The 117,975-nt window shown below is 32.9% G+C and overlaps 4 protein-coding genes and 3 long non-coding RNA genes across 9 annotated transcripts; 4 read left to right on the top strand and 3 right to left on the bottom strand.

Annotated features, from left to right (window-relative positions):
- The first annotated feature begins 21,117 nt into the window (after positions 1–21,117).
- Positions 21,118–21,632, top strand: LOC142227537 (uncharacterized). The gene is made up of 2 exons (XR_012719889.1): positions 21,118–21,361; positions 21,419–21,632. It is a non-coding gene; the product is annotated as an uncharacterized LOC142227537 (long non-coding RNA).
- Positions 21,633–23,700: 2,068 nt separating this feature from the next.
- LOC142227536 (uncharacterized) lies at positions 23,701–24,101 on the top strand. The gene is made up of 2 exons (XR_012719888.1): positions 23,701–23,830; positions 23,888–24,101. It is a non-coding gene; the product is annotated as an uncharacterized LOC142227536 (long non-coding RNA).
- A 699-nt stretch (positions 24,102–24,800) lies between these two features.
- LOC142224355 (acyl-coenzyme A diphosphatase NUDT19-like) lies at positions 24,801–26,364 on the top strand. The gene is made up of 4 exons (XM_075294130.1): positions 24,801–25,215; positions 25,272–25,538; positions 25,600–25,681; positions 25,741–26,364. Exons 1-4 carry the CDS (start codon positions 24,905–24,907, stop codon positions 26,146–26,148), a joined length of 1,068 nt encoding a protein of 355 aa, XP_075150245.1. The 5' UTR covers positions 24,801–24,904; the 3' UTR covers positions 26,149–26,364.
- A 797-nt stretch (positions 26,365–27,161) lies between these two features.
- LOC142227535 (uncharacterized) lies at positions 27,162–28,249 on the bottom strand. Its single transcript, XR_012719887.1, has 3 exons — positions 27,936–28,249; positions 27,773–27,878; positions 27,162–27,707 (listed from the first exon to the last, which is right to left on the bottom strand). It is a non-coding gene; the product is annotated as an uncharacterized LOC142227535 (long non-coding RNA).
- A 1,388-nt stretch (positions 28,250–29,637) lies between these two features.
- Phb1 (prohibitin 1) lies at positions 29,638–32,183 on the bottom strand. Of its 2 annotated transcripts, none has more exons than XM_075294128.1 (3): positions 32,061–32,183; positions 31,376–31,818; positions 29,638–30,580 (listed from the first exon to the last, which is right to left on the bottom strand). In XM_075294128.1, exons 2-3 carry the CDS (start codon positions 31,805–31,807, stop codon positions 30,182–30,184), a joined length of 831 nt encoding a protein of 276 aa, XP_075150243.1. In that variant the 5' UTR covers positions 31,808–31,818; positions 32,061–32,183; the 3' UTR covers positions 29,638–30,181. The 2 variants fall into 2 exon arrangements, with proteins under 2 accessions (XP_075150243.1, XP_075150242.1); XM_075294127.1 differs by having other exon boundaries at positions 32,015–32,170.
- Positions 32,184–37,845: 5,662 nt separating this feature from the next.
- ATP8A (ATPase phospholipid transporting 8A1) lies at positions 37,846–107,597 on the top strand. 2 transcript variants are annotated; one of them, XM_075294126.1, is made up of 2 exons: positions 37,846–38,086; positions 99,104–107,597. In XM_075294126.1, the coding sequence occupies exon 2, from the start codon at positions 99,117–99,119 to the stop codon at positions 102,663–102,665; it is 3,549 nt and encodes a 1,182-aa protein (XP_075150241.1). In that variant the 5' UTR covers positions 37,846–38,086; positions 99,104–99,116; the 3' UTR covers positions 102,666–107,597. The 2 variants fall into 2 exon arrangements, with proteins under 2 accessions (XP_075150241.1, XP_075150240.1); XM_075294125.1 differs by lacking the exon at positions 37,846–38,086 and adding an exon at positions 80,155–80,310.
- A 4,237-nt stretch (positions 107,598–111,834) lies between these two features.
- On the bottom strand, positions 111,835–114,975 carry l(2)37Cb (DEAH-box helicase 16 lethal (2) 37Cb). Its single transcript, XM_075294124.1, has 6 exons — positions 114,575–114,975; positions 114,057–114,510; positions 113,786–114,002; positions 113,371–113,639; positions 112,545–113,308; positions 111,835–112,479 (listed from the first exon to the last, which is right to left on the bottom strand). Exons 1-6 carry the CDS (start codon positions 114,916–114,918, stop codon positions 111,852–111,854), a joined length of 2,676 nt encoding a protein of 891 aa, XP_075150239.1. The 5' UTR covers positions 114,919–114,975; the 3' UTR covers positions 111,835–111,851.
- Between the last annotated feature and the right edge of the window lie 3,000 nt (positions 114,976–117,975).

Genomic DNA, 117,975 nt, shown 5'->3' with positions numbered 1-117,975 from the left:
TATAACACTTCGAAATAGATTGATTGTGGGTGAAAGGCTCAAATTTTTGACTAAAATTACTACAATTATTAATAAAGTTATTTGATTTAAACTAATATTTTTGATTAATTGGCGGCTAAATTTGAGTCGAGATGAACCGACATATTCGGCGGCGGCGTCGACTGGCAAAAACTGGCCGGCGGCGACTGAAATCGGCGGCGCGACTCGGCGGCTTCATTCTCTGATCGTGATAGTGTGATTGCATTATATTTTGCAGGAAACCCTTTAGGAGCTATCGTTAGAACCAAAGACAATATACTTAGAAAGATGGGAAATTGGCTGCTGAGAACATCGAACCATTGACGGCGTTAGGTCACTACTTGTCGTTTACGCATTTGGTTCGACACATTAAAATGCAAATAAAAATAAATTAAGAGTTGGAAATATTTTGGAACAAACGGGAAAGTATAATTTCTTATTTATTGCTCAATATTTAACATTGTTCAATTTAAACAAGTAAGGAAAGTCTAAAGGCGGGCGGGGCCGACTATATTATACCCCGCACCACTTAGTAGATCTAAATTTTCGATACCATATCACATTCGTCAAACGTGTTGGGGGCTATATACATATAAAGGTTTGTACCAAATACATACATTTAAATACCACTCGATCTGGACAGAATTTGATAGACTTCTACAAAATCTATAGACTCAAAATTTGTGTCGGCTAATGCACTAGGGTGGAACACAATGTTAGTACAAACAATATGGGAAACATTTAAATCTGAAGCAATTTTAAGGAAACTTCGCAAAAGGTTATTTATGATTTATCGCTCGATATATATGTATTAGAAGTTGAGGAAAATTAGAGTCATTTTTACAACTTTTCGACTAAGCAGTGGCGATTTAACAAGCAAAATGTTGGTATTTTGACCATTTTTTCGAAATCAGAAAACATATATATGGGAGCTATATCTAAATCTGAACCGATGTCATCCAAATTTGGCACGCATAGCTACAATGCTAATTCTACTCCCTGTGCAAAATTTCAACTAAATCGGAGTTAAAAATTGGCCTCTGTGGTCATATGAGTGTAAATCGGGCCAAAGCTATATATGGGAGATATATCTAAATCTGAACCGATTTCAACCAAATTTGGCACGCATAGCTACAATGCTAATTCTACACCCTGTGCAAAATTTCAACTAAATCGGAGTTAAAAATTGGCCTCTGTGGTCATATGAGTGTAAATCGTGCGAAAGCTATATATGGGAGTTATATCTAAATCTGAACCGATTTCAACCAAATTTGGCACGTATAGCTACAATGCTAATTCTACTCCCTGTGCAAAATTTCAACTAAATCGGAGTTAAAAATTGGCCTCTGTGGTCATATGAGTGTAAATCGGGCGAAAGCTGTATATGGGAGCTATATCTAAATCTGAACCGATTTCAACCAAATTTGGCACGCATAGCTACAATGCTAATTATACTCCCTGTGCAAAATTTCAACTAAATCGGAGCAAAAAATTGGCCTCTGTGGTCATTTAAGTGTAAATCGTGCGAAAGCTATATATGGGAGCTATATCTAAATCTGAACCGATTTCAGCCAAATTTGACACGCATAGCTACAATGCTAATTCTACTCCCTGTGCAAAATTTAAACTAAATCGGAGCAAAAAATTGGCCTCTGTGGGCAAATGAGTGTAAATCGGGCGAAAGCTATATATGGGAGCTATATCTAAATCTGAACCGATTTGGCTGATATTTTGCAAGTTTTTCGAGACTCATAAAATATTCTGATGTACGGAATTTGAGGAAGATCGGTTGATATACACGCCAATTATGACCAGATCGGTGAAAAATATATATGGCAGCTATATCTAAATCTAAACCGATTTTTTCCAAAATCAATAGGGATCGTCTTTGAGCCGAAACAGGACCCTATACCAAATTTTAGGACAATCGGACTAAAACTGCGAGCTGTACTTTGCACACAAAAATACATCAACAGATAGACAGACAGACGGACAGACAGACAGACAGACAGACAGACGGACATCGCTAAATCGACTCAGAATTTAATTATAAGACCGGCTATACTAAACGATGGGTCTCAGACTTTTCCTTCTTGGCGTTACATACAAATGCACAAACTTATTATACCCTGTACCACAGTAGTGGTGAAGGGTATAAAAATTAAGTCTTTCATTTAAAAAAATGCAAAGAAAAGAAATTACAAACATGAATGGACCTAGCGCCGTCAATGCAACATTTGGTATGACGCAAGCCAATTTCCTATCTTCTAAAGTATATTCGTGTCTGTTCTGGTACACACATGTACAATTTTCGTGTGGTGTTACACTTAAAAGGTGTTCTGGCCAACACTATACACCGTCATAGACCTGAAAAATGTACACGAACATTTCTTTTGTGTAGGCTTAGTGTACAGCCATCGTATGCAAAGTTAGAAGTTTTTATAACAAATAAATAACAGATTCTGAAACTTTAATATGTTTTTTATGAATATTTGCAAATTTTATTGGGAAAGTCACTTATATATGGCAGAAACCACGATTTTAAATATCCATCTAAAATTTGAACCGAAATTTCCTCTGATTGGTGTATAAATTTTGGGGTTGTTTTAATCAGCTGATTTTCAGTGTGTTCGAAAGTATAATGTTGCCACAATTTTTAAAAGTTAACACAAAAAGTTTTAAGCAAAATTATCTTTGATTTTTGTGAATACTATCCACTTTCCTAAACAAATCAAAGGTCTTTTTGAAAATATAAGGTAATTAAATTATAACTTTTACAAAATCAATGGGCTAAGAAAAATGAATTTTACCAAATTTATTGCATGAAAAATATGGCATCTTCAACTCTGCAAAGTGTTCTTAAAAAAAAAGTAACGCCGCCAATATCTATCTGCACATGGAGGCCGCCACGATAGAAAATTTGTTTGCAATATTATTGTAAATATTTAAGCAATACAAATGAGAAAAACCTTAACAGAATAGTTAATTGTGCCCACTATAATTAAATTTCCTTTAATGTATGGATGTTAAAAACTGTTTGACCAAAACCAAAAAAACCCTTAACAGAATAGTTAATTGTGCCCACTATAATTAAATTTCCTTTAATGTATGGATGTTAAAAACTGTTTGTTTCCGCCGTCAAAAACAAAAACGAGAACGACACGGCGATCGTTTGTTCATGAGTAACATTGAGGAGGGATAGAAAAAAACAAATCAAAACAAAGGTAGAAATCTCCTTCTTATTTGTTCTTGATAAATTGCTCTTGTCCTTACATTATTCACTGCTAACAAAAATCCGGCAGGCATTTTATGGCTTTGAATTACGCACTTACTTTTAATTTTTTATGTTTGTACCGGCAAAATATGTTTTGTTTATAATTTCTGTCTGCAAATAATATGGCTTGCAGAAAAAATCAGCTGTCACATTTTTCGATTAAAAGTCCCAAAAAAGTGTTCACACGTGTAACTCAGAACAACTAACTTTGTGTGTGGTGTGTAGAAAGTGTATAGTGTGGTGCACAATGCGGTGTGACCCAGAACAGGCATGAATGTCTTTGGTTAGAACTCTCAAGCATTCAAATGTGTTGTATCGCTTCCCAAACGTCAACGAAAAAACGGCAACCCCACCAGAAAACGCAGTGGTATAAATTTTGTTCGTGAAATGAACATATCGCTAATAGGGATGCAACACAAATTGAGAAATGAGTTTGCACCACAACTCAAGCGAGGCCCATGGAAATGGTGCGGGCCGCCGTACGGACAATGATCGCTCCCAGCTCGTATTCATCGACTGTGGGCTTAAAATAAATTCCGAATATTATCGGAAAAATGTCCTAAAGGCTGTATTCAAGTCCTATTGAAGTCCAAAAAATCGTTAATTCAGTTTTAATAACACACTTCGAATGACTACACAAAAAAATATAATTTGTGCTCAATCACGAAATTAATTGATAAAATAATTTTGAAATGAAATTTCTTCAACCACAGAAATAATACTATCAATCATCAACGTCAATTAAATTTATAGACAACATTAATTTTTGTGGATGATTTTTAATTAAAAAATTACTAATATCACTAGTTTACACTGAAAATGTACATTTGATGAGAGGTACATTTTCTTATGTATTGTGATCTGCTGAATTCGAAAAAAATGTTAAAACGTTTTTTATGAAACAGTTTTTGAGACATTCTAACTCGAGATAACAATTATATCTCGAGTTAGAATGTCCGATTATATCGGACATGAAAGGTATCGAGATGACGAATAATAGTGTATAATTGGATCTGTGATAAGTTAAGTGGTTCAAAAAATATCGATTCAAAAAGGTAAATTTTCAAAAAAAACTTGTTTTACAGTGACCCTTTTCCGCCGGAAAAGTACAAATATAGATGATACTCTAACGTAAGTAATAAAACCAACTAGAAGAAAAACGACCGAAAATGCATTTTGGTGTGTCCGAGGGGTATTTTTGTGTGGGTGAGTTGCTCATATTTGCATGATTTGACATCGGATTTGTTCATTCAATTGCTTATAACTTTGTAATCTTTCGGTCGTTTTCTTCTAGTTGGTCTTATTACTTACGTTAGAGTACCATCTATACGACCATGAGAGTAAAAATTTTTTTCACTGGTTTGTATTTTTCCGGAGGAAAAGGACCACTGAAAAACATGTTTTTTTTTGAAAATTTTGCCTGTTTACATCGATATTTTTTGAATCACTTAACTTATCACAGATTTAATTATACACGATTATTCATCATCTAAATACGATACATTTCTAACGGACATTTCTAACTCGAGATATAATTTGTTTAGTGAAAAAGAGCGAAAAAATATGCACTTCTGACAAAATAGTTAATTATTTCTTTAAATTTGTAAATTTTACTACAAAGGCGACCGTATTGAACTTCGTATGACACTAAACACATTCTTATACATTTGAACTCGAAGTTTTTCCTTCAAACTACAAAATTTTCTTTAACAAGTGAAAAAAATTAATTATGTCTAATAAATTTCTTTGAATTAGTCGAAAAATATTTACTTATTTTTGCAATATCGGCGTGATATCAGCGTTTGGAATATTGTTTAGTTAAAATTTTCTAATAATAATCCAATCTTTAGAAAACTAAAATGTTGTTTTTGTAGAACTGACACCACCCACACTCTTAGAAAAATATGTTTTTCATATGTTCCGATATAAACAAAATGTGTTTCGGGCACAATTTTAAAACACAATATATTTAAGTGCAAACATGTAATGTTCCTAAACTAACACTAAATGTTTGGGACATCTGGGGACATGTTAATATGTTAGAATATATTATGTTTGGGGCATGAATGTTTCATAAAAATCATATGTGTAAATGCAAAAATGTATAAATTTAACCGGGAGAGTTGACAAAAGATATCAACATAACACAGCGAAAGAATCAAAAGAGAACAATTTCTGTGAAACCGCTTGTATGTTGTTTCGGAAAACTGTTTTATGATAAGGCCAAAAATTTGATATGCTTAAGTCTAAATATTATTTAATTTGAATAAAGAGAATGGACATTCGGAACCAAGAGAATAGACATTTGAAAAACAAACAGCATATGTTTTCGCTTTGAGAGCAGCATTTTATGTTATGTATGTGTGGACATGTGTTTTGTTTATCATTTTGGCATTATGGGCACAATTTTTATACCCTCCACCATAGGATGGGGGTATATTAACTTTGTCATTCCGTTTGTAACACATCGAAATATTGCTCTAAGACCCCATAAAGTATATATATTCTGAGTTGATCTGAGCATGTCCGTCCGTCCGTCCGTCCGTCTGTTGAAATCACGCTAACTTCCGAACGAAACAAGCTATCGACTTGAGACTTGGCACAAGTAGTTGTTATTGATGTAGGTCGGATGGTATTGCAAATGGGCCATATCGGTCCACTTTTACGTATAGCCCCCATATAAACGGATCCCCAAATTTTGCTTGCGATTGCTCTAAGAGAAGCAAATTTCATCCGATCCGGCTGAAATTTGGTACATGATGTTAGTATATGGTCTCTAACAACCATGCAAAAATTGGTCCATATCGGTTCACTTTTTCGTATAGCCCCCATATAAACGGACCCCCAAATTTGGCTTGCGATCGCTCTAAGGGAAGCAAATTTCATCCAATCCGGCTGAAATTTGGTACATGGTGTTAGTATATGGTCTCTAACAACCATGCAAAAATTGGTCCACATCGGTCCATAATTATATATAGCCCTCATATAAACCGATCCCCCGATTTGGGTTGTGGAGCCTCTAAGAAACGAAAATTTCATCCGATCCGACTGAAATTTGGTACATGGTGTTGGTATATGTTCTCTAATGACCATGCAAAAATTGGTCCATATCGGTCCATAATTATATATAGCCCCCATATAAACCGATCCCCCGATTTGGCTTGCGGAGCCTCTAAGAAACGAAAATTTCATCCGATCCGACTGAAATTTGGTACATGGTGTTGGTATATGTTCTCTAATGACCATGCAAAAATTGGTCCATATCGGTCCATAATTATATATAGCCTCCATATAAATCGATTCCCAGATTTGTCCTCCGGAGCCTCTTGGAGGAGCAAAATTCATCCGATACGGTTGAAATTTGGAACATGGTGTTAGAATGTGGTCTCTAACAAACACGCAAGAATTGTCCATATCGGTCCATAATTGTATATAGCCCACATATAAACCGTTCCCCAGATTTGATCTCCGGAGCCTCTTGGAGGAGCAAAATTCATCCAATCCGGTTAAAATTTGCAACGTGGTGTTAGTATAAGGCCGCTAATATCCATGCCAAAATAGGTCCATAACGGTCTATAGTTATATATAGCCGATCCCCAATCACACAAAAATTGGTCCATATCGGTTCATATTCATGGTTGCCACTCGAGCCAAAAATAATTTACCAAAATTTTAGTTTTATGGAAAACATTGTCAAAATGTTATTTCTATAGAAAATTTTGTAAAAATTTTATTTCTATAGAAAATTTTGTCAAAATTTTATTTCTTTAGAAAATTTTGTCAAAATTCTATTTCTATAGAAATTTTCTTCCAAATTTTATTTCTATAGAAATTTTTTTCTAAATTTTACTTCTATAGAAAATGTTGTCAAAATTTTATTTCTATAGAAACTTAAAACTAAATTATATACGTATTTAATCGGCCTTTTTTAGTTTAATATATACTACGTATGGACTACCTTGTAATTTAGAAGACGGTGTTAGGAAGTTTTAAGATACCTTGCCATCGGCAAGTGTTACCGCATCCCAAGTAATTCGATTGTGGATAACAGTCTTCAGTAGAAGTTTCTACGCAATCCATGGTGGAGGGTACATAAGCTTCGGCCTGGCCGAACTTACGGCCGTATATACTTGTTTTTCTTGGTTCGTTAAAAGAAATCAGGGGTCTTCATAAAAATAACGAAAGGGAACTATACTTTTTTTAGAGTTGGGACAGTAAAATGAAATAAGGAGGAAATAGTGAAAAATTACACAGTAAAATGTATAAAAACAAAGTTTAGTTCTTCTTTATTAATAAGTAGTCCACGAGGAGTTGACGGACACCTTCAAATATAAAAGCGGGCATTAAGTTCGAGTTTTGCAGCTAAAACAATTTAAAAAGTTTATTTTCTTTAAAATGAATTATTAAAGAAAAATAAAAGGCATTTTAGAGCGATGGTGTTAAATGCTATTAAAAAACTGTTCACGCTTAAATAAATTTATGTTTATATTATAAAATTATTTATGTATGTTTATACTCGACTGTAAATTAAAAAAAAGTGTTCGTTCGGAGCAGGGATTGAACCTACGACCCTTTGCATGCAAGGCAGACATGCTAACCGCTGCTCCACGTGGCAAACAAATGTATGTTTCTGTTAAATAATGTTATGTTTGCATGGGCTCGTGGGCGCTGCAAACTATGCTATATAAATATAACGTATAGCGATAATTATCTGCTGGTGACTATAACAGCTACGTAGCCCAGTGGATAGTGAGTTGGCTTACAAATTGTATGGTCCTCGGTTCGATTCTCCGTGCAGGCGAAAGGTAAAATTTAAATAACTTATAAAAGTGAATAATTTCTTCAACATTATTTGTATTACAGAAAAAGGTGCCAAGAACTAAAATATTTCGTGGAAGTGAAAATTACGAGTATGTTAGGGAATGAGCACAATCTTCTTTGGGAAAAATTCTTCCAAGCATATAATATTTTTGGGCTCAAAATGCTTCCAAACATATAATATGTTCACATAAAACAAACATATTAATGTTTCGGCAGTATCCAATAATATATGTGCTTCCTGCAAAATATGTTTTGAACATATGTTAAAGAAGCGATTTTTTTTGAGGGTGCAGCTAATGCTGCTCAGAAACATTTAGGCCAGTTAGACCAGTCTATAATAGACTGAATAGCCCGCATGATAAAGCAGGGAAGAATAAAAATGGTACAGAGGGGACTTCCAATAGTCACTTCACAGAAAAATACCACCAAATTTCGTTCATTTAAAATTTTACTTCATGTTACAAAAAAATCAATTAAAAATGTAATTGATACAATTAGATACAACAGTTTACAAAAAAAATTTCATGTACATTTAATGAGATGTGACTTTTCTTATGTGTTTTGATCTTCTGAATTCGAAAAAAAATTATGGAACAGTTTTTGAGATATCCCGTTATTTTTCGCTCTTTTTTCTTTTTATCTCTCGGGTTAGAAATGTTGCTGATACTTAAATGAAAGGTATTTAGATGAAATTTTCAAAAAAAAATCATGTTTTACAGTGGTCCTTTTCCGCCGGAAAAGTACAAGCCAGTGTTTTTTCTCTTCATGGTCGTATAGATTATACTCAAACGTAAGTAATAAGACCAACTAGAAGAAAAACGACAAAGTTATAATCAATTGAGTGAACAAATCCGATGTCAAATCATGCAAATATGAGCAACTCACCCACATTCAACTAACGTACCCAAAAAAAATTATTAAAGTCAAGTAAACTTTCTCCAAACATAATAATATCATGAACTAAAATAAAGTTAAATTGGCTTTAGTGAAATAGAGGGTCCACTTTTTTTTTAAAGTAAAGTGGAAATTTTTGTTATTAAAAACGGATAATCTAAGGGTTATTGTAAATCAATAAATTCAATATTTGAGGAAGATTTATAAAAGATTTTTAAAGTATCAATTCCGTTATATTCGATTAATATAAATTTAATCAAAATATAATTCCCTAAGAATTATATTTTGGTGCTTTCACTACTATTTGAGATGCCCTTTCCATACTATTCATCTTAATGGTTATTTTATGCAGGAAATAGATACAGAAAAGAATAAGGAAGCTACTTCTTCTCTCACTCCATACTTATGTGGATAGACCACTTGTTGAAGTTGTTAAGTACTTCTTGTGATATCAAAGAAAGCTGTCCTTGTACTCTAAAGGATGTCTATTCATGACTAAAGGCACTTCACAAGTATAATGGTTGAGAGATTTATGGAAACTGGACTATGTATATCAAATTAAACTTAAACAAACTAAACTAAATGCTTTGGGAAACACTACTACTATGTTTAATCATAGTAGACATTTTATTTTATTTTTGATATCGAGTAATTAAATTTAATTGTTTATATACATTTCTTTTAAAGCATGTCCTCTACGATCAAAAATATTTTAATTTAATTTTTTTTAAAAATAAACTAAAGAATAAAACAATAATTCAACATCCCCATAATAAATAGTCTATATTTTAAGCTTTTTATATAACCTAATACAAATATCTCTGCAAATTTAATTAAATCAAAAATTGTTTTCTGCACATTAAGAAAAGATTGCCTTACTTCAAAGTCATACGATTTTTATAGAGAGACCCAATTGAAATAAAAAAATATATTTCTTCACATTAAGAAAAACTTGCCTTACTTCAAAGTCATATACTATTTATGGAGGGATGCATATTTCAAATTACAAAGTTTCACGAACAAAATATTTAAAACAAAGATTAAAATTTATTTATTTTAAATAAATTTTGTTGAAAGAATTCTCCAATTTACGGCCATTTTCATGTAGCCCCGTTAGGCTTTAACTGTCAGTTAACAGAAAGTAAATTGCAAATATCTTTTCTCCAGTTAACTTTAACTGAAAAAATTCTAGCAGTTAAGCTCCTAACGGGCATATAGGATGTATAGACAAGATGACAGATATGTCCATAGATCGGTTTAAAAATTAATTAGCTAACGTAGCACTAACGGAGCTTCATGAAAATGGGGGTTAGACTTATACACCCTCAAAAAAAATCGCTTCTTTAACATATGTTCCAAACATATTTTGCAGGAAGCACATATATTATTGGATACTGCCGAAACATTAATATGTTTGTATTATGTGAACATATGATATGTTTGGAAGCATTTTGAGCCCAAAAATATTATATGCTTGGAAGAATTTTTCCCAAAGACGATTGTGCTCATTCCCTAACATTATCGTAATTTTCACTTCCACGAAATTTTTAATTCTTGGCACCTTTTTCTGTAATACAAATAATGTTGAAGAAATTATTCACTTTTATAATTTTTTTAAATTTTACCTTTCGCCTGCACGGAGAATCGAACCGAGGACCATACTGTTTGTAAACCAACACACTATCCACTGGGCTACGTAGCTGTTATGGTCACCAGCAGATAATTATCGTTATAAGTTACATTTATATAGCATAGTTTGCAGCGCCCACGAACCCATGCAAACATAACATTATTTAACAGAAACATACATTTGTTTGCCACGTGGAGCAGTGGTTAGCATGTCTGCCTTGCATGCAAAGGGTCGTGGGTTCAATCCCTGGTCCCACCGAACATTTTTTTTTTGTTTTTTTTTTAATTTACACATTTCTATTTATACTATATTACATTTTTATTATGAAACTTCGAAATGTGGGTTATTAAAGATTTATAGTCAGTAACAGTGCTTGATATAAACGAAATTGGCTGATTTTTGGATAAAATATTATTTTTTTATTGCAAAAATAACAATTTTGTAACAAAATATGTTTTTGGTACAAAACTTTAAAATTTGGAAGGAATTCCAAAACTCTAACAAAAGAAGAACGTGGAGTCGAGTATAAACATACATAAATAATTTTATAATATAAACATAAATTTATTTAGGCGTGAACAGTTTTTTACTAGCATTTAATACCATCGCTCTAAAATGCCTTTTATTTTTCTTTAATAATTCATTTTAAAGAAAATAAACTTTTTAAATTGTTTTAGCTGCAAAACTCGAACTTAATGCCCGCTTTTATATTTGAAGGTGTCCGTCAACTCCTCGTGGACTACTTATTAATAAAGATGAACTAAACTTTGTTTTTATACATTTTACTGCGTAATTTTTCACAATTTCCTCCTTATTTCATTTTACTGTCCCAACTCTAAAAAGAGTATAGTGCCCTTTTTGTTATTTTTATGAAGACCACTGATTTCTTTTAACGAACCAAGAAAAAAATTGTGCCCATAATGCCAAAATGATAAACAAAACACATGTCCACACATACATAAAATGCTGCTCTCAAGGCGAAAACGTATGCTGTTTGTTTTTCAAATGTCTATTCTCTTGGTTCGGAATGTCCATTCTCTTTATTCAAATTAAATAATATTTAGACTTAAGCATATCAAATTTTTGGCCTTATCATAAAACAGTTTTCCGAAACAACATGCAAGCGGTTTCACAGAAATTGTTCTCTTTTGATTCTTTCGGTGTGTTATGTTGATATCTTTCGTCAACTCTCCCGGTTTCCATCTCTATTTCTTTCTCTATACTCTCTCTCTGTCGCTTTGAATAAAATATCACAACATATGTATGTTTAGTCGAAATTTGTAAATTCATATATGTTGGCATTCACACATATGATTTTTATGAAACATTCATGCCCCAAACATAATATATTCTAACATATTAACATAGATGTCCCAAACATTTAGTGTTAGTTTAGGAACATCACATGTTTGCACTAAAATAAATTGTGTTTAAAAATTGTGCCCGAAACATATTTTGTTTATATCGGAACATATGAAAAACATATTTTTCTAAGAGTGTAGTCAAGAAACAAAAATTCAACAAATATAAAGACGATTTAATTTATTTGAGAAAAAAAAATCAGAATTATTAAATTCAAGTTGACCTTACCAAGCAAAAACTGGGTAAGCACTAATGATTCTTTCAGTAATACCGGTAATCAAAATGTTACTACTTGCAGTATTACCTGGGATTTAAAAATAATAACTTACCTGTGTAAGCAAAAAGTGATTCTTTGTATTAATACTGGTAATCAAAATCATATCTTGAGGTCCGGGTTCGGCTTTACAGTGGGCACCGTTAATAGTAGCGATAAGTAATGCCAAATTACATTTCAGAAAAAATTTGCCAATAAAATATACCATTGTTTTCTAAAGTTGTATAGTACATAATTTATATTACAAAATAACATCATTGAATAGATCCATGTCGTGGAGCGTGGTATAGTGTGTTGGATTACAAAACAACAGGGGTGAGCTCGCACTTTTTTGGGTATCTTTATGGTAAAGACATTATTTTTGGAGAGCTGGTATGCTTGCGAAGAAGTACTTATTTTTCGACTGCTGGTATGCTTGCACGGAAGTACTTTCCTCCAATGTCATGCCCGTGTAAAAATATTACTACTGATATATGTACGAGGAAGTGTTACCAATTTGGCGCAGGCATACTTGTACTCATACCTGGTAATAGGAGTTTTTGCTGAGTAGTCAAACAATATTTTCTTTCATGTGAAGACACCCAGATTTAATTCGAATCGCTTAACTATAAGGACAAAACGACTTCATTGAAAAGTCTATCGACTTTTGGACAAGGAAAAAAATCTTTATATCAGAGAAAATCGAATGCAAAATTCGCATTCGTATTTTAAGGACACGAAATCTTTGGCTTACGACAATATTTTTTTCAGTGCCGATTCCAAAGATTTTGTCTTTATACTAATGATTTTGGCATTGATGATTAAGACGCAGTTCTCTATCAAAGTTCTTTAACAACTTGTTAATGATTCGTCATTCATCCGTCAAACTGAACGGACGAGTTTTTAATAGCGGATTATCTCATCGTAATAAGTACTTATTACGAGTTTCAAGTGTGGTGGGAAATTAAGCCAGCATGCAGCGAAATTGAACGTCACCCACTGAATTGCTAACTTCACGGCCCAGTGGACGAGTATCGACTGAAGTTATACATTTGGGCAATGACAAAGAGTTAGGCCCAATTAGTCGACCTGTAGATAAGTCGACAGTTTGCGAAAATTTGACAAGTCGAAACTTTCCTTAAGATAACTACATCAAAAGAAGGTAATCCCTCCAGAAAGAGATTTAAGAAACGCAGAAATGCCTTGTTTATACTAAAGAAATTAGGATCAGTCGATAATTCCTTAACATTGGCCCAAAAAATTCTTGAAGCTGGATAGAGGGAAAGATCGCCGGATGAACTGTCATCTTCCAAAAGGGATCAAAGATCGTTTGCCTCCGTGGCAAACGACATCATCACAGCTTTATGATGGCGATTGTTAATAGTGGAGTAGTGGACGGTATTGTTCCAAAGCACAAGTGGGGGGAAATTGAGAATGCTTTGTCTGGCGTCTACTCACAGGTGCTTTTCCCGGCCCAGATCCCCGACACCAAGAGGCTGGTTGGTATCAAGGACGACTTAGGCTAGTCGCAAAACCCTGCTGACCCTGAATCTATTTTAAATAGACTGAAACAATGTAATCCAGATCTTCAAACAGCTGATTGGAAGGTTGGCCGTTTGGATGGACCAAGACGGCATGCAGTGTTTATATTGAACACTCAGTCTTTGCCACACCTAGTAAAGGCCCAGGGCCGTGTATGTTATGGCTTTCATTATATCCAAATGAAGGTATATAAAAAAGATCTGCTAAAGGATTCAGAAATGGACAAGCCTCTGTCTGAATCAGAAATAAGCCGATCTTCTTGCGAAGTCGAGGGAGATACCAAAGATGTAGACATGGATAGACACCTTATGCGAGAGGAGGTTTTTACTGCCTCAAAGCTCACCAAAAATGAACCTATGGTTATTGCGAGAGTCACCGAGATCTATGAAGAGGACATTCTTGATGACTCGATTGAAACGGCTGATGTGACGGTTGTTGAAAATCTCGATGGTCCTACAGATCCTCCAGGTAAATCTTCACCATTGTAAGGATGCTTGTGCTGCCTTAAAAGTTCTTCTAATGAAAGGGAACATAGATATAAATCGTATTCAAGAACCATATGTTTATAGAAGCAAAATATGTGAATTAAGTAATCCGGGGTTCAAACTATTGCAGTATGCTGGTAGATATGTAAATTGAACCTGTATAATTGAGCTTAACTTGTTTTTGCTTCCTTCAATGTGCAATGCAGACACTGTCGTTGCCACTTTAGAAATAGCCAAATGCAAATATTGGGTATCTTCGGTCTACATGGGTCATGATGTGCCGTTAACACCTTAGTTGAGGAGTCATTGAAAACAAAGACAAAACTCATTATAGGATGCGACGCAAAGGCACATCATACACCCAGAAAAAAGTGCCTTCGAAACTAAAGGAAAAAATTTGCATCAATATAGTTTATCCATTTTATTTCCATTAAGGTAAATTTTTGTAAAAAATAATAAAATTTACTCGTTCCAGTAAAAAAATCCTAAACTGTAAGCAGTTAGGAATAGTTCATTAACTAGAATAAGGCATGGAATTTTACTCATACTATTTTCTTCGCTGGGTATAAGAATTTACTACTGAAAAAGAAAATTTTATTCACCGATAACAAAGCATTCGTAAAAATAAACAAAAACCGAACTAAAACCAAGTTTCCTCAAAATTAGTAAAATTTCTTATAAAATGATAATTGCGACTTCCTTTATAATAGAAAGTTTTTCATACATACGAACAACACTTGGCATAGAAAAATATTTTAGTTCATACGTACTAAGAAGTATGCAATCCTTTCAAAACTTAAGGAAACACACTTGTTAGAATATAGGAAATTTTCCTAAATTTCTATTGTCTACCTGTAATCGATACCTGTCATCGTAATCGATGTGTTTGCGCGTGGGTGTAATCGATATATTTGCGCGTCGGTTGTTTTTTTTAGTTGGAATCGCGTTGTTTTGGTATACGGAGAGATTGTTAAAAAATAATATGGTAAAATAATATAATAAATAACAAATAAAATATATAAAATATTTGTTATTTTAAATTAGTGAGAAAAATTTTCGTTTTTTTAAATAAATCTATCAATGTTCGTGATAATGTATAAAGAAAGAAAACACCAGCAGAATAACAACCCTTTCATTTGTCTTCATTTTGGAATCTTCAATTATCAGGTAATATTCAGTGACGCTAACCTTTTGCAACAAAAATGTTTTATAATTTTTTATATTTGTAGGTATTGAAATTGTAAAAGGAGGATAAATCGGCAGCAACTTATTAAAAGTGAAAAGTACAAGAAGAAGAAAAAGTGCGTTTTACAGTTGATAATATCACACGGAAATTGGAAATAGTGGAATAATAAACTAATATTTCAAAGAGATTCGATGCTGTTGATTCTTAATAAATATATTCAATATATTAATAAAACATGTCTTTTATTGAAGATAAAATTGCTTATAGAAATAAATAAAATTGTATTTAAAAACGAAGGTAAGCAGTTCTAATTATGAAGTAAAAGTTTTACCACAAATGTGTAAGATTTGTCGAAATGAATGAAAAAATTTCAATAAAATCATTCCAAATATGAATTCAAATTAGTTAAATTTTTTCATTCTGTAGTATAGTGGTATATAAATATAGGAAAATGTTAACTAATATATGGAATGCATTATTCCTAATTTCTACGAAAATCACATCGTTCAAACAAATAAAAATGTCTTTGGCGCTATACGAAGTTCAACTTTCTTCACAATGAGTTCATTTTAACTTAAAGAAGGGGTCACTTTTTTCTGGGTGTAGTATATGGGGAAGTGGTGACATTAATACAAGATGAGAGTCACTCCTAGAATTTATTTTGCGTACTAATTTGGTAGTTTGCAATCAGCGTTACCGTTGTGCCACTTTAGTGGCAAATTTGCCACTTTTCTTGGACGGTGCCACTTTTGCGCCACTTTTTGTTTGTGCCACTAAATGTGATACTTTTTACGATTTTGTGCCACTTTTCCAATAATTCGTGCCACTTTTTCAAAAGTTTAAATATTATGGGTAGTTATCACCATAGATGTGTTATTAAGAAAATTTAATATTGTGCACCAACAGCCTTCGCTCATTAATTCTTATTACGTGAACAGTTACGATTCAACTTATTTGGTAAACCGTACTTTGAATATGCCAAATTTATTGTGGCATGAAATATCAGGATAAATATGAAAATGTTTAAGGTGTGTATTACGACCGCAGGAAATAATTGATGATGGATCCCATAAGGACCCAGTTAGAAAAAATTGCAATCGCCCTTTGAGACAGATTGTTCCAATTCTACTATATTCCTCAAAATGAATGCTGGAACAGTGGACAGTATTGAAGCATTACCTCATTAGAGAAAAATTGGAAGAAAAGTGTCCTAAGAAATTAGAGAAAGTATATGTTAAAGATCCAAAATGCACTTTCAAATACCAAAGATTTATCTTAAATTTTTAGTTTATATTATCAAAAGTATGAATACCGTTAACAGAACATTCCAAAGCGAATCCTCCTAAACGTGAGTACTATGTTCGGGTTTCGAGTTGAAAATCACTTTATTTTCGCGATTACTTTTCCTGAAATAATCAAAATTATAAATGATTGAGTTATTGAGTTAATTTATCTGCTTTATATTGAACTGTTTTAGTAAAGTAACCGCGAAAATTTCAACTCGAAAATCGAACATAGTGCTTACCTTAAATTGTTTATTAATTATATTTAACAAAAATATTCTATTACAAATATACATAAATTTTGTAAGAAAGTTTGTAAAAACGTGATTTAGCAGATATCGACTATAAAAATTCTTTGTATATTAAAATATTAAAACAATATAGATAGGTCACAAAACGACATCACAATCCGAAAGTTGTGGACAAATTTTACCATGAATTGACATAAATGACAAAAAACTGAAGAAAAGGGGGTTCCGCATTACTTAAAAACCAATGATGATATAAATTATTTTGATATCGTAAATAAATTTAAAGATATAATTGAAAGGCCCGATTATTTTATAGACGCTTAAAAAATAATTTTAAATAGGATTTGTTCACCAATTTGTATGAATTCGCAAAATATATTTTAACTTGACCTCATAGCAGTATTTATTTCTTAAGTTTTTTTTTTTGTATAAGTTAATAAAAAGAATGTGCCACTTTTCAAAAATAATTGTGCCCCTTTTTTCGACGTTTGCCACTTTTTGAAAATTCTCAACGGTAACGCTGTTTGCAATAAGGGAGATGCCCTAACCTTCATCACTACAAACAGGCAAGAGGTTTTGCACGTCACCTTGGCCTCTCAAGAACAGAATGAAATGATATCTCAGTGGCAGGTTTTAAGTGAACATAGCTTCTCAGACCATCGCTACATCAGTTTCAAATTTGATGTTCATACCACCAAGACAATATTTCCGCCAAATTTTAGGAAAGTTGATTGGAATAGGTATAGGAAATCTTTCAATATGATGATGCCGGAAATACAAGAGACAAATATGAGCACTGTGCAAGATATCGAACACGCAGTGGTGATAATCCATTTTAAGAAATACAAACTTTGTAAAAATTTGCTTTGGGCAAATTTAGTTATAATAAAATTTGTAACAAATATGTATAATTTTATGCCTTTTTTAATGATTTAGTTTTCACTTTAAAGGCCGGTATGCACCTCTAGCGAAAAATTTCATTCCCATAAGAAATGCATTGCTATTTATGCTAACGAAATTTTCGGTAGCGTTCAATTTCGTAAGCTGGTACGCACCTCTAATGAAAGCAACAGGGTTGTCAAAAGCATATTTTGGCAGCAAACATTTAATTTATTACAATCATTGTGTGCGTAAAAGTTTTAAAAGGTCTGTAAATAATAAACAATTTATTTGAGGAATATTTGGAACATATATTAACAATTTTTAAAAGCGATTAGCTGGTTTAAAATTTGTGTACACAGCCCTGTTTTTTTGTTGTAGACCGAAATTTCGCTAGTTTTAAAAGGTTTATAGACCTTTTAAAACTTTTACGCACACAATGATTGTAATAAATTAAATGTTTGCTGCCAAAATATGCTTTTGACTACCCTGTTATTTTCATTAGAGGTGCGTACCAGCTTACGAAATTGAACGCTACCGAAAACTTCGTTAGCATAAATAGCAATGCATTTCTTATGGGAATGAAATTTTTCGCTAGAGGTGCATACCGGCCTTTAGCGGCTAAACTTGAACTTAGTACTCACCTATAATGCCAACTTATTACTGGACTTTAAGCATAATAACAATATTTTCGGCGCGTTTTTTATTTTCTTCAAGTAGTCTATAAAAAGCAAAACTTTTTTTGGTTCTCTTGGCAATTTAAGTTTCCAGCCAATATTTCCAATCGTTCGAAAGTGTGCATATTTCAAAAGATGGCTATTTATGAATTCTTCATACCAATATTACAATGTATTGCAAAAACAATAGCTTACAGCCTATTTCTGTATATCGAACGGGCTCTATTGATCGACTGAAATGCATAGAAACAGGTGATTTTAGGTTATAAATTCATCTGTTTGTTTCCATTTCAGTCGATCGATAGAGCTCGTTCGTCATACAGAAACATTTTGTAAGTTAATATGTGATATTCCAATGGTGGAAGGAATTTGAACAGTGTACACTTATAAGATAGAAGCATAAGTCAGGTGATTTCAATTTTTTTATTGTATCAAACAGACAACACCAAACATTCAAACAAGAGCAAATTGTTTTTTGTTGTACTGATTCTACCTCATAAGTGTACCATGGACTTTGAATATCTTTATATTTTGGCAGGAAATTTCTTTGAAATAAATGTAAAAACGCGGAATTCTCATTGTGCAGAGTGCAGAGAGTTATTATCATGATACAATGATTGTAAGGTAGCCTCTGTAGAACAAAAATAACAACAAAAACATAAAAGCAGCTCATCATAACGTCAAACTAAATGTCGGTAAAAAGTAAATAAACAAATACAAAAATGTTTGTTTTGATTTTGTGTTGCTCATGAGAAATGTTTTTTTTTTTTTGGAATAGAAAAAAATTGACCATTTTCACCATTTACCCGCTTGTTACACAGACAACACTTTCGCATTTTCCGTTTCATTTCCGAATTTCAAATACAATTTAAATTTAAGACGTTAATTCCAACAACATAATTTAAAAATGTCAACAATATTTTTGACATTATGATGAGCCGTTCAAAGTCACCTGACGGAATAAGGCTACCTTATAATCATTGTATCATCACTGTCTGGTAATCTGTTGAGTCAGTGCATGATATAATTATTTACAAGGTAGCCCCTCCAGAACCAAAATAGCAACAAAAATACAAAAGCAGCTCATAACCAAAGACAATAAACTTGAGGAAGATAGGAAATTGGTTTGCGTCATACCAAATGTTGCATTTACCATGTTAGTTCAATACATGTTTGTAATTTGTAAGTTGTTTTTCGTTTTTATTTTTTAAACGAAAAATTAAATTTTCTTAATGAAACAATGTTAAATTTTAGGCAACAACAAAAAAATAAATTTTCCCCTTTATGGAAATTAATTTCGTGCACTTAATTTCTTTTTAGGCTGAGTACTATGTTCAGTTTTCAAGCTGAAACCCAGCTTGTTTTCACGGTTACTTTTTTTAATTCATTAATTTAGAAATATAAAATTATTTCCAATCAATTCCTTGGATCTTTTCCATCCATTATGGAATAGTCTAAGTGAGCCTGAATCTTACAGCCTGTTTCTGTATGTAGAATGAGCTCTGTCGATCGACTAAAATGGAAACAAACAGCTGAATTTATAACCAAAAAACAGCTGTTATGCATTTCAGTCGATCGATTGAACTCGTTCGACATACAGAAACAGGCTGTTAATCGGGCTGCCACTTTAACCTAACCTAACCATCCATTATTTTGCAAGACTTGATCAAAATATAATCGTCTTCCTAAATATAATCGTACTTTTAATTTAGTGTTTTCATGAAAACCCCGAACATAGTACTCACCTTTATTTGCATTTTAATGCTATGTCAATACTTGTCGTATAACCCGGTAAATGGTTCAATCTCCTCAAGGCCGGTATGTACCTCTAGCGAAATTTTCGGTAGCAAAAATTTATTTAAGTCTACAACAAAAAAACAGGGCTGTGTACACAAATTTTAAACCAGCTAATCGCTTTTAAAAATTGTTAATACATGTTCCAAATATTCCTCAAATAAATTGTTTATTATTTACAGGCCTTTTAAAACTTTTACGCACACAATGATTGTAATAAATTAAATGTTTGCTGCCAAAATATGCTTTTGACAACCCTGTTATTTTCATTAGAGGTGCGTACCAGCTTACGAAATTGAACGCTACCGAAAATTTCGTTAGCATAAATAGCAATGCATTTCTTATGGGAATGAAATTTTTCGCTAGAGGTGCATACCGGCCTTCAGTAGCTAATTTCCTATCTCCCTGAATCTATAATCTTTGATCATAACGTCAAACTAAATGTCAGTAAAAAGTAAATAAACAGATACAAAAATGTTTGTGCAATATTTTTTGGAATTTCTTTATCCAGTGATGCCCACTGTTTGGGGCATGTATTCCCCCAGTGACGCTTTTGTTGAACTAACTCTCTCCAATTTTGACCTGCTTGTGGTTGACCCATTTGGGTTGTTGGGTTGTTCTATGCAAACTAGTGTGGCCATTGTCAGAGTCAAAAAATTGGCTAAAGCTTTGAAGGGTCTCATCAAAGCAGGAGCTGTGGATGCTGATGAGCACAAATCTTTGGGTGGTCAATATGGTGTACGTGATTTCCCCACAATCAAGGTATTTGCCCTGCCAGCATTTCAAAGTTCCATTTCAACCTCATCGTTACCACAGACTCGTAAATGTCACTTCAACCATCATGAAAAGGTACATCAAAAAGTACATGCAAGTAATTTGCCATCTCTACTGTTAAAAAAGCCATTTTTTTTTTTTGTGAAACGCCAAGCGCAACCAGCTTGTTATATTTTAATTAAATAAAAACGAAAATAAAGTTCTGAAAACATAGATTATACGCTTAAAATTGTGAAAGGTATATTGGTGAACAATTTGGTGATTTTCCAAATGGAATAAAGTGATTGTTTTTCAGATATTTTACAGACACGCTGCCTCCATGGAATAAAAACACTGGTTGATAGACGCAGCAACATGTAACTCGCTACTTGTAACTCAACATCATCATTAATGCCAAAAATTATGTTAAATGTAATGTGATAGTGGTATAAATGTTATATTTTTAAGAATTTGTAAATGTTTAATCAAATTAATAAATATCTAAACAAACGTGTTTTACTCGACCACAATGATTCTTTTACAACTATCTTAAAATGCACTTTTTCTGATTGTTTGGAGGGTCCCTTATTGGCGTCGTTCTAAATTGATCTATAAAGGCACCTAATAATTGCACTCATGCGAAACATTTTTGTAGTAACTTGGCGTGGTACAACTTCTCAATAGTGACGGCGCTTTTCCGACGAGTTTTTGATGTCGTATATGATTGTTTTCGACGTAGTGGGGATTCTCAAAAGAGTCCCCAAATTCAAAAAATCTTGGCAGGGTGGTGCCAATGAACGCTCTCCCTTGGACTACAATGGTCAACGTGCGGCAAAAACTATTGCGGAGCACAAACATTATTATTTTTTCATCGATAGAACTCCAAATTACTTACTCTTTCGTTGAAATACTGTCCACTATGAAGGGCTCAGTCGTTGGCAGAAGCAAATAATTATTGGCGCATTTCTTTTTAATCTTTTTAACAAATTGCCATCCAATTACAATACCTTCGATCTCTTTGGGAATAGAAAAAAATGGACCTTTTCACCATTTACCCGTTTGTTACACAGACATTTTCTCATTTTTCCCGTGGTATTTATGTTTTTTTCCGAATTTCAAATACAATTTAAATTTTCGACGTTAATTACAACAACATAATTTAAAAATGTCAACAATATTTTTTTACATTTTGATGAGCCGTTCAAAGTCACCTGATGAAATAAGGCTACCTCCAAGGCAGATTTAGTAAGGTAGTTTTAGTATTACAAAAACAAAAATGTCAGTCGCCATATTGAAACTTCGATTGTCAGTCAAATTGAATTAAATTTCTCACTTGTTGAACAATATGTTCAACAAGTTGGAAATTTAAAATAGAGAAAATCTGGAAATGATCGATGTATGCTTCGAAATATGATACGGTCTACAAGAATAATTGAAGTAATTCTTACCATCAATTATGAGGATAATTTATTTCGATACTTTTCTGTCATAAATTTAAAGCAAATTGAAAATTCAAAATTTTTGGTATAAAATAATTTTATTTTGAATTTTTATTTTTATTTGTCACAATTGTCTATTAAACATTGGCGTAGCTAGCAACATTTTCGTAGGGGGTAAAAGCTACGATGTGTGCTCATTGGGAAGATACCTCAAAAAGAGAAAAAATAAATACTTATAGATGGGAAGAAATTTGGTAGGGGGAGATGAAAACCCCATAAAACCCCTTTAGCTACGCCTATGCCATTAAGCAGATACCGACAACCAAAGTTCTGCTCAAATGAAAAAATTTTAATCATCTGATAGCTTGAAACTACCTTCCTAAATATACCTTGGCTACCTCATAAATAATTGTATCGTAAGTCAGTGTACACTTAAGTGTACCCATGGCTGAATAAGGAGGTTGAATCACGATAACAAAAACAACAAATTTCAATATGTTGTTTACAATTTTAAGAAGTCAAAATCGTATGGCATTGGTAAAAGTGGCAATTATTTATTCTTTCAATTGGCCTGAAAAAATAATTCAAATCCAGAGAAAAATAAAGGTTCAAATTTAATTGCGTCACCTATGAGTGATTGTGAAGCGGATAATTCATCCGAGGAACGCCGATATGAGACAAATAAGACTATAATACCCACCAAAGTTAAGAATGAAAGTCAGTCAAATGGATCTTCGCCATCTATTAACAAAACCAGTTTATGATGCAGTTTAAAAACTGATGTGCTTGGTATTTTGGGTCTGGAATATGTTATCAAGATACTCAAGTCATCTTTGAACAATTCTCCAGCTATGAATGCGCGAGTTTGTTTGAGATGCATTTGCTATGCAGTGTCATTTGGAGAGCTGCAATCACCATAAACATATGATTTTGACATCTTAAAATTTTGTCGAAATAAAAAAATTGTAATCATATGGGCCCATGATTCAACCTTCTTGTTCAGCCATGAGTGTACCCTGCTGCATAGACCAAGAAAATATAGAGTACCTTCCCTGCCAGCATTTCAAAGTTCCATTTCAACCTCATCGTTACCACAGACTCGTAAATGTCACTTCAACCATCATTAAAAGGTACATCAAAATGTACATGCAAGTAATTTGCCATCCCTACTGTAAAAAAAGCCATTTTTTTTGTGAAACGCCAAGCGCAACCAGCTTGTTATATTTTAATTAAATAAAAACGAAAATAAAGTTCTGAAAACATAGATTATACGCTTAAAATTGTGAAAGGTATATTGGTGAACAATTTGGTGATTTTCCAAATGGAATAAAGTGATTGTTTTTCAGATATTTTACAGACACGCTGCCTCCATGGAATAAAAACACTGGTTGATAGACGCAGCAACATGTAACTCGCTACTTGTAACTCAACATCATCATTAATGCCAAAAATTATGTTAAATGTAATGTGATAGTGGTATAAATGTTATATTTTTAAGAATTTGTAAATGTTTAATCAAATTAATAAATATCTAAACAAACGTGTTTTACTCGACCACAATGATTCTTTTACAACTATCTTAAAATGCACTTTTTCTGATTGTTTGGAGGGTCCCTTATTGGCGTCGTTCTAAATTGATCTATAAAGGCACCTAATAATTGCACTCATGCGAAACATTTTTGTAGTAACTTGGCGTGGTACAACTTCTCAATAGTGACGGCGCTTTTCCGACGTGTTTTTGATGTCGTATATGATTGTTTTCGACGTAGTGGGGATTCTCAAAAGAGTCCCCAAATTCAAAAAATCTTGGCAGGGTTCCTTGGTCTATGCCTGCTGTTGAGTGGTTATCATAGACCAAGGAAGGTATAGACATCTCAAGTGAATTTACCATGGTTTTGTTTATTTGCAGAGCGCAGTCATTCCACTCAATTGCGCAGTCAAGTGACTCAATTTCTTTTTGGAAAACAAGAATTACCGTACAAAGCAGCCAATTTGCATTACAAAAAAGGTGTGAATGGATCAAATTTTATAAGCTTTTACAATATTTTGTGTTTCATCAAGAGAACAAAGGAAAGAAAACAAAAATAAAGCCAAATTAAAAAATCACTCAATTGCAGACGAAAAAGAGCCCTCTACGGTGTGCAGACAAACTACAGCTCTGTGAATTCATTTGAGATGTCTTATATTTAATTGGTCTATGAGCTCTGTGAATTCATTTGAGATGTCTTATATTTAATTGGTCTATGGTGGTTATTGAATGATCAGCTGTTTAATGTTTACCAATGTGGAGAGATAATTGGACATTGGAGTCCGGTACCAATCTTGCGCAATTATTGTTGCTTTAATCTTGGAAAAGTGTGAATATGGCGAAGCAGGTGGTAGCAAGTTTTCGAAAATCTTCCAGTTTAATTATACTGGCAAGAGATCAAATTCGGGTCAAAAAACAACCAGACTACAAGGCATTACTGTTCAAACGACCACCGCAAGCCACTTTTATGCCTAATTCCGCTGTATTTCCTGGGGGAGTATTTGAAGAGCCAGCAGATGAAACTCCATTGTGGCGTAAACATTTTGAAAACATGGGAGTGTCAAAACAACAACTAGCACTACTAACTGAAGGAACAGCGAAAAAATCCAATATTTATAAAAATGAGAACCCAGATGCTATTGAAAGGTACATCAAGATAAAAACATTTTGATAATCTGCTACCATGCTTTATACAATTTTAGAGAAATTTCCCTACGCATTGCCGCTATACGAGAAGCCTTCGAAGAACTGGGCGTAATATTTTGTCGTGACAGTAAGAGTTTAAAAGATGGGGCTGGCGAAGGCTATGGCAACTTCAAAGAGGACTTTGACCGGCATCATTGGCAGAAACTAGTACACAAAGATGCCAATCAATTTTTAAATCTTTGCCAAACATTGGAAATTGTTCCCGACTTGTGGAGCCTTTATGAATGGTCCAATTGGTTTACTCCGGCAACATTTAAAAAACGGTAATTGTGTTTTTATTTAATTAAAAGATTTTTGACCATCAGATTTGCTATGTTTCCAAAGATTCGATACGGCCTTCTTTTTAATAGCCTTAAAAACAATACCGGATTTGATAAAGGAAAAGAATGAAGTCACAGATTTTTCAGTAAGTATTTATTTCACAAAGAGCAAATTAAATTACTTATCACACCTTTGACGTTCTAGTGGAAAACACCTGCGGAATATCTACAGCTACATTTCAAGAAAGAAATTTGGTTGCCACCTCCCCAGTTTTATGAACTTTCTAGACTATTAAACTTTAACGAACTAGAGGAAGTGAAAAAATTTGCCCAGCAAAGAGCTACTGAAGGCATTGAAGTTACTCTACCTATTGAAAATAAATGTAATGATTGTCGAGTTAACTTATTGCCTGGGGATGACCTATACAATAATCCCAATGAAACGTCTAAAATGAAAGACACCCATAAAACTGCCAAAGAATTCCGTGAAGGTGTAAAAAATATCCATCGTTTAGAGTTCTACGATTCGAACGACATTGTCGTACGATTAAATTTTTCACTGCCACATGGGCATTTGAGCCCTGTGAACACAAATCCAAATAAGCATGAATAATGACTATTTTGAAAAATATTTGCAAAATGTTCTTCCTTACGTGTGCCTTTAGCAATGATTATACCCCCATATTCAAATCCATTTATCGGAGAAATTTATATGGTAAAACTATTTCTATAAACAATTGTCTTCCTTACATGTGCATTTAGCAATAATTATAATGTTTTTATGTACAAATGATGAAACAAGATAAAACCAATGATTTTTCTTTTGAAAGTTTTCAGTCTATTTCCTAATTATTCCATTTTAGTACAATCTGAGGTGTGTAAATGAAGGGATGTTTTTATTTGGTTTGGGAATTTTCTAGGAAGCTTTGCCTATAAAAAGAGGACGGATTGTCGTTGACTAAATATAAATGCGATATTACTTGTTGACGCGCCTAAATATGAATAATTTGGTATATAAAAAAAAGAATAAATGCGAAAGGCGTCATATATTAAAGGCCCGAAATTTATTATTCATCCATTTGAAATTGGGTAGGTGATGTAGGTATCCACTTTCTAGCTACCATCCAAAAATAAAATATAAAAGCCAATTTAATATGACTTCTTAAGGGTCCTGGGGGGTTACTATATAATTCGTTTCGTTAATTAATTTTATTCGAGAATTGTTTTCGATTCGAATTTTCTTTCGTACTATGTAATACTATCGAATTAACTAAAAAGTGTAGCCAGCTTTAACTTAAAATGGGACCTCCCAATAAACACAAACGTTTGCCAAATTTCAACAATTTTTCAAACATTTTTTCAAAGGATTAGGGTAATATTCAAGTTGAGAAATTGTTGAGAAAATCGTTCTCAACAAAAAACAGACATTACCCTCAACAGTGAAATTCAACACATTAGTAATAATATCTCAAATGTTATCCTCAAATTGAAATGCATCGCTACTAAATAATTTGTCAAACAATTTTCGATGCGAGTCAAATTCAAAATTAACATCGTTGCAAATACTTTTCAACCTAAATTTGTATGAATGATATTCCCACTTCAAATTGAAAGTCAAAGCCAAAATTCTATGCATTTTGTATAATTTATTCATTTTCATCAAAATAAAATATATAATAATACACTACACTACATAATACACTACAATACCAATTGATAAATAATAATCTTATTAAACATATCAACAAATTAGAACAAAAAAAAAAAAACAAACAACAAAACTTTAAATATCTTAAACATTATTAGTAAACACTTTTGCATTGATAATTCGATTTCCTTCCTTTTGGTGTCATAAAACAGCATTAAAATTTGTTAACATGCGGGCAATTTGAAATTAGGAACGTACTGGACCGCGTGTTAGAATTGATTTCCAGCAGAAGGAATTCACAAAATATCCATTTAAAACTGATAATAGCATATGAATTAAACTGACGATGTGATACACATTTTCATCCAGAAGTTGTTGATTTCAACAATTTGTTGTTTTTAACAATTTTAATTGGTTGCACTTGTAATGTTTCTGGAAACTTTTTCTTGTCGATAAGCCACTCATTTTTCATTGGTCAGCTTCTTAATGTTTGCAAGAATGTAGCATCCAAAGATTTTAGTTTTCTGCAAAGAGATTTAAATTTAGTGACTTCTCTAAAGTGTTGATTTAATTTTTCATATTGACGTACCAATTATTATAAACTATTTGAAGCAGTTCCGATTAATTGTCCACCATTTTTTCATCGGTCAGCTTCTTATTGTTTTCAAGAACGTAGAATCCATAATTTTAGTTTTCTGCAAAGAGATATACATTTAGTGACTTCCTTAAAGTTTTATTTCATTTTTTCTTACCTATTATTATAAACTATTTGGTTATTTGTCTAAAATTTTCCATTTTTTTAATTTCTTGCAGTTGACCACGAACTTCGTTGCACAAATAAGTATTGAAAACCACATGGTTTTTTCGTTGCATTTTAGGGTAGTGTTTTGTCAAAGTTTTCTCATATTATCTTCAACACCTTTTCAAAGATTTCGTCAACATTTTGGCAAATTGGAAGTAATGCGCAAACAATTTGAATATGTATTGAAGATGAGCTATTTCAAGTCAAGTTGAATTTATGTTGAAAATTATATTTACCCTCAAACTGAAAAGTTGTTGCATTTGAAAAACGCTCATCCTGTGTTTATTGGGCTCTCACTAATAATAAAAAGGTGTAATTTGGCAGCATTGCCAGTGATTGTCAAAAATTGATAAACAAAAAATAAAAAAAAAATAGTAAATACAATAAAATGGATAGTGTTGCTTTGTGGTTTGAAAGAAACGATGAACGGGCCGAAAGGAGAATGTTGAGAGATGGCATAAATATATCATCGCTTTCGCATAAAAATTAATAAATATCTTTGTTTATTTAACTGCCTGAATGAGTGTGTTAGTTTTATTAAAAATTTCAGATTGTCGAGGGAACCATTCAACTATGTAATGGACAAAATAAAGGATGTGCTTGCCTCGGCAAAGCGTTCTACAGAGGTAATGCTCGAAATAAAGTTAGCTGCCACATTAAAATTCCTTGACCAAGGAATGGATATCAACACCAAATAGGCCAAGATCGTTTTGCTGGATTAGCGCACACGACGAGTGGGTGTTGGAGAGTAAGGAGTAAACGGATGAGAAGTTTTTGAGCTATGTAGTTGTTCAGCTCCTTGTTCACACACAGGTAGCTCGTTCTCGAATTTATTGGCACTCAAGCTTTCTAAAGAATAAATTTTTTCCAACCTGACACGTACAGGTGGACCCATCATGTTAAAATCGTCTTCCAATCTTTTCCACAGATTGTGCGATTTCGTCTTTGCATCTGGTGACTTCAAAAAAACCTTTTTTCCAAACCAGGATGCTTCGACACAAAATCCACCATTACCTCAAACTGGTTTAGTGTGTGGGTTTTTCTAGTGGATGACCTTAAAAAAATACATTTTAAAGTATTTTGGATGAAAAATAACAAAAATAACTTACACTTTTCTCCTTTTCGCTAACTCAAATGGAATCGAATGGTAACGAACACTTTTGATACATAGTTGCGACATTTTCGAAAATCGAACAGTCTCCGATTGTAAAAAATTTACACATCGTATACGAAATAAATAGTGGCACCACTTCTTTTTCGATTGATGTTGTTATCGAAACGATTTATAGTTTAGTTTTAAGATGGGTATTAAGTTCGAGTTTAGCCGCTAAAAACGTCATTTTTTCACGATTACTTTTCTTTAATAATCCATTTTAAGGAATACAAACTTTGTGAAAATTTGCTTTGGGCTTTTCCCCATCAAGTTATAATAAAAATTGCAACAAATACGTATAATTTCATGCATTTTTCTTACTGATTTAGTTTTCACTTTAGCGGCTAAACTCGAACTTAATACCCACCTTTAGTCCAAAATGGTTACCCCAAATTTGATCCACAATCATCCATTTTTTATGTAATGTAAACAAATAGTTTTCTATATGATTTGCCTTAAAATTTAATCTTGGATATGTTATCTAAAAAAGCATTTGACATACTTTCTTCAAAAACTTTCGTTTTATTTTTACTTAGAAATTGTTACATATTCTTATATCAATAAGAGAAATTAACACGACTCAACTATTAAACTGACGGGCACATCCACCCAAATGAACACTTTATTATTAAACATATGTGGATTAAATCGTTTTATTTTTACAAAGATAGAGGCATCATTTAATAAAATTAGAGCTTTTCAAATTCATTTGCCTTTTTTTTTTGGTGGAATATGCCTATCTTAAGGATTTATAAAACAAAGATCTTAAATTTATAATTATTATTCACTTAAGACACCATTACTTTTTCGGTATACAATGAAGTATACTGCACTCTTTCAAAGAGCTCTAAGGGGATGAGTGGTGGTATTCTCCACATTTAACAAATAAAAAAATAATAATTTGTAAAACTTTTTCACGAAAAAAGTTCGATTAAATGGAAGTTGATTTTTAGATGGGGTATCGTAGAAAAGCATATATAACACATTTAAATGCTAAAACTTAAAGTTCAATAGGTGAATTTAAAATTTTAAATTATCGACACTTATTGTGCAATGGTGCTGGGTAAATTAAGGAGTGTGTTTTGATTGCCCGGCAAGTAAGCAACGCCACGTGATCTGGATAGTTGGTAGGCAATATCTTCGGCAGCTTCAATACGACGTAATTCTACCAAACCATCACCAGCATCAGCGAATGACTTGGCCAATAATTCAGCAGCGGCAGCATCACCCTCAGCTGAGATAATAGCGGCCAATTTCTGTTGTTCCGCCTTTTCGACAACAAAACGAGCTTTTTCGGCTTCCTGTTGAGCAACTTGTTTCATTTCAACAGCTTGAGTGAATTCACGGCCGAAAGTTAAATGTGTAATCGATATATCATCCAAAATAAAACCGAATTGTTTGGCACGTTCTGTCAAATCGTCGGAGACGCGTTGAGAAACGATCTGGAAAAGAAAAAAATCTAATTAATTTCAGCTAAGCTTGAATTAAATGTTATTGTGAAATAAGTATAAAGTATGGTAGTTAAAGCTACAAGTAGGCAGTATTTACACGCCTTCCTCCTCCCTATTAAAATCAGTATGAAAGCAGTCTGGGTGTTAATTTAGTATAAAACATTGACTCTTATTTGACAAAAACTTTGTAATCTTCGTTGTCGGGACAAGTGAATGTCTTTAGTACAATATACTCCGCTACTTCTAGAGAAGTGGTGAAATATAAGGCAAGGTGCTCGGACTCGACTATAAGGAAATACCTTGACATTGAGGTGAAAATGGATGTAAGTTCCCATTGCTTTGATTGGGGTATTCGACAGATCTACGAAAACTTAAAATTAGGATAGGACAACTTTGAAAGACATGTGGTGACAGATGGTCTGTCCAAAATTAGAGCTACGCTTTTTAAATCGCATTTTTGTTTCGGAACAATTGATTTAAAACTGCAGCAATTTTTCATTTTTGTATTGTTCAATGTTGAATTTGAAATTCAAAATTGTAAATAGCTGGTCAGTAGGACCATCGGTCTAGTATACTCTATACACAACATATTTTAAATAGTATATTAAAGTTCTAAGAATTCGAGATTGTGATTTTAGTTAATTTACCCTTTTGGAAGTTTTAAACATTAAAATAAATCTTTTCTGCGACACCCCTAAAATCCTATTATCAACTGCACCCACGTTTTTAATTTCGCTTTGCCATAGTTTCTTATCCTCGTTAAAAAAAAAAAATGCTTCAACTTACCTCACGCTGTGTAATCAGTTCGCCAGCATCAAATTGGGCCACAACAGCCTTTAAGACTTCAGGAGCAATCGAAGGCAGTACTCTTTCGTCATAATCTTGACCCAAAATTGTATAAATTTTTGGTAATTGGTCGGGAATCGGACGATACAGAATACGCAAAGTTATGTTGACGTTTTGCAAATCTTTACTGCCAGTCACGACTGGGACATTACGGGGCTGTGATCGAATGTCATAGATAATTGGACGTTGTACCCATGGAATGAAGAAATGTGTTCCTTCGCCGGTAACTTCATTTTTGACACCGGTAAAACGATCAAATATGACGGCACGATGTCCACCGTCAACATTATATAATGCTGAGTTTACAACACCACCCAAAACAGCAACTCCCAAACCCAGTTGACCAATGCGATTGAAGAATTGAGCAGCCATTATTTAAAGAACTGTAATAAAATAATAACACATACAAGTATTTATATCACCCCGAGCTCGAAAAAGGTCAATTGCATTTGAAAATGTAATTATTTCATCAGTTTTTTTAGGTTAGATTATGTTTTGGTGAGTAAAAAAAACCATTGGTCTTCTAAGTTATTAATACTTTATAAAAGTTCCGGATATGAGTCGTGGTTAAACTGATACCTCTAATATTTTTTCAAGTTGAGTATGAAATTAATGAAAATATTACACTTTATTATAAAACACCGCACTTTTGACGATAATTCTAATCGTGTTTTGACAAGAGTACGATGCCAGACCGGTCAAAAGTCTTTATCGGCGAGCCGAATTTTTCGCTAAGGCGTATGAGCCATGTTACGCCGTCAACACGGTACTTTATACCTCGTTCACATTATACTTCCAAAATCCACTATATGCGCTTTACAGAATGTCAGTTATTCCGGACGGACTGCTGGTGTTTGTAAAGAATCTTACAATGTCGGATCGATACGACTTGTCGGCGATGGCTAAATAATCAGTAAATGTGTTATCGATCCCATAAACATGCAGCAGTATCGATTATGCCTTCGGGCTTAACTTATAATGTATACAATATATGGAATATGGAGGATTTTTGGCAACACTGGTACTAAACAGACGTGTATTTTTTGTGCGAATTTTTCATTCCAAGTTTAATTGTATTTAATACATAACAAATAACATCTCAGGCATCCTATTTGCATACAACTGCATCTATGATGCCTGGTCCTTTACCCCAAGATATGGAATTTGATGTTGTAGAGGTTGAAGCTTCAACTTCTCGTCATCACCCGCCGGCTGTGAACAATGAAAAAGCTGAATCCAAATTAACCCTAATGACCGCAAGCGTCAGCGACTTGAAAGTGCATTATCACCGATAAACATTTCAATTCCTGACCTTTCTGAGAGATTGGCGAACCACAACCCCGCAGACCAGAATAGATTCGGCATACTAGATGTTCTGGCAGATATTGACATTGGCCGCTGTGAGCCAGAAAAAAACAGAAACCTCAACAAAGTAACGAGAACAAAAACAATTCTAAAGTAAAATGGTGCCCTCCAATTTTCCTTTATAATGTGAACATTGCCACACTTGTCGATAAGCTGAAAGCAACAATTCCCATTTTCTCATTTAAAGTAAAAAATATAAACAAAAATAAGAGCAAAATCTATTTTTCTGACCCAGCAGTTCACGCATCTATGATGTCAATTTTACGTGAGAAGAAAATACATTCTCACTCATTTACGCCAAAGGAATTCAAACAAACTTCTGTAGTTCTAAGGGGACTATTTGCCAATACTGCGATAGATGACATTAAAGCCGAATTAAATAAAGAAGTTCCAAACACAATAGCAGATGTCACCAAATTTAAAACATCTAGTTCCATCAAAAAAAATTTCGACACTGGCCTATTTCTGGTAACTCTGACCCCAGGAAAGGACATTTCTCATATTTCCAACATCAGAGGCATTCTAAATCAAATTATTAAATGGGAAGTCCCCAAGAAAAAAGAAACAGACATTCAATGCCGCAGATGCCAAAGGTGGGGTCATATCTCGAAGAATTGCAATTCCCCTTACAGGTGCGTCAAATGTAATCTCGACCATGAACCAGGTGAGTGTCTCCGTACCAGAGAGGATCAGACGGACCCTTTCTGTAATAATTGTGGTGAAGCTGGTCACCCAGCCAATTGGAGAGGTTGTCCTACATACAAAAAGTATGTGGCCATACGAAAGCAAAGAATAAACAAAGCCATAGAAGAAAAGGCAGCTGCCAGAAACAACGTAAACCGTGCCATAACTTCGTCACTAGTATCTCCTGGACGAACTTTTTCTAATCTTTTTCAACAACAATCCACTAAAATGCACCCCATCCAATATGCACCAAAAAGCATCATAGATCAATTCATGGAACTAGCAAGTTACTTTATGGATCCTGAAGAACTTACGCTGGAACAGGAAATAAACTTATTCTTAAAAAACTACAAAAGTATGTCAAAGTCTGACGCAAAAACTGAGTTTAAGCGTCTATTTAATAAAATTAAACATATTAATAATGATCCATAGATACATTAAATTAATAACATTCAACGTAAGGTCTCTTAATGACACTAGTCGACAGTTAGACCTGGCAAGCTTGTTGCTCCATAACAAGATAGACATCGGATTCATCCAGGAGTGTCACCTGCGAAGAAATAGAAAAATTAGATTCAATGGATATAATATAATAACCGATAACTCACCTGTTGGCACAGCTGTTGTTATCGAAAATTGCATTAATTTCAGTAGAGTATATCTCAACAACATTGGAATGAATACTTGCCTTGTTCAAATTGATTTCATAACATCTGGAATACGCAAGCGATATCTCTTTGGCTCCGTTTATATCCCATGTAACCATCCCTCACAAATATTAGAATCTGACCTTGAAAAACTTTTGCAATTTTGCAAAACTTTTGATGCCTTCGTCCTAGGGGGTGACTTAAACTCAAAAAATACATCTTGGGGTGACTCTAACGAGAACTCAAACGGCAGGACACTTCATTCTTGGCTTGGTAATAATGTGCTCGATATTATACGCATTTGTGATACATCTCCATCTTATCCAAATGGCAGCTCATTTCTTGATCATTTCCTTGTCAGCACACAGCTCATAGACATCATAAACCAAAACTACAAAATTCAAACTCTCCCAACATTTTCTGATCATTTCCCGATCAAAATGGATTTGCAGCTTCATCAGGCCGGACCGCTTATGAGATCACCTAGAATTGTTACTTCATACGCTGCCACAAACTGGGACAATTTTCGTGACGATATTGATGACGCCATCTGCAGGCTAACTCCTATAACAAATAATAACCTCCAAAATCATGAAATTGATGAATTAATATCTGATTTCAACTTATCTTTCAGCGCAATCCATAATACCCATTCACAGCAAATTGAAATTAAGGATGGAAAATTTCCCCTCTCCGAAAGGACAAAAAAACTCTTTAGATTGAAGTACTCCTGGCAGAAAGACCTTAAAAAAATGTTTCATCGTGCTGGAAACAGGACATCCAGTGAGTATAAAATTTTGTCCAAACAAATTCAACTACTGAAAATAATAATAAAAGAGTCAGTAGCTATTGAACAAGCTAACAAATTCAAAAATACACTGGGAAAAATAAACCCTGGTCCTTCCGCCTTCAAACAAATTTACCAAGTAATTGAGAAAAATAAACACCCCTTCTGCAATAAGATAACGCACAATGATTGCACCATTACCAACGCCATTGATATAGCTGATCACTTCAAAAATTTTTATTCCGAAGTTTTCCGGGAAACAATTCCGCAACACCCGGTTCCTGACCTTGTTTCTAGAGTGACTTCATGCATCGAGCCCATTCCACGCCATATATACTCGTTCAATGAAAGCTTTACAGCACTTTCTAATACGGATTCGCAAAATTTTACAACTTCTGAAAAGATTAAAAATATTATCCAATTCATAAACAACAAAAAATCATCTGGCATGGATAGAATTTCAAATTACATTCTTAAAAAATTTCCCGAATCGACAGCAAACCTGTTGGCGGTCATTTTCAACAACTGTATAAATAATTGCTATTTCCCTAATGACTGGAAAAAAGCTAAAATACTACCGATAAAGAAAAAACCAGATAGTATCAACCTCTGCGATTTCCGTCCAATATCGTTATTGTCTAACGTGGGGAAAATTTTTGAAAATGTCATAAAAGAAAAACTGGAAAACAATTTCATTGTAGAACCCATCTCTGATTTCCAATTTGGTTTCAAAAAGACGCACGGAACGCAACACGCTCTTATCAAGTTTCACAACGACATTGTCGCTAACTTGCGAAACAAAACTTGCACCGTAGCAATATCCTTGGATATTGAAAAGGCATTCGACTCAGCATGTCATAAAGGCATCCTGTATAAACTGGTAGAACTGGGAACACCACCTCACCTGGTCAAATTAATTGAGAGTTTTTTAACAGATCGCCAATTCTCAGTATTCATCGAAAATGAATCATCCGCAATGGGTTCTATCAATAGTGGAGTCCCCCAGGGCAGTGTCCTAGCACCCTATCTATTCAACATTTTCCTCAATGACTTCCCTCATATCACAGCTGACTCTCAGGCTATCCTTTACGCCGACGATTGCTTGATATACGCGCATAGTCTGTCGCCGATTGATGCCTTACATAAAGCTGAGTCACATCTTAGCCTCATAAATGAATTCTACCAAACATGGGGCATCAAAATAAACGCAGCCAAATCACAAGCTATCTGCATCAGGAATGCTTCAGGAAAATGTCATAGATCAGTCGTCCCGCAAAGTAAAATACTGCAATTGTTTCTTGAGGACACTGAAATCCCATTTATGGAGACTATAAAATATCTCGGGGTCAATTTCAACAATCTTCTTAAATTCAATGAACACGGCCGGAATTCACTACAAAAGGCAAAACGAGTTTTAGGATCATTTTCATACATCATGAATAGCAGATACTTACCACAACAGACTAAATTACTGCTGTATAAAGTGGCCATCAGACCGCTGCTTACTTATGGATTTCCAATTTGGTTCACCATCTCGCCGATAGTGATAAAAGAATTGGAAATCTTTGAACGTAAAATACTGCGGAGATGCATAAATAAACACTATGCTTCACGGAACAAAAAATTCTCCAATAAACACATATACGAGGTCTCGGAAGTTAAGCCTTTCAGTGAATATGCGTTTTACCTTCATACGACGTTCGTGCAGAAACTTGCCACTCATGAAAATGACCTTTTAAAAGAAATCTACAACTTGGAAAATCATACACATTGGTCTGGTTCGACCTACTTGTCATCAATCGCCATAATCAATGAGAACACACTTGATAATCCAGACCATCCCAATACGCAGCGATTCTATCACAAGATTCCTAGAACGCACAGAGGTTAAATTCTTACATTATTGTACACTTTTTTTATATTCTACATAATTCATACTACTCTTACCCGTATGTCATTATTACTATAATTCATTGTAGCATATTGTTATAATTATGTATAACAATCTATACGTCACCTAAAATCGCACAAAATGTACCTGATATTTTCTCCGTAGCAAGCCATTTACACTTGCATTCGAAACTGTGATTTTTATCCAAGTAAAACCCTTCAACTTATAAAAGCTTCAACTGAGCATCCGTTTTATAACTCAACACAAATACCACTGTGATATCATTCTGCATATTTTACACACTGTTAGTCATATATTTAACAGTCTAATTGTTATCTCGTTTTAAGTTATTCATTTATTTTTGTTATTTATTTATTATCGGTAATCTCTCTTGCATTACCATCAATCGATATAGGCCGCGAGCAAGCCTTTTCCTACATTTGTTTTGCTACGTATTTTCTTTATACGTTCACTAGTAGCCATTGCAAGCAAGTAGCTAACGTACTTAACCATCGTGTATTAGAATAAGACAACAATAGTTCTAAGTATTAAAAATATACATTCGCTCCTTACTCATTGTATCACAAACAAGAAGAAGACTCAATAAAAAAATACTTACTTACTTACTATATGGAATATGTTCGACACGAGCACTGTCGTCCGGAATAACTGATATTTTGTAAAGCGCATTACAGACTATCAGTTATTCCGGACGGAATGTCGGTGTTTGTAAAGAATCTTACAGTGTGTCGGATCGATACGACTTGTCGGCGATGGCTAAATAATCGGTAAGTCCGATTATGCCTTCGGACTTAACTTATAATGTGCACAATATATGGGATATGTTCGACACGAGCACTGTCGTCCGGAATAACTGATAGTCTGTAATGCGCTTTACAAATTATCTGTATACCTTAAGGTAGTGCATATGGCAATTTTGTATCATACAATCAGCTGATTTCTACCAGCTGCAATTGTATTTGTGCCATTTTATTTAAAGCCGTCCCAAGGCTCTAAAACAGGATTGTTATAATATTAAAAGTCGACGAGAATTTTTGTTAAAACTAAAAAAGAAATTAAAAAGTAATACGACATCAAAATTACAAATATTTATTAAATATTTATATAAAATTAGTAAAAGAAAAATGAAATCAAAAGTAAATGAATATGTGAGCTTGTGTTGTGATTAATATTTTGTGGATTGTACCAGCATAAAAAAAACACAAAAATAAAAACATAAAAAGATTCCAATTCTAGAAAACTTGTCAGTGGAAATTGTAAGTCTTCGCGAAGTTCAAAGATACGAAAACCTATTGAACCTTCTTAATAAACTACTATTTGGTAAATACTTACAACTATATTGATTTATCTCCAAATATCCAGCAGCTGGATGCAAGACCTTCTATGTTTTGGTTGCATTATTCATATGAAACATGCAAATTCATAAAAAAACAATATATTTACATTGTATCAAACTTGAAGTTCTATGATTTTGATTTATAATTGCATCTCGGATAGACATTAAATCTATTTGGACGTACTTATACAAATGATTTTTAGTATCGATTTTTTATATGAAGGTGATATGTTGTAAATTCCAAGCTATTGGATTCAATATAGAACTATAAGTTGCAGTTTGATATATGGATGCTTCTGTAAAACAACTATCTAAGTCAGAAAATACATATAATCAGGAAATCTTACCAAATATTTGCCGCTCCGTGTTCTCAAATTGCATTATGACAGTAGAAATAAATAAATATTTACGAGTTCCATACATATCATATGGCAAAATTTAAATTTATGAAAGAAAACTCCTATCGAAAAACAACACACACATTTCACATTACGTTAACCAATTTGTAATTCAAACAACATATGTACAATTAATCATTGTGGTGATTAATAACAGAATATTCTCTATTTGAATCTGAATATGGGCAGAACGGGGAACAAACCTTCTAACCGCATTTAATACAGAACACAAGTAAACTATAGTATTGTTTTAGTATATGGGACCATACGATTAAATTAAATGGATTAAACTAAAATATAGTCCAAATATCCAAAAAAAAGTTATCCTCCTGTTTTTACCCTTGTATCACAAAACTTCCATAAAAAAAGTGGACGGAAAATCGAAGTTGTCTTTTCATAATTTCAAAATATATCAATGGGATTTTTTTAACATATGAAAATTCATTTAGTCAAATAGTCGAATTGGAAATTCGAGTTATTGCTATTGTAATAGTTAAATTTTATGTAAGGCGATAGTTTGCTGTTAGCAAAAGTTGGACAAAAATTAGATCAGTTTTCAGTGCAGCATCTTCGGAAAGAGGAGCTTTGATTCATTGCAAATTGTATGTATTTGAACATAGAAACAAAAATTCCCTGATCAACTTCGCCTCTGTAACAAATGATTTCCTAATTTAATCGGATTTTTTTCCATCCGGAATTTATCCTATGACTCGTGCTGTATGTATAGCTCAGTCCTCAACCACTTACATCTCCAAACCGCAATTCGGTACCAACCCACTATGATGTTGCTAGAAATTCTACATCTCTTCTCGATTTTTTTCTTGTTGATTCAATTAATGCTATTCTGATCAAGTTCAATCTCCTTACATTTCGGATCATTCCTTAATCTTTGCATCATTTGAATTTAGAATTGAACGTGTTGATGAGTTTGTTGAGTTTCGTGATTATAATAATGTAGATTGGGATGCGGTGGAATTATTTCTTCAAGGTTATAATCGTAGATTTTTTTTAGATGCTTTGGATGTAGATGCTAAATGTGGCTTGATTTGTTCTCTCTTTGAGGAATTATATTCATTTGTTCCGATAGTCCGACGGAGAGTCAGGCACAGGAAAGATAACTGAATGAAGTCCAATGACATTGTTTATGCCAGATCTCTGAGAGATTTAGCATTTGCAGCTTTTTGTGATGAACGTAACCCTGAGAATTGGAGGACATATTGTAGACTACGCAATAGGGCGAAGAGCATAATACGCAGGAGGAGACGTAACCATTTCTCAGCAATTTTTAATGGGTTGGACTCGGCTGGAATATGGAGGGTACTTAAGGCAACTGGTTGCACTGTCGGTACTAATACTGCTCATGGATTCGAACTTGATATGCTGAATGATTCTTTTGTTGGAGATGTTGACAATTACGATGATATTGTTTTCAGTAATCTTCAGGATACGGATAGGTCTTTCTCATTCAGATGTATTACCATTCATGAATTGCATGATGCTTTGTTTAAGGTGAAGTCTAGGTCGTTAGGAGTGGATGGTATTCCTATACATTTTATCAAATTAGTTTTTCCGTATGTGTCAGACCTTGTACTTGACCTTTTTAACATGATACTTACGACTTCTGTTTTTCCATCAGCTTGGAAGTTAGCCAGGGTTGTTCCAGTTCCAAAGATTAAGGTGCCGTTGTGTCCAGGCGACTTTAGACCCATATCTATTCTTCCAGCCTTATCGAAGGTCTTGGAACATTTAATTAAGGCACAAATTCTTGAAATTGTGCACTTTTCTGATAACCAGTATGCCTTTCGTCATGGGCATAATGCTACGTCGATGTTGTTAAGGATGACTGATGAGATTAGATGCAATCTTAATGAACGTAGATTGTGTTCTGTTGTTGCATTGGATATAGCGAAGGCTTTTAATAGTGTTAATTATAGTAAACTTTTGTTGAAGCTTAGCAGTCAATTTGGATTTTCGGTAACAGCCTGTAAGCTTATTTTTTCCTATGTGGCAGGACGCACACAATATGTTAATGTGGGTGATAAATCGTCGTCGCTACGAGCCCTTTACGCAGGTGTCCCTCAAGGTTCCGTATTGGGTCCACTCTTGTTTATTTTATATATGGATGACTTCCATCACTGTTTATCAAATAGACAATGTGAAGTTTTCTGTTTTGCTGATGATGTTTTTCTTTTATTTTCTGCAAGCCGAGATTATCCACAGTTGTTGGTTGATAACATTAATGCATCGTTGGAACGGGTGGTAGATTGGACCATGAACAATTCCTTATGTATAAATTCTTCTAAATCAAAGGCAATGCTGTTTGGATACCCTGGGCGAAATGATTTACCTTTGAATATATCTATTTCTAATAATTATATTGAAATTGTTGAGAGGATTAAATGTCTTGGTATTGTGATTGACTCCAAACTTTCCTTTAGTGCACATATTGACATGATTTGTGGTAGGGTGTGGAGTACTTTAAGACGTATTTATTCAGCTAATATTTATATGCCTCTTTTTGTCAGGCGATCTGTTGCACACTCGCTTTTGATGTCCCACATTTTATATGGCCTGGAGGTTTTCTCTGGAACTCATGGGAGCTTTCTATTGACTATAAAAAGGCTGGTTAATACAGTTGTTCGCTTTGTATATATGGTGCGTCGGAGGGAACATATTTCTGGGTACGTTAGGAAGTTTTTGAATTGTTCTTTTAGTGACTTTGTGAATACTCGTTTACTTCGACTATTCCATTGTACTATGAAAAGTGGAATTCCTGCAGCACTTTGCCGTAGCTTTACTTTCTGTAGATCTACACGTAATCCCCAAATATTTATTCCGAGAATTCGGAATTCAATCTATGATAAATCTTTTATTGTAAGAATTGCGAGATGCTGGAACTTTTTACCGCTTTCTCTACGGGTTTTTTCCCATACGAATAATGTTTTCCGTCTTAAATTAGTTGAACATTTTAATACGTCTTCATCATAATATATTATGATATCTACGCACCATTTGGACCATCTGGACCATTTATTCTAATTCTTGTGGATTCATGTCTAGAAATTTTAGATACTGTTACTTGTTTGATTTTGGTTGGGGAACCAATACTAAAGTTATCACTGATTTATTTATATATAAATTTAAAGACATATATTTTTTGTTATATATATATATACATTTTTTTCTGTCATACAAAGAATTATTTTATATTACTTAGGTATGATGTTGCTTTGTAATACGTTATTGGCCAATAGGCTTTTGTATTATAATTTATGAATAAATGAAATGAATGTAAATGATCAAGAGACAGTCGCTAATTGTCAACCCCAACCTACCTATCACGTCCTCAACTCCCACTGTGATATATAATCACATGACCCAAATAATGGGAGGCCCTACATCCAGTCATTGTACATGTCCAGTAGTTAATAATAGATAGATAAATAAATAAATACGATATAAATAAAATTGTAAATAGATAAATAATGCCCTATGACCCTATCCAACACTCCCACCCTAATAATGAATATATTGTCCTCATATATGAGGAAAAACTCCTGTATCTATCCTCATTTCGCCGTTTAGGCCCTATATGGCTCGCCTATAACGTTTACGATCCACGCCAACGGGTCTTAACTCCAGGAGGTCAATAAAAAATCACGTTAGTCACCAAACTGTCTTGAATTAAAATCCATCATAAAATTATTTATTTTACCCAAGCTGAACTAAGATTTTTGAAAAACAACCATTTTGTCATTAATAAAGAAATTATTTAATGCAATTACTTTCTAATTGAAAAGGTTTTCCGTCTTTTATATGTTAATATTCACCAACAACCTCATCAAAACATTTAATTTTTTCTTAAATTTGTGCGATTGATTGTTGTCTTGATTAAAAAATTAATTGATTCAAAAGAAATTCTTAATGGAATAATTTTTATTATTTTAATAATAGTTTTTCTGCGTGCAAGGAAAGAAAGAAAAACGCATATAAGTAAAAATTTGTTTGATTATATATTTAAAATATTCATATTAAAATATTTTTTATATTAATACATATGCTATATTAATTTATCATCAAAAGTAAATAATAAACATTTTGTTAATATCCGTTATTTCTAAGGTCGTGTTTCTGATTGAAAATCAATGTTTGCATTTTTTTAATAATTGTAGGTAGCCGCTAAAATAAAACGAACTCGCCTATTGCATAGCTGGAAAAATTGAAGTAATGGCAACAGTGCTTTTATTCGTCAATATTGAGAGAATGAATGAGAGATGTGAAGAGAATAAAACTTATTTGCTTTTGTTTTGTTTACTTTCGTAACAAAGTTGCCAGTATTGAAGAATTTGGTCTCTATATTGGGAACATATTCTGAATGAGGATACTGTAAATATATACCCTATGAATTAATTTAAGGGGTTTTATAACACACAAAAATAAAGGAAAATTAGAAATGTTCTCTTTCCTACTGTTTCGAAAATATTTTTAATTTTCGATAGCAAAAAAACAGTAATGATAAGGTTAGCATGCCCGCCTTGCATACGCAAGGTCGTGGGCTGGATCCCTGCTTCGACCTAACACCAACAAGTTTTTCAGCGGTGGATTACCCAATCTCAGTAATGCTGGTGACATTTCTGAGTGTTTCAAAGCTTCTCCAAGTGGGTTCACTGCAATGTGGAACGCCGTTCGGCTTAAATCTACTTTAGTACAAGTGGTCCGATTGGTCCAATTTTTGGCCAGCGTGTAGACTTTTCGATTCTAAACACAAAATGTAATAAACTACTTTTTGGCGGAAAGACCTATTTTCGGAGTTACGGGCCCCTAACGTTTTCATTGCCACGTATATTGGATTTAGTATCCATCCCACATAATCATCCTAAAAGTAATATATTTAGAATAACATGGACCCGGAGAGGTCCTGGGTTCGCGTTAGCCCACTTTGGACTCTGTCCATAGGAGAAAGCCTCAAACCCCGGCCGAAGGCCTGCTACCTATCCTCTTTGGGTTCGCGTCAGCCCACTTTGGATCCTGTCCATAGGAGAAAGCCTCAAACCCCGGCCGAAGTCCGGCTACCTATCCTCTTTGGGTTCGTGTTAGCCCACTTTGGACCCTGTCCGTAGGAGAAAATGTCCAATCCCGGCCGAAGGCCGGCCACCTATACCCAATTTTTAAGGGTCGGTATATCGAAAACTACGCTCTTCCGACAAAATTTTTACTTAATATTTTCTGCTTAAAATGTACTATTTTTACCAAATACGCAAAAAACGGAATTTTATTCATTTCATGAAAAATTGCTGTCAGAATTAAGAAAAATATAAAGGAAAATACCGATTTTCAGATGTCGATATCTCGAAAACTAGGCTTTTCCGTCAAATTTTTTACTTCACATTTTTGATTTGAAATCACTTCTCCTACACTTACTCAAACATATTCAAAATTTTTAAAACTTGACATTTACGATTGTTGGAAAAAACCCTAGTGTGTCACGTACGTGAAATTTATACTTATCCTTAGTTGTAATTCTAATTGTAACTGTCTTATTCTAATTGTAACTGTCTTAGGGTCTGATCGACTATGTTACATTCATGCAGAAAGTAAAATAAATAAAAATAAATAAAATTACATTTGAGTCGATTTTCTAAATAGCAAAAATCGATTGGTCGAAATTGTAGATTACCAAAGGTTAGCTTAGGTTTTGTAAAATGGCAGCTCGAGCAGCTCACTTGGGCCATTCAGTCCATTGTGATACCAGAGTGGTGAACTTCTCTCTTCCTAATCCATGTTTAGCTTAATGATAACGGATCAACTGATAAGAAAGTTTTGGTTTTTTAATAGGAAAAATATTTTGTATAAGAAGAACTTTTATAAGAACTGATAAAAAATTTGACAATCAACCCTGACGACCATATATTTCTCATAAGAATTTGGTTATGCGACGGCAAATATTCTATATTCGTTTTCAACGGTAACGTTATAATGCATTTCTATCAATTTTTGGTAATAAGTGAAATGCAAGAACAAGAATCGGAGGAAGAGGAAGTAGAGATATCGGACATTATGTTTATATTGCGTTTGTTCAAATGATTAAAAAAATATTTAACTATTTAAAAATATTGGAAAAACACAACTTTGTTTCGTTTTTCTCCAAAGACAATTAGTGTTTACAAAAAAAAAAAGTTTCTTATAAACATAAATTCTTTAGAAAATTCTTATTGTAAAATATGTTAGGTTAGGTTAGGTTAGGTGGCAGCCCGATGTATCAAGCTCACTTAGACTATTCAGTCCATTGTGATCCCACAATGGTGAACTTCTCTCTTATCACTGAGTGCTGCCCGATTCCATGTTAAGCTCAATGACAAGGGACCTCCTTTTTATAGCCGAGTCCGAACGGCTTCCACATTGCAGTGAAACCACTTAGAGAAGCTTTGAAACCCTTAGAAATGTCACCAGCATTACTGAGGTGGGATAATCCACCGCTGAAAAACTTTTTGGTGTTCGGTCGAAGCAGGAATCGAACCCACGACCTTGGCATGCTAACCATTGCACCACGGTGGCTCCCTAAAATATGTTATAAAAAATTGTAAAAATACAGCATCACGAAGGTTTTAAAAAATTAAAAAGCAATAAAATAAAGTATTAAAATATTAAATAATAAATCATTCTGACTTAGAATAAAAATAAATATTTATTAAAATAAAAATAAGTATTTTAAGGCAGAATGAAGTTATACAAAAATTTAAATTTTATTTTATTTTATTTTAATACTTTTTTAATTTTTTAAAACCATAACACGTGACTTTGTATTTTCTGTCCAAGAAAATAAAGCATATTTTCCAATAAGAATTTTTTAATTGCCTATAAGAAAAATAATTGTCTATTAGAAGAAACGATTAAAAACTGTTGTTTTTCCGACATTCCTATTTCCCTTATATACTGTAGGGCATTTCTAATCGTTTTTTATTTTTATTAAACATTTGATACTGCCCAACAAACACAAGGATGAGTATTTTTCACATGTAACACCATATCAATTTGACAGTGAATCCGATATTCAACATTAATTCAAATGGCCTTGCAAATTGCTTGCCTTCAACAAATTTTCTAATAGGTTTGAAACATTAAAATGAAATTTAGTTTGAAAAGTTATTGCTAATATGTTGAGAAATTGTTGCTAACGTGTTGAATTCTACTGTTGAGTGTAATGTCTGTTTTTTGTTGAGAAAGCGATTTTCTCAACAATTTCCCAAATTGAATTTTAAGATAATTCTTTGAAAACATGTTTGAAAGCGTATTTCTCCAATGCTTGTGTTTATTGGGTGGTTGGGTATTTTGGGACAAAACCATAGCAAAAGTCAAATGATGGCAACGCTTTTCTTTTCTATTTGTTACGAATCTTAAAAAAAATAGACAAGTAAAAGTTAGTTGTATCTGAAACGTCGTGGAAACCGCAACGTATGTATGGGTACGGTTTTTTATACACGGTCGAAGTAGTTGATCCCAATACATAGTTATTGAAAGGGTCTTGAGTGTACTTACTTAAATGTGAGCAAAAATTAATAATAAAAGATGAAATAAATCATTTTCTAAGTTCAAACCTGTTTCATAGAATTTCACCTTTACTACATGCGATGATTGATATTGATTGTCGTTTTTGTGATGTGTACTTTCCTTGACCCTTTGATTTCATATACAAAAATAAAATAATACATACCTGTAATAAAAGTTAAATACAGATATCTTGTGAATCATTGTATGAAGAAAAACAAAATAAGCCAATATATATATATATATATATAATATAGTGTGGAAGAAGTGTGTATGTAATTTTGAGATGACCAACGATAAAAAAAGTAATAGCCTTGTTTTTATGACATAAACATATTTTTGCATTTTGGAATGTATATATACACGTGACTGTCCAATATGAATTTTAAAAGCATCTACAATGTCTAACGCTCCTACACTATGAAAACCATCACATCATCAATAGCAAGACCGAGAAGCTATTTACCGTCGCTTGTTATTGAATGTATTTTTTATGTCCTATCCATATATACAACATCTTGGCAATACTGTGAGAGAACCAATTTTTTTCTTATTATTGCGTGGTGTTTTAGGCGTAATGTTGAATTTTTTGTAGTCTTACCACAGCCACGGGTGTATGAATGAATACCTATATGGGATAACAATAAATTAAATACCGATATATAGTGATGACATCACAATGCACTGAATAGTCTAGGTGAGCCTGAAATAAATCGGGCTGCCACTTTAAAAGCTGGAAGCTGATAAAGCTGGAAATTACTTGTAAAATATTTTTAAATTCAATTTCTCAATATTAATTTTAAAACTATGAATTTTAGCTGAAGAAAAAAAGTCACTCGGCCGATTATATTTATTTATATGTTATTCCACCACATTTTAATGGGATTCTTAGAAAAGAGACAAAAAAGGTATTGCGAACCAATAATAAATAAACAGACGGATAACCAGTATATGTATATAATATATGCATATCTATCTATAGTATCATTATGGCCGTTACTATATTTTGTTTTGCATTGATAATCGGTATGTTCGCTCCAAATTAACATATTATGTACAAACAATAATGAATATGTTCCGTTTAAGTCTTTTAAAATATGGATAGAAAACTCCATACGCATCGAGAGTAAATTTAATAACTAAAATAAAAAAAAGTAATTGTGATATTGACCTTTACAAATAATGTAATGATATTGTTCATTCAAGATATTGCATAGTTTCAGGCGGGTAAACAAAACAAAAGTCTTCAACACATTTGCTTTTTTTTACTATTCGGAATTGGATTTGTATCTGGATTAAAGTGATAAAACCCCCATTTGTTTTTTCAAAGAAGATTTCTTCTTAAATACCGGACTATTTTGCAAAACTAGTGGACTGTGCTTTTTAAAACAAATAACTTCAACTGGGTTTTCCCAAAAATCATAAATCGCGTAATTTGAAAAAGAAAATCAAATTTTATTGTCTTAAAAATATTTCAAAAAGTTTTAAATGGACACAGTATTTGTTAATCCTTATGTGTTGCATTTATTTGGAAGTGTTTATTATTTTTATAATTACTCTTATAAAATTTATTATAATTCTACATAGTAACCATAATCGTTCCCCGGTTTTTGAGGCCTTAATACAGACAATCCAGGTAAAAATATAAAGCGGTCCACCGGCTTTCATCATTCGGCTCTATTCACTCTTATCTAGGCATCTGAAGAATATTGATGCTTAGGTGATAAGTTCGAAAATTTTCAATCGTCCAAATCTCTACGTAAGTGTGAGTTTTAAATATTTTATAAGGTCTGAACAATTTTTCCTTACGTAGTACTACGCCAATACTTTACAATTTAAAAATTATAATCTTCTCAAGGGAAATACTACGCCTGTTAATGGCGGTATATTTTTGTGGTGGCTGTTTTCGGTTGTTTTTGAAATAATATGAAGCTGCTCTCATAATCCTTATCTATTATGAGTATCACAATGGTGAGAGACATCATAGTATATTTGAAAGTTTTGTGCAATTGTGAAATAAACTTTGTGTGTCTCATCATTTTCAATCGAATAAAAAGAAGATGCTGTTTTCTAATCACGGCCGGGAATATTTCCAGTGACCTATTGTACACTTCGGAGAAAAAAATCGCTTTTCCTACCTAGGCTCCAGGAAATAAGCCCCCAAGAAATAAGGCCCCAAAATGGGAATGAAATAATGGTCCAAACTTTGGGATATGTTTCATAAGGAAATAAAGCCTCATTTTGAATATGCAGTAAAACCCCACTACAATGAAATAAAGCCCCAAGAATTACGAAATAGGGCCCCATGGGGTATTATTTAATTTTCTAAAATTAAATTTATTCATCATTGTATAGCAACAACATCAACCATGAACTTAATAAATATTTCATTATTTTATATATTCATATACTATATTATATTTTATGTAAACATAAACCAGGAGGACAGGACGTAGGGGAAGAACCATTAGTTTTTGATACTTCTTTCGAAGAACGGATATACTTAACCAAGGACTTTCTACTGAAGTTACGCCGTGACAAAATTAATAGCTTGACAGAACCTACATGAACAGTTTTATAAGCCTCTGACAATTATTATACTACATTTTAAAAAATTATTACATTAGCTGTTTTTACTATTTCAATTTTCGCCTGTGAAGTTGGTAAAAAAAATATTTTTATAGTTTTTAATATATTTTTTATTCTAATCGTCTAAGCGTTTAGTAAAATAGTTAGTTTTAACAAAATGAAATACACCCACAAAAATAATTCGTTGGGGTTTACTTTCATCGATGAAATAGGGTACCCTTTCATAATGAAATAACACCCTCAACTTTATTATGAAACAACACCCCAGAAGCGAAACAATATCCAAAATGTCGCTGTTTTTGTTTTCAATATAAAGATTTGGGGCTTTATTTCATTTCGGTTTTGGGGCCTTATTTCTTGGGGTCTTATTTCCCGGAGCCGAAATTGTAACCTGCATGTTAGGTTAGGTTAGGTTATGTGGCAGCCAGATGTATCAGGCTCACTTAGACTATTCAGCCCATTGTGGTTCCACATTGGTGAACTTCTCTCTTATCACTGAGTGCTGCCCGATTCCATATTAAGCTCAATGACAAGTGACCTCCTTTTTATAGCCGAGCCCGAACGTCGTTTCACATTGCAGTGAAACCACTTAGAGAAGCTTTGAAACGCTCAGAAATGTCACCAGCATTACTGAGGTGGGATAATCCACCGCTGAAAAACTTTTTGGTGTTCGGTCGAAGCAGGAATCGAACCCACGACCTTGTGTATGCAAGGCGGGCATGCTAACCATTGCACCACGGTGGCTTCCTAAACCGGCATGTTGCAGACAACAAAATGGCTAGAACGACTCAATATAAGGGTTCAAACCAAGATTTGTGGTGACCAGATTTTCACGTAGAATAAAGCTATTTATAATTCTATGAATTACATTTTTAACAAATTGAAAATTTATAACATTGAGGACATTTTTCACGATCTATTACGGATATATTTTATTTAGCTAGTGTCAAAGCTATGTTGGATATTCTAAAATATCCATAATGATATTCGCATCTCAATGGTACGAGTTGTCTTAAATCCGGCTATTGCTTTTATTTTTTCTTTCTTTCCGAATCAAAGCCGCAAGGCTATATATGCATCCCAATATATAAAACCTACTTCTATTAGAAACAATTCAGACATGGTTGTAAGAAAAAAAATTGCATTATTTTTGTATTGATTATTATTGTCCCAACAATTAAATCATATGGGCGGAGAAAAAACATTGTATTTCTTACTTTGTGGTTTGAAGATTCTCATTACTTTTTTTTTCTAAATACAGCAGAATTTTTCACATTCTATATGACTTGTCGTATGTGAAACTATGTCATTTCCGTACGCATACCTTAGGGAAACTTTTGCATTCAATCAGTAAAAATAAACAAACAAAAGGTTCAAGTAATATACTAACGTCTTTTTCTCATTTAAGCTCTTGTTTTTATTTTTTTTTTTTTTTTTTCCTAAATGTCAGAGTTGTTAGAGAAAGCTGTCATCCACCACCATCTCAATAGAATTCCATCATCATCATCATCACAACATTTGTCGTCGTCATTATCATTACGATTTTTCTCCTACGACAACAGTCAGTGGTGGTTTGTTTATCGTTGTGTGTTTGTGTGGTACTGCGCGAGTCTTGTGCATATATCAGAGACCCAGTGTTTCCAATGATGTTGGTGATGGGGAAATTGTTGTTGTTCTTTGCTACCACCTGTTGGGCTTCCCTAGTAGGGTAGTAGGTGGTTCTTGTGTATACATACATGTGTTGGACATTTGTTTTGTGTATTCTATTGAGGCCATATGTACCACAACATTCAATTCAACAGATTCTTGCTAAAATATGGACATGGAGAAATGGTGATAGTAGTGTGATAATAATGACGTTTAATTGATTTTCCCATTTATGCTTGTGGACTATGTATGTATACCATAAAAATGGTAAGCATTAACAGTGATGCGTATTAAAATGTTGGACGGTGAACAATGAAAGTTCATTGCAAAAATATCATGTTATCTGTAAACTATTACTAAACACCTGTAGAAAAAGGATCCCACACCAATTAAACGAATTAAGGAACACATTCAAATAGAAAACATTTGATAGCATTTCTTTTATAAGATGGGTGGATACTACCTAAGTTCGGTTTAGCTAATATCAAAATGAATATGTAAAAGCAGAATAATGAATAATTACGAAAAAGTTGCCATGAAAATTTGAACATTTTCTTTTGGATTTTTTAGATTAATTCTAAATCGGTCTTTTAAGGTCTCTAAATATGCAAATAAAAAAACTTTATTTCATATTTCTATCCGGGATTTCGTTGGTAATTTTCAATATCTTCTGAGATAATTTTTATTAAAGTATTTGGTCTTTCTTCATATTTTCGATATTATTAAACTGTAAAAAGAGACGACACACTGAAAAACATATTTACGTGATATTAAAGATTACGCAACCTAAATTTTAGGATGCAAAATTTACAAAATATTAATGACAAATTTCTTTAAAATTAAGAAATTTTAATCAAAATAAAGTTTATAATCTTTGTTTAAAAAACTTTTGTTTCATTAAATTTAGGACACAAATTTTGTAAATTTGCGTCCCTCCGTTAAAGTCACATGTCTTTGAACTAAGGCTAGTTTTCCTTAAAGTAAAGAAACACATTTTTGATTTAAAGAAATTGTCCTTAAATTAAATGAAATATTGAATCTTTAGATTTAAGATAAAAAAGCTTCAAATATAGGCTAAGACTTATTTTGAGGATTTAGCGTCTTTGGTTTAAAGTTTTTTTTTGGAATTAAGAAACATTTTTTACTTTGAAGTATCCGTTATAATTTGGATTTTTAAACTGACATTTGTTTGTAAGTGACTACACCCATAGAAAAATTATTACCATACGGGATCAAATCGATACCGTACCGAATCAATACCGAACGGTGCAGGCGGTACGCAAAGTATGAAAGTACCATACGGTATTATGAAAATACCAATATGGTATTAAAAATAATACTTAAGTGGTACATATTAATATTTATACCATAAAGGTATTGATGTATAAAAAGTGCGGTATTACCATATAATACCAAAACGGTAATGAGTTTAATACACATCCGGAATTTATTAATTCATTTTAGTTTAATAAAACAGACAAAGGCTTTTCCCTTTAATGTATTTAATACATAAAATTCATACATATACCTCATCAGTTTTTCATGCAAAGTTATTCACTAAATTCTATGTCCCATCGCAGGCACTGAGGCATGCAGTAAAGTTGTTTGTAGTGAGATTTGGAAAGCTTATGTATGTCTCGCACGCATCTAATGAGAGAAGGATTCTGAAATAGCAAACATTAATAATGCTAAAACATAGCAGGTTGGCTGATAAATCCCCGGTCTAACAAAGAAAAATTTTTTTTTTGTCAAAATTCGTTTTTATTATTCAACATAGTTCCCTTCAAGAGCGATACAACGATTATAACGACCTTCCAATTTTTTGATACCATTTTGGTAGTACTCCTTCGATTTTGCCTCAAAATAGGCCTCAGTTTCGGCGATCACCTCTTCATTGCAGCCAAATTTTTCCCTGCGAGCATCCTTTTGAGGTCTGAGAACAAGAAAAAGTCGCTGGGGGCCAGATCTGGAGAATACGGTGGGTGGGGAAGCAATTCGAAGCCCAATTCATGAATATTTTTCATCGTTCTCAATGACTTGTGGCACGGTGCGTTGTCTTGGTGGAACAACACTGTTTTCTTCTTCATATGGGGTCGTTTTGCCGCGATTTCGACCTTCAAACGCTCCAATAACGCCATATAATAGTCACTGTTGGTGGTTTTTCCCTTCTCAAGATAATCGATAAAAATTATTCCATGCGCATCCCAAAAACCAGAGGCCATTACTTTGCCAGCGGACTTTTGAGTCTTTCCACGCTTCGGAGACGGTTCACCGATCGCTGTCCATCCAGCCGGCCATGTTTCATCCATTGTCACATATCGACGGAAAAACTCGGGTCTATTACGAGTTAACAGCTGCAAACACCGCTCAGAATCATCAACACGTTGTTGTTTTTGGTCAAATGTGAGCTCGCGCGGCACCCATTTTGCACAGAGCTTCCGCATATCCAAATATTGATGAATGATATGACCAACACGTTCCTTTGATATCTTTAAGGCCTCAGCTATCTCGATCAACTTCATTTTACGGTCATTCAAAATCATTTTTTGGATTTTTTGATGTTTTCGTAGGTAACCACCTCTTTCGGGCATCCACTGCGTTCACCGTCCTCCGTGCTCATTTCACCACGCTTGAATTTTGCATACCAATCAATTATTGTTGATTTTCCTGGGGCAGAGTCCGGAAACTCATTATCAAGCCAAGTTTTTGCTTCCACATTATTTTTGGATCAAAGTAAACTTTTTTTGAATGCACATGAACGACATAACATTAAACATAAATTTAATATAATTTCAAAAATAACTAAAGAACTAAATTAAAATATCACAGGGTTTTTTTCATATTGCTACGATCACAAATGACTGACCTATAAGGACACAAAATTAGTCCCCTATTGGTTGCTTATTCCTTCAAGGTGGGTCGTAAACTCTTGTTGGATAGTGAAAATCAAAATTAAAATTTAAGGTTATTTGACAGAAATAAAAAAAAGAATTCATCAACAACGCCAAAAAAAATAGGTTTAGCTCATATTGGATATATAATATCACGACAGCAGTATTTTCCAAAAACGGTATCCAGATATTTCGAGACTTTTTTTGGTCAAATGAAATAATTCATTAAAATTATGTTTGACTGCTGTCAATAAATTCTTTGCAAAACCAAATCCCAAAACAAAATATCCTTAGATTTTCGCACTACATGTTTTTGGTATTGCTTTCATTCAGTGGACGGGAGGGGAAGTATTTTGTTGCAATCATATTACCATACGTGCAAGACGTTCTGTATTATATTGAAAATTAAAATGCCGAGCAAAGAGTCAGTAATGATGTAATACAGTTAGAGTATTATAATTATTACAAAGGGAAAACTGCCAAAGAACTAGCAGAAATGTTCTCGTTAAAATTAAGAACAGTATACAATATAAATCGGGCAGAAAAAGAAGGGCGACTTGAATTAAAAGCTTCAAACGGGCGACAAAATAAACTCAAACGGGGGGTAAAAAACAAAAATTTTTAATCTTTCTATAATAATCCCTAATGCAGCACTAGAGAACTTGTGCGAGACTTGAAAAATGAATGCGGGAAACATATATCGCATGAGATTGTTCGAAAGGTTCAAAATATAAATACAAATACTCCTCTCGATCACCAAGAAAATAGCCTCTCCTTTCTCAAAAAAATATTGAAAAACTACTACAGTTTGCAATAGAACACATTTCGATACAGGCGGACTTTTGGGGAGAAGCAATATTTTGCGATGACACAAAGAAGATTACGCTCTACTCTCATGACGGACCTCAAACCCCGTTACAGCCCTTGAAAACATAAATATAATACCTACAGTGAAGTTTGCTAAGTTATCTGTTATGGTGTGGGGTTGTATTTCAAGCAAAGGTGTCGGCAAGATTAGAATAATAGAAGAAATTATGACAAAAAGGTGTGTACCTGGACCTAAAAATACAACTGACAGAGACTGTTTGGATTTTTTGATAAGGATAATGCTGCCAAATTACAATATAAGGTTTATAACGACAACGATACGAAACATAAATCGTATTTATGTAGAACGTGGATTATCTATAACACTAGTTGACGAAATAATTTTTTTTCATGTACATTTGATGAGAGGTGAGTTTTCTTATGTATTTTGATCTACTGAATTCGAAAATGAAAGTTATTTTTTTTTTGTTTTGTGGAACAGTTTTTGAGATATCCCGTTATTTTTAGTTTTGTCGGCCTTTTTCACTAAACTAATCTCGAGCTAGAAATGTCCGATTATATCGTTGTTGGTACTTGAATGCAATTTAACATTCATTTGCGAATTTAGTAGATCAAAATACATAAGAAAAGTCACCTATTATCAAGTGTAATTTTGCAGTGTAAATTAGTGTAATTGCACTAAAGCAATAGATACTCCTGCACAAAGCCCAGATATGAACCACATTGAAAATTTGTGGGTTAATTTGAAGAAAAAAGTTGCAAAAAGATCACCGAAAAACAAAAATGGCCTCATTAGATATATAAAGGAGAAATAGGAGAAAATTCTGGAGGACTACGACATTAAAAAGCTTATCGTTTAAAATTGGTTATTGTAGCCAAAGAAAGCCATACCAATTACTAGTTCCAAACAATTTATATGATTTGAATGTGTTATAGCTCTTTTTATGCATTGCAAAGAATTATTTGACACCAAACAACCTGACTTTATTTTTCATTTTGCTTGTTTCTGGTTTTCTTTTAATAAAGACTTGTTTTTGTTTTAGAATTACTGTCCTATAGAAGTTAAACAAAAAATAAAATTTAACAAAATAAAGCCTTAATCTTCTGTTTTTCCTTTTTTTAATTCCTATTAGTTTGATATTCATTATTTTTTTAATTTTGAAAACATTTTATTGACAAACTTACATATATGTTTCATATCGTTTCACAATTTATTTCAAATTGGTGAATAATTTTTTTTTTTTTTGCTGACTGTACTTCTGACCTTTCAGCATTGGCCTGTAATTTGGTTCGGTCAATGCAAAACTCCCTTAATGGACTAAAATTGGCTTAAAAGCCAGTGAAAATTAATTCTGGCAGTTTTTCGATGAAAACCCACAAACATTTTATACTAAGAGAATAATGACTGTAGCGGAAAAATAACAAAAAGTGGTCGACCAATTTGATGCATATTCGCTTCAATAAAGTTCATTATAAATTAAAAAAATAGTCTTAATAATTCAGATAACATATATAGTCGGTTATGGATTCTACACCTACGGGGAAATAAAAATCTTTCGTCCCAAATGAAATTTTATAACGAAGAATGTTGTTTGGAATTTTTTTGGCAATTAAAAAAAGTGTACTTAGAAGAAAGGTATTTAATTTGTGTATACATTGACGTCTTTTACACACTCAAAAAAAAAGTTTACTTGCATTTGGTATTGATTCCGAGACAAAGAAGCTGGTTCTTTAAAATAAGGAATTTTTATAAAATTCTATAAAATTAAAATTAGGATACAGATCCCATTTATTGAATTTTCATTCAATTTTTCTGGTATATTAATAAAGCTACGAGGGCAGCTCAGAAACTTCTTAGCCTAGCACAAAACGCACGGTGTAAACAGAAAAAAGATAAGTGTTTTGGAAACTTCCATCTCTGTTATGAACACATGTTAAATTTTGTTTCGATCTGGCAACTACTTCATATAGAAACAAGTGTTCAAAAAAGACGCATCCGCAATTTTTTTACAATTGAAAAATTAGAAATGCGTACTGTTATTAAATATTTACATAAAAAAGGTTTATCGGGACAAGAATAATGATGATATGGTGAATGTGTTAGGTGAAAGTGCTCCTTCATATGCAACAGTAAAAAATTGGGTTGCTGAATTTAAACGTGGTCGTACAATCATTGAAGATGAACCACGTAGTCCAAAACCACGTAGACGTCCAAAAACAGCAACAAAAACAGAAATTGTAGCCAAAGTGCATGATATGGTATTAAATGATCGACGAATAAAAGTTGCGTGAAATTGCTAATATCATGGGCATCTCAAATGATCGAGTCCATTTAATTTTGCATGAAGAACTACAGATGAAAAAGCTTTCTGCGAGATGGGTACCGGATTTGTTAAAAGTCGATCAAAAACACATAAGAATGAAAATTTTCTAAAGCTTGTTTGGATCGTTTTAAGCGAAATAAAATGGATTTTAAGTGTCGTTTCATAACTGTTGATGAGACGTGGATCCACCACTATACTCCAGAGACAAAAGAACAATCCAAACAATGGACTGTAGCTGGAGGAAGTGCCCCAAAGAAGGCAAAAACAATTCAATCGGCTGGTAAGGTTATGGCAACGGGTTTTTGGGCCTTCAAAGGTATTTTATTGATTGACTATCTGCAAAAGGGTAAAACAATAAATTCAGAGTACTATTGCAACCTTTTGGATCAATTAAATGTACAAATTCGAGAAAAAGTCCTGGCTTACAACACAAAAAAATAATTTTTCATCAGGACAATGCACCAGCGCACAAGAGTGTTTTAACAATGGCTAAAATCAACGAATTAAAGTACGAGTTGCTTGACCATCCACCTTATTCTCCTGATGTAGCTCCCAGTGACTTTTACTTGTTCCCAAATCTAAAAAAATTCCTTGCTGGCAAGGTTTTACCTCAAATGAAGATGAAATTGCAGTTGTAAACCACTATTTTGAAGACCTTGAGGAAAACTATTTTAATCAAGCGATAGAATTGCTAGAAAAGCTTTGGACTAAGTGTATTGAAGTTTCAGGAGATTATATTGAAAAATAAAAATATTTTTGAAAAACTAACTATTCTCTTTCATTGATAGGCTAAGAAGTTTCCGAACCGCCCTCGTATTCTCATACAAATAAATGCCAGTTTAAAAATCCAAATTATGACGGGTACTCCGAAGTAAAAAATATTTTCTTAATTCAAAATTTTATCTTAAATCTAAAGATTCAATATTTCAGTTAATTTAATATCTTTAATTAACCCCCATTTTCATGAAGCTCCGTTAGTGCTACGTTAGCTAACGAACTCTTAAACCATACTATGGACATATCTGTCATCTTGCCTATATATTCCACATGTCAGTTAGAAATTTAACCGCTGAAAAATGTTCAGTTAGAGTTAACCGGAAAAAAGATATTTGCAATTTACTTTCTGTTAACTGGCAGTTAAAGCCTAACGGAGCTACATGAAAATGGCCGTAAATCAAAAAAGTTTTCCTTTTCTTTAAGGAAAATTTGCCTTAGTTTAAATACATGCAACTTTAACGAAGGGACGCAAATTTTCAAAATATGTGTCCTACATTTAATGAAAAAAATTTTTGAAGCAACGATTATAAACTTTTTTTCTTTATAAAATCATTATTTTAAAGAAATGTGTCCTTAATAGTGTGTAAATTGCGCATCCGAAAATTGAGGTTGTGTAATCTTTAATATCACGTAAATATTTTTTCAGTGCAGCATGTAGAAACAAATTAATAAAAACTAACTCCTTTTATTTTAGTTTTTTTTTTTTTTTTGGCTAATTGCATATATCTTTTTTACGTTCATATGATTTTTTTCAGTTCTCACCAGTTTGTCTTCTGTAATACAATGAATTCAGAAGCAAATATATTATTTTATTATGTCCTCTTCCTGCAAATCGTACGAAAACCCAACAAACAAACTTTTCGGACGAACAAAAACTCAAGTTATTTAATTTTACATATATTCCAAAATTTATCATAGAATTTCGATTTACACAGAAATTTCCAATTAAAATTTTAATTGAATTTCTAAAAATATTCAGTTAAAATTAAATTGATTCAACGATTTTTTAAATTAAAATCAATCACAAAAATTAATAGCATCAATTAATTTTTTAATTGACTTCGACGATTGATACTACGATTCAAGACATTTCAATTGGATCTATCAATTTCGGGATTGAATCCAAAAATTATTTCTTGTTGTAGAATGTTACCATTCACACAAAAAAATAATATTTTCCTTCGAAACGAATTATACCCAACAACGTTTTCTTTTATTGGTAAATTTGTATCTTTAAAGGCACATCAATCTTTTTTATGATACCCGTTATTTAGCTTTAAAGAAACAGCGACAAAAGAAGACTTCTATGATCCAAAAATTTCTTTACTAGAAAAGAAATTAATTCCTTGTTCGTAAAAGAAAAGAAAGCGCTTGATATAAACTAAATTGAATCTTATTTTAGAATAAAAAGATTTTTATTTTAGATTAAGATTGTGGCAGCCAGTTATTTTTTGTAAGTTTATTTACAATAAATAAATTTTTATTTACGGCCAAAATAAAAATGTTTGTTAAAAAATTTATACTTTTCGGAGAGTTACAAAACATCTACCACAAAAGAATAACTTTTGCGACTCCAAAATATTTTTTTCATGTATAGAGACCATATATGCATATTATCTATTATAATATCAACTCTCGTAATTACTTGATAAAAATAATAATTCAAACTGTATGATTCATTCTTTAAGATACGTACGTATGTAATTTTTCATATTTTCTCATAAGTTATTTATAAATGAAATTCCAACAATATCATTTTATATTTAACAAGCATTTAATAAGAAAGCTTACGATATACAAAAGTTAAGCTCGATATTCAAATCATGCAATATTTGGTGATTCATACATGTTACTTTTCGGCAACACTCAGTGTAATAAAATCGTTAGTCATTTTATATATACATAAAATGCAATGTTTAAATGCCTATCTGTTTTGATATTAACATGAACATTATGGATCGTAATAATCGATTTTTTAAAATGATCAAGTAGAAATGATTTCAAGAACAATGTTTTATATGCTTTAACGATAGTAGAATACGAAGAAAAACTTAAACTATGTTCATAAGTATAAAATTGCATTTTTAACCTAAAAGTTGATCAAAAATCGTCAATTGTTCGGAAGCATTATCGAAAATGATCTGCAATACTTTTTTATTTCAGTTTTTAATCTTTCAAAGATTTCTTGAAACAGCATAATACCTACTTGAAGTCGGGACTGAATTTGGAAATTTAATTTGTCGTTAAAATGAATTTAAAAAGGAGGTCCCTTGTCATTGAGCTTAACATGGAATCGGGCAGCACTCAGTGATAAGAGAGAAGTTCACCAATGTGGTATCACAATGGACTGAATAGTCTAAGTGAGCCTGATACATCGGGCTGCCACCTAACGTATCCTAACCATTCGCGCCTTGCATAAAAAGGGTCATTGAGTTTAACATAGAATCGATAAGAGAAAAGTTCACCACCTATTGCATCAGTGTAGGTTAGGTATGGCGACAGCCAAATATTTCAGGCTCACTTAGACTATTCAGTCCATTATGGTACTACAGTGGTGAACTTCTCTCTCATCACTGAGTGCTGCCCGATTATATGTTAAGCTCAATGACAAGGGACCTTTTTATAGCCGAGTCCGAACGGCGTTCCACATTGCGGTGAAACCACTCAGAAATATCACCAGTATTATTGAAAGGGAATAATCCACCGCTGAAAAACTTTTTAATGTTTGGTCGAAAATTGGGTTTGAACCATTACCAGAATCTCAGCATACAAAAAAGCATGTAAAGATTATAATTAAGGAAACAAATAAATATTTTGTAATTACTTATATAATATATACTATATCAATCAGTTATTTAATACTATAATTATTTTCTTTTATTATGTATAACAATGTTGCCGCTTGCCTCTACAATGCCTACTTGGCGCTGAGGCAATTAAAAGAATGAATTTAAATTTATGTAGAAATAAACTTACAATAATAAAAAAAACTAGAGGTGTGCACGTGAGTAATAGTTTACTCACGCTCACGCACACTCGCGACCGAAAAATCATACTCACGCACGATATTTTTTGGTAGGACTCACGCACACTCACGAAAAGAAAATTTGTACTCACGCACACTCACGCACGAAAACGTCGTGACTCACGAAAAATACCATGACTCACGAAAAATATTGTGACTCACGAAAAATATCGTGACTCACGAATAATTTTATGATTACCGAAGTGTCTGAAAACATGAGCATTATTAAAATCGAGTGTTATTAAACTCTTAACATCTCAGGTGTCACTGAAATTGTAATTGAATTTAACTCTTAAGCGTTTTATGTTGGTGAGCAGGAATATTTTCGTGAGTGTAATTCGTTACTCACACACACTCACGAAGATATTATTTTCGTGACTCACGCTCACGCACGACATTTTGGTTTGTTAATCACGCACACTCACGCTTTTGTCATGAGCGTGACTCACGCACGAAATGTTCGTGAGTCACGACAATTTCGTGTCACGTGCACACCTCTAGTTTGAACCCTCGACACTTTTTATGCAAGGCAAGCATCTCAACCATTGCATCACAGCGGCTCCCTGGAACGGTTTTTGGCCCAAAAAACCAAAACAAATGGTCACGAAAAAGTAGGTTATTTTAGTCAATATATAAAACTAAGTGAATGGTAATAATTCTCTTTTCCCGAAAAAAATGAATGATAACGGAAAACTTAAATGACCTTTAAGAGCATGTAACATTCCCAAGTTAAATTATTTAAATAATAAAACATTTTATGATATTTGAGAACCAATTGCATATTGCCACACTTGGATCCAAAGATTTTGACCTTCCCTTAAGGATTTTGGTATTGATTTCGAGCCAAAGATGCGGCGTCTTTTTAGCGACATATCTGGCTTTAAATCTAGGATCAATAAAATTAAAATTATGTTAGGTTAGGTATAGTGGCAGCCCGATTTCAGGCTCACTTAGACTATTCAGTCCATTGTGATACCACAGTGGTGAACTAAAATTAGGATTAGAGGTGTGCGCGTGACACGCGTGAATCACGTGAGTCGTGAACAAAATTTGAAGGAACTCTCGTGAATGTGCGTGAATGGGACTAAAATGAATATATATATGCGCGTGACACGCGTGAATCACGTGAGTCGTGAACAAAATTTGAAGGAACTCTCGTGAATGTGCGTGAATGGGACTAAAATGAATATATCGTGCGTGAGAAATAAAATCGGTTCGTGAGTGTGCGTGAATAAAATTTCTGCAAAATCACGCCCACGAAAAAAAATCAATATTTAATTAATACTCGTATGTAAATTGAAATTAATTTAGCTCTCGAACTATATTCAATTTTTGAATTTTGTTACCTTTGCTGATTTCCGTTTCGAAAATGTCGTGAGTCTCGTGAATCACGTGAATTGTGCGTGAGTGTGAGTCTTTAAAAGTAGTTCGTGCGTGAGTACTGGTTTTCATTTCGTGAATGTGCGTGAGTGGGATTGGCTACCACACGTATCGTGCGTGCGTGAATAAACATTTTGCTTCGTGAATGTGCGTGAGTGTGAGGGAAATTTCAGTCACGCGCACACCTCTAATTCGGATAAAGATCTGATTTTTCGAATTTTCATTCTCTTTCCGCGGTATCTTAATAGAGCTTTTCACGTACAAACGAATCCCAGTTTAAAAATCCAAATTATAACGGATTCTTCAAAGTAAAAAATGTTTTATTTAATTTATAAAAAATGTGTTTCAAAATTTTTGTCCTAAATTTAATGAAAAAAGTTTTTGAAGGAAAGATTAAAAACTTTATTTAAATTAAAATTTCGTTTTTTTTTCAAAGAAAATTTTCCTTAATATTTTGTAAATTGAGCATTCTAAAATTTAGGTTGCGTAATCTTTAATGTCACGTAAATATTTTTTTCAGTGCACCATTTTATATTTTGTGACCATTAAATTCTCCACAAAGAGTAAATGGCTTCGGTGATAATAAACCTGTTTTCCTCTATGTATAATAAAGGGTGATTCTTTTGAGGTTAGGATTTTCATGCATTAGTATTTGACAGATCACGTGGGATTTCAGACATGGTGTCAAAGAGAAAGATGCTCAGTATGCTTTGACATTTCATCATGAATAGACTTACTAACGAGCAACGCTTGCAAATCATTGAATTTTATTACCAAAATCAGTGGCAGAAAATCCGCTTTTTTATCGACAAATTTTGTTCAGCGATGAGGCTCATTTCTGGTTGAATGGCTACGTAAATAAGCAAAATTGCCGCATTTGGAGTGAAGAGCAACCAGAAGCCGTTCAAGAACTGCCCATGCATCCCGAAAAATGCACTGTTTGGTGTGGTTTGTACGCTGGTGGAATCATTGGACCGTATTTTTTCAAAGATGCTGTTGGACGCAACGTTACGGTGAATGGCGATCGCTATCGTTCGATGCTAACAAACTTTTTGTTGCCAAAAATGGAAGAACTGAACTTGGTTGACATGTGGTTTCAACAAGATGGCGCTACATGCCACACAGCTCGCGATTCTATGGCCATTTTGAGGGAAAACTTCGGAGAACAATTCATCTCAAGAAATGGACCGGTAAGTTGGCCACCAAGATCATGCGATTTGACGCCTTTAGACTATTTTTTGTGGGGCTACGTCAAGTCTAAAGTCTACAGAAATAAGCCAGCAACTATTCCAGCTTTGGAAGACAACATTTCCGAAGAAATTCGGGCTATTCCGGCCGAAATGCTCGAAAAAGTTGCCCAAAATTGGACTTTCCGAATGGACCACCTAAGACGCAGCCGCGGTCAACATTTAAATGAAATTATCTTCAAAAAGTAAATGTCATGGACCAATCTAACGTTTCAAATAAAGAACCGATGAGATTTTGCAAATTTTATGCGTTTTTTTTTAAAAAAAAGTTATCAAGCTCTTAACAAATCACCCTTTAAAAGCCAAAATTTTTAGACGTGCAAATGTTGTTGTGAAGTAAATACGATACGATCGGTTTATACTTACACTGAAAAAAATATTGTCGTGAGGTCAAAGATTTCATGTCTTTAAAATACGAATTCAAATTTTGCTTAGCATAGAAGACGCATTTCGCTAATATAAAGTTTTTTCCTTGTCCAAAAGTCGATAAACTTTTCAATGAAGACGTATTGTCCTTATAATTAAGTGATTTGACTTAAAAATGGGTATCATAACAGGAAAGAAAAAACGTTTGGGCTAAGACTTTAATAATTCAGAAAAATTCTTTAAATTTAATGAAATTGTCTTTAAGTTGGTTGTCTTTTGGATCTTAACTACAAAGCAAAAAATCGTTCAAATATAGGAAATGTTTTTCAAAACTTTATTTTGAAGAAGTTTTTTACTTGAAACATAGCATAATTTCTACTGGAAGTCGAGTCTTAATTTGGAAAATAAAGTTGTCATGAACTCGTTGTTAAAGGACTTTGATAGCATATGAAGAAAAAAAGCTAAAATTTGCTTCCTAGAAACTAGTACACAAAACCCAAATTTAAAAGAGAATTGTGTCTTAAAAGTATCTTTACTTGTATATTCCGCTTCTTTGGCTCGGAATTTTTCAGTGTAGAAACAACAATATTTATTTCAAATTAGGTTTTGCTCTTGTACACATTGTGCAAAACAAACAAAGAGATAATAGCTATGATAATTTCAAAAAAGATACTTATTACTCATACGTGAGATGACCATTGCTGTACAGCCTTCTCTATTCTTTTTCTTATCATTCTAGATAATAAAATTTTTATAAAAAGAAAATAATCTTCAATATCAAATATTCAATATTTGTTTTTTAACTTTATTTACAGCTTATTACGTAGGAAAATGGATATGAAAAGCATTTGTTTGGACGATGATATTATAATGTATAAATCATTACCATTTAGGTTTATATTTTTGGACTTTATTGTCATGTGAAATAAGCTATAAAGAAAGTGAGGTAATCATGTTTAATAATAATATGTTTAATAAAAACCCGTTAGATATATATTGAAGAGATAAGTTAAACGTGGGTGTAGTAAAAGCTATTCCATTACTTTTGCATGGAATTCAAGGCTTTAATTGCCATAGTTAGAGTTATGCGCTTTAGGTCCAATATGCCCTGTTTTTTGATAACTTAAAAAAGGGAAACTTGTTTATGAGAAAAATGAAAAGTGCTACACGGAAAATGACTTTTTAACTACCATTTACGAAATTTACTCCTTATACTAAAAGAAGAAAATAAACTTACGTTAAATAAAAAAACTTTGGCAACAAATCATGACAATTTTTACCGCTTTGTCATTCCGTTTGTAACACATTGAAATATAGGTCTAAGACCCCATAAAGTATATATATTCAGGGTCACGGTGAAATTCAGAGCCGATCTATTTATGACCGTCGGGCTGTCCGTCCGTCTGTGAAAATCACTCTAACTTGTAGGTCGTATGGTATTGCAAATGGGTCAAATCGGATCCGCTTAAAATTTGGTACGTGGTGTTAGTATATGAACTCTAACATTCATGCTACAATTGGTCCATATAGGATCATAATTATATATAGCCCCCATATAAACCGATCCCCAGATTTGACCTCCGGAGCCTCTTGAAGGAGCAAATTTCATCCGATTCGGTTGAAATTTTCTATGTTGTGTGAGTATATGGCCACTACCAACCATGCAAAAATTTATCCATATAGGTCCATAATTATATATAGCCCCCATATAAACCGATCCTCAGATTTGGCTTTCGGAGTCTCTTGGAGGAGCAAATTTCATCTGATTCGGTTGAAATTTTCTATGTTGTGTGACTATATGGCCACTAACAACCATGCAAAATTTTATCCATATAGGTCCATAATTATATATAGCCGCCTTATAAACCGATCCCCCGACTTGACCTTTTGGAGTCAAATCTGGGGATCGGAGGAGCAAATTTCGTCCGATTCGGTTAACATTTTGTACGCTATATTAGTATATGGTCTCTAACAACCACGAAAAAAATTGGTCCATATCGATCCAAGATTATATATAGCCCTTATATAAACCGATCCCCCGATTTGACCTCGGGAGCCTCTTGGAAGTACAAATTTCTTGTAGGAGCAAATTTCGTCCGATTCGCCATAAATTTCGTTCGTTGTGTTGGTATATGGTCGCTAACAACCATGCCAAAAGTTGTCCATAGCGGTTATATATATCCTCCAGATAAACCGATCCCCGAGATTGGTTGGAAATCGGTTGAAGTAATGAAAATTCTACATTTATAATTAAATATCAATTGTCCTAATCTATGGACTATATTTACAATCATACGTGGGTCTCTACAATATTTCAACTATTTACAACTATATGGATTTACGTTTGTGATAGAGGACACACAGTTGTAGGAACTAAGAAATCCTATTTTGAAAATGTTTGCCTGGATTCGGATGACACGACCTGCCGTAACTGTCACTTAGTTATTACCACTTACGTATGTTTTTCACAACCCTATGAGCTCCGAGACACCAGTTTTATGCACCAATCGTTTCAGTTTCAACAGGTATTTATCCCTAGCATAGTCCAGTCTATGATTTGACCAATTAATCAAAACCGGCTTCCTTTCAATTAAGTATTTATTTATCAATTTGTATTTTGTCGGTAGTAAAGATTTTGTTCTGCATAGGATGACTTTCAATTCATGGCAAAGTGTATACGAGCTGATTTACAACCAACTGAATCGCAAAAAAAAATCATAAAGTTCAATGTTCATCATTTGATGTCAAATACATTTTATTTGCACCCCTACACTGTTAGAAAAATATGTTTTTCATATGTTCCGATATAAACAAAATGTGTTTCGGGCACGATTTTAAACCACAATATATTTAAGTGCGAACATGTAATTTTCCTAAACTAACACTAAATGTTTGGGACATCTATGTTAATATGTTAGAATATATTATGTTTGGGGCATGAATGTTTCATAAAAATCATATGTGTGAATACAAACATATATAAATTTACAAATTTCAACTAAACATACATATGTTGTGATATTTTATTCAAAGCGACAGAGAGAGTATAGAGAGAAATAGAGATGGAAACCGGGAGAGTTGACGAAAGATATCAATATAACACAGCAAAAGAGTCAAAAGAGAACAATTTCTGTGAAACCGCTTGTATGTTGTTTCGGAAAACTGTTTTATGATAAGGCCAAAAATTTGATATGTTTAAGTCTAAATATTATTTCATTTGAATAAAGAGAATATACATTCTGAACCAAGAGAATAGACATTTGAAAAACAAACAGCTATGTTTTCGACTTGAGAGCAGCATTTTATGTATGTGTGGACATGTGTTTTGTTTATCATTTTGGCATTATTTTTTTCTTGGTTCGTTAAAAGAAATCAGGGGTCTTCATAAAAATAACGAAAGGGCACTATACTCTTTTTAGAGTTGGGACGGTAAAATGAAATAAGGAGGAAATAGTGAAAAATTACACAGTAAAATGTAAAAAAAACAAAGTTTAGTTTCTCTTTATTAAAAAGTAGTCCACGAGGAGTTGACGGACACCATCAAATATAAAAGCGGGCATTAAGTTCGACTTTTACAGCTAAAACAATTTAAAAAGTTTATTTTCTTTAAAATGAATTATTAAAGAAAAATAAAAGAAATTTTAGAGCGATGGTGTTAAATGCTAGTAAAAAACTGTTCACTCCTAAATAAATGTATGTTTATATTATAAAATTATGTATGTATGTTTATACTCGACTCCACGTTCTTCTTTTGTTAGTTTTTGAATTCCTTCCAAATTTTAAAGTTTTGTACAAAAACAGTTTTTTATTACAAGATTGTTATTTTTGCAATAAAAAATAATATTTTATCCAAAAATCATTCAATTTCGTTTATATCAAGCACTGTTACTGACTATAAATCTTTAATAACGCACATTTCGATGTTTCATTTAAAAAAATTAATATAGTATAAATATAAATGTGTAAAATAAAAAAAAAAAAGTGTTCGGTCGGAGCAGGGATTGAACCCACGACCCTTTGCATGCAAGGCACTGCTCCACGTGGCAAACAAATGTATGTTTCTGTTAAATAATGTTATGTTTGCATGGGCTCGTGGGCGCTGCAAACTATGCTATATAAATGTAACTTAAAACGATAATTATCTACTGGTGACTATAACAGCTACGTAGCCCAGTGGATAGTGTGTTGGCTTACAAACTGTATGGTCCTCGGTTCGATTCTCCGTGCAGGCGAAAGGTAAAATTTAAAAAATTTATAAAAGTGAATAATTTCTTCAACATTATTTGTATTACAGAGAAAGGTGCCAATAACTAAAAAATTTCGTGGAAGTGAAAATTACGAGTATGTTAGGGAATGAGCACAATCGTGTTTGGGAAAAATTCTTCCAAGCATATAATATTTTTGGCTCAAAATGCTTCCAAACATATAATATGTTCACATAATACAAACATATTAATGTTTCGGCAGTATGCAATAATATATGTGCTTCCTGCAAAATATGTTTGGAACATATGTTAAAGAAGCGATTTTTTTTGAGGGTGTATACATATATTTAAATAAAGTAAAATATATTATTTAATTGGGAAAGAATTGGTTTTTAAAGTGGTCATGAGTATTATTAAGGTTGGAAAGCACAGCCGAATGATGAAGGTAGCTACAACCGATGTCATCGGCAGACCCAACCAACACCATATGAGATATTAGTTGTGTCGACCAAATCAGTCTGGTGACACAACTGCCAACTGGTAGTTGCTACAACTGCCAAAAGGAGGGTGGCAATAAATTATATTATAACGGTTATAACAATCAATATATATTCTCTGTGTAAGTAAATTTCTTTTGATATTGTTAAAATCAAAAAAGTTTCAAATAAGTTTTCTTTTTATTTTGCCCATTTTTGTTGTCTTAAGGTGTGTTTTACTAAAAGCTTCCTTATTAATTGAAGCCCGCCTTTGGCATTAGAGGGTTGAAGTCAGCCAACAAAAAGTGTTCATTGGTATAATGAAACATTTTCATTAATACAGTGAAAATATTCGCTAATAGTACGAAACGTTACGTTGATTGACAGAAAATCCGTTATAATAACGAAAAATTTCGTTGTATTAACAAATTTATTTCATTGGCTGACTTTTAACGACACATTTCATTAATATAACGAAACATTTTCTATTAGTGTAAGTATTACCACAACCAAAGTAATTAGATTGTGGATGAGAGTGTTTAGTAGTTTTTTACGCAAGCCATGGTGGAGGGTACAAAAGATTCGGCCTGGACGAACTTACTGAACTCACTGAAAAAATATTTACGTGAAATTAAAGATTATGCAACCGTAATTTTAGGATGCGCAATTTACAAAATATTAAGGACTAATTTGTGAATAATAATGAAATTTTAATAAAAATTGTTTATACTCTACTTCAATTTTTTTTAGAACACAAATTTTGCGTCCCTCTGTTATGTCCTTGAACTAAGGCACATTTTTCTTAAAGTAAAGAAACCTATTTGTGATTTTAAATTACCTTTAAAATGACAACAACACATCGTTACACTGAAAAAAATATTGTCGTGAGGTCAAAGATTTCATGTCCTTAAAATACGAATGCAAATTTTGCTTAGCATAGAGGACGCATTTCTCTAATATAAAGTTTTATTACTTGTCCAAAAGACGATAAACTTTTCAAAGAAGTCGTTTTGTCCTTATAATTAAGTGATTTGACTTAAAAATGGGTATCATAACATGAAAGAATTTTTTTTGGGGTAAGGTCAACATGACTTTAATAATTCAGAAAAATTCTTTAAAATTAACGAAATTGTCTTTAAATTTGTTGTCTTTTTGCATCTTGACTACAAAGCAAAAAATCGTTAAAAATTAGTACATGTTTTTCAACACTTTACTTTAAAGACGTTTTTTACTTCAAACATAGTATAATTTCTACTGGAAGTCGAGTCTGAAATTGGAAAATAAAGTCGAAAAAGAAAAAAAAGAAAAAAAGAAAATTTGCTTCCTAAAAGCAAGTACACAAAACCCAAATTTAAAAGAGAATTGTGTCTTATAAGTATCCTAACTTGTATTCTCCGCTTCTTTGGCTCGGTGCCAGGTCCGGAGCTTCTGGCGATTTCCCATCGATATGTTTGGTCTGGCCTAGAAGTCCATAAAGATCTGTGCTAAATTTGGTTTATATAGGTTCTATCTCCGTAGTATCATCTCCCTATAGGGACAAATATATTTGTCATCTGAGGAACGTAAAAGCTGACATTTCTATGCGATTTGACTGACATTTTCAATCTGGAATTAATTTAGATACAAAAGGATATATGCCAAATTTAGTTTATGTCGGTCAATATTTCGATATAACTTCCATATAGACTGATCTTCCAATTTGACTTCTTTGGCCTATAAAAACCGCAATTTTCATCTGATTTTTGAATAGCCCACATATAAACAATTTTTTGAACGTTTAGGCGAGATCTTTAGGAATCCCTCTAAATTAAAAAAAAATCTTACAAATTTAAAATACAATGTTGCTTTTTAACTTTCTGAAACTGTAGACTCACGAACGAAATATGAGACAATTTTTTCGTTTCCCCCAACAAATTATTTAAAAGCAAATAAAACGATTAGAGGCAATCGTTGCAAAGCTTGACATTAAATCGATTTGATTTCATGGGCCTTCAGAAACCGTCATTTTCACCCGACTTGCTCGAAATTTATTTTGGGTCTATAAAGTAAACGAAATGTAGTTAATTGTGGTGTATATTTTTGAGCAGCCCCAATATAGACCGATCTCCTCGTGTATCCGTTTAGGCCAGTAAACTTTCATTACATAAATGTACAGAATTTAAGTCTCTAATCATCTGAAAGGAGATATTTTCATACAACTTTCTTGAATGCTTAGAAAGGAATAAAATCTAAAATATAAAATTTCGTTCCGAAGGAAAGTATTTTTCCTTTGGGTGTACATACATTTGAACCGGTGGAGGCGTTTTAAATGAAAATTCTGGTATGCGTTACATAGTGGTGGGTATCGATCTTTCTTTTTTTGGAAAACGTGTACCGAAAACGTTTTTCTTTTGTAAACTTTTATCACCAAAAAAATTCGTTTGTTACAAAATTTTTATTTTTTCAATAAAAAAAGTTATTTTTGAAACAACAACACAGTCCATTTCGTTTATATCAAACACTGTTCTTTTCTGACTTTAGGTCTTTAATAAGACACATTTTACAGTTCAAAATTTAATATAGTACAATGTAATGTTGAACATTTTTTCGGAATCTTCCGAACATATCTGGAATATATGTAAAAAACAATAAAAAAAACTTTGGTCGAAGCAGGGATCGAAGCCACGACCCTCGAAGCCTTTGCGTGTACACGGACGAAAAAGACTGTTTTTCATAAGTTTGGGTGTAAAAATTATATGTTTGGAACTCAAATTTTTTAACACAATATTTTTAAGTGCAAGCATATAATGTTCATAAACTAGCATAGCATGTTTGGGACATTAATATGTTAGAACACATTATGTTTGGGATATTAAATGTTTATAAATATAATATGCTTAGATGCAAACATATATTAATTTGGAAATAGCCTATTAACATATATGTGTTTAGAAAGAGAGACCTAGAGAGTATGCTGCAAGTAAAATAATGTATAAGTAACTAATTGGCGCCTTAAAAATATATCTACACCAAGACAATTTCATTAAAATTTTTTACTACCAGTGTATGCCATAAGGTGAAACATAATATGTTTGAACAATACAAACAATATTTTGTTTGGACCAATCCTGAAAATATATACGCTTGAAGCAAAATGTGTTTGGGGTATATCTTAGAGAAGCGATTTTTTGAGGGTGTACATACACAGAAAAAATATCAATTTTTTTTCAATTAAAATATTAATTGAACACTCAAAAAATGAACTCTCTGGCGCAAGTTTCTTTGACATTAATAATTTTTATTTAATTATTTAAATGAACTAAATAAAGGCAAAAAATTATACGCAAATGAAGCATAAAGATTTACTAAATTCGCATCTCCCACAAAATACTTTAGAAGTTCTTAAAATTTTTAAAGTTTACCACAAATGCCCTCATCTTGAACTTCACATGGCGCTAAAGACATTTTTGCAATTTTGAACTCTTTTTTTTTCTTTTTTCCTTCAAACTAAGAAATTTTATTTAACAAGCGAACAACAATAATTATGTCTCAAACATTTTTGTATTTGTCGAAAAATAGTTATTTGTTTTTATGATATCCTTTCTGGTTGGATTCGCTCAATTCAAAGATTAATAGTATAGTAATTAACTTTTTAATCAAACAAAAATATAAATTCCAAATATTTCTTGAATCAATTAAATACTTAATAGTACCAATTAAATTTTTAATTGGGGTCGGAAATTGGTATTGTCAATTATGTGTTTGAAGCAATTTCAATTAAAAATTTATTGGATCAATTAATTTTGTGATAGTTTCCATAATATACCTTACCACTGGCAACCATTACCACGATACAAGTGATTCGATTGTGGATGATAGTCTTTAGTAGAACTTTGTTCGCAATCCATTGTGGAGAGTACTTTTGAGTTTGACAGGTTTCACTGTACTTGTCAGTAATTGTGTTACACATAATACCCACAATTCCAAACAGGATTAGGGTATCATACAATAGACTTCCACTAGTTCTAATCTCAAGGAAATTTTAATACACCACAAAAAAATGAGATCAAATTATAGAAAACTAAAAAAATCTGTATTTAATTTCGTATGTCATAAAATGTCATTCTGTCACTAAAATTTATTAAGCCATTCGGTTTTCATTATTAGACATTCGGTTTTCATTGATTTAACATTTTATATACATATTTTTCTTTGGGTGTATGCATGTGCTTCACTTTTCCCAAAATATACAACTGCTTTTCAGCTATTTGTAAAACTGCGATCTCTTCAATAATATATTCTACGTAGTGGAAAAACATTTTCATTCATTTGAAAAGGGAATATATGTATTTATGTTTTTAAATTCTCTCGACGACAAAAAGATTATCTAAATAAATTTCTCCGTTTCGCTCATTTTGATAAGAAGGTTGTCGACTAGGGTTGCCATATATGCAAAGATTTGCTACTGGAAACTGCAGTTTTGAATAAACTATTTAAATTTTGTGCAAAGGGGTTCTTATTATCGTGTTTCATAGCGAAAATGCACAGTAATGTAGACAAAAATTGTCCGTACAGAATAGCATTAGAATAACTATGTACTGGTACTAAATGCCATTAATTTTGTTTTTCAAAATCGATAGCAACGAATTGTATGTCATTTCCGAAAGTAATAAGCACAAGGATGACGATACGATAGCAAGATTGTACAAGAAATGAAACGTTTCCATTGATTTATTTGTGTTCGCAGAGAAACAAATGAAATGTGTATTTTTTTTTTTTTGGAAATGTACTTACACTGTTAGAAAAATATGTTTTTCATATGTTCCGATATAAACAAAATGTGTTTCGGGCACAATTTTGAAACACAATATATTTAAGTGCAAACATGTAATGTTCCTAAACTAGCACTAAATGTTTGGGACATCTATGTTAATATGTTAGAATATATTATGTTTGGGGCATGAATGTTTCATAAAAATCATATGTGTGAATGCAAACATATATAAATTTACAAATTTCGACTAAACATACATATGTTGTGATATTTTTTTCAGAGAGCAACAGAGATAGAGTATAGAGAAAGAAATAGAGATAGAAACCGGGAGAGTTGACGAAAGATATCAACATAACACAGCAAAAGAATCAAAAGAGAACAATTTCTTTGAAACCGCTTGTATATTGTTTCGGAAAACTGTTTTATGATCAGGCCAAAAATTTGATATGCTTAAGTCTAAATATTATTTAATTTGAATAAAGAGAATGGACATTCGGAACCAAGAGAATAGACATTTGAAAAAAAGCCTGTGTTTTCGCCTTGAGAGAAGCATTTTATGTATGTGTGGACATGTGTTTTGTTTATCATTTTGGCACTATGGGCACAATTTTTCGTTAAAAGAAAAAAGGGGTCTTCATAAAAATAACAAAAGGGCACTATACTCTTTCTAGAGTTGGGACAGTAAAATAAAATAAGGAGGAAATAGTGAAAAATTACAAAGTAAAATGTATAACAACAAAGTTTAGTTCCTCCTTATTAATAAGTAGTCCACGAGGAGTTGACGGACACCTTCAAATATAAAAGCGGGCATTAAGTTCGAGTTTTGCAGCTAAAACAATTTAAAAAGTTTATTTTCTTTAAAATGAATTATTAAAGAAAAATAAAAGGCATTTTAGAGCGATGTTGTTAAATGCTAGTAAAAAAGTGTTCACGCCTAAATAAATTTATGTTTATATTATATGTATTTTTATGTATGTTTATACTCGACTCCACGTTCTTCTTTTGTTAGAGTTTTTGAATTCCTTCCAACAGTTTTTGTTACAAAATTATTATTTTTGCAATAAAAAAATAATATTTTATCCAAAAATCAGTCAATTTCGTTTATACCATGCACTGTTACTGACTATAAATCTTTAATAACCCACATTTCGAAGTTTCATTATAAAAATTTAATATAGTATAAATATAAATGTGTAAATTAAAAAAAAAAAAACAAAAAAAGTGTTCGGTCGGAGTAGGGATTGAACCCACGACCCTTTGCATGCAAGGCAGACATGCTAACCACTGCTCCACGTAGCAAACAAATGTATGTTTCTGTTAAATAATGTTATGTTTGCATGGGCTCGTGGGCGCTGCAAACTATGCTATATAAATGTAACTTATAACGATAGTTATCTACTGGTGACTATAACAGCTACGTAGCCCAGTGGATAGTGTGTTGGCTTACAAACTGTATGGTCCTCGGTTCGATTCTCCGTGCAGGCGAAAGGTAAAATTTATAAAAGTGAATAATTCCTTCAACATTATTTGTATTACAGAAAAAGGTGCCAAGAACTAAAATATTTCGTGGAAGTGAAAATTACGAGTATGTTAGGGAATGAGCACAATCGTCTTTGCGAAAAATTCTTCCAAGCATATAATATTTTTGGGCTCAATATGCTTCCAAACATATAATATGTTCACATAAAACAAACATATTAATGTTTCGGCAGTATCCAATAATATATGTGCTTCCTGCAAAATATGTTTGGAACATATGTTAAAGAAGCGATTTTTTTTGAGGGTGTATAATTCCATGTTTTGATTTTCCAAAACATGTGGTTAAAGCAAAGAACGTTTTTTTTTGGTTTTAATATTATGCGAAGCAGTGAAAGAAAAAAAAAAACAAAACCTTAAAAATAGTCCAACATTGATGATGTTGGTATTGATTCTGAGCCAAAGAAGTGAAGAATTGAAGTAAAGATACCTTTAAAGGTTGATACGGTCAAAATTTGGTCAAGGGAAAACGCGTGTAAATCGGTGAAATCGTTTATTTAAAAAATCAAATTAAATTTCTTTTTCAAGTTCAATTTTATTTTATTTATTTTCATTTATTTATTTTGCTTTCCTACACTGAAAAAAAAAGCATACTCGGTTCCAAAGATTTTGTCTTTACTTTAAAAAATTTGGTATTGATTCCGAGCCAAAGAAGCGGAGAATACAAGTAAGGATACTTTTAAGACACAATTCTCTTTTAAATTTAGGTTTTGTGTACTTGCTTCTAGGAAGAACATTTTAATTTTTCGCTTTCTCAGCATTTTTTCTTCATATGCTATCAAAGTCCTTTAAAAACGAGTTAACGGCTACTTTATTTTCCAAATTAGGACTCGACTTCCAGTAGAAATTATGCTATGTTTGAACTAAAAAACTTCTTTAAAATCAAGTTTTGAAAAACATGTCCTATATTTGAACGATTTTTTGCTTTGTAGTCAAGATGCAAAAAGACAACAAATTTAAAGACAATTTCATTAAATTTAAAGAATTTTTCTGAATTATTAAAGTCAAGTTGACCTTAACCCAAACATTTTTTCTTTCATGTTAAGATACCCATTTTTAAGTCAAATCACTTAATTATAAGGACAATACGACTTCATTGAAAAGTTTATCGACTTTTGGACAAGGAAAATAACTTTATTTTAGAGAAATGCGTCTTCTATGCTAAGCAAAATTTGTATTTGTATTTTAAAGACAAGAAATCTTTGACCTCACGACAATATTTTTTTCAGTGTAATACACAAGATATATATCTTATAATGAGTATTAGAATCAATAATGTTATAATAAATATAATAAGTAGAAAGATATTTTAATTAGTATAAAATTCAGGAAAAATATTCAGTTAGGCTTTCGCTTTTCCAAATCCGAATTGCCGGGCCTCACGCTTGACACCTGCCATCAGATTTTGTACAGCCACCTTGTCCACCTTCTTCGCCGCAGAAATCCAGTTTGCCTTGAACTGCTGCTCGTCCTTAGCAGTTTTTTCGGTCTTCCTTAGGTTCCGCTTGACAATAGCCCAGTATTTCTCAATTGGGCGGAGCTCTGGCGTGTTGGGAGGGTTCTTGTCCTTGGGAACCACCTGCACGTTGTTGGCGGCGTACCACTCCATGGCCTTTTTACCGTAATGGCAAGATGCCAAATCCGGCCAAAACAGTACGGAACAACCGTGTTTCTTCAGGAAAGGCAGCAGACGTTTATTCAAACACTCTTTCACGTAAATTTCTTGGTTGACAGTCCCGGAAGCTATGAAAATGCTGCTTTTCAAGCCACAGGTACAGATGGCTTGCCAAACCAGGTATTTCTTTGCGAACTTTGACAGTTTTATGTGCTTGAAAATATCTGCTTCCTTTCCCCTTCCTTTTGCCGTATAAAAAGCCTGTCCCGGAAGCTGCTTGTAGTCGGTTTTGACGTAGGTTTCGTGGTCCATTACCACGCAGACAAACTTCGTCAGCATCGTCGTGTACAGCCTCCGGGATCGCGCTTTGGCCGTCGTATTTTGTTTATCATCGCGATTTGGAGTCACTACCTTCTTGTAAGTCGATAGTCCGGCTCGTTTTTTGGCTCGATGCACGGTTGTAGACGATACACCCAGCTTATTTGCGGCATCTCTGAGAGAGAGGTTTGAGTTTCGCTTGAAACTACCGGCAACTCTCTTTGTCGTCTCAGCGGCTTCCGGTTTTCGATTTCCCCCCGATCCAGACTTCCTGGCTGTCGACAAACGTTCCCCAAACACTTTAATTACATTTGTAACGGTTGATTTGGCAACTTTTAGCGATTTTGCCAGCTTTGCGTGCGAGTAGCTCGGATTTTCGCGATGCGCGAGCAAAATTTTGATACGCTGCTCTACTTGCTTGGACCAAAATGCCGTCCAACTGAAGAGTGAATTCCAAAATCGAAATAGGAGCAACATTCTACACACAAACCTTCAAAATGAGGGGTGTTCAGGTTTTTTAAGTGCAAAATTGAAAGAAATACGTCAAGTTTATATTGACCAAATTTTGACCGTATCACCCTTTAAGACACAATTCTCTTTTAAATGTGAGTTTTGCGTACTACAATGAAAAAATATTTACGTGATATTAAAGATTACGCAACCTAAATAAATAGGAATCGCAATTTACAAAATATTAAGGACAAATTTCTTTAAAATAATGAAATTTTGATTACATGAAAGTTTCTATTCTTTGCTTCAAAATTTTTTTCCATTAAATTTACGACACAAATTTTGGAAATGTGTGTCCCTCCGGTGTCTTAAAACTAAGGTAACTTTCCTTAAAGTATAGAAACACATTTTTGATTTAACCCTAGAAAGCTTAACCTACTGAAAGTCACGGATAAACTAAACATACGTCTTTAAAATAAAGTGATTCAGTTCAAATGTATTTTTGAACATTTTTTTTGTTTTGTAGTCAAGATACAAAATGTCAACTAATTAAAAGACGATTTCATTAATTTTGAAGAATTTTCCAGAATTATTGAATCCAAGTTGACCTTAGTCAAACAAATGTTTCTTTCATGTAAACATACCTAGTTTTAAGTCAAATCACTTAACTATAAGGACAAAACGACTTCATTGACAAGTTTATCGACTTTTGGACAAGGAAAAAACTTAATGTCAAAGAAATGCTTCTAGTATGCTAAGCAAAACTCGCATTCGTATGTTTAGAACATGAAATCTATGGCCTCACGACAATATTTGTTTCAGTGTAAGTGTTCAATAAGGTCCTATATGAACTAAACATCATTAAATCTTTACTAACCCCCCAGTTCTAGTTTACAAATTCGCAAAACGCAAATTTTTAAACTGTCAATAACTTCTAAAATTGCCAAGAAATTTCTTCCATTTAATTTCCTTATCTATAAGAACAGTATGTAAAAATTTCGTATTATATATCATTATGGTTCGGAAACTGTGATTGTTGGAAATTTTGCGTTTTGCTAATTCGTAAACCAGAACAGGGGGGTATTGTTTTTGGGGGGTGTTGTTTTTGAACTTTTTCAAGATATACATGAGATTAGCAAATACACTTGTCTTGGGTTTAATTTTAAAAACATTTTTATAACAACTAAAATAAAATAGACGATGTGAAGATAATGAGTTCATTTTAGAGCAAATGTGTAGTTTGATTTTGAAAATTTTCATTTAAAAACTTTAAATTTTTAATTTCAGGTGCTAGTGACAAACAATATAAAATATTAATCAACACATTAATGAAGTGATTATTTGGCGATTACAGTATTTTCTCTTCATTAAAAATTTATATAGTATAACTTAGATTTTAATTAAATAATTACATGCACACAAAAAAATTTCACGAAAAATTTTCCAATTAAAATTTTAATTGAGTTTTAAAAAATATTCAATTAAAAATTTAATTGATTCAACAAATTTTTTTAATTGAAACAAAAATCAACCACAAAAATAATAGTATCAATTAATTTTTTAATTGGATCAATTAACTTTTTAATTGACCTTCAATTAATTTTTTAATTGATACTATCATTTCTGTGATTGAAGACATTTCAATTAAAAATTAATTGGATCAATTAATTTCGTGATTGAATCAGAATTTTTTTTTTGTGTGTGTGGGATAATGTCTTAGTTAATGAAAAAAGGCGACCACAATTACTATATATTCCTTTAGCTATAAATAAATTGTTTAAATTAATATAGGTGGTTGTGGGATTTTGAAGTGATTGTAGCGGAAACCAAAAGGTCCAATTTTCAAATTTTGGAAAATCCAAATTTTCGAGTTTTCAAATGTCGATTTTTTCATATTTTGATAAAATCGAAAAGTCGACTCTTTCATATAAAATTTGTTGCAAGCCAAACATCGTCCATTCTAACACTCGATTAACGCGTAAAATATTCTATATAATCGGTCCATATTTATATATAGCCCCATATAAATCGATCCTTATATTTTGGTTGCGAATCCTCTTGGAGAAGCAAATTTCATCCGGTCCAGTTGAAATTTGGTACGTGGTTTTAGTCTAACATTCATGCTAAAATTGGTCTGTATAAGTCCATAATTATATATAGCCCCCATATAAACCGATCCCCAGATTTGATCTCCGGAGCCCCTTGGAGGAGAAAATATCATCCGATCCGGTTGAAATTTGATACATGGTTTTAGTATATGGTCTCTAACGACCATGTAACAATTGGTCCATATCGGTCCATAATTATATATAGCCTCCATATAAACCGATACCCAGATTAGACCTCCGGAACTTCTTGGAAAACTAAATTCATCCGATCCGGTTGAAATTTGGTAGATGGTGTTAGTCTATGGCCTCTAATATTCATGCTAAAATTTATCCATATCGGGCCATAATTATATATAGTCCCCATATAAACCGATCCCCAGATTTGAACTCCGGAGCCTCTTGGAGGAGCAAATTTCCTCCGATTCGGTTAAAATTTTGTACGTTATACTAGTATATGGTCTCTAACAATCATGAAAAAATCAATCCATATCGGACTATAATTATATTTTTATTAGTCTATTGTCTCTAACATTCATGCTAAACTTTTTCCATATCGGTCTTTAATTATATATAGGCCCCATATAAACCGATCCCCAGAATTGTGCTGAAATTTGGTTAGTATATGTTCATGTCAACAACCATGCCAAAAATGGTCCATATGGGTCCATAGTTATATAAAGCCCACAGATAAACCGATCCCCAGATTTTACTTCTTTCTGGATAAGCAAATTTCATATGTTCTTGTTAACATTTGGTATAAATCATACAAAAATTGGACCATATAGGTTCATAATTGTATATAGCAGTATAAACCGACCCACATATTGCACTTCTGCCTCTTTTGTACCGCGCAAAATTTCATACCGGTCAAGAACTGAATTATATAGTTTTTTAATCTGGATTTTTGCCTAATATATACCCCATATGGACTAACTTCCAATTTAGAAGACGATGTTAAGGAGTTTTAAAATTCCCTGCCATCGGCAAGTATTACAGTCGTAGAAGTTTCTAGGCAATCCATGGTGGAGGGTACATAAGATTCGGCCTGGCCGAACTTACGGCCGTATATACTTGTTTTTTTTTTTTAATTAAATCAATCATGCACAAGGAAGTGAAAAAATAATTCTGTTTTTCGATCAAAACATTTTTTTTTTTTAATTTTAATTGAATCAATTATTTTTTATTAAATTTTTGTTTGTCTAAACAATGGTGTGATAAATAAAAACTGGACAAATATGCCAAAACTTTTGGCAACCCTAGTAGCCATATGTCATCCACAATCGCCAACCCCTTCTCACTCTTGCCTTGAGTTTGTCACCATCTAACCACAGCCGCCTTTATTTTCACTCTTAATTATCTGAAAACTACAACAATATCGTACATATCAGTGCAGTGCGTGTGTATGTTTGAGTGAGAGGACGTAAATTCTAGTACATGTAGCTGCATAATCTATACAAAAAATTTCTATAAACAAATTCAGTTTTTCAACGCCAGTAACAATTCGATTGTTTTATTGAGTAAACATCAAGAGATTTGTAAAAATTTTGATTTTATTTGTTCAAGTGCGAATGATTAATATTTTCATAGAGTAGTTGTTGTTTTTCTATCAAATCGGTAACGAGTGTAATAACCAGATTCTCATCATAATGGCCTACGAAACATTAAGGTAGATAATAATACTGCCATTTACCTTGATTAACACCATTGATTTTTTATGACATATCTATGAACATATAGTGTAGATTTCTTCTTGGCGTATATATAGTATTTTTTCCTAATTTATATGACTTTAGGGGGCAATAACTTAATTTGTTGTGTGTGTGGAAGAGTGAGTGCGGTACTACGACTAACGATATATGGGTGTCTTTTTATTTCAATTAAGAAAGAAATTCATCAAATATTAATGTTTTAAGCAATAGGCGAATGCCAAAGTCTTTGATTTCCACTTTGGTTTGTTTACATACAATGTGATTACTTGTCAAATGTTCTAATTAATGTCATTGAAATGATGTTATTAACTTTTTATATTAACTATTGTGTTGACGGACAGTGGAAAACAACAAATTTTGGTCGTCATGAATGAAACAAAATTCCAATTTTCGCCTTAAACACTGCTAAAAGAAGTGCTATAATATTATTCAGAGTTTGATACGGAAAATGAACTAAGAAATAAAGTTGTTGACTTCCATACACAGTTACGGATACAAATTGTTTACGCTAAAGGAGAGTAAAAAATATGATTAACATCGTATCAGAGAGCAGGAAAGTGGTTGTGGCGAAGACTTAGAAATTCGTGAAGAACATATACCCAAAAATATCTTTAACCCGAACGAAATTTGAGAAAAACGAACTTGAAAATTGATACTAATGTCGAACACGTTTATAACAAAAACAATATTTAACGAAATATTAGCCATAAACACTGAGCTATATTATTAATAATTAAATAATTATTATGCCTTAACAAAAGGGTTCATTTCTAATAAAAAAAATATATCTACCATTGCATCAGAGAGCACAGGAAAGTGCTTCTAGTGAAGACTCACATATTCGCGGTGAATACATACACACAAAAATCCTTACTCCAAACGAAATATTATATAAAAGAATTTGGAAACAATGATAATACAGTCGAATAATAAAATAAATTAGTTCTTTTTTTTCAAAAGTCTAATGAAAATACAATAATACCCAGCTAAAAAGCGTAGACAAAAAAGTAGTGAAAATGTTATTTATGGATCCGGAAATGGTACAAAATTGACGCCTAAAACGATGAATTTAACATGAGCTTCTCATATCACTAATGTCCACCTTTTCAACGAACGTTGCACTGAATTCACATCGATTCTTAAAGTCTGCAAATCCAACTCAGTTGAAATATTTTAAATTGTTCAGTTCTGTGATAGTAGTATAAGGGACTTCGCTTCAATAATTTTACTTATTATTATTAATAAAATATTTGTCGTGATGTCCAGTTTTATTTTAATTAATAAGAAAGCGTAAAACTAATTGATTTTCAATAAAACACTCCTGATAAAGTTGGAAAGAACCAAATACATGTTGAGTAATATATGAAATAAATTAGTTTTATTTAATTCGTACAAAAACTAATTGGCCCAGTTTGAATAACTATAATAAAATAAGATTTCGAATTTTGTTATGAAAATTAATGAGAGCATTTTCAGCACTGTCGACAAACGAGAGTTCTGCAATTGTCCTGAAAAAAGAGTTACATTTTGTTGTTGATGTTGACTTGAATTTCAACATATTTTATACCAAATAAATATTGCGCACAGAAATCGGGAAGAAAAATAAATGATATTTATATATTATTATTTGTTTTTTAGTTTATTTTAATTTTGCCCTGTTTGCTGCTTTGAATTCTTTTTTGCATTGTTTTATCTTGCTGGCAGCATTTTAAAAATGTACACTTGGTACAGACAAAATGAAGATAAAAACTTTCTGTGATATTTTACCAAATAAATATTTTTTAATTTTTTTTTATGTTTTATAATACAATTTAATGCTTGTCTGTAACGGTTTCTAGAAAGTATTTCTAACTTTTATTCGACAGACTGTATTCTTAACGTATTTGAAACAAAAACCAGTTAATCTTCAAAAATATTAAAAACAAGCGATTTATCCAAAAAATAATTAAAATAACTTCCTGGTAGAATTATTTTATTTTATATTTTTTGTTTTTGGGAACACCTTTTTGAAAGTGCTTTTAAAGTTGTGCCTTTAGTACAGCTTCCTAGTGTTTGCTTATAATAATAATAAATAATTTCTTTAACCCTTAAATGCACAAGATCACCGATTCCTCTGCATACCACATTTTTTTCAAAAAAAATGTTTAGTGTTTTTTTTTTTTATAAAATAAATAGTGGTTGTATCTTAAAAAAAAAAAACAGTACGCATTAAACTAAATTTTTATTTAAAAATAAACAAATTAATTTTAGATAAGAATAGAGATATTTTTACACTACACAGTTTTTTTTACCAACATTATTTTCATCTCTGGTAAATATTATTTAACTTCCAATTTGTAGTTTATGGAATTTTTGGTAAAAATTTGATTTTAATTTTGACTGTAGATCAAAATTGATTTCATAGAACTAAAAATTTGAAGACGTAAGAATTTTTTTCTGCTTGTATCTTAAGAGTTAATATTTAAATTAGTTAATATTTAATCCTTAAATGCGCACTGTATTTAAGGATTAAATATTAACTAATTTACATATTACTGATCACATAAAATCAGTAGTCAAACTTTGAGAACATTGAAGATACACGCACACCCACAAAAAAGTGACCCCTTCTTTAAGTTAAAAATAAACTCATTGTGAAGAAAGTTAAACTTCGAATAGCGCCAAAGACATTTTTATTTGTATGAACGATAAGCAATTTGTTCTTCAATAAAATACATGTTTTATTAATATATTAAATATATTTATTTAGAATCAACATCGTCGACTGGCCTTGCAATATTAAAACACATTTTTTTCTTCTTCTAGTACCTTTCACTTTTAATAAGTTGTTGCCTAGCGATTTTGTCCTCCTTTTACAATTTCAGTATCTATAAATATAAACACAAAAATCCTAAACCAATTTTTTCACAAAAGATTAGCGTCACTGAATATTACCTGATAATTGAAGATTCCAAAATGAAGACGAATGAAGGGGTTGTTATTCTGTTGGTGTTTTCTTTTTTTTATACACCATCACGAAAATTGATAGACATATTGTTTGTTGTTTATGTTTAATAATTTTCAAAAAACCAAAAATGTTCTCACTAATTTAAAATAACAAATATTTTATATATTATATTTGTTATTTATTATATTATTTTTTAACAATCTCTCCGTATACCATAACAACACGATTCCAACTAAAAAAACAACCCATGCGCAAACATATCGATTACATCGATGACAGATATCGATTACAGGTAGATAAAATAAATATATATTCTAACAAGTGTGTTTCCTTAAGTTTTGAAAGGATTGAATACTTCTTAGTATGAGAACTAAAATATTTTTCTATGCCAAGTGTTATTCGTATGTATGATAAGCTTTCTATAATAAAGGAAGTCAGAATTATCATTTTATAAGAAATTTTACTAAATTTGAGGAAACTTGGTTTTAGTTCGTTTTTGTTTATTTTTACGAATGCTATGTTATCAGTGAATATACCCAGCGAAGAAAACAGTATTAGTAAAATTTCATGCCTTATTCTAGTTAATGGACTATTCCTAACTGCTTTCGGTTTAGGATTTTTTTACTGATACAAGTAAATTGTATTATTTCACGCAAAAATTTAACTTAATGGAAATAAAATGGCTAGACTAAATTTATGAACATTTTTTCCTTTAGTTGCGAAGGCACTTTTTTCTGGGTGCATGTAACGGTTTTAGACATATCTATACGTAACCTATAAAAATACTTTTTTTCCCTGCAAAAAAGTAAAAAATTGAATGGTCAGGTACATAATTTTCCCGATCATGTAATGTTCTCAAATTCTATTATTTAAATAATAATTTAAATAATGTTTGCGGCATTTGAGAACCATTTAAATGCTTATTGCCAGCATATATTTTTCTCGGCTAGAAAATTCTTTTCACAAAGACAAAATACAGGGTTTTCGTGACAATTACATGCTCTAGATAAGTAATGAATGGATGCTGCGACCATGTTCAAACATGTTTTTTCTGTGCGTGTACCAACGTCATTTAAGTTCCATTGTTCATTATGTTCTTTACTATGGTTATAACAAACTAAAAGACTTAGTCCTTGGTTGTTCTTTATAACCGCGTTCGACTGTAATTTAAATGGGTGACGTCTTTTCGAGCAAGTGATAAAAAATAATCGCAAACACAATCTTTCGCTTACTTTCGCTTAACATTTTCGATCGAGGGAATAGACAATTCATTTTCATAACACTCACTGAAAGAAGAGTTTGCTTTTTTGAGGAACGTAACTTTAGACAACCGAAGTTTTCTTTTAGCGCTTAAAATTTTTTCTTTAACCCTTGACAAGCAAACAATGATATTGAACAAATTTTGAACTTCGATTGGGATGTCCCAGTGACGAGGAATTCGGCGATGATGTGGAAGACATATCTGCAGTGATGGGGAGGAATTTGGAAGGAAGGGAGGAAGCCATAGATATCGGCCTCCTTGGTAACATACTGGTGGATAAGCACAAATAATTGTGCTTTATTATACTTTGGTTTTTTAGACCGCCAGTTAAAATGGAATAGGTTAAAAAAAAAACATTTTCGTGAATATGACGTGATTCACGCGAAGTCGTGAATGAAATTTAGACAAAATCTCGTGAATGTGCGTGAATGGGACTAAACAAGCGTGATTAAAAATCAAATTGTGTTCGTGATTGTGAGTGAGTAAAATTTCTCCGAAATCATGCTCACGATAAAAATTCACGATCCAACGCACGCTCACGATAAAATTCATGTTCACCACAAAATACACGTTCACGATAAAAATCACACTCACTGTAAAACAGAGACACAAAAAAATCACACTCACGAACAAATTCACGATTAAATTAAAGCTCACCGATTTCAATCACCTTCACGTATTATATCACGCTTAAAGGGTAATACGGTCAAAATTTGGTCAAGGGAAAACGCGTGTAAATCGGTGAAATCGTTTATTTAAAAAATCAAATTAAATTTCTTTTTCAAGTTCAATTAGTATAAAATTCAGGAAAAATATTCAGTTAGGCTTTCGCTTTTCCAAATCCGAATTGCCGGGCCTCACGCTTGACACCTGCCATCAGATTTTGTACAGCCACCTTGTCCATCTTCTTCGACGCAGAAAGCCAGTTTGCCTTGAACTGCTGCTCGTCCTTAGCAGTTTTTTTGTCTTCTTTAGGTTCCGCTTGACAATAGCCCAGTGTATCTCTCTGGCGTGTGGGGAGGGTTCTTGTCCTTGGGAACCACCTGCACGTTGTTGGCGGCGTACCACTCCATGGCCTTTTTACCGTAATGGCAAGATGCCAAATCCGGCCAAAACAGTACGGAACAACCGTGTTTCTTCAGGAAAGGCAGCAGACGTTTATTCAAACACTCTTTCACGTAAATTTCTTGGTTGACAGAAATTCACAAAATCTGATGGCAGGTGTCAAGCGTGAGGCCCGGCAATTCGGATTTGGAAAAGCGAAAGCCTAACTGAATATTTTTCCTGAATTTTATACTAATTGAACTTGAAAAAAAAAAATTTATTTGATTTTTTAAATAAACGATTTCACCGATTTACACGCGTTTTCCCTTGACCAAATTTTGACCGTATCACCCTTTAGAATGAAGAAGAATTTCGTTTGTCTAAAATTTTGTTCGTATCTAAAAGAAAATGTTTGGATAGCGGCAATCGCCGGACGCATTTGCATATAACATTCCTTGAGTTTGAACATTACTTCTGGTGGTCGTCCGATAACGAATAGTGCGAACAAAACGTGTGCATTGACGTGTTGATCTAGATGATTGACAGCAATATACGGTTGTGATTTTCTAATCGAATATAGTGCAATCCCACTATTACACTTGAACCAAATCACCAATATTTTTGTTTGCAAATAAATTCAAATGCAAAATCATTTGGTGCTTTCTATATAATATAATCTCACTGAAATAAATATTGTGGTAATCACAAGGATGGCATGTCTTTGAAATACGAATGCCATTTTTGAGTAGCATAGAAGACAAATATAAGTTTTAAAAGTAATTCAATACCCAAATAATTAAAGTACATACAAAATATTTGGAATTAGGTAATTTTGTTTTTCAATGCAGTTGTCAATGAAACAAATATCATGTAGCTGCCGTTTCAGTTTGACAAACATGGTAAGACATCGTATCAGCTACCCTGTAATTAAATCAGACCCGACTAACCTAATTGTACGCAATTATGCACGGCTTTAAATAGGTCAGTTTAATCACTCTAGTTTAATTCTACTTCGTATAACATTGTATATCGCAAAGCTTTCTTCATTAAATCCTTCATTGAATAATTCATGCATAAACTACATAAAAAGTCGCCAATAGATACCACCCTTTTAAGTGAAAAATGCAATATCTATACATCATTGACAGACAAAAAGTGTACACTTTTGTATCCACACATGTCCGATGTTTTGATGTCATTGAGTTTCTGCTGCTTTCATACGGGGTCTGCTAATAACTGCCGAGGGAATATATGTCTGTGTGTCCCATTTTATTGCGCACTTACAGAAAGTATTTATCCTTGAAACTAGTATCTTGAAAAGGTGGGGTTCTAATGGATATGTCCATATTTATGTCAATGTATATGCAAGGATATTTGCTGGAAGTTCAAGTCACCTAATGCAATAGTGGTAAGTAGTTTCGGTTCGGTTACAAAATAATGCATGGCATGGTTACATACAATACCATCTTGATTGCGTGGTTTGCTATATCTTAGATCCTATTCACCTGGATCATGATAGATATAAAGAATCGAATTTTCTGGTCAAGATAATAACAGTGTCTGATAAGATCAAGGCCTGAACATAGACAAAAAAGTGAATGAATGTGACACAACAAAGGGAGAACTGGGAAGGCATACAGATGTTGAGTACTATGCAGAAGGGCCATAGACTAGAGATGTGCACGTGACACGAAATTGTCGTGACTCACGAAAATTTTCGTGATTCGTGCGTGAGTCACGCTCATGACAACAGCGTGAGTGTGCGTGAGCGTGATTAACAAACCAAAATGTCGTGCGTGAGCGTGAGTCACGAAAATAATATCTTCGTGAGTGTGCGTGAGTAACGAATTACACTCACGAAAATATTTCTGCTCAACAACATAAAACGCATAAGAGTTAAATTCAATAACAATTTTAGTGAAACCTGGGATGTTAAGAGTTTAATAACACTCGATTTTAATAATGCTCATGTTTTCAGACACTTCGGTAAGGTAAATTAATCATAAAATTATTCGTGAGTCACGATATTTTTCGTGAATCACGATATTTTTCGTGAGTCACGGTATTTTTCGACGTTTTCGTGCGTGAGTGTGCGTGAGTACAAATTTTCTTTTCGTGAGTGTGCGTGAGCGTGAGTCCTACCAAAAAAGTTCGTGCGTGAGTGTGCGTGAGTATGATTTTTCAGTCGTGAGTGTGCGTGAGCGTGAGTAAAATATTACTCACGTGCATAGACTCTACCATAGACTCACAATGAACTTTTCGATATATGACAAAAGAATTAATTTATAATACATGTATGGAAAGGTAGTAAAATTTTCCTAATATTAAGAAAATCATTGTTTGTTTGTATGTTCCGGGTAAGCTCGGAAACGGTTGAACCGATGTATTTGAAACTTTCAGAGATCGTAAGGGGTGCTCATGTGGTGAAATTAGGGTAACTCATTTTTTGACACCTGGTCGCGGAGGGGGACCTCCCCTTTGTCCGACTTTTTGAAAATTGGACCAAAGTTGGCCGATTTGCTTGAAATTTTCACTGACGGTTGGGGTTGGCATCTAGACAAAGATCCGCTACTTTATTTTTCGATATTTCGTCGCGGAGTGGGACCTAACCTTTGTCCGACTTTTTTTAAAGCACAGTGAAAAAACTAAAATTCTCAAAATTACCTGAGATTTACAGAGAACATGTGGTGAGGTTATGCAATTAACCTGGCCGGGGGGACATCCCCCTTACCCGAATTTTTGAAACTTGGAACAAAATTATCCGATTTGCTTGAAATTTTCAGGGAAGGTTGAAGGAGGCGTCTAAACAAAAAAGGCTACTTTATTTTTCGATATTTGGTCGGGAGGGGGGACTTCTCCTTTGCTATTTTAAAGTACAGTGAAAATAAAACTAGAGCCCCCCGACTGAAATTTTACGGAAAACAGGGTGAGGTTATGAAATCTATATCAGGGTCCTGATTTTTTAATATTTGGCCGGGGAAAAATAAAAAGGCATAGGGAAACATCCGCTTCTCCTTAAGTACATACAGAAAAACAATTAAACTTTTGCAATTTACTTGAAATTTACAGAGGACGTGGGGAGAGGTTATGAAATTAATATTGGATACTTGATTTTGTGATATTTGGACGGGAAGAGGGGCCGCCACTTGCCCTGCTTTTTGCAAAATTTGGCTTTTAATTTGCTTGACATTTTCTGGAACGTTTACACAATATTCGCTACATCACTTTTCGATATTTGGTCGTAGAGGGAGACCTCCTCTAAAATGAAATCAATATGGTTTACTTGATTTTTGGGTATTTGGACGGGAACCTTCTCCTTGCCCCACACTATGAAACTTGAAGAAAAGTTTACAGATTTTCTTGGAATTTGCAGAGAAAGTGGCGTCCCTTTACTAAAAATAGAGCAAAATCTAACCTTCTCCGATTTAGAAGCGAAGGAAGGGTTCCCTTTTGCCCGATTTTTTGAAAATAAAAGTAGAAGATTGTCGATACATGGGAACTCGGTACATAATTTTATGATTTTTCCACAGGCTTCTGCCATTTACATGAAGTTGACTGGCAACGTAAAGGGTGCTTCATTTTCCGGTATATGTCTGGGAATGGCATGTTATCCGTGTCCAACACTTTAACAAATGTTAATATGGTCAATTTTAAAGTACTTTTACTTTTTCCGATTTATTGTATGGTATGTTGAGGAGTATATCTCCCCTTGACAAACCAGGCTTGAAATTCACAGGAAATGTAGAAGATTGTCCAACGATTTGAATACAGAACAATTAAAAACCAAAAAATTGGTTGAAAGGGAACACCCCCTACCCGACGTTTGTTAAGCCGGTCCGTTTTACATCTGCATAACCTCCCTATTTCTGTATATAAACGAATGATTTTTTGAAATTTGTGTGGAAACCATGGAGTGATTAATCAGTACTTCAGTTTTTGTGCCAGACTTCCCCTGACACCACTCTTTAAAGAATTGAAAAGATTTCAAAATTGCATAATCTTTTATATTAGGGCAATACTTGTATTGTTTTAGCCCACACTAAGCGAATAATGTTCGTACAGTTAACGAGTTTGATAATTAATCTTGAACCAACGAACACATTCGTTAATGCAACGATTGGCTTCTTTGTATTAGCGTAATTTTCATTGTATTAACGAACGTTAATATTATGAGTGTTTTTTTTTGCCCTCCACCATAGGATGGGGATGTACAAACTTTGTCATTCCGTTTCCTATTAAAACTACACTAACTTCCGAACGAATCAAGCTATTGGCTTAAAACTTGGTGCAAGTAGTTGTTATTGATGTACAGTGACAAACATAAGTATTGGCACACCGAACAATTTTGATAACAACCACATGTTAAAAGTGATAAAGCTATTTATAATAAAAAAATACATCGGATTGTAACTGCATTAACCATCTAGATTATTTTTTATTTTAACAATTTTTTGTTCTCTAACGTTTTAAATTATAAAAAATGTAAAAAAGAAAATTTTTTATGAACAAAATTATTGGCATAGGTTGTTCTAAATTAGGTTTTTGGTACATTTAGTACTTGGTGGGCATTCTTTTTTGTTTGATAACAGCATTAAACAGCCTAGACATTAAATGGACTATTTGTTTATGTTATATGTACCTATATTCCCCTATTTTTCCTTCAATGTTGCACCAAATTTCCTTAAAATCGGTTTAATAATAGCGACCGGATTACTGCGAACAACAAATACATGGACACCAAGGACTACACCGACTCAGGATGTGATTCTGAGTCTATCGGTATATATTTTACCAATACTTCTGGTAGACACATTTTTTGCCGATACTATGTGATTTAGGGTATAATGAAGTTCTGTGCCAATACTTATGTGTGTCACTGTAGGTCGGATGGTATTGTAATTATATATTACGTACATCGCCCATATTTATTTCATTCGATCCGTTACGTGATGAAAATTGTTATATGATTTCCAACAACCATGCAAAAATTGGTCCGTATCGATCCGTAATTATGTATAGCCTCCATATAATCCGATCTCCAGATTTGGCTTACCCGTCCTCTTGAAGGACCAAATTTCATCCGATCCGGTTGAAATTGCGTACTTCTATGGTCTCGAACAACAATGAAAAATAGGTCCATATTTGGCTTACCGAGCTTCCTGGACGTGCAAACTTCATCCGGCTTGCGGAACCTCTTGAAAGAGCAAATTTCATCCGATCCGTTTGAAATTTGGTACGTGCTGTTAGTACACCCAGAAAAAAGGGGCTCTAATGCCAACTGAACTTTATTTCAGTTCACGAAGATTAGTTGATTTTAGTTAAATTCTACTCAATATGAGTAAATGTTCCTTATTTGAATAATTTTTTGCTAACTTTAATGACGTGAACTAAAAATAAGAAAAAAGTTGTATACAAATATAGTGCACAATTTTACTAAAAAATAAATTAGTTCATATTTTCCTAAAATGGTAGAAGTTTGCTTAAATTTACTCAAATGAGTAAATTTGACTAAAATTGTGCCTGTCTTGAACTTCGTACAGCGCTAAAGACATTTTAACCATTTTTAAATCCAATTTTTTCTTTCAACATATGAAATTTTCTTAAACAACAGAAAAAAAATAATTATTTTTAAAAAAATTTCTTCAATTTCACAAAAAGTATTAACTTATTTATAACATGTTGCCATTAGAAAACTATTTTAGTTAAAATTTTCTAAAATAAACCTACATTTTCTTTCACGGTGGGTTCACTTTTTTTTGGGTGTATATGATCTCTAACAACCATGCAAAAATTGGTCGATATCGGTCCTTAGATATATATTGGCCCTTAAATATATATTTGGTACGTGGCCTCTTACAACCATGCTAAAATATCGGTTCATAATTATATCCCCAACTATAAACCGATCCCCAGATTTAATTTCGGGAACTTCCTGGCGACCCCCACTTTTGCATTCTGGAGGCTCATAAGTTTAGTGGTCTAGTGATGTCCGTCCGTCTGTTGAAATCACGTTAAATTCCTAACGCACACTCAAAACGAAGTGAACTCTCTATTTCACTAAAGCCCATTTTAACTTTATTTTAGTTCATGGAATTATTATATTTGGAGAAAGTTTCCTTCACTCTAATAATTTTTTGCGTACGTTAGTTAAATGAACTAAAAAACGGGGGAAAAATATACACAAATTAAGCATAAAGATTTACTAAATTCGAATTTCTCACAAAATAGTTCATTATTTCTTTATGTAGCTCCCACCTGATTCTCCTGATTTAGCTCTCAGAGACTTTTACTTGTTCCCAAATCTAAAAAATGGCTTGCTGGCAAGCGTTTTACCTCAAATGAAGATGCAATTACAGTTGTAAACCACTATTTTGAAGACCTTGAGGAAATCTATTTTAATCAAGGGATAGAAAAGCGTTGGACTAAGTGTATTGAAGTTTCAGGAGATTATATTGAAAAATAAAAATAAACCTCAAATCATCAAACTTTATTATTAAAATCCCCTTTGAACTTATTCGTATTTCTTTTCTAGTAAATGGAATTTTCAAGCATTTTTATGACGTATATTTCCATTATTGATATTAGGTAAAATCCCCTACTTCTCCCGGCCCAAGGACCTATAATTGGAATTGGGTTTCCCGTTAAAATATGTGTTTGCTTTAACAAACACATGTGTAGTTTGTATATATGATAAATAAAATAGTTCCTCGACCATTGGCGTGACTTGTCATCATCATAGGTACAAATTTCCACTAATTTATTATTCCTGAAGAAATTTTTTGTAATGTCTGCTACATTTAGCACTTTAATAAGCGACAGATTTTTATTGATAAATGACGTAGGCATAAATATATGTACGTTAAGAAAAACAATGTTGTGTCCATTGTGAGTTATACGCGAAGGTGGGACGAATATAGTAAACAATTTTTTTGTAATTACAAAGAGTATAACAAAGTAATGTTATATTAAAAATACATTAAGGAATTCTGAACAAGGAAAAGTAGAATTGACAAACAACTAGAAATGACAAATATTTAAACATTGTTTGTATCTTCGGAAATGATTGTACACTAAAGTTTACTTGGATCCAAAGAAAATTTATTATGAATGTTTTTCTTTCAGTATATACAATGCACTGAAGACTTGTAGTCTGTAGACGAGTATTTTCAACGTCAACTCTCATAAAAAATAAACGAAAATAACAGTTTCAAAGGGAGCAACTTAACGGCATTCAAAATGGAAAATGTTGATTTCATTACAATGCAATGAAATAATTCTTTCTTTTTGGAATAAAAAGAGTATTGAAAACTCATTGCTAATATATTTTAATTTTTGGGTTTTAACCGGTTTTTGTAAAATAAAAAAACACAAAAAACCGGGTTGTAAAAATTGGAATTTTCGGATGAATCGAAACAAAAAACCCGGTTATATTGACAACCTAATTCCGAGCCAATTCGGCTTTTTTAAAATAAGAACATTTTTTTTGGAACCTATCTAGCTTTAAATCTAGTGCCTATAAAATTAAAATTAGGATACATATCCCATTCATCAAATTTTCATTCTCTTTTTGCGATATATTTGCAATGCTCTTGATGTATAAATAGTAGTCAGTAATCACATTATGACAGATAATTTAATGAAAAAAATCTTAATTCAAAAATATTAAACCAATGATGCAAAATTGTATAAATAAGTATTCATTTATATTTGTAGCTTTTTATACCCTAAACCACATAGTGGTCAGGGTATAATAACTTTGATCACCCAAAAAATGTGCCTACCAGAAATATTGATTTTAGACCCCATAAAATATATACCGATCTACTCCGAATCACCTCCTGAGTCGATCTAGCGCTTGGTGTCCGTCCGTCTGTCCATGTATTTGTTGTTCACAGGATTCCGGTCGCAATTATTAACCGATTTAAATGAAATTTGGTACAGGGCGTTTTTTAGGCACAAGGACGAACGCTATTGAATTTGGAATCAAATTTAGATATAGCTCCCATAATATGTATCGCCCGATTTCGACAAATGGAGTCACGTTGCGATTTTTTAAAAACCGACGTCATCAAATTTTCCACATAGTAAACTTTTTCATCACCCTTTAAGTCTGCAAAATTTCATCGAAATCGGTTCAGATTAGATATAGCTCCCATATATATGTATCGCCCGATTTTCCCAAATTTGGCCATAAAAACCTTATTTATTAAGCGATCTTACTCAAACTTGGCTTACTCTTATCTTTTATGGTACTGACAATATGTGCTAAAAATCATCGAAATCGGTTCAGATTTAGATGTAGCTCCCAAGGCCGTATTCAGGGGGGGTGAGGGGGATCAAACCCCCCCGAAATGAATGAATATTTTTATATAAATAAATATATATTTTTAGCTGCATAGAAAAATCTTATCGAAGATGTTGAAGAAAAGCTGGAGGTTTTATTTTGAAAAACGCTTACCTATAAAACTTGCACAAATCATAGAATACTAGTTGAAAAGCCCGTCAAACGATGGTCGAGAAAACAAATTGGTTTTGTTCTCGCACCACAAATTTCATTTTTGGAAAATGTCTTTCTGCTTTTTATTTGTGTTTGTTGTTCTTTTTGTGAACATGACTCGCTTTGTTTGGCCATAGCAACAACAACGAAACAGCCAAAGACACATGTGATTGGCTGTTTCGCAGGTTCTTTCGCAAAACCTGCGAAAAGAACCTGCCTAATTCAGCGATGGAAGCACTTGGAGAGTGCAATAAAGAGATATTTCCAAACGTGCATATTCTTTTAAAAATTTTGGTCACTTTGCCAGTTACTCAGGGATGGAAAATACAATTTTTAAGAAAGTACAAAAAAGGTTTTTTTTTTTTGAGCGGAAAGGTACTTTTTACTAAATTTCAACAAAAATTTCACTGGAAAATTATTGTCAAGAGACTAAATTTTAAAGAAAATGAAATTTTGACAAAATTTTCTATATAAATAAAATTTTGCAAAAATTTTCTATAGAATAAAATTTTGCAAAAAAATCTGTAGAAAAAAAATGTTGCAAAAAAATTTTTTTTATAGAAATAAAATTTTGCAAAAATTTCCTATAGAAATAAAATTTGTACAAAATTTTCAATTGAAATAAAATTTTGACAAAATTTTCTATAAAAATAAAATTTTGCAAAAATTCTGTATAGAAATAAAATTTTGACAACATTTTCTACCGAAATAAAAAATCGATAATATACCCTGCCAACATTTTTTGAATTTGGGGGCGCTTCTGAGAATCCCCACTACGTCGAAAACAATCATATACGACATCAAAAACTCGTCGGAAAAGCGCCGTCACAATTGAGAAGTTGTACCAGCCAAGTTACTACGAAAAAGTTTCTCATCAGTGCAATTATTAGGTGCCTATTTAGATCAATTTCGAAGGACGCCAAAAAGAACCCCAGCAAACTATCAGAAAAAGTGCATTTTAAGGTAATTGTAGAAGAATCATTGTGGTCAAGTAAAACACGATTGTGTAGATGTTTATTGATTTGATTAAACATTTATAATTTCTTATAAAAATAACATTTTTCGGTTTATCTCATCACATTTAACATAATTTTTTGCATTAATAAAAGAATGATGCTGAGTTTTAAGTAGCAAGTTACATATTGCAGCGTCTATCAGCCAGTTTGTTTATTTTCGATGGAGACAGCGTGTCTGGAAAAATATTTGAAAAACGATCACTTTATTCTATTTAGAAAGTCGAAAATTGTTCACCTTTCACAATTTTAAGCGTAATATCTATGTTTTCAGAACTTTATTTTCGTTTTTATTTAAATAAAATAAAAAAAATTGCTCTTCTAACAGTAGTGATGGCAAAATACTTTCATGTACATTTTGTACTTTTTAATATGCTTACCCCATCACAGTTCGCGATGGTTGTGGTGACATTTACGAGTCTGTGGTAGCGATGAGGATGAAATGGAACATTGAAATGCTGGCAGGGATAGAATCGCATTCTTTTTTCGACTAAAACATTCTTGAAGTTCAATAAAATCCTGTTTTTGACTATGTCTTTTACAAAATCGAGATTTTCTTCCCACATGAACATGTCTATTTTGCCATATTTGTAAAGACTATTAGCAAATAAGGTTGATAAAGACTATTGTACCATAAATCTGATATCGACTCAAAAATGTCTACACAAAAGGTACTAAATCATTCGCGGGGGTACTACGGTACTGACCGGGGTGAAAAAGTATTGAAAAAAGTACTATAGTACTGCATTTTCCATCCCTGCACTTACTACGTACTCATCCGAACTTTCATTTTCAATAATGAAGAGATTAAAGACGTATCTTAGAAATTCGACTAGCGAGAGTAGACTCAATGGATTGGCATTAATATCGGTTCATCGCCGAATAAATGTGCCGACTGAAGAAGTAATTGATTTATTTGCTGCCCAAAAAGCCCGTCGGCTCAATAAAATTTTCTGCACATGAGATTATATGAATATTTTTTTTTTAAGTTGAACCTCTAATGCCCCATGTTTTAACTTGCTTATAAAATAATCAAGATTTATGGCACGAAAGCAAGAAAACGAAACAAGAAAAATCTATACGCAAAATCCTTTATATGCAGAAAAGTCCATTCTAGAGTTTTAACTATGTTTTGTTTTCATCTTATCAACTTTTGTTTTAGGCGTGTTTTACTACAAGTTCCCCATTTTAACGAAGACAGCTTAAAGGCGGGCTTGGGCAATATAGGGTTAATTTACTTTTGTTTCTTTTGATGTAGACTTTTGTTACTTTTGATGTAGGAAAACGTAAACAATTGTAAAATTATCCGATTTAACCCCAGCTCAAAAATTGAACAAAATGGGAAATCGAAAATCTACTTTTCCGAATTTAGCCGAACTCCAAAAAACTTCAAAAAATTCGGTATGTTGAAAAGTCAACATTTCCAAGACATTTTTAAGTCAAAAGTCGAAAAATATACGTTTTGAATCTGATTTGAACCACTAGTACGGACTATTAATCTAGGGAATGCCCCGAAAGCTGCCGAACCCATGTTTATTACACTATGGTAAAATTGACAATTATTTCCATTAGAGGTTTACGCGTGAGTGAAATTTCACTCACACTCACGCAAATTTACCAAGCAAAATGTTTATTCACGCAGGGTACGTGTGGTAGCCACTCACACTCACGCACATTCACGAAATGAAAACCAGTACTCACGCATGAACTTCTTCTAAAGACTCACGCACGAATCATGACAATTCACCTGATTCACGACATATTCACGAGACTCATGACATTTTTCCACCGGGAGTGAGCAAAGGTAATAAAATTCAAAAATAGAATATAATTTAACAGTTAAATTATTTCATTTAACATATGAGTAAGAATTAAATCTTGATTTTTTTTCGTGAGCGTGATTTTGCAAAAATTTTATTCACACACATTCACGGACCGATTTTATTTCCCACGCATGCTCAAGCACGACATATTTCTTTTAGTCCCATTCGCGCACATTCACGAGAGTTGCTTTCGATTTTGTTCACGACGCACGTGATTCACGCGTGTCACGATAATTTCGTGTCACGCGCACACCTCTACTTCAGATTTCGTTCACGATTCACGCGTGTAACGTCCACACCTTTATTTTCTATCTAGAGGTTTTCGCCGGGAACAGGATCCCAGAAATTGACGGGAGCCATATTTTCGCTCCCGCTTTTTCGGAAAAACGTGCGTGAATTCTCGGGATTTTTAATCAAAAATATTTGAATAATTATGAAATATGAAAATCATTTAAAATTATAAATTATTAAATTATTTATTATAATTATAGTTATAATAACTAATTTGATAATTCTAAATGATTTTGTTTTTCGAGTAATATTAAACACCAAGTTCCACAAAACTACACACAAAACCAATTTCTGATTCAATCACGAAAATGATAGTATCAATCACAGTTTTAATTAGCAATAAAAATATATTTGATGAAAAAATTAATTGATTTGATTTGAAAATTTCAATTATTTTTTTAATTGATTCAATTAAGAATTTAAATGATTTTGATTGCAAAAATCAATTAATTTTTTAATTGATTCAATCAAAAAATTAATTGATGCCGATTAGAAAATTCACTCAGTTTTTTAATTGATTCATTTAATTATTTAGTTAATTTTCAATCCCAATTTCCAATTAACTTTTTGATTAAATCAGTTAAACAATTAATTGAGTTTTGCAATCGATATCGATTACATTTTTTAATCAAGTTGTTAATTGGAACAATTAATTTTCACTCATTTTTTAACTAAATTTGTGTTCTTAATTTGATTAAAACAATAATAGTATAATCACGTTCTTAATTGACTTTGTGTTTTTATTTTGATTAAAAATGTAACTGTATCAATTAATTTGTTTATTAAAAATTAAAAAAATTTTATCATTTTTTAAATGACTTATTCTTCCGAATTTAATTAAAATGTTAAATTGTATAAATTAATTTTTTAATTAAACATTTTTAAACATGACCCTAATTGACTTAATTTTTCGTGTTGGAAAAGTTAATTGTATCAATTAATTTTTTTATGGCCCTAATTGAATTAATTTTTCTAGTTTGATTGAAAAGTTAATTATATCAATTTTTTTAATTAAATTTTTAATTAGAATTATTTCTGTGACATTTTTTTCTGTGTAACTTTCATGTCTTCACTACACTGACTTGGTTTCACGAGCTTGTTATCCAAATGCTTTTTTTTCTAATTGCCAAACAAATTTTTAATTCTAGAAAAAATCCATGTTAACCTAGGGCTCTTTTGAAATGCGTGAAAACTCTATATAGGATGAGACTGTCCTAAGCCTTGTAAAAAATTCTTTTATATTTCGATTTGGATAATTTATTGGCATGTAGAATCTTATGGTTTGATTTTCTGGCTGATATAAGATTTTCAAATAAACTAGGTTATATTAGTTAGGTTAAGTGCAGTTGCAGCTTGTTATTTCAAGCTCACTTAGACTATTCAGTCCATTGTGATACCATAGTGGTGAAAAAACGACATTGAGAGGTTTCTCCATTTCCAGGAATGTCTGTGAAAACCCCTATCTAATACCCAAACAAGTCTTCAGCGGATTTTTTTAATGGGAAGCTTTTAGCTAAAAACAACAAAATTATATAAAATGAAACCAAAACGTTGCTTGAATATGAAGGAAATTATACAATTTTACATGTACTGAAATTTAAAATAAAACAAAAACGTTGCTTGAATATGAAGCAATTTATACAATTTTAAGTGTACTGAAATTTAACATACATATGTTTCTTGTGTTTGTGCGACAGACCCAGAATATTGCATCATTTTGGAAAAAGTTGGACATTATGGGGTTAAAGAAAATTTTAAGAGTAGATAGCTAAAAAATACCAAATTGTATATTTAAAATACATTTCATTTTCTTTCTTATATTAATAATATTAGAAATATCCAATTCTAATTTATATTTTTTTATTTCGATACAGAAGCGATGTTATTATGGCCAACAACTACAATATATCAAACGGAAGCGGAAACGCCACTTCAAACCATGAACGACGGCAACCTATACATTTATGGTGGGGTCAGCGTTTGTGGCAAGAACTTCGCGGACGCATTCACATGCGTACACCACCAGCAACAACACCCGATGACGATATGAGAACACCTTCTGGATCAGGAGGTGTTGGTGGTGGCACAACACTGGATGATTCTGAAAAACGTGTCATCTTTATCGATCGTCCCCAAATACAGAAATTCTGCAACAATCATATATCAACAGCTAAATATAGTTTTATAAGTTTCCTACCATCGTTCCTATTTGAACAATTTCGTCGTTACTCGAATTGTTTCTTCTTACTTATTGCTCTGCTTCAACAAATACCCGACGTATCACCTACGGGGAGATACACAACACTGGTGCCCTTGATCTTCATATTGGCGGTGAGTGGCATCAAAGAAATTGTTGAAGATATTAAAAGGCATAGGGCGGATAATGAAATCAATCATCGTAGTGTGGAGAAATTAAAAGATGGAATATGGATGACAGTTAGATGGGAACAATTGGCGGTGGGCGATATAGTGAAGATTCCAAATAATACATTTTTCCCTGCTGATTTGATACTGCTTTCATCAAGTGAACCACAGGCTATGTGTTTCATAGAAACATCAAATCTGGATGGTGAAACCAATTTGAAAATCCGTCAAGGCGTACCAGCCACAGCACGTTTGTTGGAGACCAAAGACTTAGTGGAATTGGCTGGTGTAGTGGAATGCGAGTTACCCAATCGTTTGCTGTACGAATTCAATGGTGTTCTCAAGGAGCATGAAAAGCAGTCAGTTTCCCTGGGACCTGATCAAATTTTACAACGAGGAGCCGTTTTACGTAATACATCCTGGATTTTTGGCATGGTTGTATACACTGGGCATGACACAAAGCTTATGAAGAACTCCACATCAGCTCCCCTAAAAAGATCCACAGTTGATCGTTTAACCAATACTCAAATTCTAATGCTATTCATGATATTATTGGTATTATGTTTAACCAGCGGCATATTCAATTTTGTATGGACTCGCAAATACTTTGTTGCCGATTGGTATTTGGGCCTGGATGACTTCAAGAGCAAAAATTTTGGCTACAATCTATTAACGTTCTTCATTCTTTTCAACAATCTAATACCAATCTCATTGCAAGTTACTTTGGAGTTAGTACGATTTTTGCAAGCCCAATTTATCAATTGTGACTTATCAATGTATCATGTTGAGTCCAATACACCTGCTATGGCTCGCACCTCTAACCTCAATGAGGAACTTGGAATGGTGAAATATATATTTTCAGACAAAACTGGGACGTTGACGAGAAATGAAATGGTTTTTAAAAAATGTTCCATAGTGAGTGAGATATATCCCACAGAAAATACTCCTGAACAAAGTTTAGTGGTACAGCATTTGCTGAGTAAACACCAAAACGCTGGAATAATTAAAGAATTTTTGGTATTACTCTCGGTTTGTCATACAGTTATACCCGAAAAGAATCCAGATGGTTCCATAACATACCATGCTGCCAGTCCCGATGAACGAGCTCTTGTTGAAGGGGCCAAACAATACGGTTATGTTTTTGATACCCGTACCCCACACTATGTGGAAATTAATGCTCTGGGTACTCGAGAACGCTATGAGATCTTGAATGTCTTGGAATTTACCTCAACACGCAAACGTATGTCAGTTATTTGTAAAACGCCCGATGGAAAAATCAAACTTTATTGCAAAGGCGCTGATTCCGTGATATATGAACGTCTATCACAAGATGGCAAATCGTTTAGCGATATAACGCTCAATCACTTGGAAGAATTTGCGGCCGAAGGTTTACGTACTTTGTGCTGCGCTGTAGCCACTATTCGTCAAGATGTCTATGATGATTGGCAAACAACGTATCACAAAGCTTCGACCACACTCAATGACCGCGAAAGAAAAATGGAAGAAGCAGCCAACTTGATTGAGAACAATTTGCATCTATTGGGGGCTACTGCCATTGAAGATAAACTACAAGAAGGTGTACCTGAAACAATAGCATCGTTGCTGGAAGCTGGAATCTACATATGGGTGTTGACCGGTGATAAGCAAGAAACAGCCATAAATATTGGTCATTCATGTCGTTTGATTTCGACTTCAATGGACATCGTTATTTTGAACGAAGAGAGCCTCGATGCTACACGTGAGGTTATACACCGTCATTCCAGTGAGTTGCAGACTTCGATAAATAAAAATTGCAATGTAGCTTTGATTATAGATGGTAAGACATTAAAATACGCCTTAAGTTGTGACCTAAGAAGAGAATTTCAAGAACTGTGTACCAGTTGTCGTGTTGTGGTTTGTTGTCGAGTTTCGCCAATACAGAAGGCCGAGGTAGTAGAGCTCATTACTACAACAACTAACTCGGTTACTCTAGCCATCGGCGATGGAGCCAATGATGTGGCAATGATTCAAAAGGCTAATGTAGGTGTGGGCATTTCGGGTGTCGAGGGTCTACAAGCAGCCTGTGCTTCTGACTATTCCATAGCCCAGTTTCGTTACTTGAAGCGACTTTTACTGGTACATGGAGCTTGGAATTATAGACGCATAACCAAATTAATTTTATATTCATTTTATAAGAATGTATGTCTCTATGTCATAGAATTATGGTTTGCCATCTACTCTGGCTGGTCGGGTCAAATATTATTCGAGAGATGGACAATAGGTTTATATAATGTGGTATTTACAGCCTTGCCACCCTTTGCTATTGGCATTTTTGAAAAAGTTTGTTCTGCAGAGACAATGTTAAAGTATCCTCTTCTATACAAACCTTCACAGAATGCCAAACTATTTAATGTACAAGTATTCTGGGTGTGGATAAGTAATGCCCTTTTACATTCGATCATACTCTTTTGGCTACCTCTGGGGGCCATTGGCACTGAAACATTATGGTCCAGCGGAAGAACATCAGATTATCTACTGCTAGGCAACCACGTCTACACTTATGTAGTCGTTACGGTTTGCTTGAAAGCTGGTCTTTCAACAAATTCGTGGACTTGGTTAACACATGCCTCCATATGGGGTTCCATAGGGCTATGGTTCCTTTTTATATGTATCTATTCCAATTTTTGGCCCCTATTTCCAGTGGCTGCCAATTTCTTGGGTATGGAAAGAATGATATTTACCACACCAATCTTCTGGTTTGGTCTACTTCTTGTGCCCATTACCACATTGTTAGTTGATGTTATATTTAAGCTTGTACAAAATACGGTATTCAAATCTCTAACAGAGGCTGTTCGCGAATCTGAGATACGTCAACATGATCCCGATGATGTTATGAACGAAACACGTTCATCGTTTACAGAGACTGCTCGCCTGTTAAGAAGCGTTTTCATAAGACGTGCAAACACTCGAGTTGATACGGATGTTGAATTGTCACATGGCTACGCATTCTCTCAGGAAGAAGGTGGAGCAGTTTCACAATCGGTTATTATACGTTCTTATGATACAAATTTGCAAAAACCTAGTGGTAACTAGAATCGTAAACAGTATTGGGCAAGACAAAGATTTTAATATAATAAAAATAAAACAAAAAACTAAAACAAATGACAACCAACACACCACCAACAACAGCATAAATTAAAATTGTATGATATATTTATTTTCAACAAAATATAAATTTGTGTACTATAATATATGTAGCTATCTGTTGTCATGTTTTGTTTTCTTATTGAAATAATATCTCATCAATTTATGGAGGTAGCAATTGCACTCATCGTGTACAAAAAACAAAAGATGTATGTTCAACATCGTTAAAACCCCAATAGGCCAAATGTACTTAAAACGTCGGATGTATTACAATTTACCTTCATGATTGTTGTAGATTCTTTTTATACATACTATATATAATGTAGATAAAAAACTGTCATAGAACAATTTAAACTAATCTAGGAAATACACATATTCTAAAATCGAAATACTCTACCAAATACATATGAATGCACATAACTATATTTATGTACTAAAACAATTGATTTAATTCTTTATGCATTATGTTATTGGTAGTCGTAGTAAATACGATATTGCACTAATGTGTGTACATACAATTTATATAGGGTAGAAAATTTGACAGAATATAACTTTATTCCACACATCTTGCATACTGATGTAAGTCTCTACACTGGAATATGTAATCTCTCCAAAAATTCGTTTCATGATTTCATATATTGCTATTTTCATGTCTGGCTAGAAAAAAACATCACAGCACTGACATTCTAATGAAGACCCGGAACTGATTACAAACGGAAAACAAGTAAAATTCGTTTGTGAATGGGTTCAAAACCCTAACTATAAATGTAATTATTTAGGAAATACTTGAAGTGATTTCTCATTTGAATTATTTTTTTTTTACGTCTAACCGCACTGTACACCACACATTCTTGACACCTGTCAAAAAGTTAGTTGTTCTGACGCACACACGTGAGAACTTTTTTCGGACATCTGATCGAACAATGTAAACAGCTGTTTTTTTCTGCAATGCATTCTATATGCAAGCAAAATCTTATTCATAAAAGTTAACGTACGCTTTAACCCTACTATTACCATACAAATTCCTTCGATAAACTGACTTTAAATTAATATGAATATGGGCATAAACCTATTTCGCCGGTAAATTTTTAGAAGTTTTTTTTTGTGCTCGATAAAATGTCCAATGTATATATAAAACACAAAGTTCCAAAATCTGTTATTTATTTGTGTTAAAAATCTTCTAACTTTGCATATGATAGTTGTACACTTGTCCCTCACGGTAAAAATGTTCGTCTTCATTTTTTAGATCTGTGAAGGTGTAAAATGTAGTCCACAACACCTCTTAAGTGTGACACCTCACGAAAGCGATAAATGTATGAACCATAGGGCAGTCATTCGGGATTGATTTTTAAAAATCTCGGGATCCCGGATTTTTTTTAGAATCCCGAAATTCTGGAGATTCTTTAAATATTGTGAGTAATAACAAAATATTGAGAGTAATAACAACCTACAGCACCAAAAAAATATAGCAAATTATGCCAATTTGGCTTAATTCAATTTTATTAACAAAATAACGAAAAAAAAAATTACAGCCCTAGTGTGCCAGAACAGGTACGAATATATTCTTTGAAATATCTTCACAAACGCTTTTTAACTCAGATATGATAAGTATGTGAAAAATAAAAGTGCAACACACTTATTTTCTAAATATTTCTTGTGAAGGAATGTCAATTGTTTTTCCTATATATTGCATTTGTGCGAAAGCAAATTTAATTTCATTTTAAAATGCATAATGTTGTCTATTCATATAATGGCACTTCTTCTCATGAACCCATCTTCAAAATACAGCTTCTTCTTTTCTTCAAAACACAGCTTGCAATTCAAGTCCGATATAAGATATGGCTACCATATTTATAAATTGCTGAGTAAACAATTGGGGGAGCTGATTTGATATGGTTAGATCTGAGCCAAAATATGTTTAGATCTGAACAGATTCGAAAAATTGTTATATCTTTTCAGATCTAAATACTAAAAACATTGATCTGATCCGAAAAATGGTAATATCTGGTCAGATCTCAATACTATAGAATTGGATCTGATCAGATCTCAAAAATGAGACACATCTAATTTGATAAAATTGTATTCTTCGAGATTTTTGAGCAGCATGGCATACCCACTCGTAATAAAAGCCTATAATTTGTACGTAAATGGGATCGTTTTAATTAATATAACAAAAAAAACACATATTTAAAAAGAAAAACGAAATTCATTTTTTAATCTATCTAGTATACTAAATATTGCTTTCAGTTTAGCAGTTGGCTGCTACTTTTTATTTCGCCCAATGGCTGCGCTTTCTCAATTTCACGTCTTTTTTGCGGGTCCCATTCTCGTAATTTGGCAACTGCCATGGAAAAATCTGTGGAAGAATATCCATTTAAAATATATTTGAAACAAAATATCCTATATCCATTACCACTATTATTCGGGCTTTTTAATCAAACTAGAAACATTAAGTGAATGAATATTTTTTTTAATTGAAAAATTAACTAACTTTTTAATCAAACTCGAAAGACTAGGATTTTTTAATCAAAAATTTATTTGAAACAATACATTTTTAATCAAACTAAAATTGTTATATCAGGTTTGAGGTTATTATCATTTTTATAAATTTCATTTTTTTTCTGCCCAAACAATGAGTACACCGTTCCAAGAAGTTCTTACTATACCATATTTATAGTTCCTAGGTCTCTTAATTTTTATAATTTACGCTATTTTAATGCACGTATTGGTATTTGAAACCTCGCTTGGAAATGAAAGTAAATACTATTAAAACAGATTCACAATCATTTTATAAACTATAAACACCCTTTTTGTTAAATGCTATATGTCACTGATCCGTAAAAGAAAAACATGTGTTTTTGTTTGTATAATACATTTTATACCAATAATTTATATGTCACTGATCCGTAAAAGAAAAAACATGTGTTTTTGTTTGTATAACACATTTTATACCAATAATTTAATATTCATATACGTGCATATAATTTCACTGTAAAAAAATTTTTTTAGCATGCGTATATATGAATGGAAAACCATACCATCCTTTTTTATTTTAAAAAATATTTTTTGACAACTTAAATTGTTCATTTTCGAAAAACCTTTTCAAAGTGGAATAAACGCAATGCGTTTAGAAATATACATATGAACAATAAAGTTAAGTTGTTATGAGAACACACTTTTATTCTACCCTTATTCACAAATAAATTAAATTATTCGTAAAATACAATAAAAATAATGCCAAAAATAAATAAATTAGTTCTGTACGAAAAACCATATACAAAAAAATGATTATATTGAATTTTTGTCTTGTACAACACTGTGAATACGGTTCTGTTACTCAATCTGTGACTTCATTTACGAATGAAAAATAATTATTTAAAGAAAACTACCAATCAAATGATATATATCCAGCACCCTCCAAAAAAAAACAAACAAACAAAACACAAAAAACGAATGCAATGAATATTTTAAAGGCCAAAGATGCACATAATTTCTATATACCCTTTACAAGAAAATCTCTTTTCATTATAACTTGAAAAAATAAGATCCCAATTATTTAAAGCAAAATAATGTAATACACAGTTTTTTGTCACTTTCTAAATTATGAAATTAAATATAAAAAAGTGCAAATTCTATGTTGTTGTCAATATTGTATGGTATAAGAATAAAAACAAACAAAAAATGTAAGAAAAAATCTCATGAAAAATATTATTTAAAAACTTACCTTTTTGTATACTTAAGCAAAAATAAATCCCATCACATATATATATGCTATATAAAATTATATAATAAAAGAGGATTAGTCAAAATGTAACGTAAAGTAAGATGGAGAAACTTTAACATTATTGTTAATGCTCTAAAATTCTCCAAATGAAATATGTTGAAACTAGTCAATAAGTTTTTGATCATAATACTGATTTTTTTAATTTATTTATACATGATAAATGTACTACTAAAAGTTAATTTTTAATTCCAAATACTTATTCCAAAAAAAGAAATGTAATGTATATTGATTTATTTTCAAGAAATTAGCTATTCCTTATTTTATACTAAAACATAAATATTGTTTATCATAACATAGGTGTAAATGCCTACCTTTTTAAATATATACATACTTTTAGTCTTTGGTTATATAATACTTTACGCTACACTTCGACCAATTCATTTTTATTTGGAAAAAGCAAGAAAATAGGATATAAATTTACTTAATTTAATATAAGAAAAATATGAAAAATCTCCTAAAAAAACATGCAACTCTATTCTATGTGTCTTAACATTGTTTGTAAGTGTTATAAACAAATTTTAATATATATAAAAATACTATGATATATACCCAAAATCCTCTCCCCGCAATTATTTGTACAATCGAAAAATCTAACAAAATCCATTAAAATAAATAGAAAGTAGGACTTTTCTTATGTATCGAATATCGATATAAGATTTTTCGATATACATATAAGCAAAAAAAAGTTTTGCAAGGCATGTGGCAAATAAAAGGAATCCTTTAAATTATCAATAATAATGTGGTAGGGGGATATTCAGGAGATACTTTTTTCCTGTTTTCTACATGAATCAAACAACATATATTTTCGAATCGTGAACACTACTTTATACATAGATATATACAAATGTTTTGTTTTTTCTTCTAGTTTTGTTATATACATTTTTGTTTTATTTAATATATAATATAAGTATTGAGATAAGGAGTTCCCAATTTAAGTTAATGTAATAATAAAAAACACGTATGAATGTAATGATGATCTTCTATGTTGATTTTAAGCATTTTTTTATTTTAATTATATACATATTCGAATGTAATATATTCTATTATATTACAAAATAAAAGAAATCGATTGCTTTTTTGTTAACTGTAACATTTAATTACTTGCTTTTTACATAATGTATAATGGTTCATAACAAATATTCTGCATTCAGCATGTGTCGATTAAATTAATATAAAAATAGACATTGAACCATTTTTTATTATTTTGAATTAATAAAATTGTCCCCAATGCTGAAGCAATTGCAGAATGAGTTTATGAACCTCCAAAGTTTTTGCGAGGTAAGTACCACAAAAAGGAAGCCAACATTGAAATTATGAGATAATTGTTCCTCTATGTTTTAAAATTGTCGAGAGTATATTCTGGAATGTCACATTTCTCAGCCGCATCCCATTCTCTTTAATCTTAATTAAAAAAATTAAATTAAGAAAAACTTTAATCTGAATAAGTTTTCAATTGATTTAAAAACTTGAAAAAAGATTGATTTATACCCATGTTCTCATCCATCAAGCGAATGTGAATAAATTCTTGGTGTACCACTCTCCATATTCATGAATTATCCATCGGGGACGGATGTATTTCTGGGTAGAAAAAGTACCCAGTTAAAGAATTTGAAAGGTTTTATTTATAATACCCGAGTTTTATTCGGGTATGTCCTGGATTTCACTTCAAATAGATTTCATCTTTCACTTTGATTTCCCCCCAACATTTTTTGCTTGTTCTTGGTTTCCCGTGAAACAAGATTTTTCGAAATCGAAAAATGAAAGTGTGCAAATCATATATAATTTGCAGAGGAAAATGTAAACATATAATCACATATGTGGCATAAGTTTGTGGCAAATTGTTAAGGAAATGCAATGAAACTCATGTTATGCAATCTAACGAAAAACTACTGAATTGTAAAATACTTATAAAAGTCATGAAATCGTTCTTACATATTTGGCAAATTATCTTTTGTTTACTATTGTAAGAGTTCAGAGCCAAACTCCAAATTTGGGGAACAAGGACTGCAAGCAAAACATTTAATCGCTAAAGTGAAAACTAAATCAGTAAGAAAAATGAATGAAATTATACGTATTTGTTGCAAATTTTATTATAACTTGATGGGGAAAAGCCCAAAGCAAATTTTCACAAAGTTTGTATTTTTTTATTTTTTATTTTTATTATTTTTTTATTATTTTCATCTATGGATTAAACCCTTACGGACTAACAGTAATATATTACATTATATACATATCGTTTGTTAATATATCAAGTATTTAATAATAATGTTATCTTTTTCTTTACATTGTATTTCTCTTCTGACAAATCAAGATAATAATAAAATTTATTGAATTCTTTACAAAGACGGCGAAGTGGATCTTTGTTTTCAAAGTTCGTTCGAAAGTATTCAATGTGGAGCAGTTCAAAGTTGCGGGTAGGTCTAAAGGGTACATTGAATGATATGCTGTTAATAAGGAAGTCAGATTTAAATCATCCGTTAATTAAATCAACCATAAAACAGATATTCAGCATGGTACGTCTACTTTTCAGTGTAGGTAATTTGATGAGCGATAGTCTTTCTTTGTAAGACGGCAAGGTTTGAGGTGTCCAGTTATTCCGACGTAAACAAAACAGTAAAAATTGTTTCTGAACAGATTCAATACGATTGCAATGAATTTGGTACTGTGGGTCCCAAATTACAGATCCATATTCCAGGATAGGACGCACAAGTGAAGTATATAAGTTTCTTATAACAAATGGGTCAGAAAATTCCTTACTCCAGCGTTTGACAAATCCAAATGATCCATAGGCCTTATTTACAGTCATAGAAATGTGAGATCTAAAATTTAGCCTGCGATCCAAAAGTATTCCAAGATCTTTAAAGGATTCAACAGTTTCAAGCGTTGTGCCATTCAAGTTATAATTCGTGTCGATATAATTTAATCTATAAAAAGAGATATGCTTGCATTTCCTTATGTTCAGTTCCATCATATTTGATGAGCACCATCTGTACATGCTATTCAGATCAGATTGGAGTAAGGATTGGTCATCACTATTCCGAATAACCTTTATAATTTTAACATCGTCAGCATACATGAGAGTGTAACCATATTTAATGGCTGATGGAAGGTCATTTATAAATAAGCAGAACAATAGAGGGCCAAGATGACTGCCTTGTGGAACACCAGAAGGCACATGTATTGATTTTGAAGTAATGTTATCAAATACTACAAATTGTGTACGATTCTTTAGATAACTTTCAAACCAGGATACCATTAATTCACTGAAGCCCATGTGATGCAGTTTGTACAGTAAAAGTGAATGGTTTACTTTGTCAAACGCCTTACTAAAATCAGTATAAATGACATCAGTCTGTAAACGATCTCTAAAGCCTTCATTAACCATTGTAGTCAATTCCAAGATATTTGTTATGGTCGAACAAGATTTACGGAAGCCGTGTTGTTTAGGCGATAGAAGAGAGGAGTCTTGATGATTCAAAATATCAGAAATAATTTTCTCCAACAGTTTTGGAATAGCACTTAATTTAGCAATGCCTCTATAATTCGTAATATCTGACTTGCTTCCATTTTTAAATAGCGGAATGATAAATGAATTCTTCCACAACGTAGGAAAGTGACCTGTGCGCAAAGATTCATTAAACAGAAATGAAAGAGCAGTCGAAAGAGAGTATTCCTTAAAATGGGTTATTAAAGAAAAGTAATCGTGAAAAAATTACGTTTTTATTAGCGGCTAAACTCGAGCTTAATACCCACCTTTTAGAAAAAAATATTGAAATTCGCACTAAAATCTATTACAAATGTAATTTATGAATTTTCATCGTCTTAAAATCCAAAATTATTTTGTATTTTATGATTCTATGTATAAATAAAAACAAATAATTTTGTGAAGCATACATTATATCTCCCGAAGGCGACAACGCAGTTTATTATAATTTACTGACGTGCGACGCTTTGCAGAAGTTAAGAAGCCCAATCATTTATAGCAATTCTGTGATCAAAAATATTGTTTTAATTTGTCTTATCTGGTTCAAAAATTATAATTCTTTGATGTAAATGTTATTATAACTTGATGGGGAATAGCCCAAAGCAACTTTTCATAATTTTTATATTCTTTAAAATAAATTATTAAAGAAAAGTAATCGTGAAAATATGGCGATTTTAGCGGCTAAACTCGAACTGAATACCAACCTTATGAGGGGAAAAGTAGCTTACAGAAAAACCCCTACAGGAAATATTCCCCGCAACCCTTTCATGCGAAACCCAGAACATACCCGAATATGTTCGAGAGTGTGCGTGGGTAAAAGTTAATTTTTTAATAATGCTCACGATTTTATTCATTCTCATGTTTTAAACAGTTTCACCAAATAAACTACTCTGTCAATCTACCACATTACTTTTGTTGTTTTTCACTATTATTTGCACTCCACGGTTTCTAAAAAGGTAGATTTCAAACGTGGCATACGACTCAATGGTGAGACACGATAATTTTAATAAGTTAGGCAAATTTTCGTGAGTCCCCAGAGTTTACGTAAGTCACGATATTTCTGTACGATAGCGTTTTCATTAGCATTAATAATATATTCCATTGGTGAGTGTGTCTTTAAAAATTTTGTGCGTACGTTATACAAAAATGTCGTGCGTGAGTAAATATTTTCCGTCGCGCGTGACGTGAATAAACTATTACTCACTTGCACACCTCTACTTTCGACTAACGGTGCATATATATTAACCCTCTTCGATCTCAAGTTCGTGTTGGGCTATTTGCACGGCAATACTATCGTCCGGTACACGGGATACTTCACATCCTTATCATTTAAAACCTGTTCCAAGGTCCTATTTCCTCGTAACTGCCTTTTTGCCACCATAAACTTATACTCGATCGTCCGAGTCTCCTCGTATACTAGTACTGAATGCAGAACAGTAGCATTTCCCTCTTTTCCCGCAAAGACCGTTGATGGTCACCTTGAGCATTTTTTGCCAATTGCCTTTTTGAAAAATACTGATTTTGGAACAAATACATATTTTTTTATTATACGATATCCCCCAAATTATGTTCGTATATTTTTTTGTCATTAAAATATTATCCAACGGATTTCAAAAAAAAATCTTTGTAACTCTCATATGTATATTCTTACTTTCCATAGGGTTATTGTCTTATATATTCAAACCACTTAATTGTAAAGAAAATATAACTCATAAGACTCATTGAAGTTCGTGTTTTTTTACCCATGCGATGTTCTTTGGATATAATGAACTTCTGGAAAATTAAACGCCTAAAATTAAAATAAATAGAGATGTAGATCTGACAAAATTGAAAATTGAAACAATTATACATAATTTCTATACAATATTTATTCAGTCATCGTAGCTCTGCCTTGAACTTTTGGCATCTTTTTATTCGTTGAGTCTTCCAGTTCTTTTGCTTTATAATAATGCGGAGCTACTTCCAATAGCCATTTACTTTCAATTTCTATCACCTGTCTCATGTATTCCTTTGTAGTGAAAACTAATTCGTGATATAAAACCCATCGTGGCAATTCCTCAAACAACGATGAGTTTGGGTGTATCATAACAGTTTGGTTATGTTTGATAGTCTTATAGTTTCCTCCTTTCGATAGACGAGCTACATGATAGAAATATCCCGCTGTAGCCGCTTTACGTATATTTACAGTTTCTGGTAAACATGATACCATGTCGATTTCAACTCGTTGCATTAGTCCAACTAGTTGTTCTCGGACATCTCTAGCCCTTTTCATGGAACGATATTGTATAAAATTCTCATAACACCATTGAGTACTATAGTCTGTTTCGGCCCATTGATTGTATACTTGCATCAGACTTATGTGATCACCGTGGATATGATTGAAGTTTTTACGTGCAGTGTCGGCATGAATAATTTTATCCTTAGGTCTGTAGAAAATTGCACTATTTACCGAAAGCATGGCAGCTATTGTAACCATCTCCTCCGAACATTTGTATCTGAAAATAGAACATCAAGAAAATTTCGTTGGAGTGAGTATCACTTTTTTCCATCTTTTACTCACTTCTCACTGGCTAGCAACATTTTCCCCATCATAGGATCAACGGGAAATTCTGCCATTCTTCTTCCCAACTTCGTTAACTCGCCGTGGTGATTTAAAGCACCCAATGCATATAGCTGTTCCAATGCTAGTACTAGTGTCTCATGTGGCGGAGGATCCAAAAAATCAAAGTGTATCAGATCATTTATACCCAAAGCCTTGAGCATAAGTACAGCATTTCCTAAATTAATACGCTGAATCTCGGGTACAGTGTTGTCCTCCAACTCATGTTTATACGCCCAAGCTGTATACAAACGAAAACATTTACCTGGAGCTGTACGACCAGCACGTCCAGCGCGCTGGTTAGCGGAAGCCTTGGATATGGGAACAACCATTAAAGATTCCATACCAGTGCGTGAATTGAAATTATTTTGCTTGGCAAATCCGGGATCAATAACATAAATAATATTGTCAATAGTCAACGATGTTTCCGCAATATTTGTAGCAAGTATAACTTTTCGTGCATTTGGTGGTGTGGGTTCGAAAATTTTCGCTTGCATATCACTTGGTAAATTTGCATAAACGGGAATAATAACAAGTTCTTTAATCTTAGAACCAAGTCGCTTTACACGATCTGCCAAAACTTCTTGACAAGTCTCAATTTCATCTTGACCAGTGAGAAAGACTAAAATATCACCCAAGGGTTGTGTAGCATGTATTTGAAGAACAGAAACACAACAAGCATCAATATAATCGGCTTCGGGCGCTTTTGTATAAAAGATATCAACCTTAAAGAAAACATGTTATTGGAAATAGAGAAGCAAGAAGCACATATTACAGAGATACATACCGGGTATCTTCTGCCTGGTATACGAAATATGGGAGCGTCATCAAAAAACTGTGAAAATTTGTCTGCATCTAAGGTAGCACTTGATATTAGTAATTTCAGATCGGTTCTAAAACGGGCAATATCCTTTACCAAGCCAAATAATATATCCGTATGAAGTGTCCGTTCATGGGCTTCATCGATAATCATAACGCTATATGAAGACAAATCTGGCTCCGATAAAAATTCCCTGTGTAATGTACCATCAGTCATATACTTGAGAATGGTGCGTTCTGAAATCATAAATATATGCTAGTATTGTCCTCTTCAATTGTTAATTCCGATTGCTTTTTTGATTTGACTCATATTTTATTTCTCGGAGTGTAAACCCGCCTCTATTTTTATTTCATTTATTTATTTCTTTTATTTTTCTGCTTACCTGAAGTGCAATCTTCAAATCGTATACTGTACCCAACCTCATTTCCTAATTTTACACCCATTTCCTCAGCTACTCTTGCTGCCACTGACATGGCAGCCACACGACGAGGTTGCGTGCAGCCAATTTTCTTTTTGTCTTCCGTAAAACCAGCTTCAACTAAGTACTGTGGTATTTGAGTTGTTTTACCCGATCCAGTTTCCCCCTCAATAATAAGTATCTAATACAAATTTGGTTATGTAAATAGTTTAAGATAAATTGTTATATGTTATACCTGATGCTCCCTAATAGCTGCTATTAAATCTTCTTTAAACGGATAGACAGGAAGTGACTTTTTAGTCTCTTCTAAGGTCATACGTTTGCGCTCCGCTTCTGACAATTCCGGCTCTTTAGACGCTTTTTCTTTGGATCCATCCAAAGTGAGAGCTTGTATGAAATCTATCTGGTCATCCAACAATAGCTCGTACTCTTCTTGGGCTCTTGCATCTTTTGCACCAAATTGAAATCTAGCGCTTGCTAATTGTTCTGCTTCCCATTTCTTTTGTTCAGAGTGTGGTGCCTTTTCATTTTCATCTACTTCCACATATTCTTCTTTTTCGCCTTTTTTCAAATCTCTTGGCATATGATATCTTTGTATACGTTCCAGTTCACGAGCCTTCTCATGTTCCTTGGCTATGGTCAACAATTGCTTCTTGTATTCTCTTTCTTGTTTCTCTTTTTGTGTTAAACTTTAAAAAGTGGAATGGTATATAAGTACATATGTATAAGACGTATCTCGTGGTTAATACTTACACCGATTCATCAAAGAGATATTCATCATCTAAAATGTCAGCCTCCAACTCAGCTACTTTATCTTCCTTACGTTTTTCCAAATACTTTCTTCTCGATTGTATTCGGAGTTGGGGCAAAATTTTATCACGATCCTCATGTTCTAACTTGAGTCGCTTAGCAGCCTCCTCGATGGCTTTTCGGCTGGATGAGGCCTCTAAAACTTTCCTGGTGCGATCTTCATCACGTTTCTTTAACCTTTCTGCGAATTCATCTCTTTCCTTGATGTCTCTCAGACGACTTTCTTCTTCACTGTCCAACTCTTCAGAACTGCTGCTATGAGCTTCCCGTTTTCGATTTTTGGACATGTTGAGCCTAAATATAATTAAATGGAGGCAGGCAAATTTGTTAGAAAACTCCAATCTCAGAAATCAAAACAAACGAATTTACCGATATCGCTTTCGATTACTATACATATAATCGGGAAAATCACAGGGCGATTCAGAGAATTATACAATTTAGAATTCTTCCAAATTTTTGTGCAAGTATGTTGTTAATTATATCCACCATGACAATCAGCTTTTCCAATATAACGTATTATATTCACAATATGTTACATTGTAAATAAAAAATGTTTTATTTTTAAGGATACTCCCAGCATATAAAACAAGCAGATAATCTTGACCCATCTTATTATACCATGGAAGCAGTGTTGCCAGGTTATTTTTGATTCTTCCCCCCCAAGTCTTAAGAAAAAAACGCCTAAATTGGTCAGGTTTTTTTCAAACCCCCCAAAAAATTTAAGAATGTAAAAGGTACAAAAACGGGTCCCAAATTTCGTGAAAAAATCCTGTAGTGATACACTTTAAAAATTAAATTTAACACAAATATACATACTGAAAGAAGAGTTTTCTTTTCTGAGAAAAAAATTTTAGACTAACTAAGTTTTCTTTTGAAGTAAATAAAAAATAAAATTTGCTCTTTAAGAAAATACTTTAAGGCCGGTACTATGTTCATTCTTGCGAAAAATTTTTATGGAAACCATTATTTCGCACATAGTTTTTTTAGGTAGCTTGGAGCGCTATTTTACAGGGAGCGATATTGGATTAAGTTGGTGGTGTTGCTTGTTTTTACAAAATAACATTTTATTTTTCCTTGGGCAATTGATCTGCTATTCCTTTGATCCTTTGTATAGTTTCGGAACAAAAATATGGTCCGTGTTTGATTTATAAACCCGCACAAATAGTTTTTAATAAATAAATTATTTCTTAATTCACATTGCAAATGGCGCCGTGCTATAAACGTCAGTTTTTCAACACGAAAAAACAAAGTATCACAAATGGAAAAAATTTCGCAAATTTTTCGCATTTTTTAGTTTTGTATGGAGTTTCAACGCGAAAACCGAACAGAGTACCGGCCTTTATAACAAAAGAGAATTTCGTCCCTGAGGAAATTATTTTTATACCCTCCATCATAGGATGGGGGTATATTAACTTTGTCATTCCGTTTGTAACACATCGAAATATTGCTCTAAGACCCCATAAAGTATATATATTCTGGGTCGTGGTGAAATTCTGAGTCGATCTAAGCATGTCCGTCCGTCCGTCCGTCCGTCCGTCCGTCTGTTGAAATCACGCTAACTTCCGAACGAAACAAGCTATCGACTTGAAACTTGGCACAAATAGTTGTTATCGATGTAGGTCGGATGGTATTGAAAATGGGCCATATCGGTCCACTTTTACGTATAGCCCCCATATAAAGGGACCCTCAGATTTGGCTTGTGGAGCCTCTAACAGAAGCATATTTCATCCGATCCGGCTGAAATTTGGTACATGGTGTTGGTATATGGTCTCTAACAATCATGCAAAAATTGGTCCACATCGGTCCATAATTATATATAGCCCCCATATAAACCGATCCCCAGATTTGGATTGCGGAACCTCACAGAGAAGCAAATTTCATCCGATCCGGCTGAAATTTGGTACATGATGTTGGTATATGGTCTCTAACAATCATGCAAAAATTGGTCCACATCGGTCCATAATTATATATAGCCCCCATATAAACCGATCCCCAGGTTTGGCTTGCGGAGCCTCAAAGAGAAGAAAATTTCATCCGATCCGGCTGAAATTTGGTACATGATGTTGGTATATGGTCTCCAACAACCATGCAAAAATTGGTCCATATCGGTCCTTAATTATATATAGCCCCCATATAAACCGATCCCCAGATTTGGCTTGTGGAGCATCTAAGAGAAGCATATTTCATTCGATCCGGCTGAAATTTGGTACATGGTGTTGGTATATGGTCTCTAACAATCATGCAAAAATTGGTCCACATCGGTCCATAATTATATATAGCCCCCATATAAACCGATCCCCAGATTTGGATTGCGGAACCTCAAAGAGAAGCAAATTTCATCCGATCCGGCTGAAATTTGGTACATGATGTTGGTATATGGTCTCTAACAACCATGCAAAAATTGGTCCACATCGGTCCATAATTATATATAGACCCCATATAAACCGATGTCCAGATTTGGCTTGCGAAGCCTCAAAGAGGAGCAAATTGCATCCGATCCGGCTGAAATTTGGGACATGATATTGGTATATGGTCTCTAACAACCATGCAAAAATTGGTCCACATCGGTCCATAATTATATATGGCGCCCATATAAACCGATCCCCAGATTTGGGTTGCGGAGCCTCAAAGAGAAGCAAATTTCATCCGATCCGTCTGAAATTTGGGACATGATATTGGTATATGGTCTCTAACAACCATGCAAAAATTGGTCCACATCGGTCCATAATTATATATAGACCCCATATAAACCGATCTCCAGATTTGGCTTGCGAAGCTTCAAAGAGGAGCAAATTGCATCCGATCCGGCTGAAATTTGGTACATGGTATTGGTATATGGTCTCTAACAACCGTGCAAAAATTGGTCCACATCGGTCCATAATTATATATGGCGCCCATATAAACCGATCACCAGATTTGGGTTGCGGAGCCTCAAAGAGAAGCAAAATTTCATCCGATCCGCCTGAAATTTGGGACATGATATTGATATATGGTCTCTAACAACCATGCAAAAATTGGTCCACATCGGTTCATAATTATATATAGCCCTCATATAAACCGATCCCCAGATTTGGCTTGCGAAGTCTCCAAGAGAAGCAATTTTCATCCAACCCGGTTGTAATTTGGAACATGGTGTTAGTATATGATCTTTAACAACCGTGCCAGAATTGGTCCATATCGGTCCATAATTATATATAGCCCCCATATAAAACATTCTCCAGATTTGACCTCCGGAGCCTCTTGGAGGAGCAAAATTCATCCGATCCGGTTCAAATTAGGCACGTGGTGTTAGTATATGGTCGCTAACAACCATACCAAAATTGGTCACACAAAAATTGGTCGAC

The sequence above is a fragment of the Haematobia irritans genome, chromosome 2 (assembly GCF_050003625.1).
Source record: "Haematobia irritans isolate KBUSLIRL chromosome 2, ASM5000362v1, whole genome shotgun sequence".
Lineage (NCBI taxonomy): Eukaryota > Metazoa > Arthropoda > Insecta > Diptera > Muscidae > Haematobia > Haematobia irritans.
This window is presented reverse-complemented; position numbering and strand designations above follow the sequence as displayed.

Excerpts from the sequence above, each read along its gene's own strand:
- Phb1 (XM_075294128.1), bottom strand. The coding sequence starts at position 31,807 with ATGGCTGCTCAATTCTTCAATCGCATTGGTCAACTGGGTTTGGGAGTT. Across the intron at positions 30,581-31,375 it reads AACTGATTACACAGCGTGAG|ATCGTTTCTCAACGCGTCTC; the intron begins GTAAGTTGAAGC and ends TTTCTTTTCCAG.
- LOC142224355 (XM_075294130.1), top strand. The coding sequence starts at position 24,905 with ATGGCGAAGCAGGTGGTAGCAAGTTTTCGAAAATCTTCCAGTTTAATT. Across the intron at positions 25,539-25,599 it reads CCGGCAACATTTAAAAAACG|ATTCGATACGGCCTTCTTTT; the intron begins GTAATTGTGTTT and ends ATGTTTCCAAAG. Across the intron at positions 25,682-25,740 it reads ATGAAGTCACAGATTTTTCA|TGGAAAACACCTGCGGAATA; the intron begins GTAAGTATTTAT and ends TTGACGTTCTAG.
- ATP8A (XM_075294125.1), top strand. The coding sequence starts at position 80,291 with ATGGCCTACGAAACATTAAG. Across the intron at positions 80,311-99,103 it reads ATGGCCTACGAAACATTAAG|AAGCGATGTTATTATGGCCA; the intron begins GTAGATAATAAT and ends ATTTCGATACAG.